The 136517-nt window shown below is 44.9% G+C and overlaps 4 protein-coding genes and 1 pseudogene across 10 annotated transcripts; 2 read left to right on the forward strand and 3 right to left on the reverse strand.

Moving 5' to 3' along the window:
• Positions 1 to 1313: 1313 nt before the first annotated feature.
• LOC106587752 (uncharacterized) lies at positions 1314 to 4680 on the reverse strand. Of its 3 annotated transcripts, none has more exons than XM_014176380.2 (2): positions 4486 to 4680; positions 1314 to 3041 (listed from the first exon to the last, which is right to left on the reverse strand). In XM_014176380.2, the coding sequence occupies exon 2, from the start codon at positions 2608 to 2610 to the stop codon at positions 1384 to 1386; it is 1227 nt and encodes a 408-aa protein (XP_014031855.1). In that variant the 5' UTR covers positions 2611 to 3041; positions 4486 to 4680; the 3' UTR covers positions 1314 to 1383. The 3 variants fall into 3 exon arrangements, with proteins under 3 accessions (XP_014031855.1, XP_045564962.1, XP_045564964.1); XM_045709006.1 differs by lacking the exon at positions 4486 to 4680 and adding an exon at positions 3494 to 3770; XM_045709008.1 differs by lacking the exon at positions 4486 to 4680 and adding an exon at positions 3494 to 3734 and having other exon boundaries at positions 1314 to 2981.
• Positions 4485 to 43670, forward strand: LOC106587750 (TP53-binding protein 1). Of its 5 annotated transcripts, XM_045708994.1 has the most exons (29): positions 4485 to 4694; positions 7700 to 7787; positions 8344 to 8392; positions 8847 to 8914; positions 9129 to 9257; positions 9637 to 9697; positions 10611 to 10786; positions 11022 to 11148; positions 12992 to 13086; positions 13183 to 13367; positions 14663 to 16103; positions 18860 to 18976; positions 19363 to 19554; positions 20355 to 20421; positions 25379 to 25483; positions 29083 to 29440; positions 29746 to 29814; positions 30277 to 30429; positions 30582 to 30805; positions 31543 to 31713; positions 33169 to 33560; positions 34328 to 34480; positions 34517 to 34687; positions 35651 to 35809; positions 37857 to 38045; positions 38727 to 38821; positions 40811 to 41007; positions 42740 to 42876; positions 43218 to 43670. In XM_045708994.1, exons 1-29 carry the CDS (start codon positions 4512 to 4514, stop codon positions 43412 to 43414), a joined length of 5748 nt encoding a protein of 1915 aa, XP_045564950.1. In that variant the 5' UTR covers positions 4485 to 4511; the 3' UTR covers positions 43415 to 43670. The 5 variants fall into 5 exon arrangements, with proteins under 5 accessions (XP_045564950.1, XP_045564949.1, XP_045564951.1 ...); XM_045708993.1 differs by having other exon boundaries at positions 34328 to 34687; XM_045708995.1 differs by lacking the exon at positions 31543 to 31713 and having other exon boundaries at positions 34328 to 34687.
• LOC106587819 (gamma-tubulin complex component 4-like) lies at positions 43660 to 70017 on the reverse strand (annotated as a pseudogene).
• Positions 69353 to 74883, forward strand: LOC106587820 (protein CDKN2AIP homolog A). The gene is made up of 4 exons (XM_014176465.2): positions 69353 to 69440; positions 70304 to 70553; positions 71118 to 71233; positions 72153 to 74883. The coding sequence occupies exons 2-4, from the start codon at positions 70306 to 70308 to the stop codon at positions 72692 to 72694; spliced, it is 906 nt and encodes a 301-aa protein (XP_014031940.1). The 5' UTR covers positions 69353 to 69440; positions 70304 to 70305; the 3' UTR covers positions 72695 to 74883.
• Positions 74884 to 79115: 4232 nt separating this feature from the next.
• Positions 79116 to 80246, reverse strand: LOC106587806 (cocaine- and amphetamine-regulated transcript protein). Its single transcript, XM_014183838.2, has 3 exons — positions 79927 to 80246; positions 79716 to 79799; positions 79116 to 79482 (listed from the first exon to the last, which is right to left on the reverse strand). The coding sequence occupies exons 1-3, from the start codon at positions 80089 to 80091 to the stop codon at positions 79375 to 79377; spliced, it is 357 nt and encodes a 118-aa protein (XP_014039313.1). The 5' UTR covers positions 80092 to 80246; the 3' UTR covers positions 79116 to 79374.
• Positions 80247 to 136517: the final 56271 nt, after the last annotated feature.

Raw genomic sequence — 136517 nt, forward strand, 5'->3', positions numbered from 1 at the left:
CAAACGTTGGCAATCTTTACCCCAAAAAACTGGCTGAGTGAATGAACTCCAGGCATACACAAATCCTGTTAAAATAATTTGAAATAAAATATTTCACCTATGTACAGATTATATACCTAGTATATTATGTTGAAAATGTGTGTATGAGTTATTTCACTCAGCTCCCTTATGGAAAGACTCTATCCACCTTTGGTTTCACTTCTAACGTGCTCATAATGGGGAGAGCCAGCAGGAATTCACTTCTAACGTGCTCATAATGGGGAGAGCCAGCAGGAATTCACTTCTAACGTGCTCATAATGGGGAGAGCCAGCAGGAATTCACTTCTAACGTGCTCATAATGGGGAGAGCCAGCAGGAATTCACTTCTAACGTGCTCATAATGGGGAGAGCCAGCAGGAATTCACTTCTAACGTGCTCATAATGGGGAGAGCCAGCAGGAATTCACTTCTAACGTGCTCATAATGGGGAGAGCCAGCAGGAATTCACTTCTAACGTGCTCATTATGGGGAGAGCCAGCAGGAATTCACTTCTAACGTGCTCATAATGGGGAGAGCCAGCAGGAATTCACTTCTAACGTGCTCATTATGGGGAGAGCCAGCAGGAATTCACTTCTAACGTACTCATAATGGGGAGAGCCAGAAGGAATTCACTTTAATGTGCTCATAATGGGGAGAGCCAGAAGGAATTCACTTCTAACGTGCTCATAATGGGGAGAGCCAGCAGGAATTCACTTCTAACGTGCTCATTATGGGGAGAGCCAGCAGGAATTCACTTCTAATGTGCTCATAATGGGGAGAGCCAGCAGGAATTCACTTCTAATGTGCTCATAATGGGGAGAGCCAGCAGGAATTCACTTCTAACGTGCTCATAATGGGGAGAGCCAGCAGGAATTCACTTCTAACGTGCTCATTATGGGGAGAGCCAGCAGGAATTCACTTCTAACGTGCTCATAATGGGGAGAGCCAGCAGGAATTCACTTCTAATGTGCTCATAATGGGGAGAGCCAGCAGGAATTCACTTCTAACGTGCTCATAATGGGGAGAGCCAGCAGGAATTCACTTCTAATGTGCTCATAATGGGGAGAGCCAGCAGGAAGGAGATGAGGAAAAAGAGGCCATTTCATAGCCACCGACAGGTCTGATTGGAGTGCCACGTTATAATGATGGATTGCATTTAGGTTTTCTACCAGTGTCTCAAGCACTTCATATTCTAACTCTAACCTAACCCAGTGCGCTATCCATACATCACTCCTTCAAAGCTCCACTCTACCACATGTACATCAACCAAAGTTCAAATATACATTGTCAGTCATATTATATTTTTTACTCCCAACAAACTGTTTATTACAAGAAAATGCAAACATCATTACAGATATTGTGTAACCTAACTCTCGAGACAGAGGATCTCTTCTTCTTCTGTTGGGCTGTAGAAGGCAGCTGTGTGCTGTTGGGAGATCGAGGGGAATGAGGGAGGCGATGGCTGACTGGGCAAACTCTGATCCGTTACCACTTTCTCTATCATACAAAGGTTTCCTGAGAGCCCCCTCGTCTTCCTGTCCTCCTTCCGAATGTTCCTGAGCATGCTGGTTATCTGGCGCCGGCACTTTACCCAGTCTTTACCACATTGACGCATGTCTAAACGGCGAAACTTAGTGGCGACAAACTGTCTTATGGCAGAAAGTTTGTCCGGGTCCAGTTTGTTAAGGCCCAGTGCAGGAATGCCCTTGAGATTGCTGGTAGCGAGTTCACATTGGGAGAAGACTGCGTGTAGAAGGTATTGCACTGTTGCCCTAGGCGTCTGAAACTTGTGTGCAGTTCTAATTGTGCTTGCAGGAAGACGCACATTCCACTTCATGTAGCCCAGCCAAAGCAACTCATCCCTCTCTGTGTTTGTTATGCTTCTCTGAATTTGTTTGCCTGCAACAGGTGTCCTTTGAGCTGACAGAGGAGTCTTCTGCAAAGGCTCAGCAGTGGTTTGGCTGCCAGGCAGATGGTTAGTCATTAGGTGGCTTTCTACTACGGCTTTGGCAAGCTGGATAGGTTTATCCTTGGGGACATGAATTGGCAGCCTGTGAGAGACATTGGTCACTTTGTCTTGACTAGCCAAGGGGCTACAGATTTCTATTTGGACTTGTTGCTCTGCTTCCTTAATCGACATTTGATCATAGTCCACCTCAACCACAAAACATGACTCCTCAACCTTCACAAAACATTGGTCATTGGTTTTGGCAAGCTGGATAGGTTTATCCATGGTTACCTGGCTTGGGGGCCTGGAGGCTACCACTCTAGTGAGTGACATTGTGTTGACTATCTGGATGGGTTTATCCTGGGCTAACAGACATGGTCGCCTGGTGGCCTTCATAATGTTGTTATGCTGGGTAGGTTTATCCTGGGAGACATGGGTCACTTTGTCCTGACTAGCCAAGGGGCTACAAAGTTCTATTTGGACCTGTTGTTCCTCTTCCTTAATCAACACTTGATCATAGTCCCCCTCAACCTTCACAGGACAAAGCTCCTCAATCTCCATAAGACATGGCTCCTCAACCTCCATAAGACATGGCTCCTCAACCATCCCAGTACATTGTTGGTTCATACCATTTGGTTTAGCCATGCTTGGCACTTCTCTCACTGTATGCGTTTGATTGTCTCTGTCTGTAAAGGTGTCAACAAAGAGAGAGGATTGAGATGCGTTCTCTTTATAAAAGTCTCTCTCCGCCCTGAGATCGACAGCTTCGACTTGCAGAGCATCATGCCTGGACTGCAAATCATTTAAGGACTTCCTCAGGACCTCACACGATACACAGGTGCCCAGGTCCTGCTCTTCAGTTTCTTCTGTGGTGTCAGCATAACTGTCCCTCGGGTCAGCACCTCCAACCTCACTCAGGTCAAGGCACTTCTTCTTCTTCTTCACCGCCCTGTCATAGCTCTGCAGGTTTCTTTTCCCTTCTGTCTGAGCTGTGTTCGGACTCGAGGCATAGTCCTCTGGGTGAAGGAAGAGGGATGGGGCAAAGTCAGGGTGGTCCGGATGCAGGTTTGGTTTCTCTGAAACATGAACTCAAATTAGATTTTAGTCTCTTCAGACAGACACTTAAATTATTGCACTGGAAATGTGGTGTTCTATACAGTTGCCTGTGTGAACTGTCTTTGACAGTTTCCCGTACATCACTTACTTCATGAAAACTCTGTAGCTTGCTACAATCCAGGGATGCGAAATTAGTTGTTGCCCGAATTGTCCCATTATCCCAACTGTTACACAGAGAAGATTGAACTGCTATTTGTTTGTTGCATTTGTTCAATCTTCTAGGTCTAACAGTTGGGATAATGGGCCAATTCGGAGAACAACGCATTTCTCATCCCTGGATTGAGGTATGTTTTCCAAGACATACCTCACCCCGCCTCAATTGTCTTAATCTACACCGGAAGCCTGTCCTACCCTAGCGCAGCTGTAAACAAGCGGGTAGGATCTGTTGGCTACGAACTGACCATCAACTTACTTAAAACAAAGTGCCTCCCACAAATGCGAGAGGAGGTAGTAGGGTGCCAGTCGTTTCCCATTTGGAGTACCAATTTACCACCCACACGGGAAGGCAGATCTGGTTCTTCTCTCTTCACCATTTTTATCCAAGTTTTCCTTTGACTTTGAGCAATTTCGTTCTCTCCAGTAGGGAATCGGAAAAACCCTAACCCTCCTCCTTTCCGATATTGGGCCTTGCACCCCCAAACACAACATTGCATTTTGAAGGTCCGTAGCTAACTAACTACGTTTAGGAAGTGAGAACACAGCACATGACTGAGAGCAAAACGTTGAGCCAACTAGTTAGCTAGTCCATAAAAAAACAGCCATGCATAATATTGATTTACTTAGCTAGCTAGTTTGCTAAAAATAATATTTCATAATTACGATTGCAACCACAATTTGAGCTGGTCTCCTTTTGGCATAGCTAGCTAGGTACCTTGGTGGTCCAACAACTAGCCCAATCATTTCATTAGCCCATCCCCTTTCTCCAATTTCGCGGTGAAACTACACATACGGATGGTTATGATTGATCTGGGACGCTTCATACGCGGTTTGAGACGCTTGCTGAGTAAAACATAGAACAGCAAAACGACTAGCTTCATACTCTACAGCTAGCTATATTTCACGAAATCGTAATATTTGTAAACAAGGCTGTTCTGGCAGCAGAACTTCGAAATCGGAAACCTGCAAACGCATTCACAGGGGAAATATTTGGCATAAACATATACGATAGCTTAGCTAACTATCTAATGCTAGCTAGGCTACGTCGTTACCGGTAGCTAGCTAGTTAGACTAGCAAATTCTGTTGTGGTCTTCTAACTAGCTATTTATCGGAAAGGGGACTGTAAGTCCATGCCACCACACGGATCGATTCAGTTGTATTATAGTGTACATCTCTACCTAACAGTCGGGAAGTTGTTCCTATAATATCTGCCTTCGTTCTTTGTTTTGGCGCAGCAGCTACGCTACCTGCTGTCCTTGCATGCCATAATCCGATGGATCCTAGCGGAAGTGATCTGGATTCGAGTCTGCCCCATGCAGAGAACCCGTGCCTGATCGTGGAGGACTCCCAGCCCGACAGTGCGGCACTGGAGGACGACCCGGACAGTAGCTACCGCGCCTTGCTCGCCCGCCGCTTGTCCAGCCTGCAGCCCGCCACCTCCCACAGCCCTGTACTGGTGAGTAGCACGGTGTACAGTAGACAGCGGGAGGTAACGAGTGAAGATGGGCTTGAACCAGCAACTGTGGTTACAGTTACAGTAAACCTCCTGTGCCAAAATGATCCATGTCTACTGGCAGGAGTAGTACCGTAGATGAAGAGAGAGAGCCATAACGTTAGATTAAAATATCTCTAGGATATATATGACTGGGGGCTTGGGAGGTTGCCCATCTGTAGAATTACTTTGCCCTACTTGCACCAATGTCACTTGATGTATCCATAATTCTATGCAAAGATGGTCATTTCTGACTGCAGCGTGGGAATCGTGAGAGTAGCCCCGAGGACAGCCAGCCAGAGCAGGGCTTGAACCAGTGACTCAGAGGGCAAGTACACTAATGTTGCATCCTGTAACATAAAGGTCTAGAGATCTTTTGAGAGGCGGTAATAAGCTTTCCGGTCATACAGGGAGGGGAGACGATAGGGGTATTGTTTTTGTCAGTTCCTCCTAGCCTGGTACCAAATCAGTTTGTGTTTTTGCCCACTCCATTGTCAAGCAAGAGAGCAGAAATAGACTGTCACCCAGGCTAAGTTCCTCCTACTACCTTAGAGCAGGAACAGACTGGCACCCAGGCTAAGTTCCTCCTACTACCTTAGAGCAGGAACAGACTGTCACCCAGGCTAAGTTCCTCCTACTACCTTAGAGCAGGAACAGACTGTCACCCAGGCTAAGTTCCTCCTACTACCTTAGAGCAGGAACAGACTGTCACCCAGGCTAAGTTCCTCCTACTACCTTAGAGCAGGAACAGACTGTCACCCAGGCTAAGTTCCTCCTACTACCTTAGAGCAGGAACAGACGGGCACCCAGGCTAAGTTCCTCCTACTACCTTAGAGCAGGAACAGACGGGCACCCAGGCTAAGTTCCTCCTACTACCTTAGAGCAGGAACAGACGGGCACCCAGGCTAAGTTCCTCCTACTACCTTAGAGCAGGAACAGACTGTCACCCAGGCTAAGTTCCTCCTACTACCTTAGAGCAGGAACAGACGGGCACCCAGGCTAAGTTCCTCCTACTACCTTAGAGCAGGAACAGACGGGCACCCAGGCTAAGTTCCTCCTACTACCTTAGAGCAGGAACAGACGGGCACCCAGGCTAAGTTCCTCCTACTACCTTAGAGCAGGAACAGACTGTCACCCAGGCTAAGTTCCTCCTACTACCTTAGAGCAGGAACAGACTGTCACCCAGGCTAAGTTCCTCCTACTACCTTAGAGCAGGAACAGACGGGCACCCAGGCTAAGTTCCTCCTACTACCTTAGAGCAGGAACAGACGGGCACCCAGGCTAAGTTCCTCCCTACTACCCTAGAGCAGGAACAGACGGGCACCCAGGCTAAGTTCCTCCTACTACCTTAGAGCAGGAACAGACGGGCACCCAGGCTAAGTTCCTCCTACTACCTTAGAGCAGGAACAGACGGGCACCCAGGCTAAGTTCCTCCTACTACCTTAGAGCAGGAACAGACTGTCACCCAGGCTAAGTTCCTCCTACTACCTTAGAGCAGGAACAGACGGGCACCCAGGCTAAGTTCCTCCTACTACCTTAGAGCAGGAACAGACTGTCACCCAGGCTAAGTTCCTCCTACTACCTTAGAGCAGGAACAGACGGGCACCCAGGCTAAGTTCCTCCTACTACCTTAGAGCAGGAACAGACTGTCACCCAGGCTAAGTTCCTCCTACTACCTTAGAGCAGGAACAGACGGGCACCCAGGCTAAGTTCCTCCTACTACCTTAGAGCAGGAACAGACTGTCACCCAGGCTAAGTTCCTCCTACTACCTTAGAGCAGAAATAGACTGTCACCCAGGCTAAGTTCCTCCTACTACCTTAGAGCAGGAACAGACGGGCACCCAGGCTAAGTTCCTCCTACTACCTTAGAGCAGGAACAGACTGTCACCCAGGCTAAGTTCCTCCTACTACCTTAGAGCAGGAACAGACTGTCACCCAGGCTAAGTTCCTCCTACTACCTTAGAGCAGGAACAGACTGTCACCCAGGCTAAGTTCCTCCTACTACCTTAGAGCAGGAACAGACTGTCACCCAGGCTAAGTTCCTCCTACTACCTTAGAGCAGGAACAGACGGGCACCCAGGCTAAGTTCCTCCTACTACCTTAGAGCAGGAACAGACTGTCACCCAGGCTAAGTTCCTCCTACTACCTTAGAGCAGGAACAGACTGTCACCCAGGCTAAGTTCCTCCTACTACCCTAGAGCAGGAACAGACGGGCACCCAGGCTAAGTTCCTCCTACTACCTTAGAGCAGGAACAGACGGGCACCCAGGCTAAGTTCCTCCTACTACCTTAGAGCAGGAACAGACTGTCACCCAGGCTAAGTTCCTCCTACTACCTTAGAGCAGGAACAGACTGTCACCCAGGCTAAGTTCCTCCTACTACCTTAGAGCAGGAACAGACGGGCACCCAGGCTAAGTTCCTCCTACTACCTTAGAGCAGGAACAGACGGGCACCCAGGCTAAGTTCCTCCTACTACCTTAGAGCAGGAACAGACTGTCACCCAGGCTAAGTTCCTCCTACTACCCTAGAGCAGGAACAGACTCTCACCCAGGCTAAGTTCCTCCTGCTACCTTAGTTTGTTGTCCGATGACCTCAAAGGAACTTTGGGGCATATCAACTTAGGTTGTGACATGACATTACTTACCTCTATTATTCTTTACAACTGACCTAGGACTGGTTTTGTTGTGAAGCTCATATTCATTAATGTTAGAAGTGGGGGGATAACAGATATCAAGTCAGTTGTCAAGAGCAAAAAATATCACTTGGCCCAATTTTGAATCAATTTAAAATGCATCCCTCCATCCTACCTGCCATGGAGTCAATACTGACACAATTGGATAGGTGACAGCAGGGTTTTCATCAAATAATCCAGTCATGTCAGATCAGTACTTGTCCTACTTCATGGGAAGGAGTGATGCCTGTTGTTCTAATATGAACAGGGCCACTGAATCCAGCCTTCTCTCTCCCCAGGAGCTGATCTCCTCTCCAGCAGGAAATCGATACTCCGAGACCGACAGCCAATCAGAGAGGGTCCAGAACAACAATCACAACGGGCCAGGTTGGTCTCTCAACCTGTGACCATAAAGGACAGAGATTGGATACCTGGGGCCGTATGAATAAGGCATCTCAGAGAACGAGTGCTGATCTAGGATCAGTTCCCCCCTCTCCATGTAATCCTATTCACTGGGATCTAAAAGGAAAAACTGATCCTAAATCAGCACTCCTACTCTGATACGCCTGGGACCCAAAGAGTTGCATTGGGTCTTTTTAGTGGGCTAATGCACTCTTTTGGTGTGCAGGAAACTCATGTTCGAACCCTGTCGCTTACATAGATTTGGAACATTTAGTGGGGTGTTGGTCACTCCTATAGCAAACTAATGTACCCTCAGAAACACTAACAGTCCAGGCTGCTAAGTTAAGGGCACAGAAAATAGTAAGTGTGAAATGTAAACTCTGGTTTCAACCATTGCAGCCATTATCAGAGTAATAACATGCATATAGCCTATTGATAGCGCTGGTTTCTCTGTGATAACATTGAAAGCAGTTGATAGCATTTGTCTCCCCATAGCAGACATTGTATTCTGTCTTAAACCTATTGAATGTATTTTCTTTAGTCAACCAGGAGGAAAGTCAAGTCCTAGAAGTTTGCTCCAATACAAGGAGGTAGGTACTAGGATAACATTGTCACCAAGATGCAGTGAATTGAAGCGTTTGTAAGAGCATTGAGACAGCCAGCTGAGATGTTTGAGAAGTATGCTGCATTCCAAATGGACCCTGGCCCTTGTCGACTACCTAGACACTCCTGTAGATCTGAGAGGATTGGATAGGTGGACGCAATATGGTGACATATCCAGAAACACTAAAAGTCCAGGCTGCTAAGTTAAGGGCACAGAAAATAGTAAGTGTGAAATGTAAACTCTGGTTTCAACCATTGCAGCCAATATGGTGACATATCCACCTAGCCAATCAGAAGGCAAGATGACTCTATAACGCTTATATCTTTCCAATCACCTCCAATCTACAGAGGTAGCTAGGTTGTAGGGGGCAGGCTAAGGGTCGGTTTGGAATTCAGCAATAGTCTGCTTTACGTTGACATCTTGATCCCTGACACCATCAGGTGTGCTACAGAAGACATGGCCACGGAGTCTGGGGCGGACTCCACTACACACTGCGCCCAGTCTGAAGGTATGAGCAGTTTTTAACAGAGAAAGAAATAACCATCTGAGATATGTCTCTGAGATAATATACTGTAGCTGTGTACGTTTTCAAATGCTCCATCGATGCTCTTGTTGGAAACATTCTTTTTAGGCTGTGCCACTTTTTTCTCATCACCAGATCAGTATTGCATTTCATGAATCATGATTTTGAGCTGTGCATGTTTATGTTGTGTGTATTTTAGGAGGAGTGTCCAAGTTTGATTTTCTGGAGCTTTCTGAGAGCCAGGGTCTGGGTGAAGTGGTGGGGAACAGTCAGGAGGAGGAGGGCCCTACTGCTGCCCAGACAGACAGCCAGAGACACAACAAGCCAGGTAACAATACTAAGTTATTTTTACTTCTCTTGAGTCCATGGACGTGTTTAGTAGGTGGAAACCCATTTTAAACTGGGGCAAACAGGGTGGTACTACCTGGGTCGTATTCATTAGGCAACAAACTGAACTTCTGAGGAAAACGGAAAGGGACTACCTGAACTTGTCCAGTAAGAAATTAGCTTTTATTTCATTTCCTGTTGCAAAATGTTTTGATGCAGTGTGCCTAATGAATATGACCCTGAACATGTTCATGAAGAATAAGAACACAGACATATTTTTATTTTCCGTTGCAAAATGTTTTGCTACAGTGAATTGGAGTTGAAATCTTGACCAAAGTGAAACATATTTTGTTGACTTGTCATTGTTTTGTTGTCACCAGGTGAACAGAAGAACACAACCAGGGGCTTGCCTTCAGGCAGTCAGGACAGCAAATCCAAGAGGTGAGAATATCCATCGGTAGGATGCATACCTACAAGACCATATATAGTCATAAAGCCTCCGTGTACCACAAGCGCTCGAGAGTCAAGCTTTAAAGGTCCAGTGCAGTCAAAAATATGATTTCCTGTGTTTTATATATATTTCATCATTATCTGGTTTGAATAATACTGAAATTGTGAAAATTATGATAATGCCCTTCTAGCGTAAGAGTTGTTTGAAAAGACCGCCTGAAATTTCTGCCTGTTTTGGTGGGATGGAGTTTTCACCTGCCTGGTGACATCACCAGGTGGTTAATTAGTTAATAGACCAATAAGAGTTCCAAACCTCTCTGCCATTAACAGCTAGTTTTCAGTTTCCCCCTCCCAGACAGTCCTAGCTGGGAAATAGTTTTTTTTCTAATAAGCTATTTTTGTTTCTTTTGACCATTTTAATTGAAAACATTCACAGTAAGATACTTAATTGTTACCCAGAAATGATTTGATATTGAGATAAAAACGTCTGCATTGGGCCTTTTAATAAGAAGGGCTGAATCTGAACATGAAAAGTGCACACCTTAATTGGAAGATTCACGTGAATCACACATTGATGTTAGTGGGACATTGGTAGTCATTTTATAAAGCTAGGATTCGGCCCCAAAATGATCGATCCATTCCTCACAGATTTACACATGCTAGTTCTGTTGCTCAATCCCAAATCGACTCCTAGACGATATCTTATGCACCTGTGGAGCTCTGGGAAGATTTGATAGACTCATTACCATAGTGCTTACATCTAACTTGCCCAACAGGCTAGGTGGAATTTTCACCATATTGCTTACACATCAACTTCTCTCAGATCTCCAGAAGTAAATAAAAGGTCTAAGCGTTGATTTGGAATTGTGCATTAGTTTAATAAAGTGTCTGGTTCTTGCCCCAGGTCGGAGGTGAGCTCCAGCAGCTCGTCGGAGCCCCTGGGTTGTGCCGGCCGGGAACTGAGTGTCCAGGCTTTGCTCCACTCCCAAGGCCTGCAGGCCTCCGAGGACCAGGATCCCAAAGGGGACGACTCTGAGCTGCTGTCCTCTCAAGAGGACCTCTTCGACACTGACAAGACAGGTGGGCCATCCATCTATCCACCCATCCAAACTATCTGTCTGTGTTATAGACATATACTGCCAGGGCTTACAGTACTTCTCCAGTTCAAGCAGCTCTTGTTGGTAGAGGTTAAAACAAGTGTAGTCTGTTGTTTACAAAACAATTTGAAGGCGAGCAGTCACAACTGTTATCAACAGTTGACATGAACAATTGATCACAAATTAACAGATGATAATGGAGTTCTCTCTCTCTCTAGGCACAGGGGTGGACAGCACAATGTCAGAGCCAGAGAACCAAGGCGTGCCCACCCTGACCCCCGCCCACACCCAGCATCTGCTGCACCTCGCTGGGCAGGGCACCCTGGTGCAGGAGAGCCTCTCCCAGTAAGACCTCTCTCGCCTCAACACTATACTGCACACTCCCACTGAGTTGCAGGGATGCAAACTAGTCACCTTTCGGTGAAATTTGCCGTTTTGATGCCAAAATAGGTGGCCTACGTGACTCATGTAGATCCGATGAGAAAAGTTTGGGGGGGTGTTGGATCACTACTGGCTGTAACAATCGAGTGATGCGCGTTTGGAACAATACTGTCTGTATCCAAGGCTCAGCCAATCGTTTACATAACAATAGAATGCAGCGCAGCACGCGACTGAAGAAAGAAGAGACAACCAATTTACTAGTTGCATCATCAGCGCGCGCTCTGGAAAGGCAGCTTGTCAGTTAGAGCAGCGCGTGCCCTGAACGAGAACGAAGAGGTAACGTTAGGTGAGAAGCCTGACCACGGAGACGGGGGGGTGAGAAGGTGATGAAGCGTACTTCATGAGCTGTAACCGAAAAACAACTGGCATTTGGAAAGTTTGAGGTGAGGGAGAAAGTGTGGAGGAACAAGTATTAGTATTGTTATGTATCTTGCTAGCTGGATCGAATTATCCGTTAGCTAGTGTTACCTTTCTTGCCTCCCCTCCAGAACGTAGTCAGGACGGCTCAGGGGAGCCTTCACTTGCTAGCTCCAAGGCCAGAGCAATGCTCTGGGGTAATTCCCACATTTGGGGATCTTATCCTCTGCTAATGACAAGTTAGCCTGGAATTCCACTGAAGTAGTTAGCTTTTATTAAAACTTGTACATCATTTGAGGTAGTCCGAATGACAAAATAATATAGTGGGCAAACGGAGCAAAACAGTCCGGCTACATCCCCGTCACACACAACTGCATTCAAAAGCGAAAGTTAACTTACTACGTTACCCATAATGCACTTCTGTGTTTTAAAGCTCTACCCCTACTTTACCAACACTAGCCAGAGAAATATTGAGCAACATTAGCCAACTCATCTGATCAAGTAATTGAGTTTATGGTGTGAAAATTAGCTTGCTAATAAAGTCAGACAGCTAACGTTAGCTAGCTAACATTAGTAACCTAACCAATTCGCTATAGTATTAACTGATATTCGACTCCTTGCCGTTCCTCAAATTATAACGCGTTAGTTGCTTACTGGACCCTGGCAATCTGTGTGAAATGTTAACTAATGTTTCCCCTCTACAGTATGTGGTTAATTTTCAGAATGAAAATAGAGGTGAAAGGAACACTACACACTCTCCCTCTTTCTCACTTTTGCTGGCACATTGTAGAACAGATGTCCACAGGCAGAAAGTGTACAATGTAATAATGTGCATTGTAGCCCAAAGATACTGTCAAGTTCAACACAACAAAAACAATAACGTGTGAGTGAGGGAGGATTATTTATATTTTTATTCAGTGAACGTTATTTTTGCACACGTAGCCTTGTGCACTTGATCGATGTATATATTGGCCACTATAATAGAGCAAAAATATAATGCCTGTTTCATTTTATTTCTACTTTAATAAGATGTTTTTTTTTCCAAAGTGCAATATTTATACTGATCATGTAGATCATATTCTTTGTTGTTTTTAATTAGTTAATACCTGCATTTCCCCCTGGCAGGGATTTTTCTGCATGTTTCAGTGCAAAAATTAAGTGTCACCTTTTTGGGCCCTCAAGAGTTTGCATCCCTGGAGTAGTTGTCCTGTTGTTTGGGTTGGCCTGGGTTGTGTTCAATAGGACAATCTGTGTTCCAATTGGTCAAGTTGAGGTAGTACTTTACCGTTTCAAAACATTTTGTCCCTACCGAACACAACCAGCGATTCTGTTTTGTCCTCATCAGAGGAAGAATGATTGTTGCATTCATCTTTTCCTTCTCTTCCTATAGGAACTCTGTTGACTTTGTAGCACCCACCCAGGAAAATTTGAGCCAAACACCTTTTATTGTCCCCAATTCACCGACAGGACAAGAAAATGAACTGGGTAACTAAACTTTCTTTTATCCAGTTGACATGTCAGTTGTTTTAGTGACTATTCTGAAAAATAGAACTCAGTGATAGACTTCTGGTTACCCCACAGGTGCCGACGAACCAATGGACACGTCTATGCCTCCGGAGGACCAATCCGATGGCAAGGAGGAGCCAATGGACACGGACCCAGGTCCTAAGTCACACCCCTCGGCATCCACCCCAGTATCCCAGAATTCCCCAGGTTTTGTGTTGGAGAGGACCCTCTCTCTGCCTACCCAGCCTGAGTTCTCTCATGTACGTATCTTTAATCCATTGACCAGATAGTGGGAAAAAATAGATTCAGTTAGCACTGAACTCAATGGCCGTATCCTGTTACCTGTTTTTGCGTACTAAATAGTAGGCTGTTTGGGAATGTGAAAAATATCATGTTTTATAGTATGAGTCATTTCGAAAATGTAGTTTGCTTTAAATGCCTGGATGTCATACACATGGCTTTTCATGTGGTAGGAACTCAGACCAATGTGTGTTTGACAACAGCTCATAATCATGTAAGGGTTTGGGCTGTACCAAAATGAAAGAATGGTGGGGAACAACCAAATTGTGCATTAGATGATGTCTTCTCAGTATGGATGAGCCTAGTATTATTTTTTTTGACAGTTTAGTCATTTAGCAGATGCTCTTGTCCAGAGTGACAGACAGTGAGTGGATTCATCTTAAGATAGCTAGGTGGAACAACCACATGTCATAGTAAGTACATGTTTCCTCAATAAAGTCTGACACACAGTATGTAATGTGTTGCTTACGGCGTATGTTTTTACGAAACAGTTTGTTCTAAATAGTATGATTAGTATATACTTTTAGAAAGTATTAGGCAAGAATGAGTTCTTTACGTTTTTCTGTACACAACTTTCGCCTTTTGAATGTATATATATATATTTTTTTAATTTAAATTTTAGTTGTTTAGCAGACACACTTGTCCAGAGTGACCTACAGTATTGAGTCCTACTTTTTTTCCTACTAGTCCCCTCGTGGCAATTGAATCCATAACCCTGGCGTTGCAAGTGCCATGCTCTACCAACTGAGCCACACGGTACCACATAAATGGAGACCAGGGACCTACCCTTATCTCTCTTTATTCTTCCCTTTTATTTATTTATTTCACCATTATTTAACCAGGTAGGCAAGTTGAGAACAAGTTCTCATTTACAATTGCGACCTGGCCAAGATAAAGCAAGCAGTTTGACACATACAACAACGCAGAGTTACACATGGAGTAAAACAAACATACAGTCAATAATACAGTAGAAAAATAAGTCTATATACAATGTGAGCAAATGAGGTGAGAAGGGAGGTAAAGGCAAAAAAGGCCATTGTGGCAAAGTAAATACAATATAGCAAGTAAAACACTGGAATGGTAGATTTGTAGTGGAAGAAAGTGCAAAGTAGAAATATAAATAATAGGGTTATTAATCCCTTATTGATTATTTTGGTTTATTATGACGATCAAGAATCTCATTATTCAATCAGGTTAAGTCCTATAGGTTCATAAAACACCATCAATTTAGTTTTTTCTTTTTCCCTTTCCAAAGGATGTATTTGTCCCAACCCAGAGCCAAGAGGCTGGAAGCAGTAGCATTGCTCCACAACAGACGCACAGCAGGAAAGTGACATCATCATCCCAACCAACAGCACTGGATTCAAGCTCACCCAAGATGGCCGCTGCACCCGCCCAGTCCAAAGCACCCACAACAACTGACCGAGAACACTCTGTGACTGATTCTTTCCAACTGGAGCTGTCTGTGAATACTCAGAGCTGTAGTCTGGCCCAGCAGGCTTCCATGCAGGCTGGGGGGAAGGATGTCGAGGAGGACAGTCAGGCTACACAGATAGAAGGTCTAGACGGACCCCTACGGATAGACACCAGTGACTCTGTGATTTCACAGATAGACACCAGTGACTCTGTGATTTCACGTAACAGCCAGAAGAGGGATAGTAACGGGGTCCCCTCTGACCCAAAAACCCCTGCTATTTTGCCTAAAGTTCCTCAGGTGCCTGACTTGCTGAAGACTAGTGGGGAAAGTACCAGGAGAGAGGAATGTAACACTTTACAGAAGTCTGACAGGCACAAACAGACAACCTTGAATGTACGCAACGTGAATATAGGCGACGATGGTATCAATGTGATCAAAACAGATAGTTCTCAGAAGCAGGATGCCAAGGCATCTTCCCCCTCTCCCTCCTCCCAACAGAAGCTTGAAACCATAGACTTATTCACCCCTAGCAGCTGTGTGCAGGAGACGCCTTCTTCCTCGAATAGCACTCCCTGTAGTTTGGCCTCCCTGTCTCAATCCCAGTCTGTTTTCTCACAGATGTCTCACGTGGGGTCAGTGAAGGCTCTCTCGCCGAGTCCAGGTGTTTGTGTAGACTCCAGAAGAGATGGAGGAGAAAGGAGAGAAGTAGGAGGGGGAGTGGGAAGCCCGACGAGCTCACAGAAAAACCGGGACCCGTCTAAATCCATACAGTCTTTATCGCAGGAGCATGGAGGCACTGCTACCAACAGCGCAAAGGAGAAAAACAAAGCAGATGAAGAAGAGGAGGAAGAAGGGATGGAGGAGGGGGGAGAGAAGCAGCAGGACAGCACGTTGGGGCCCGAGGGCTCAGGCCTCTATCTGTCTCTCTCTCAGAGCCAGGTGCTTTCTCCAGAGCCCATGGAGGAAGAAGAGGAAAAAAGAGGGAAGTTCCCTGTCTCGCACTCCAGGAGGGAGGGAGGAGAGGAGGAGAGCAGCAGCATCATTGTGCTGGAGGAGAGCGAGAGGAGCTCCCAGCTACTGGAGAAGGAAGTGAAGTCGCCGTCGAAGATGGGCACGTCTCAGCCAGTGGCAAGCCGGCGGGGGTCAGTGTCGTCCAATGGCACAGGGTCACAGCTGAAGGACACCCAGCTGCTACCAATCGGACTCGCCCAGGCTGAAAAGGAAGGGTCTACGGAAGCAGAGGGGCTCCGAGACAAGAGCCTCAGTGACAGCTCTGGAGGTAAGAGGCCTCGATGCCTGTGGAGATATCAGGTGACTCAATAGCATTTCCTTGATTCCTTGTGTCCTCTCTTCTTTCCTTCTCAAAACACATTGTAGGAAAGATCAGAGGGGAGGAACCTCAGACCTTTTTCCCTCACCTCCTCCAATGCGTTTTGAGGAGAGGACACAAGGAAACGAGGAAAGACTATTAAGAATCCATGAAGTAGATAGAAGTTTGTTTTTGTCCAATATATTGTGTGTAGACCAAGGTTGGGGGATGGGGTGGGTTACCAGGGGTATGTTTGGGTTGGGGGGAACACCAGGGGTATGTTTGGGATGGGGTGGTGGGGGGAACACCAGGGGTATGTTTGGGATGGGGGTGGTGGGGGGGAACACCAGGGGTATGTTTGGGATGGGGGGACCACCAGGGGTATGTTTGGGATGGGGGTGGTGGGGGGGGAACACCAGGGGTATGTTTGGGATGGGGGGAACATCAGGGGTATGTTTGGGATGGGGGTGGTGGGGGGGAACACCAGGGGTATGTTTGGGATGGGGGTGGTGGGGGGGAACACCAGGGGTATGTTTGGGATGGGGGTGGTGGGGGGAACACCAGGGGTATGTTTGGGATGGGGGTGGTGGGGGGAACACCAGGGGTATGTTTGGGATGGGGGGAACACCAGGGGTATGTTTGGGATGGGGGGAACACCAGGGGTATGTTTGGGATGGGGGGAACACCAGGGGTATGTTTGGGATGGGGGGAACACCAGGGGTATGTTTGGGATAGGGGGAACATCAGGGGTATGTTTGGGATGGGGGTGGTGGGGGGAACACGAGGGGTATGTTTGGGATGGGGGGAACACCAGGGGTATGTTTGGGATAGGGGGAACATCAGGGGTATGTTTGGGATGGGGGTGGTGGGGGGAACACGAGGGGTATGTTTGGGATGGGGGAACACCAGGGGTATGTTTGGGATGGGGGTGGTGGGGGGGAACACGGGGGGATGTTTGGGATAGGGGAACATCAGGGGTATGTTTGGGATGGGGGTGGTGGGGGGGAACACGAGGGGATGTTTGGGATGGGGGTGGTGGGGGGAACACGAGGGGGATGTTTGGGATGGGGTGGTGGGGAACACCAGGGGTATGTTTAGGATGGGGTGGGGGGAACACGAGGGGATGTTTGGGATGAGGTGGAACACCAGGGGTATGTTTAGGATGGGGTGGGGGGAACACGAGGGGGATGTTTTGGGATGAGGTGGAACACCAGGGGTATGTTTGGGATGGGGTGGTGGGGAACACCAGGGGTATGTTTAGGATGGGGTGGTGGGGAACACCAGGGGTATGTTTGGGATGGGGTGGGTCACCAGGGGTATGTTTGGGATGGGGTGGGGTGGGGTGGACCACCAGGGGTATGTTTGGGATGGGGTGGGTCACCAGGGGTATGTTTGGGATGGGGTGGGGTGGACCACCAGGGGTATGTTTAGGATGGGGTGGTGGGGAACACCAGGGGTATGTTTGGGATGGGGTGGGTCACCAGGGGTATGTTTGGGATGGGGTGGGGTGGACCACCAGGGGTATGTTTAGGATGGGGTGGTGGGGAACACCAGGGGTATGTTTGGGATGAGGTGGAACACCAGGGGTATGTTTGGGATGAGGTGGGGTGGACCACCAGGGGTATGTTTAGGATGGGGTGGTGGGGAACACCAGGGGTATGTTTGGGATGGGGTGGGTCACCAGGGGTATGTTTGGGATGGGGTGGGGTGGGTCACCAGGGGTATGTTTGGGATGGGGTGGGGTGGGGTGGACCACCAGGGGTATGTTTGGGATGGGGTGGGTCACCAGGGGTATGTTTGGGATGGGGTGGGGTGGACCACCAGGGGTATGTTTAGGATGGGGTGGTGGGGAACACCAGGGGTATGTTTGGGATGGGGTGGGTCACCAGGGGTATGTTTGGGATGGGGTGGGGTGGACCACCAGGGGTATGTTTAGGATGGGGTGGTGGGGAACACCAGGGGTATGTTTGGGATGGGGTGGGTCACCAGGGGTATGTTTGGGATGGGGTGGGGTGGACCACCAGGGGTATGTTTGGGATGGGGTGGGGTGGGGTGGACCACCAGGGGTATGTTTAGGATGGGGTGGTGGGGAACACCAGGGGTATGTTTGGGATGAGGTGGAACACTAGGGGTATGTTTGGGATGAGGTGGGGTGGACCACCAGGGGTATGTTTAGGATGGGGTGGTGGGGAACACCAGGGGTATGTTTGGGATGGGGTGGGTCACTAGGGGTATGTTTGGGATGGGGTGGGGTGGACCACCAGGGGTATGTTTAGGATGGGGTGGTGGGGAACACCAGGGGTATGTTTAGGATGGGGTGGTGGGGAACACCAGGGGTATGTTTGGGATGAGGTGGAACACCAGGGGTATGTTTGGGATGGGGGGGTTGTTCAATAACGGATATTTTTTTTAATTGATTTAACAGCTTTTGAAGTGATTCAATAAATAAGTAGACCCCCCCTCCATGTGCTTGCTTGCTGACCACTAATAGCTGAAAGACTTGATAGGTTTTCATCTAGTTGCTTTCATGTGTCCGAGTCCCTTCAGATCAGTGGCCATGAAGGGAAGGCGGTGATGAAAGACTCTCAGCCAACTCTATTGAATTCAAAGTGTTTTGTCCCTGCAGTAAATACATTGGGCTACCAGGACTATATAAGCCTGTCGTCATTTCAGTCTGTTCAGAGATTGTAATGGTTTTTGTTTGTATTAATATTTGTCCTCTGCAGAGATTCCATTCCACTTCACTCTCCCCAAAGAAGGCGAGCTGATTGGCCCTCCTGTGAGTGCCACTCCCCCTCTGATCAGCCAGTTGAAGCAGACACCGAGACACAGCACTCCGATTGGTGGGTTCCTTCCCCTCTAGAAATACTATCAACTAGCTCTCTCCATAGCCAGCTTTACCATGTGAACTGAAGCAAAGTATTCTAACCACCAACCTATATAGTCTCACGCATCACTTCACACTCACTCTCTATCCCACACACACACACACTCGCCCTCACACATCAACACACAAACTCACCCTCTCTCTCCGATTCACCCACTCGGGTACACACACACACACATACTCTCTCTCGTTGTCGCACCCACCTCCTTTACACAAACACAGTTGTTCTCCCAGTCACCTCATCATTCCAATATGATGGTTCGCTAGTAGAATCCCCCAGAGAGGCTCTAATCTGAGCCAGATTACATCGTGGTGGTCGTCGGCTCTTTTTGTTTTCCTCAGACATGACTTCCTTCTCTGAGAAGTCCGCGGCAGTGGGTGACGTTTCCACGGAGACGGCGATGGCGACCAGCGAAATCACGGCGGGGGAGAGTGGCGAGGACACTGCCGAAGAGGCTGATGGGAAACTGAGTTTGCGGATGAAGCTGGTGACCCCCGTGGAGGAGGGCAGCTCAGAACGCTTCAGCCTGCAGAGTAAGAGCTGTTATAGGCCAATTATTCATGTGTTATTACCACGTTATTCAAAGAACAGAAATAGGACAGCACTCCGGTAAATAAACTTAAATTGACATTTTTATTGCCGCATGAATGTTTGGGGTATGAGCCCTTCGGCGTGCAAGGCAATGGCAATCAATGTCACAACAACAAGACCACACAGGTGGGTGTAATTGTAAATTGCCAGTCAGTACTGGCCCAGTGGAGATCCCAGCAGAGGGAGCTGTGGGGGAAACATGACAATCAAATAAAGATCCACAATACAAAGACATTATGATGTCATTACCTAAGTGTTTGGCCTGTTTAGAACCTGCTACAAAATACAAGAAAAATAACATTCCTCATTAAGGCCAGCTGGGTTACCACGTTATTACCACTGGAATAGGAATTATAGCTGTTGTAATGGTTTATATTCCAATGCCTGCTTATAAACATGATATGACCACGTATGTGACCTTTTTGTTTGCCTATGGATGTTCAAGACATCTGTATGTTATTTTCTTATGAATCTGTGTGTTGATACCATGGAGGGACAAGTGACTATCTTTCAGATGGTACAGTGGTCCATAGAAAATGCAAACGGCATCAAACAATATCCAACAACTGTGTACATAGAATTAAAAGGGTTTCATATGACTACTGAAGCGTATCCATTGATGTATAGAAATGTGACATCTGCTGACTCTCACACCTTTACTGCAAGAATAGACGTCTCAGTTTGTTGATTTCTTTTGTTCAACCCCAAAACACCAAATTAAACACTTTTTTTTCCCTCCCAGAGCCACCGCAATCAGACGAGGAAGGCTCTGTCTCCAAGGTTACCACCGTTGTCAAGGCTGTAACCAGGTAACCTGCTTTGGTTTCTATGCAAGGCAGCCCGATTTCAGACTTTTTCCCCTGCCTGGGATTTGAGCTGTGTCCCAAATGGATTCCTACAACTCATTATCACGATTCAGCTTCATTTAATATTATTTTGTTTACATTTTAGTCATTTAGCAGACACTCTTATCCAGAGCGGCTTACAGTAGTGTGTGTGCATACATTTTTATACTTTTTTCATACTGGGATGCCTTTTTGTTCACAACTCTGTACCCCAAATAAAAGCACTGTTGAGAATATTATAGAATAATAATGTATATATACAAAGATGCTTAATACAGTATGTTACAACCGTCAGTGAATGATCATGGCTGACATTTGCATATATTTAAATGTATTTACATGTATTACCTGACTTTGTCAGGTCATTTGGTTTCCATGGTTTGTTTCAAATCAAGGTTTATTTGTCACGTGCGCAGAATACAACAGTGAAATGCTTACTTACAGGCTCTAACCAATAGTGCAAAAAAGGTGTTAGGTGAACAATAGGTAAGTAAAGAAATAAAATAACAGTAAAAAGACAGGCTATATACAGTAGTGAGGCTACATACAGACACCGGTTAGTCGGGGTGATTGAGGTAGTATGTACATGTAGATATGATTAAAGTGACTATGCATATATGATGAACAGAGAGTAGCAGTAGCGTAAAAGAGGGTTTGGCGGGTGACGGGACACAATGCAGATACCCCGGTTAGCCAATGTGCGGGAGCACTGGTTGGTCAGCCCAATTGAGGAAGTACAGTGGGGGGGAAAAGTATTTGATCCCCTGCAGATTTTGTACGTTTGCCCACTTACAAAGAAATGATCAGTCTATAATTTTAATAGTAGGTTTATTTGAACAGTGAGAGACAGAATAACAACAAAAATATCCAGAAAAACGCATGTCAAAAATGTTATCAAATGATTTGCATTTTAATGAGGGAAATAAGTATTTGACCCCTCTGCAAAACATGACTTAGTACTTGGTGGCAAAACCCTTGTTGGCAATCACAGAGGTCAGACGTTTCTTGTAGTTGGCCACCAGGTTTGCACACATCTCAGGAGGGATTTTGTCCCACTCCTCTTTGCAGATCTTCTCCAAGTCATTAAGGTTTCGAGGCTGACGTTTGGCAACTCGAACCTTCAGCTCCCTCCACAGATTTTCTATGAGATTAAGGTCTGGAGACTGGCTAGGCCACTCCAGGACCTTAATGTGCTTCTTCTTGAGCCACTCCTTTGTTGCCTTGGCCGTGTGTTTTGGGTTATTGTCATGCTGGAATACCTATCCACGACCCATTTTCATTGCCCTGGCTGAGGGAAGGAGGTTCTCACCCAAGATTTGACGGTACATGGCCCCGTCCATCGTCCATTTGATGCGGTGAAGTTGTCCTGTCCCCTTAGCAGAAAAACACCCCCAAAGCATAATGTTTCCACCTCCATGTTTGACGGTGGAGATGGTGTTCTTGGGGTCATAGGCAGCATTCCTCCTCCTCCAAACACGGCGAGTTGAGTTGATGTCAAAGAGCTCCATTTTGGTCTCATCTGACCACAACACTTTCACCCAGTTGTCCTCTTAGTCATTCAGATGTTCATTGGCAAACTTCAGACGGGCATATATATGTATTCTTGAGCAGGGGGACCATGTGGGCGCTGCGGAATTTCAGTCCTTCATGGCGTAGTGTGTTACCAATTGTTTTCTTGGTGACTATGGTCCCAGCTGCCTTGAGATCATTGACAAGATCCTCCCGTGTAGTTCTGGGCTGATTCCTCACCGTTTTCATGATCATAGCAACTCCACTAGGTGAGATCTTACATGGAGCCCCAGGCCGAGGGATATTGACAGTTCTTTTGTGTTTCTTCCATTTGCGAATAATCGCACCAACTGTTGTCACCTTCTCACCAAGCTGCTTGGCCATGGTCTTGTAGCCCATTCCAGCCTTGTGTAGGTCTACAATCTTGTCCCTGACATCCTTGGAGAGCTCTTTGGTATTGGCCATGGTGGAGAGTTTGGAATCTGATTGATTGCTTCTGTGGACAGGTGTCTTTTTTACAGGTAGCAAGCTGCGGTTAGGAGCACTCCCTTTTAAGAGTGTGCTCCTAATCTCAGCTCGTTACCTGTATAAAAGACACCTGGGAGCCAGAAATCTTTCTGACTGAGAGGGGACCAAATACTTATTTCCCTCATTTAAAATGCAAATCAATTTATAACATTTCTGACATGCGTTTTTCTGGATATTTTTGTTATTCTGTCTCTCACTGTTCAAATAAACCTACCATTTAAAATTATAGACTGATCCTTTCTTTGTCAGTGGGCAAACTTACAAAATCAGCAGGGGATCAAATACTTTTTTCCCCCACTGTATGTACATGAATGTATAGTTAAAGTAACTATGCATATATGATAAACAGAGAGTAGCAGCAGCGTAAAACGGGTTTGGGGGGGGGCACACAATGCAAATAGTCCGGGTAGCCATTTGATTACCTGTTCATGAGTCTTATGGCTTGGGGGTAAAAACTGTTGAGAAGCCTTTTTGTCATAGACTTGGCACTCCGGTACCGCTTGCCATGCGGTAGTAGAGAGAACAGTCTATGACTGGGGTGGCTGGGGTCTTTGACAATTTTTAGGGCCTTCCTCTGACACTGCCTGGTGTAGAGGTCCTGGATGGCAGGCAGCTTAGCCCCAGTGATGTACTGGGCCGTACGCACTACCCTCTGTAGTGCTTTGCGGTCAGAGGCCGAGCAATTGCCGTACCAGGCAGTGATGCAACCAGTCAGGATGCTCTCGATGTTGTGGCTGTAGAACCTTTTGAGGATGTCAGGACCCATGCCAAATCTTTTTAGTTTCCTGAGGGGGAATAAGCTTTGACGTGCCCTCTTCACGACTGTCTTGGTGTGTTTGGACCGTTGTAGTTTGTTGTTGTGGACACAGAGGAACTTGAAGCTCTCAACCTGCTCCACTACAGCCCTGTCGATGAGAATGGGGGCGTGCTCGGTCCTCCTTTTCCTGTAGTCCACAATCATCTCCTTAGTCTTGGTTACGTTGAGGGATAGGTTGTTATTCTGGCACCACACGGCCAGGTCTCTGACCTCCTCCCTATAAGCTGTCTCGTCGTTGTCTGTGATCAGGCCTACCACTGTTGTGTCATCTGCAAACTTAATGATGGTGTTGGAGTTGTGCCTGGCCATGCAGTCGTGGGTGAACAGGGAGTACAGGAGGGGACTGAGCACGCACCCCTGAGGGGCCCCCGTGTTGAGGATCAGCATGGCAGATGGGTTGTTACCTACCCTTACCACCTGGGGGCGGTCCGTCAGGAAGTCCAGGATCCAGTTGCAGAGGGAGGTGTGTAGTCCCAGGATCCTTAGCTTAGTGATGAGCTTTGAGGGTAGTATGGTGTTGAACGCTGAGCTGTAGTCAATGAATAGCATTCTCACATAAGTGTACCTTTTGTCCAGGTGGGAAAGGGCAGTGTGGAGTGCAATAGAAATTGCATCATCTGTGGATCTGTTTGGGCGGTATGCAAATTGGAGTGGGTCTAGGGTTTCTGGGATAATGGTGTTGATGTGAGTCATTACCAGCCTTTCAAAGCACTTCATGGCTACGGACGTGAGTGCTACGGGTCTGTAGTCATTTAGGCAGGTTGCCTTTGTGATCTTGGGCACAGGGACTATGGTGGTCTACTTGAAACATGTTGGTATTACAGACTCAATCAGGGACATGTTGAAAATGCCAGTGAAGACACCTGCCAGTTGGTCAGCACATGCCCGGAGCACACGTCCTGGTAATCCGTCTGGCCCCGCAGCCTTGTGTATGTTGACCTGTTTAAAGGTCTTACTCACGTCGGCTACGGAGAGCGTGATCACACAGTCGCCCGGAACAGCGGATGCTCTCATGCATGTCTCAGTGTTGCTTGCCTCGAAGCGAGCATAGAAGTGATTTAGCTCGTCTGGTAGGCTCGTGTCACTGGGCAGCTCGCAGCTGTGCTTCCCGTTGTAGTCTGTAATAGTTTGCAAGCCCTGCCATATAAGACAAGCGTCGGAGCTGGTGTAGTATGATTCAATCTTAGCCCTGTATTGACGCTTTGCCTGTTTGATGGTTCATCACAGGACATAGCAGGATTTCTTGTAAGCTTCCGGGTTAGAGTCCCGCACCTTGAAAGCGGCAGCTCTACCCTTTAGCTCAGTGCGAATGTTGCCTGTAATCCATGGCTTCTGGTTGGGGTATGTACATACAGTCACTGTGGGCACGACGTCCTCGATGCACTTATTGATAAAGCCAGTGACTGATGTGGTGTACTCCTCAATGCCATCGGAAGAATCCCGGAACATATTCCAGTCTGATAGCAAAACAGCCCTGTAGTTTAGCATCTGCTTCATCTGACCATTTTTTTATAGACTGAGTCACTGGTGCTTCCTGCTTTCATTTTTGCTTGTAAGCAGGAATCAGGAGGATAGAGTTGTGGTCGGATTTACCAAATGGAGGGCGAGGGAGAGCTTTGTACGTGTCTCTGTGTGTGGAGTACAGGTGATCTAGAAGTATTTTCCCTGTGGTTGCACATTTAACATGTTGATAGAAATTTGGTAGAACTGATTTAAGTTTCCCTGCATTAAAGTCTCTGGCCACTAGGAGCACCGCCTCTGGGTGAGTGGTGAGTACTCATCCTTTTACCATGCACAGTTGAGTTGACACTCGGGTTATGAAAGTAGTTTTGAATTCGCTGGGGGGTTGCTGGTGTCAGTATCCTAGATGCCGACTCCTGCCGTTTTGCCTTCTAGTAAGGGACTGCTCAGGGGGTCTCCGCGTGTGTGTGTCTCAGGGGGTTTGGTTCTAGTATAAAGACACATTTCCGTTCATCCCCAAGGAATTGGAGAATACTGCATTGCAAGACAATTTCATGACATACTATTGGCTTGTTGTATGACCAGTGTCCCTGTCCCCCTCCCCAGCCCCTTGCCCAGCCCCTCTGTGTTCAGCAGGGTGAGGGAGGCCCACAGAAAGGTGATGGAGGACCAGGCCAAGGCCCATCCCAGTGACCCTGGAACCCCTGTCAGGTAAACAACGTGTATGGCCTCTGACATGGGTTGTGTTCATCAGGTCACAGTGTGGCACAACATTTAAAAATGTCGCGCAATGCAAACCCAAAACGAGCGTTTCTTAGTGGAAAAGTTTGGATTGTAGGCTACCTCCCAGTTTCGGACTGATCTCTTCGGTTGCATGCCTGCTGAACACTTACCTCATGTCATTTCTGATAATGATGATAAGGATAGTTCTTTTCAGCACGCCTTTGAAAACTAACGTTTTGTCTTTTAACATTTGGTGCCAAACTGAAGTATAGTTTCAGTTGATTCCCAGTATAATAGCTCCCCCTGCTGGCTGAAATGAGAGCCTAGTAATAACACAAGCCTAATGTCTATAGTACATTTACATTACATTTTAGTCATTTAGCAGATGCTCTTATCCAGAGCGACTTACAGTAGTGAATGCATACATTTCATACATTTTTCCCCCCCCCCATACTGGTCCCCAGTGGGAATCAAACCCACAACCCTGGTGTTGCAAACACCATGCTCTACCAACTGAGCCACACGGGACTGTGTGTGTGTGTGTGTGTGTGTGTGTGTTCGCGCAGACACACACTGTTCGCGCGCACACACACACACACTGTTCGCGCACACACACACACACACTGTTCGCACAGGCGCACACACACACACACACACACACACACACACACTGTTCGCACACACACACACACACACACACACACACACTGTTCACACACACACACACACTGTTCGCGCAGACACACACACACTGTTCCTCAGAGTATCCGTTCTGTTTTAAAGTAAAACTTAAATTAAACGTAGTCTCAAATAGCAGCTTGTCCATTTTAAAAGGCGGGCAGTGGCACACATTTCAGCAAATATACGCCTGTTTCAAATAACCGCTGAGTCAAAATGAATTGTTTACGAGGTTACGATGACCTATTTACAAGGTTTCATGTTTGATTTGTTAGATTGAATAGTTCAGTAATGACTAGAAAAAGTTATGGCAGTCATCTGTTTTTATCAGCAGTAAGAAACTGCTAGCTGTTGGCTGCTAACAGCTGAGAACTGCTAGCTAACTGGCAAACACAAAAACAGTCAACTTCTGGAGTACAGAACCCTAGAAATCAGCCGATCGCATACTAGTGGCGAAAGTAAGAACTGCCAAAATTGCACAGTCAAATAGGAGAATAATTATTGTCAGGGGGGGGGGGATAATATTTTTTTCAAAATAGGGGCATACTAAGACAGAAATGTGACTGTGTAAATGATAACACATTAGTGCAGAAAATGAAGAACATTTATTAAAATGCTAGAAGTGAACTAACTATGCAAGTGAGCAAAAGCTGTGTGCATTAAGGAAATAGTTGTTTAGCTCAAATAGACGCCTGTCTCTAAGGCGTGTGTTGACGAAAATAGACGCCTGTCTCAACCTGTTGTGTTGAGGGATTTTAAGCAAATAAACAGCCATGCTATTAATTAAAGTTTCACGGTATGTCCGTTTGGGATCAACAAGGGACATTAATATGCTGCTCCAATCTTGTGTCCATTTGACCTTGACAGCCCTCTACCTGTCCTGTCTTTAGAATTCAGGAAGTAGGTTGAGTGTGTGCGCGTGTGAGAGAGACCTACTTCTCTGCTATTTTGGGTACCATTCATGCCCCCTCAGAGAGATGGAGGCTCTGTCTGGTTTTGGCCTGTCGAGGTGTTATAACAAAGTCTTTTTCAAGGTGTCCACACAACACACCACAGCCCTAGTTGGACCTGCTTCTCTGTCCTACCATTACAGGACTACAGAGGGAATATTGAAACCTTAACATTTGCAAAGGATGATATCAGCCCTTATATAAGTTTATATACAGCGCTTTCAGAAATTATTCAAATCCCTTGACTTTTTCCACATTTTGTTGTTACAGCTTGAATTTAAAATTTATTAAATGTATATTTTCTTGTCACCAGCCTACACACAATACCCCATAATGTCAAAGGAGAATTCAGACTTTTTACATTTTAACAAATTCATTAAAAATGAAAAGCTGAAATGTATTGAGTCAATAAGTATTCAACCCCTTTGTTATGGAAAGCCTAAATAAGTTCAGGAGTAAGAATGTGCTGAACAAGTCACATAATAAGTTGCATGGACTCACTCTGTGTGCAGTGGTGAACATGATTTTTAATGACTACCTTATCTCTGTACCCCACTCATACAATTGTCTGTAAGGTCCCTCAGTTGCGCATTGAATTTCAGACAGATTCAACCACCAGGGAGGTTTTCCAATGCCTCGCCAAGGTCACCTATTGGTAGATGGGTAAAAAAAGAAGGGGAAAAAAGCAGACATTGAATATCCCTTTGAGTATGGTGAAGTTATTAATTACACTTTGGATGGTGTATCAATACATCCAGTCACTACAAAGATATAGCTGTCCTTCCTAACTCAGTTTCCGGAGAGGAAGGAAACTGCTCAGGGATTTCACCATGGGGAGGCCAATGGTGACTTTAAAACAGTTAGTTTCATGGCTGTGATAGGAGAATACTGAGGATGGATCAACAACATTGTAGTTACTCCACAATACTAACCTAATTGACAAAGTGAAAAAAAGGAAGCCTGTACAGAATACAAATATTCCAAAACATGCATCCTCTTTGCAACAAGGTACTAAAGTAATACTGCAAAAAATGTGGCAAAGCAATTCACTTTTTGTCCTGAATACAAAGTGATATGTTTGGGGCAAATCCAATACAACACATTACTGAGTACCACTCTATTTCAAGCATAGTGCTGGCTGTTATGAGTATGCTTAAGGACTGGGCAATTTTTCAGGATAAATCATAAACGGAATGAAGCTAAGCACAGAGAAAATCCTAGAGGAAAACCTGGTTCAGTCTGCTTTCCACCAGACACTGGGAGATGAATTCAACTTTTAGCAGGACAATTACCTAAAATACAAGGCCACATCTACATCGGAGTTGCTTACCAAGAAGACTGAATGTTCCTGAGTGGCCGAGTTACAGTTTTGACTTAAATCTACGACAAGACCTGAAAATGGTTGTCTAGCGATGATCAACAACCAATTTGACAGAGCTTGAAGAATTTTGAAAATAATAATGGGCAAATGTTGCACAATCCAGGTGTGGAAAGCTCTTAGAGGCTTACCCAGAAAGACTCACAGATGTAATCACTTCCAACGGTGCTTCTACAAAGTATTGACTCAGGGGTGTGAGTACTTAAGTAAATGAGAGATGTCTGTATTTCATTTTCAAAAGTTTAAAAAAATATGTTTTCGCTTTGTCATTATGGGGTATTGTGTGTAGATGGGTGAGAAAACAAATTTATGTAATAAATTTGTATTTCCGGCTGTAACACAACAACATGTGGAATAATTTAAGGGATATGAATACTTTCTGAAGGCACGGTATATTTATATGTGCATACATGTATTTATATTAGTCCTGAAAGTGCTTTATAGTGTAGGGACTCACCCCATCCATGTGTAGCGCCCCTCTGGGTGATGCACGGTAGCCATTTTGGCTCTTGAACGCTCACCACACAATGAAAGTGGTTGATTGTGCCATTGACATAAGAAATGCCTCTCTCACCTTTCAGAGGGGAACTGTTCAGCTCACCCTCACAGCAGAAAAGCTCCCAAAAACCCTCCATCCCCTCTCCCTCCGTGGAATGCATCAGCCTCCCCAACAGCCAATCTGAGCCCCTCTCCAGCCCCCGCCAGGAAGTGAAGCGTACGTTGCCATTGGGGCTCAGAGAGAAAGAGCCTCCTGCTGAACCATCCACCCCAGGCCGTCCAGCAGTGAAAACACCACAAAAAGGCATCGCAGCTGGGGACAGAGAGCCGTGTGGGCCCCCGGAGCCATCCACACCCACCAGAGCCGTTGCCATCAAACAGAGGTCCGTGTCCCAGCAGACAAGCTTTGACAACACCATCTCTCCCAGTTCACCCAGTAAGGTAAGAGCCACTGGGTTAGCTACAAGGATATGGTTGATCATATTGCAAGGGAATAGAAAGAGATGAGATTCCTGTCCGTTATTCTTCTAGCCTAACTGCCATTTCCCTCCCTCGTTCTCTCTTTCTTTTCATCAACCTTGCTTGTCTCATCTTCTCCTGTTTTGTTGTTTCTCTCTCACTCCCTTCATCCACATTGCCTGTCTCATGTCCTGCTGTTTTGTCGTCCCCCTCCCTCTTTCTTACACTCTCTTCATCCATCCTTGCTTGTCTCATGTGTCCTTTTGCTTCCTCCTCTCTCCCTCTAGCTTTGTCAGAGAGTGGCATCTCAGCAGACCAGTTTTGAAGCGGCTGGCCCCAGGTCTCCAGCAGCCAGCGTAAGGGTCCTTAGTTACCTCACACCTCCTGTCCTTCTTACAATGTCAAAATGGAACAATAATAACCGAATAATGTCCGAATAACAGAAACAAACCATTGTCCCTTCTGCTAGCCCCTACCCCTTAACGGTTAGCAGATCAAGATTGGCGTCCTGTTTGAAATTAAATTCATAAATTGACAATTGCTTATTGTATTTTATGATTTTATCTCTGACAGAATATAAAACTGGAGTGACCTTGTAGCAGATCAAGGGCTGAATGTATCAAACGTCTCAGGGGTGCTGATCTAGGATCAGGTCCAACCTGCCCATGTAATCTTATTCATTATGATCTCTGAGGCACAACTGATCCTAGATCAGCACTTCTGCTCTGAGATACTTGATACATACAGCCCCTGATAGGTGTAAGCGAAGAATGTGTTCTGAGGGTCAAGGGTTAACTCCACCCCCTTCTGTGTGACAGGGCGAGCCAGAGACCCCACCCTCGAGGGCAGCCGCTGGTCCCGCCCATCGCAGACACGTGCGGACCATTCAGGAAGTGCGGACGACTGTCACACGCATCATCACAGACGTGTACTACGAGGACGGGAGAGAAGTGGACCGTAAGGTCACTGAGGTGGGGACCAAGCCATTTAGCTCATAGACCTTTCAACTCTTTCTTTTTGTCATTGATTACGCCTCACTGTGTGTGTGTGTGTGTGTGTGTGTGTGTGTGTGTGTGTGTGTGTGTGTGTGTGTGTGTGTGTGTTCCTTCTTTCTCTTCCTCAGGAGTCGGAGGAGCCGGTGGTGGACAGCCGTGTGTTGGACAGCGACATATCTCCGTGTCGCACCGGCAGCTCCATGACCTCCGGTGACCTGGGTGATGTCAGCTCTCTGTCCTCCAAAGCTTCCAGCCAGCAGCACAGCTCCGGGGGCACCAGCATAGTCACAGGCCCTGCCCAGAGGGGCCCCGACTTTATCATGCCGTCCAGCCGAGGGGCCAAGTCTGCCAGGTACTGTAATGGACATGGGTTTGAATTGGATTATAATTTTTTTTAAATGATGCATGCAGTTAATTTCCTGATCTGAATTGACCTTTTCCGTCTAGTGACTGCCTTCTGCCTTCTTGTAATGAGTGGCCCTCAGTCTTCTGTAACATGATCTATATCCATGCTCTAACACTATTTCTTGGGCTTAATCTCTGTTGTCTTCGCACGCACATTTTCACACCTGTCAACAACACAAACATCAGAGAAACAAAATAATTCCTATACTAAACAAGGGTTCAGTATCTAAGTACCCTCTTAACCATAGAAATAGAATTACTAGAAGTGACATTCTATGTCTATGCTTTTAACCACTCTTACGTGTTGACAGGCATGCATGCATATGTCAGTCTTTGACTTTGTCCACTGTCTAACTACCCCTCCGTCACAACCCCCCCAACCCAACACCCAGATAAGTTATTCTAAGATCCCCCTCTCAACACCTATGGTAAGGCCCTGTCCACAACTGCTCCCCTAGATGGACTAACCCATATGGTCACAATAGGGGTGTCCATCAGCTGCCCCATTTCTGCTGTACGGACCGTCCTTCTCTTGGTAGAACTTAGCCTGGGCATAGATCTAGGATCAGCTAACCCTCCCCCAACCCTAACCTCAACCATCATGAGGAAAAACATAAAACTGACCTTAGTTCAGCTTTTATGGGATGATTCATCCTTCACTGTCCCTCTCCTCTCTGTCTGCAGCCCCAGGAGGGGGAGTGGGCCGCAGCAGAGGGGCCACAGGGGTCAAACGGCAGGGTCAGAGTTCATGGGAGAGAGAGTTCAAGGACTCCATGGGTCGCGGGCCTTCACCCCATTGACGCCCCGTGGAAGAGCCAGGAGGGGCAGACCTCCGTCCCGCTCACCCCTGTCCAGGTGAGCCCTGTCTAGGGAGGCCACTGGAGCTGTAGTGGGTCAGAGTTTCAGAAACACCTAGTGACATCATCAAAAGCAGACATTATGTGCATGAACAAACACAACTACATCCACGCCAGCACGTACGTAGCCAATTGTGCCTTCCCAAAATAGTAATGCAACGCGAGTCAACTGGTGTGCAACACATGGACGCATGGGAGTTGGTTGCTTCCCGACATCATTCAGCGTTCTAAAACATGTGTAGGTGCGTGTATATTTTTTCCAACCTTTAGGCTTCCATTTTGAAAACAAGTCAACCTGAGATGAGACACTGAGATAGTTTAATGAAACCTTAGCATCGAGTACAGAAATTGAGAATTTAGGGTTCCTAGTTTTAGAACAAGGATCCTCCATCCTGCTGTTTCTAGAGAGCTGCAGTACCGCAGGTATTTGTTCCAGACCAGTGTTACTGTCTCTCCAATCCCACACTGTCCCTGTTGACATTATCCTTTTCCTGTCTTCACTAATCATCTCAATGCAACACAGCTGTCTCCTTTTCCTGTCTTCACTAATCATCTCAATGCAACACAGCTGTCTCCTTTTCCTGTCTTCACTAATCATCTCAGTGCAACACAGCTGTCTCCTTTTCCTGTCTTCACTAATCATCTCAATGCAACACAGCTGTCTCCTTTTCCTGTCTTCACTAATCATCTCAATGCAACACAGCTGTCTCCTTTTCCTGTCTTCGCTAATCATCTCAATGCAACACAGCTGTCTCCTTTTCCTGTCTTCGCTAATCATCTCAGTGCAACACAGCTGTCTCCTTTTCCTGTCTTCGCTAATCATCTCAGTGCAACACAGCTGTCTCCTTTTCCTGTCTTCGCTAATCATCTCAATGCAACACAGCTGTCTCCTTTTCCTGTCTTCACTAATCATCTCAGTGCAACACAGCTGTCTCCTTTTCCTGTCTTCACTAATCATCTCAGTGCAACACAGCTGTCTCCTTTTCCTGTCTTCGCTAATCATCTCAATGCAACACAGCTGTCTCCTTTTCCTGTCTTCACTAATCATCTCAGTGCAACACAGCTGTCTCCTTTTCCTGTCTTCGCTAATCATCTCAATGCAACACAGCTGTCTCCTTTTCCTGTCTTCACTAATCATCTCAATGCAACACAGCTGTCTCCTTTTCCTGTCTTCACTAATCATCTCAATGCAACACAGCTGTCTCCTTTTCCTGTCTTCACTAATTATCTCAGTGCAACACAGCTGTCCCTGTCTAACATGTATGTTTCTTATTGACTATACGGAACCCAAACTTTAAAGCACTACTGGAATAAATATACAGTATATAGAACATGACTGGTCTGTTCCGCTGGAGGAGTAACGCTGATCTATTCTTTACATAACGTTTCTAAACATATCTGTCTGTAATGTTCAAAATGTTGATGGTGCTCTTTGTCCTATTGACTCTCTCAGGGGTGCCGGCGTCCCGCGTGCCAATGCCCGCGGCCAACCCCTGTCCTCCTCCGAGGATGAGTCCTACACCCGCCTGTGTCCCACACCGCGCATCCCAGAGAGCCCAGCGGTCCCCAGCCACTCCTCCACGTCTCTCCTCACCACCACTTCCCAAGATGAAGGCAGCCCAGCTGGGAGCAGCTTCGTGGGGCTTCGCGTGGTGGCCAAGTGGTCCAGCAATGGCTACTTCTACTCAGGCCGCATCACCAAGGACCTGGGCGAGGGGCGTTACCGGCTGCTCTTCGATGACAGCTATGAGTGCGAGGTCACGGGCAAGGACATCCTGCTGTGCGACCCCATCCCCCTGGACACTGAGGTCACGGCACTGCTGGAGGACGAGTACTTCAGCACAGGTGATTCCGCGTTCAAAACAACTGGGAACTCTGAAAAATATGAGGTCAAATCATGACGTCAGTGATCTTCAGGTCGGAAAGTCGGAGCTCTAGAAAGAGACCTGAGTTCCTGAGTTGGAATGACCGTTCAAATCCATTTTTCCCAGTCCAAGCTAGTTTTTTTCCCTCGTTCCCAGTAGTTTTGAAAGCAATAAAGTCGGAAGGCAGAGAGTTCCCAGTTGTTTTGAACGCAGCATGAGAAGGGGAAGAGAGAGGACAGATTGTTTACATTCCCAAAGTTTCCACTTGAACAATCCCTGACATGGATTTAAAAGCATATGATTGGTTTGGTGTAAGCATTAACTGGAGGAAGTTTCTCCCATGGTTAAACGCATGACAGGGAGTGTGAAAACACGTGGAGAATCTGGACGCAGGACAGGAGAGGAGAGAAGGGGGTTGGAATGGGTTTGGAGTGGAGGATAGAAAAAGAAGACAATTCGAGTCTCAACACAGACCCATGGCTGAGAAGAGGTCAGGCTGTCCTAGGTCACTGGAAACTCATTTCCCTTCATGTGGTTGGACCTTTTCCCATTTCTGTCTTTAAATGGAAAAGAAGCTCCGGCACATTGGTGATCCTGACTCTACAAATGTAATGGATCTTCAGTGGAGTGTTAACATCAGTGTACTGTAGTCTCTCTTCAATTGACTGTTGTTTTTCTCCATGTAGCTGATATGATGCAAATTTGACTGCATTTCAACCCTTCTCTGTCTTTGCCTTGTCTCCCCAGGTCTAGTGAAGGACTACAAGAAGGAGGGCGAGGACTTGTTCTACAGTGTGGAGAAGCAGGGCCAGACTACAGCCACTACAGCTGTAGAGAGGGAGGGCCAGACTACAGCCACTACAACTGTAGAGAGGGAGGGCCAGACTACAGCCACTACAACTGTAGAGAGGGAGGGCCAGACTACAGCCACTACAACTGTAGAGAGGGAGGGCCAGACTACAGCCACTACAGCTGTAGAGAGGCAGTGGTACAGCCGCAGTTCTGTCATCCTGACCATGGAGCAGGGCAACAGGCTGAGAGAACAGTACGGCCTGGGGCCCTACGAGCCCGCCACACCCCTGGCCAAGGCCTCTGACATCAGCCTGGGTAAGACAACCACAAAGCTTTGAGGATTGACTGAGTGAGAAACATATAGCCGTGCCCTGGCGAGAACCACAAGTACCCTTTCCACACTGAGCCGAGCTGTACTGCACTGGCCTGGTTACGCTAACACAATATGTGCTAGAATTCTTCTGGAAAGGACCATGTGAAACTAAATGATTGGACCTAGCACAGTAGCATCCCACTGCTGGCTTGCTTCTGAAGCTAAGCAGGGTTGGTCCTGGTCAGTCCCTGGATGGGAGACCAGATGCTGCTGGAAGTGGTGTTGGAGGGCCAGTAGGAGGAACTCTTTTCTCTGGTCTAAAAAAATAATAAAAAATATCCCAATGCCCCAGGGCAGTGATTGGGGACATTGCCCTGTGTAGGGTGCAGTTTTTCGGATGGGACGGTAAACGGGTGTCCTGACTCTCTGTGGTCACTAAAAGATCCCATTGCACTTATCGTAAGAGTAGGGGTGTTAACCCCGGTGTCCTGGCTAAATTCCCAATCTGACCACCTAATCATCCCCAGCTTCCAATTGGCTCATTAATCTCCACTCCTCTCCCCTGTAACTATTCCCCAGGTCATTGCTGTAAATGAGAATGTGTTCTCAGTCAACTTACCCGGTTAAATAAAAACACTACAGTCTGGGTTGGCTTGGCATGATAATGTTAAAATGGTATAATGTGAGCACTGCCCAATAAGGAAATATATTACATTACTCCTCTTAAGTTTGAGTTGAGTCATCTCTACGTTTCACATAGCTTGATAAAGACTCCCAAGTCTCTGTGAAAACAGTGATTCCTTCATACAGGAAGAATCTGCTAGAGTGTTTCATCAAACAGAAGTGGGGTTAAATGTTAGTGTCATTTCCGTGTCAAGTGTGATGACGTGTGACATTGCTGTGCCCGCCCCCACAGATTGAAGTAGAGATCTAATGAGTACATTCTATGGCGCTGTCCTCCACAGATAACCTGGTGGAGGGGAAGAGGAGACGCAGGGGGATCACAGGGGGGGCCAGCCCCCTCACCCCTGGCCCCTCTGGGAAGAGGAAGCTGATCAGCTCTGAGGACAGGGACAGGACTCCGGCTAAGCGAGGCCGCAGAGGGGGAGGGGGAGCCAGAGCCGGTACGGAGACCTAGTCACCCTAACCTTGACACCATACCTGAACCCTGACCCTACACCTAACCTCTGTGTCCAAGCCTGAATTCTCAAATGTAACCTCTAACATTTAGGTTCAACTTAAATGTCAACCCAAAACCTAAAATGCCCAACTCTAACCCCAGGCTTTTTAACACTAAGCCACAGCCCTAACCTCAACCCCAGTCTATTTAACACTAAGCCACAGCCCTAACCTCAACCCCAACCTTTTTAATACTAAGCCACAGCCCTAACCTCAACCCCAACCCCAGTCTTTTTAACACTAAGCCACAGCCCTAACCTCAACCCCAACCCCAGTCTTTTTAATACTAAGCCACAGCCCTAACCTCAACCTCAACCCCAGTCTTTTTAACACTAAGCCACAGCCCTCACCTCAACCTCAACCCCAGTCTTTTTAACACTAAGCCACAGCCCTCACCTCAACCCCAACCCCAGTCTTTTTAACACTAAGCCACAGCCCTAACCTCAACCCGTCTTTTTAACATTAAGTCACAGCCCTAACCTCAACCCCAGTCTTTTTAACACTAAGTCACAGCCCTAACCTCAACCCGTCTTTTTAACATTAAGCCACAGCCCTAACCTCAACCCGTCTTTTTAACACTAAGTCACAGCCCTAACCTCAACCCGTCTTTTTAACATTAAGTCACAGCCCTAACCCCAACCCCAGTCTTTTTAATACTAAGCCACAGCCCTAACCTCAACCTCAGAGCATAGATCACTGAGCAAACCACACAGACCTGACCCCAGAACAGTGGACTGAGAGCCCTTGGTGATGGTTTGGATAGGTGGAGGCATTTTATACATTCTAGAAATGTATTTCTATATTGATTAACATAATTGGTCTCAGTGGGGTGCAGAATTTTTAGACTGCTGCAATGTACATTTTAACTATTAATACAATTGGTTTTAGTCAGTATTGGTAGTTTTTAATTCTGAATGTAATTATGAACTATAAGAGCAGGGCACACATTGAAATTGTAATGTTTTTTTTAACACAAACATTTTTTAATAAAGATTTGGATATTTGAAATGACTTTCTGTAAAGAGTATTCTTAGTATTGCTAGCTCTCTATAGAGATTACAGTATATAACCAGTCATAAAGCCGTTGAGTTTGTATTCAGACCCACATACATTTTTGACTGCCACAGTGCACTGCAACCACCACCCTCCTTATAATATACTAATATATGCCATTTAGCAGACGCTTTTATCCAAAGCCACTTAGTCGTGCGTGCATACTGCATACATTTTACGTACGGGGTGGCAGGTAGCCTGGTGGTTAGAGTGTTGGACTAGTAACCGAAAGGTTGCAAGATCGAATCCCTGAGCTGACAAGGTAAAAAATATGTCGTTCTGCCCATGAACAAGGCAGTTAACCCGCTGTTCCTAGGCCGTCATTGTAAATAAGAATTTGTTATTAACTGACTTTCCTAGTTAAATAAAAGGTCAAATAAAAATCTCAATATTTTTAAAACGGGTGGTCCTGGGAATTGAAACCACTATCCTGGCGTTGCAAGTGCCATGCTTTACCAACGGAGCGACAGAGGACCTTAGGCTGAGTTGGTATGTGAATAACTACTAATAGACTTGGTGTTGGTCCACATGTGTGAAGGAAACAGGTAAAGGTGTGTTTTTATATTATCCACTGGATATTTGCTTAGAGGGGTGTCTTTCCATAAACCTTTCACCCCTTTGAACCACGCATGGATCCCAAAAACTTGTTTTGAGTGACGGCAGACAATGTTTCATGACATTGAGAGAAGTGTCAAGTCAAACCTGTTTTCCTGTAGTTGTTTGAAGGGCTGAACCTCATGTTTTACTGCACCGGTGGTGTTTGTGTTCTTCCTCAGTCTGTTATGAAGCTCTTTTTCTTCATAGACCTTTTCTTTCTTGAAATACACAATTCCAGCTGTTTCATTGATGGTTTCTAATTTCTGCTGTCTCTATTTCTCTCTCTCTGTGTATGTGTCTCTGATTGGGTGTCTGTATGTGTCCATCCATTTCTCTCCACAGGTCAGCGGGTTGGTGTGTGTAACACCTCAGGCAGTGGCACCGACCTGCCCTGGGACCATAGTGACCTGGCGGAGACTCACGGCCCGCTGCCCCAGAGTGCATCTCTCTTCCTGGGCTTTGCCTTCATGCTGACCGCATCATCAGAGAGCGACCGCCAGACCAACCAGCCAATAAGCGATGGCGAGGAGGGTGAGAAGGCTATGGCCCAATCCCAAATCTACCCCTAAACCCTACGTCCTTGTGGAGATGGTAGAGGATTTGATTGGTATAGGCCAGATGGAGTTTCACCATATTGCTTATCAGAGGACAGGGTGGAGGTACAGTACTATCAAATTGCAAACACCTCTCAAATCCAGTCAGATCTCCACGTGCATAGGGTCTAGGGGTCAATTCTGGATGGGACCCTTGTGTAGTCCCAGACAGTGGAACACCCCTTAAAGGGATAGTTCATTCCAGTTTTCAAATGATACATTGTCTTTTGGGGGTGCACAACATTGAAATCTTTGCCTTTTTGGGGGAGCCCCACATTTACATTTTAATTATTATGGGGTCTCTAATTTGTTGTCCATTCCAATATTAAAGTTTGACAGATATTCATAAATCGGCGGAATCCTAACTTTGAGACTTTGGTGTTAATAATTAATTGATGTCAATGGGAAACTTGCAAGAAAAAATGTACCGAGCGTGTGGATCTCAAGTAAGAATTCTGCCCAGGAATCTGGTTAGGCAAAGGTCTTCCACAGTGGTCTGTGCAGCCTCAATGAAATGTATTTAATTAATTTAAGACACACCGACATCTTTTTTTGTTTATCTAAATATCTCTCTATGATTGTGTATGTTATGTTTTATGTTGTCCTTTCCCTCCAATAGAGTATGTGCAGACGGCCCCCTATCACAAACGCTACACTGAGACCCAGCTGGAGGCCGGAGCAGGCTTCATCCTCCACGACTTCAATGAGGAACAGGTGACATGGAACACCCATAGAGATAGAATTACTAGACGGGACAAAGCCTCTCATTTCACTGCAATTCTATTTCTATGAGCACACTTCTACAGCCATGTCAGTTCTCATGGGATATGGAGAGAGAAGCGACAGTAGGGAGGCATTACTTTATGTAGGCACACTACATCCTCTGCACCTACAGTTGAAGTTGGAAGTTTACATATACTTAGGTTGGAGTCATTAAAACTTGTTTTTCAACCACACCACAAATTTCTTGTTAACAAACTATAGTTTTGGCAAATCGGTTAGGACATCGACTTTGTGCATGACACAAGTCATTTTTCCAACAATTGTTTACAGACAAATTATTTCACTTATTCACTGTATCACAATTCCAGTGGTCAGAAGTTTACATACACTAAGTTGACTGTGCATTTAAACTGCTTGGAAAATTCCAGAAAATTATGTCATGGCTTTAGAAGCTTTTTATAGGCTAATTGACATACTTTGAGTCAATTGGAGGTGTACCTGTGGATGTATTTCAAGGCCTACCTTCAAACTCAGTGCCTCTTTGCTTGACATCATGGGAAAATCAAAAGAAATCAGCCAAGACCTCAGAAGAAAAAAAATTGTAGACCACAAATCTGGTTCATCCTTGGGAGCAATTTCTGCCTGAAGGTACCACGTTCATCTGTACAAACAATAGTTCGCAAGTATAAACACCATGGGACCACGCAGCCGTCATACCGCTCAGGAAGGAGATGTGTTCTGTCTTCTAGAGATGAACGTACTTTGGTGAGAAAAGTGCAAATCAATCCCAGAACAACAGCAAAGGACCTTGTGAAGATGCTGGAGGAAACAGGTACAAAAGTATCTATATCCACAATAAAACGAGCCCTATATCGACATAACCTGAAAGGCCGCTCAGCAAGGAAGAATGACTGGCCTCCCTGTGGCTCAGTTGGTAGAGTTGGTAGAGCATGGTGTTTGCAACGCCAGGGTTGTGGGTTCGATTCCCATGGGGGGCCAGTACAAAAAAATATATATATATATATATATATGCATGAAATGTATGCATTCACTACTTACTGTAAGTCACTCTGGATAAGAGCATCTGCTAAATGACTAAAATGTAAATGTAAAAATGAAGAAGCCACTGCTCCAAAACTGCCATTAAAAAAGCCAGACTACGGTTTGCAACTGCATATGGGGACAAAGATTGTACTTTTTTAAGAAATGTCCTCTGGTCTGATGACACAAAAATATAACTGTTTGGTCATAATGACCATTGTTATGTTTGGAGGAAAAAGGGGGAGGCTTGCAAGCCGAAGAACACCATCCCAACCGTGAAGCACGGGGGTGGCAGGATCATGTTGTGGGGGTGCTTTGCTGCAGGAGGGACTGGTGCACTTCACAAAATAGATGGCAACATGAGGAAGGAAAATGATGTGGATATATTGAAGCAACATCAAGACATCAGTCAGGAAGTTAAAGCTTGGTCTCAAATAGGTCTTTCAAATGCTTGGGGTCATTGTCCATACTTCCAAAGTTGTGGCAAAATGGCTTAAGGACAACAAAGTCAAGGTATTGGAGTGGCCATCACAAAGCCTTGACCTCAATCCTATAGAAAATGTGTGGGCGGAACTGTAAAAGAGCGTGCGGGAAAGGAGGCCTACAAACCTGACTCAGTTACACCAGCTCTGTCAGGAGGAATGGGCCCTCTACTATTATTCTGACATTTCACATTCTTAAAATAAAGTGGTGATCCTAACTGACCTAAGACAGGGATTTTTTACTAGGATTAAATGTCAGGAATTGTGAAAAACTGAGTTAAATGTATTTGGCTAAGGTGTATGTAAACTTCTGACTTGAACTGTATATGTCACAGGAGGTAGTGCACTTGCTCTGTAAACAAAGGGTCCCTGGTTCAAGTTCCATTTCAGCAGTTCATTCAATTTCTAATATTGCCCATCCTGAAGTGTCCCCTCTTGTGATTCCCTTCCTCCGCAGTGCAAGGCGGCCTATCAGAGCCTGCTGATCACCGACCAGCATAGCCGAACCAGGAAGTACCTGCTGTGTGTGGCCAGTGGCGTGCCGTGTGTGTCTCACATCTGGGTGAGGGACTGTTGCAAGGAGGGCAAGCTGCTCAACTACAGGAACTACCTGCTGCCCGCCGGAGTGGGCCCTGACGAGCGCATAGTGGAATGGTGGGGATTGTAGTTGTTTATATCCAAAAATTGTCAGACTACACCTGTCCCTATCATATCCACCTCTACGCAGACGACACCATTCTGTATACTTCTGGCCCTTCTTTGGACACTGTGTTAACTACCATCCAGACGAGCTTCAATGCCATACAACACTCCTTCCGTGGCCTCCAACTGCTCTTAAATGCAAGTAAAGCTAAATGCATGCTCTTCAACCGATCGCTGCCTGCACCTGCTCGCCCGTCCAGCATCACTGCTCTGGACGGTTCTGACTTAGAATATGTGGACAACTACAAATACTTAGGTGCCTGGTTAGACTGTAAGCTCTCCTACCAGGCTCACATCAAACATCTCCAATCCAAAATTAAATCTAGAATTGGCTTCCTATTTCGCAACAAAACATCCTTCACTCATGCTGCCAAACATACCCTCGTAAAACTGACCATCCTACCGATCCTCGACTTCGGTGATGTCATTTACAAAATAGCCTCCAATACCCTACTCAACAAACTGGATGCAGTCTATCACAGTGCCATCCGTTTTGTCACCAAAGCCCCATATACTACCCACCACTGCGACCTGTACGCTCTCGTTGGCTGGCCTTCGCTTCATAATCGTCGCCAAACACATTGGCTCCAGGTCATCTACAAGACCCTGCTAGGTAAAGTCCCCCCTTATCTCCGCTCACTGGTCACCATAGCAGCACCCACCTGTAGCACGCGCTCCAGCAGGTATACCTCTCTGGTCACCCCTAAAGTCAACTCCTTTGGTCGTCTCTCCTTCCAGTTCTCTGCTGCCAATGACTGGAACAAACTATAAAAATCTCTGAAACTGGAAACACTTATCTCCCTCACTAGCTTTAAGCACCAGCTGTCAGAGCAGCTCACAGATCACTGCACCTGTACATAGCCCATCTATAATTTAGCCCAAACAACTACCTCTTCCCCTACTGTATTTATTTATTTATTTAGCTCCTTTGCACCCCATTATTTCTACTTTGCACTTTCTTCCACTACAAATCTACCATTCCAGTGTTTTACTTGCTATATTGTATTTACTTTGCCACCATGGCCTGTTTTGCCTTTACCTCCCTTATTTTTCTACTGTATTATTGACTGTATGTTTGTTTTACTCCATGTGTAACTCTGTGTTGTTGTATGTGTCGAACTGCTTTGCTTTATCTTGGCCAGGTCGCAATTGTAAATGAGAACTTGTTCTCAACTTGCCTACCTGGTTAAATAAAGGTGAAATAAAAAAATATATAGGAATATTAATGCAGGCACTTTAAGTCGGCCCTCTCAACTGATACAAATGTAAACACTGGTAGTCTACTATTATAATGGCATCCACAGTATCAAACACATTTTATAAAACCCTTTTAACAACAGCAGTTGTCACAAAGTGCTTTACAGATACCCAGCCTAAAACCCCTAAGAGCAAGCAATGCACAAGCACAGTGGCTAGGAAAAACTCCCTTGAAAGACAGGAACCTATGAAGAAACCAGGCTCTGAGGGGTGGCCAGTCCTCTTCTGGATGTACCAGGTTGAGATCTTAAGAGTACTTGTGCCAGATGTTGAACCGTTCCTAGATGACCAGCAGGTCAAAACAAATAACCACAGTGGCTATAGAGCAACAACAGTCATGCATTCAAAGTGAACAAAACACTTCAAGAATGAATATGGTCCTGGTGCTGAGGGGAATGCATTGAGTGCTTTTGTTTATTTTGATCAGGCATCCGCGCTGCAGCCCGTTTAAGGCCCTGCGGGTCCTGTTGGTATTTGAGGAGCCGGCGGAGCTGTGGTCTGAGCTGCTGATGATGAGTGGAGCTTCCTCTGTGAGACAGCACCAAGCAGAAAAGGACAGCTCTGGTACGTACAGTACAATACATGATCTAGCACTGTGCTTGAAAATGAACTATCAAAACAAACATGTTGGTGTGTCTGTATGGTAACACCCCTAACACTTATTAACCCTGAAGGTCACGGGTTCAATCCACCTTTTCCCCTCGGTTTGTGTTCTACATCCCCCCTCTGTTTGTTACATTATTGTCAAGCTAATGTTTCTAATCTTGATCCCTACGCAACAAGTAGTTCAAGATGATCACTAGGTAACATTCTAGAGTAAAAGCCAAAAAGATGACCATTGAGTAGAGACAAATGCATGTTCTGGATGTCTGCTTTCATAATGTGTCTTATGTTTGCGTTAACAGACATTCCTGTGGGCAAGTTTGATGTGGTGGTCACAGACCGCACCTGTCCGCCACTGGTTCTGAAGAGTGTGACATCACAGCAAGTACCCATGGTGTCGCCCGAGTGGCTAATCCACAGTCTGATCTGTGGGGAGCGCCTGGGATACCATAGCAACCCCCAATATCGTCATGACTACACATCCCCACCCTCATCCTAATCCGAGCCTCCCTTCGCACAAAGGTTTATTGTAGGTAGAAGATGCCCTTATCCTCAAGTCTGGGATCAGTTTCCCAACTCGCAATCATAACCATTGAGGGATGATATCTGACCCTGTGTCATTGTTTAGGAGCAACTTGTACCTACATACACACTGTCAACCACGTTAAATGTATTGTATCAGTTCTATTGCATGCTACTGTATATAGTTTTAACCTGTCTGTTTTTATGGAATAATAAACTGACTTTCATTTTAATGATGGTTTATTTGTCTGTTTCTTCATGAAAAGGCATACACATTAATGATACAGTATTTACAATATATACAATAGGGTAAGTAACAGAGCTTGTATCAGCCTGTTCTCAAATCGGTTTGTGCTGTATAGCCAACTCATACAGAGCTGGGACCAGGCCAGAGGAACCATACTCTCTTCGTTTCAATGAATATTCTGTATCAAAGATGTTTCAGGACAATGGGGTTATGCAACAACATACTGATTTTCAAGTCCTTCCATCCAACTTGAAGATAAATGGTCTGGAATGCTTGTTACTCAAGACCTCATCTGGAAATCATCCTCCATTTTCTCTCCCAATCAGAAACTGCAAATGAAGGCAAAATACAGGTATCAGTTTTGAGGGGTGTGTAGGGTTAAGTTCCCCCTAGACGCTGATCTTGGGTCAGTTTTGCATTTTCCCCACCAGAGCCGGGCAGCCCGATACCCTCACTATGCAAGTTGCGTAGGGCCCCGCCTTCCCCTCGTGTCAATGTTTACAACTTCGATGAGAGGATGAAGTGGAACCATCCTTCTGGTCACGAAAGGAGAAAACACCATGAGTGAATTGCGGGATCAGCAATCAGGTAAACTTGTGTGCTCTCCTCCAAGTTTCATGTCAGCAAATAACAGTAACGTTAAGTTGATGTGCATCTCTCTCTGTCTGTCTTGCTAACCTTGCTGGGCAGTGCATCTCCTGGTCTGTCTATTGCTTGCCAGCCACTTCCAGGGCTGTGTTCTGTGACTTTGTGCCTGACAAATGTGAGAGTGAAATACAACGGGCAACAGTGTTTTATAAACTGCAGCTCAGAAAAGATAATCGCGTGCACGAAATGAAACTTGTGTTTTCCAGCAGCAACCTCTGTAACAGCCAGTCCAGACAATATATGGGCGTGATGGCACTCGTCATAGGCGCACATCATTTTAAAACAAGACAATGATTATCTAGTCTCTCAGTCAAGGTTTAGTTACAACTCTGGACTAATGCAAGATGGAAAGCAATAGATTGACATTGACTATTGATGTATATATTGGAATTTAAAAGTTGATTATCTAGGCATACTGGGCAATATGGATGCACATCTCTCAGTAATAACCAAGTATTCAGCCAAGCCATAGTATTTTATATTTAAAAAAATGTATAAAAAGGGAATCCGGTTTGAATGGGCCTGATGCAGCTGATAAAATTAATAATAGTATTGTTATCTATAATTTACAGGTGCTATGCTTAAGTTTGTCAGTAGAGGAGATGCTGGATCATCAGCCTGGACGAGCACAGACTCAGTTGATCCACATCCAGCCTCAGCCAGAATTAACACAGACCCAGTACAGCCGTCTTCAGCAAATACTGACCCAGTACAGCCGTCCTCAGCAAGTACTAACACAGACCCAGTACAGCCGTCTTCAGCAAATACTGACCCAGTACAGCCGTCCTCAGCAAGTACTAACACAGACCCAGTACAGCCGTCCTCAGTAAGTACTAACACAGACCCAGTATAGCCGTCCTCAGCAAGTACTAACACAGACCCAGTACAGCCGTCTTCAGCAAATACTGACCCAGTACAGCCGTCCTCAGCAAGTACTAACACAGACCCAGTACAGCCGTCCTCAGTAAATACTAACACAGACCCAGTACAGCCGTCCTCAGCAAATACTAACACAGACCCAGTACAGCCGTCTTCAGCAAATACTGACCCAGTACAGCCGTCCTCAGCAAGTACTAACACAGACCCAGTACAGCCGTCTTCAGCAAATACTGACCCAGTACAGCCGTCCTCAGCAAGTACTAACACAGACCCAGTACAGCCGTCCTCAGCAAATACTAACACAGACCCAGTACAGCCGTCCTCAGCAAATACTAACACAGACCCAGTACAGCCGTCTTCAGCAAATACTAACACAGACCCAGTACAGCCGTCTTCAGCAAATACTAACACAGACCCAGTACAGCCGTCCTCAGCAAGTACTAACACAGACCCAGTACAGCCGTCCTCAGCAAGTACTAACACAGACCCAGTACAGCCGTCCTCAGCAAGTACTAACACAGACCCAGTACAGCCGTCCTCAGCAAGTACTAACACAGACCCAGTACAGCCGTCCTCAGCAAGTACTAACACAGACCCAGTACAGCCGTCCTCAGCAAGTACTAACACAGACCCAGTACAGCCGTCCTCAGCAAATACTAACACAGACCCAGTACAGCCGTCCTCAGCAAATACTAACACAGACCCAGTACAGCCGTCTTCAGCAAATACTAACACAGACCCAGTACAGCCGTCTTCAGCAAATACTAACACAGACCCAGTACAGCCGTCTTCAGCAAATACTAACACAGACCCAGTACAGCCGTCTTCAGCAAATACTAACACAGACCCAGTACAGCCGTCCTCAGCAAGTACTAACACAGACCCAGTACAGCCGTCTTCAGCAAGTACTAACACAGACCCAGTACAGCCGTCCTCAGCAAGTACTAACACAGACCCAGTACAGCCGTCCTCAGCAAGTACTAACACAGACCCAGTACAGCCGTCTTCAGCAAGTACTAACACAGACCCAGTACAGCCGTCCTCAGCAAGTACTAACACAGACCCAGTACAGCCGTCCTCAGCAAGTACTAACACAGACCCAGTACAGCCGTCTTCAGCAAGTACTAACACAGACCCAGTACAGCCGTCTTCAGCAAGTACTAACACAGACCCAGTACAGCCGTCCTCAGCAAGTACTAACACAGACCCAGTACAGCCGTCCTCAGCAAGTACTAACACAGACCCAGTACAGCCGTCCTCAGCAAATACTAACACAGACCCAGTACAGCCGTCTTCAGCAAGTACTAACACAGACCCAGTACAGCCGTCTTCAGCAAATACTAACACAGACCCAGTACAGCCGTCTTCAGCAAATACTAACACAGACCCAGTACAGCCGTCCTCAGCAAGTACTAACACAGACCCAGTACAGCCGTCCTCAGCAAATACTAACACAGACCCAGTACAGCCGTCTTCAGCAAGTACTAACACAGACCCAGTACAGCAGTCTTCAGCAAATACTAACACAGACCCAGTACAGCCGTCTTCAGCAAATACTAACACAGACCCAGTACAGCCGTCCTCAGCAAGTACTAACACAGACCCAGTACAGCCGTCCTCAGTAAGTACTAACACAGACCCAGTACAGCCGTCTTCAGCAAGTACTAACACAGACCCAGTACAGCCGTCTTCAGCAAGTACTAACACAGACCCAGTACAGCCGTCTTCAGCAAATACTAACACAGACCCAGTACAGCCGTCTTCAGCAAGTACTAACACAGACCCAGGTGAAGTACAGGCAGCCTCAGCCAGTTCTAGCACATCCAGAGGTGTACAAGCAGCTCAGACCCTAATAGAACAGTTGCTGCTCCACCAAATGACCCAGCAGATTGGCCCCCAGTCTAACAGACTCTATGAGGACTGAGTTAGTGCACTGAGGTCCATTCAAACCTGGACTGGATTTTTCTTACCCTAAAGACAAGTCTAGAAGAGGTTTCCATTCAGGCTTATTACAGAGACAGCTGTCAAATGGGGAAAAGATTACCAGGAGCTGGCTAAATGGGGAAAAGATTACCAGGAGCTGGCTAAATGGGTTAAAGATGACCAGGAGCTGGCTAAATGGGGAAAAGATGACCAGGAGCTGGCTAAATGGGGAAAAGATGACCAGGAGCTGGCTAAATGGGGAAAAGATGACCAGGAGCTGGCTAAATGGGGAAAAGATTACCAGGAGCTGGCTAAATTGGGAAAAGATTACCAGGAGCTGGCTAAATGGGGAAAAGATTACCAGGAGCTGGCTAAATGGGGAAAAGATTACCAGGAGCTGGCTAAATGGGGAAAAGATTACCAGGAGCTGGCTAAATGGGGAAAAGATTACCAGGAGCTGGCTAAATGGGGAAAAGATTACCAGGAGCTGGCTAAATGGGGAAAAGATTACCAGGAGCTGGCTAAATGGGGAAAAGATTACCAGGAGCTGGCTAAATGGGGAAAAGATTACCAGGAGCTGGCTAAATGGGGAAAAGATTACCAGGAGCTGGCTAAATGGGTTAAAGATTACCAGGAGCTAGCTAAATGGGTTAAAGATTACCAGGAGCTGGCTAAATGGGGAAAAGATTACCAGGAGCTGGCTAAATGGGGAAAAGATTACCAGGAGCTGGCTAAATGGGGAAAAGATTACCAGGAGCTGGCTAAATGGGGAAAAGATTACCAGGAGCTGGCTAAATGGGGAAAAGATTACCAGGAGCTGGCTTTCATAATCAAAAACAACGCTGTGCATTGTTTTTGCTGTAAGCTCTTTTTTAGTAAAGACTACAAAATAATAAAGGAAGGTGTGAATGACTGGTCAAATATCAACACCATTCTGAAACACCATGAGGGTAGTGCTGAACACACAAACAACATGATTAAGTGGAGAGAACTTGATCTGCGCCTAAGTCGGGGACAGACTCTTGACCAGATAAAAATGACAATTTGAGGCTGAAAGAAAGATGGCGTGATGTCCTTACACATTTAATAAGTATCACCCAGTCTCTGGCTGAAAGAAACCTAGCATTCAGGGGTTCATCAGACAAACTCTTCCAACCAGATAAAGGAAACTTCCTAAAAGAGGTTGAATTACTGGCAAAATTTGACCCCGTTAAGGAAAATCATCTCAGGCACCAAGGAGTAAAGCTAGTCGTGTTCATCCCATGTGGAGCACATACTCTAAACATTTGGGCATGTGCAAAACATCTTCACCTTATTTTCAGCTGGCACACAAAGATGGAGTGTTTTGAAGAAACACGTGAACATAACCGAGTGACAAGATGTGAAAGTAGGCTCCAAAGTGTTCATGCAATCAGGTATCAGGCTTCTGAGGTTTGGGAGGCATTACTGGAAGCCAGACAGATGATCAACGATCCTGCGGCCAAAGTGGAGGCGCGAGCACTTGCAGAGGAAGTTGGATCCTACCGCTTGTTGATTTGCTGTATCGTATGGTGTGAGATACTGACAATGACAAACAAGGTGAACAAGCTCCTCCAATACGCCTCAATGCAGTTGGATATCGCAGTGAATTTAATCTCAAATGCAAAGGCCTCCCTCACGACATACCGGGAAACTGGATTCTCTGAGGCCCAGACAACAGCGAAAAGCATTTGTGTAGAAATGAATGTGGAGGCTGTTCTGAAAGAGAAGAGACAGAAACAGCAAGAGGCATTTCAGCTATGATGCTCCTGATGAACCAGTGACTGATGCACTGAAAAACCTTGTAGTCAACTACTTCAACATTGTGGTCGACTCTGCTGTGACATCCATGGATGAGAGATTTGAAACACTCAACCAGGTGAAAACCAAATATGGAGTGCTGCTGAACTTCAGCACTGCCTCTCAGATGTCCAGTGAATCTTTAAAGGCTCAGTGCATGGAAGTTGAAAACACTCTAACCGTCAGAGATGACTGACATCAGTGGAGTGGATCTGGCACACGAGATTCATCTGATCTGCCATCAGATGACTACCTTTGAGCTGCTTTCCTTTCTAAGTGAGAACAACCTGGAGGAACTCTATCCTAACCTTTGGATAGCCCTAAGAATTGCAGTCACCCTACCAGTAACATCGGCAGAGAGGAGCTTTTCAAAATAAAAGCTCATCAAAAGCTACCTGAGGTCTTCCATGTCACAGGAACGTTTGGGTGGTCTGGCCATCATGAGCATTAATCATGACGTGGGGAAACACGTCCTATGATGACATCATTGATGACTGTGCCTCAAGAATGTGCAGAAGAGGAATATTTTGATGGTAAGATTTTAATTCAAATGTTTGGACACTTAGTAACATTTTAAGATTTTATGGCAGAAGTGCATTTGTGTAAATTACTGCTTACATAACTATGTGACATACTTTCTCAATTTCTTCCAGACAGTCCAGATAGACTGGTGCCCATGCTGATGCTGAAAATGCCCAGGCTGTAGAGGGAACCAAAGTTAATCACACAGATGGATAGGTTTTATATGACTATTTTGAGACATATAGCTGCAGCCATAGTCTATAGGCTTATGTTTACATTGTATAGACAAAGCTAATTGTATAATATTGTGAGGACTGGACTCATTACCAGGCAGCAGAGCCAAAGCTCACTGTTATATTTCATTATTTTCTACAATTTCTTATTTATGTTAATGTTCAATTCTCTTAAGATTCTATAGAAAATAAATTCATTAAATATTGTTTTTTATGCATCATTCTGTTCTGTCTAGGTGTACTTATTCTTAGACTGACAGATGGAGCAAACTGTTTTAAAGGGGGGAGGATTGTAGTGGGAGCACTGGGGTGGCAGGTGTGACTGTGGCAATGGCAAATGGTTTACAGGTCAGGTAGGAGGGGCCCTTAGCAGAAAGTTGCTTAGGGCCCCAGGGGGGCAGGACCGGCTCGATTCCCCAAGATTGGTTAAGGTTAGGATTGGTAGAGGGGGAGCTGATCTGCATTGAGGGGTGCACCTCAACCTGAAAGCCTCTTTTGAAGGGAGCATGTAGTGTCATGTGAAGAAAATAGCACAACGCTCTCAGATATTTAGTGCAGCAACATGTCAATCAATGTAGTTCTTAATCAGATCCCTACCTGCCCAGGGTGTAATGTAGTGTCATGTCAGGTCCCTACCTACCCAGGGTGTAGTGTCATGTCAGGTCCCTACCTGCCCAGGGTGTAGTGTAGTGTCATGCCTGGTCCCTACCTGCCCAGGGTGTAGTGTAGTGTCTGGTCCCTACCTGCCCAGGGTGTAGTGTAGTGTCATGTCAGGTCCCTACCTGCCCAGGGTGTAGTGTAGTGTCATGTCAGGTCCCTACCTGCCCAGGGTGTAGTGTAGTGTCATGTCAGGTCCCTACCTGCCCAGGGTGTAGTGTAGTGTCATGTCAGGTCCCTACCTGCCCAGGGTGTAGTGTAGTGTCATGTCAGGTCACTACCTGCCCAGGGTGTAGTGTAGTGTAGTGTCATGTCAGGTCACTACCTGCCCAGGGTGTAGTGTAGTGTAGTGTCATGTCAGGTCACTACCTGCCCAGGGTGTAGTGTAGTGTAGTGTCATGTCAGGTCACTACCTGCCCAGGGTGTAGTGTAGTGTAGTGTCATGTCAGGTCACTACCTGCCCAGGGTGTAGTGTAGTGTAGTGTCATGTCAGGTCACTACCTGCCCAGGGTGTAGTGTAGTGTAGTGTCATGTCTGGTCCCTACCTGCCCAGGGTGTAGTGTAGTGTCATGTCAGGTCCCTACCTGCCCAGGGTGTAGTGTAGTGTCATGTCAGGTCCCTACCTGCCCAGGGTGTAGTGTAGTGTCATGTCAGGTCCCTACCTGCCCAGGGTGTAGTGTAGTGTAGTGTCATGTCAGGTCCCTACCTGCCCAGGGTGTAGTGTAGAGTCATGTCAGGTCCCTACCTGCCCAGGGTGTAGTGTAGTCTCATGTCAGGTCCCTACCTGCCCAGGGTGTAGTGTAGTGTCATGTCTGGTCCCTACCTGCCCAGGGTGTAGTGTAGTGTCATGTCAGGTCCCTACCTGCCCAGGGTGTAGTGTTGTCATATCTGGTCCCTACCTGCCCAGGGTGTAGTGTAGTGTCATGTCAGGTCCCTACCTGCCCAGGGTGTAGTGTAGTGTCATGTCTGGTCCCTACCTGCCCAGGGTGTAGTGTAGTGTCATGTCTGGTCCCTACCTACCCAGGGTGTAGTGTAGTGTCATATCTGGTCCCTACCTGCCCAGGGTGTAGTGTAGTGTCATGTCAGGTCCCTACCTGCCCAGGGTGTAGTGTAGAGTCATGTCAGGCCCCTACCTGCCCAGGGTGTAGTGTAGTGTCATGTCAGGTCCCTACCTGCCCAGGGTGTAGTGTAGTGTCATGTCAGGTCCCTACCTGCCCAGGGTGTAGTGTAGTGTCATGTCAGGTCCCTACCTGCCCAGGGTGTAGTGTAGTGTCATGTCAGGTCCCTACCTGCCCAGGGTGCAGTGTCATGTCAGGTCCCTACCTGCCCAGGGTGTAGTGTCATGTCAGGTCCCTACCTGCCCAGGGTGTAGTGTCATGTCAGGTCCCTACCTGCCCAGGGTGTAGTGTAGTGTCATGTCAGGTCCCTACCTTCCCAGGGTGTAGTGTCATGTCAGGTCCCTACCTGCCCAGGGTGTAGTGTAGTGTCATGTCCCTACCTGCCCAGGGTGTAGTGTAGTGTCATGTCAGGTCCCTACCTGCCCAGGGTGTAGTGTAGTGTCATGTCTGGTCCCTACCTGCCCAGGGTGTAGTGTAGTATCATGTCAGGTCCCTACCTGCCCAGGGTGTAGTGTAGTGTCATGTCAGGTCCCTACCTGCCCAGGGTGTAGTGTAGAGTCATGTCAGGCCCCTACCTGCCCAGGGTGTAGTGTAGTGTCATGTCAGGTCCCTACCTGCCCATGGTGTAGTGTAGTGTCATGTCAGGTCCCTACCTGCCCAGGGTGTAGTGTCATGTCAGGTCCCTACCTGCTCAGGGTGTAGTGTCATGTCAGGTCCCTACCTGCCCAGGGTGTAGTGTAGTGTCAGGTCCCTACCTGCCCAGGGTGTAGTGTAGTGTCATGTCAGGTCCCTACCTGCCCAGGGTGTAGTGTAGTGTCATGTCAGGTCCCTACCTGCCCAGGGTGTAGTGTAGTGTCATGTCAGGTCCCTACCTGCCCAGGGTGTAGTGTAGTGTAGTGTCTGGTCCCTACCTGCCCAGGGTGTAGTGTCATGTCAGGTCCTTACCTGCCCAGGGTGTAGTGTCATGTCAGGTCCCTACCTACCCAGGGTGTAGTGTAGTGTCGTGTCTGGTCCCTACCTTCCCAGGGTGTAGTGTCATGTCATGTCAGGTCCCTACCTGCCCAGGGTGTAGTGTCATGTCAGGTCCCTACCTACCCAGGGTGTAGTGTAGTGTCGTGTCTGGTCCCTACCTGCCCAGGGTGTAGTGTCATGTCATGTCAGGTCCCTACCTGCCCAGGGTGTAGTGTAGTGTCATGTCAGGTCCCTACCTGCCCAGGGTGTAGTGTAGTGTCATGTCTGGTCCCTACCTGCCCAGGGTGTAGTGTAGTGTCATGTCAGGTCCCTACCTGCCCAGGGCGTAGTGTCATGTCAGGTCCCTACCTGCCCAGGGTGTAGTGTAGTGTCATGTCAGGTCCCTACCTACCCAGGGTGCAGTGTCATGTCTGGTCCCTACCTACCCAGGGTGCAGTGTCGCAAGGGTGCAGTGTCTGGTCCCTACCTACCCAGGGTGCAGTGTCTGGTCCCTACCTACCCAGGGTGCAGTGTCTGGTCCCTACCTACCCAGGGTGCAGTGTCTGGTCCCTACCTACCCAGGGTGCAGTGTCTGGTCCCTACCTACCCAGGGTGCAGTGTCTGGTCCCTACCTACCCAGGGTGCAGTGTCTGTTCCCTACCTACCCAGGGTGCAGTGTCAGGTCCCTACCTGTCCAGGGTGCAGTGTCTGGTCCCTACCTGTCCAGGGTGTAGTGTAGTGTCATGTCAGGTCCCTACCTGCCCAGGGTGTAGTGTAGTGTCATGTCAGGTCCCTACCTGCCCAGGGTGTAGTGTCATGTCAGGTCCCTACCTACCCAGGGTGTAGTGTAGTGTCATGTCAGGTCCCTACCTACCCAGGGTGTAGTGTAGTGTCATGTCTGGTCCCTACCTGCCTAGGGTGTAGTGTAGTGTCATGTCAGGTCCCTACCTGCCCAGGGTGTAGTGTAGTGTCATGTCAGGTCCCTACCTGCCCAGGGTGTAGTGTAGTGTCATGTCAGGTCCCTACCTGCCCAGGGTGTAGTGTAGTGTCATGTCAGGTCCCTACCTGCCCAGGGTGTAGTGTAGTGTCATGTCAGGTCCCTACCTGCCCAGGGTGTAGTGTAGTGTCATGTCAGGTCCCTACCTGCCCAGGGGTGTAGTGTAGTGTCATGTCAGGTCCCTACCTGCCCAGGGTGTAGTGTAGTCTCATGTCAGGTCCCTACCTGCCCAGGGTGTAGTGTCATGTCAGGTCCCTACCTGCCCAGGGTGTAGTGTAGTGTCATGTCAGGTCCCTACCTGCCCAGGGCGTAGTGTAGTGTCATGTCTGGTCCCTACCTGCCCAGGGTGTAGCGTCATGTCATGTCAGGTCCCTACCTACCCAGGGTGCAGTGTCATGTCTGGTCCCTACCTACCCAGGGTGCAGTGTCTGGTCCCTACCTACCCAGGGTGCAGTGTCTGGTCCCTACCTACCCAGGGTGCAGTGTCTGGTCCCTACCTACCCAGGGTGCAGTGTCTGGTCCCTACCTGCCCAGGGTGCAGTGTCTGGTCCCTACCTGCCCAGGGTGCAGTGTCTGGTCCCTACCTGTCCAGGGTGCAGTGTCAGGTCCCTACCTGTCCAGGGTGCAGTGTCAGGTCCCTACCTGTCCAGGGTGCAGTGTCAGGTCCCTACCTGTCCAGGGTGCAGTGTCATGTCAGGTCCCTACCTGCCCAGGGCGTAGTGTCATGACAGGTCCCTACCTACCCAGGGTGCAGTGTCTGGTCCCTACCAACCCAGGGTGCAGTGTCTGGTCCCTACCAACCCAGGGTGCAGTGTCTGGTCCCTACCTACCCAGGGTGCAGTGTCTGGTCCCTACCTACCCAGGGTGCAGTGTCTGGTCCCTACCTGCCCAGGGTGCAGTGTCTGGTCCCTACCTACCCAGGGTGCAGTGTGGTCTGGTCCCTACCTACCCAGGGTGCAGTGTAGTGATGCTGGTCCCTACCTACCCAGGGGTGCAGTGTCAGGTCCCTACCTGTCCAGGGTGCAGTGTCTTCAGGTCCCTACCTACCCAGGGTGTAGGCAGTGTCTGTCGGTCCCTACCTACCCAGGGTGCAGTGTCTGTCGTCCCTACCTGTCCAGGGTGGCAGTGTCATGTCAGGTCCCTACCTGCCCAGGGTGTAGTGTAGTGTCATGTCAGGTCCCTACCTGCCCAGGGTGTAGTGTAGTGTCATGTCAGGTCCCTACCTGCCCAGGGTGTAGTGTCATGTCAGGTCCCTACCTGCCCAGGGTGTAGTGTAGTGTCATGTCAGGTCCCTACCTGCCCAGGGTGTAGTGTAGTGTCATGTCTGGTCCCTACCTGCCCAGGGTGTAGTGTAGTGTCATGTCAGGTCCCTACCTGCCCAGGGTGTAGTGTAGTGTAGTGTAGTGTCATGTCAGGTCCCTACCTGCCCAGGGTGTAGTGTAGTGTCATGTCAGGTCCCTACCTGCCCAGGGTGTAGTGTAGTGTCATGTCTGGTCCCTACCTGCCCAGGGTGTAATGTAGTGTCATGTCAGGTCCCTACCTGCCCAGGGTGTAGTGTAGTGTCATGTCAGGTCCCTACCTGCCCAGGGTGTAGTGTAGTGTCATGTCAGGTCCCTACCTGCCCAGGGTGTAGTGTAGTGTAGTGTCATGTCAGGTCCCTACCTGCCCAGGGTGTAGTGTCATGTCTAGTCCCTACCTGCCCAGGGTGTAGTGTAGTGTCATGTCAGGTCCCTACCTGCCCAGGGCGTAGTGTAGTGTCATGTCAGGTCCCTACCTGCCCAGGGTGTAGTGTCATGTCAGGTCCCTACCTGCCCAGGGTGTAGTGTAGTGTCATGTCTGGTCCCTACCTGCCCAGGGCGTAGTGTCATGTCATGTCTGGTCCCTACCTACCCAGGGTGCAGTGTCTGGTCCCTACCTACCCAGGGTGCAGTGTCTGGTCCCTACCTACCCAGGGTGCAGTGTCTGGTCCCTACCTACCCAGGGTGCAGTGTCTGGTCCCTACCTACCCAGGGTGCAGTGTCTGGTCCCTACCTACCCAGGGTGCAGTGTCTGGTCCCTACCTGCCCAGGGTGCAGTGTCTGGTCCCTACCTGCCCAGGGTGCAGTGTCTGGTCCCTACCTACCCAGGGTGCAGTGTCTGGTCCCTACCTGTCCAGGGTGCAGTGTCTGGTCCCTACCTGTCCAGGGTGCAGTGTCTGGTCCCTACTTGTCCAGGGTGCAGTGTCAGGTCCCTACCTGTCCAGGGTGCGTGTCATGTCAGGTCCCTACCTGTCCAGGGTGCAGTGTCTGGTCCCTACCTGTCCAGGGTGCAGTGTCTGGTCCCTACCTGTCCAGGGTGCAGTGTCTGGTCCCTACCTGTCCAGGGTGCAGTGTCTGGTCCCTACCTGTCCAGGGTGCAGTGTCAGGTCCCTACCTGTCCAGGGTGCAGTGTCAGGTCCCTACCTGTCCAGGGTGCAGTGTCTGGTCCCTACCTACCCAGGGTGCAGTGTCAGGTCCCTACCTACCCAGGGTGCAGTGTCTGGTCCCTACCTGTCCAGGGTGCAGTGTCAGGTCCCTACCTGTCCAGGGTGCAGTGTCAGGTCCCTACCTGTCCAGGGTGCAGTGTCAGGTCCCTACCTGTCCAGGGTGCAGTGTCTGGTCCCTACCTACCCAGGGTGCAGTGTCAAGTCCCTACCTGCCCAGGGTGTAGTGTCAGGTCCCTACCTACCCAGGGTGCAGTGTCTGGTCCCTACCTACCCAGGGTGCAGTGTCTGGTCCCTACCTGTCCAGGGTGTAGTGTCAGGTCCCTACCTGTCCAGGGTGCAGTGTCAAGTCCCTACCTGCCCAGGGTGCAGTGTCTGGTCCCTACCTGTCCAGGGTGTAGTGTCAGGTCCCTACCTGTCCAGGGTGCAGTGTCTGGTCCCTACCTGTCCAGGGTGCAGCCAGGTCAGCCAGGTCAGAGTTGATCTGGTGGTTTCTGACGCCTGACAGGATCTTGAAGAGCAGGAAGGACTGACGACTGAAACCCTGAAATTACAGATGAAGTACTTCATTGTTTGCATTGGCCATTTAGCTAGCACCAACGATTACAAGCAATTACTATAATATAAGCGTGACAATGGGTGAAAGGTTATTGTTAGCCGTTCTAGCAGACAGCCTTACCTTGACCAAGATGTCCAGTTGGGCTGTTCCTCTCTCATCCAGCGGAGCCACGTTCTGGCTGACCAATGAGCAGAAGTTATGACACAGCTCCAGGATCTCATTCAGACAGTGGAACACCTGGGGTAGGAGAGAAGACATTGGACGAAATTCAAAAATGAATGGGAAACTATAGCTAAGTGGTCATTCAAGGCTGAATCCTAATTTGATAGTGTTGTTCATCTCCAACTGACAACAATGCATGATTAGCACACAACGCGCAATAACACCTTCAAGGTTGTCTTCATTTCAGTCGCATTGCGCCATTGGGTCAGGTAAGTGGTTACCTTGTCAGGAACCATATCAAAGTGACATGGCAATCTGATCATCTGCATAACGTGACTGCAATAAAGAAGATGTTGAAGTGGCCTTAAATTACTGCAACATTGTATTCATGTCAAATGCTAATAAATTGAGACGCTAACCGGCTTGAGCAGGATGAAGGACTGTGCTAGCAGATTGCTAAGGAAGTGGTCGTGGGCCAGCCGGATGCTCTCAAAGTCTCTGGTGGAGTTGATCTGCTGCAGCAGCTGAGAGAACTGAGACTCCAGCACGTCCACCTGAGGGAGGAGGAGGAGAGAGAGGAGCAGCACAGCCATGTTACAAATATGGCACCAACAACAAGGTCATTCATAGCCTGGTCCTAGAAATAGATGTGTTGTCTTGCCAACTCCTATGACCACCTTTGAGCTGGCTATACAGATATGGGACCGGTTTAACAAAAAGAGGGCCTGAGCAGCAAAAACAAATGTGCTTTGTAGTTGTAGAACAAAGAAAGGAATGCTTGTTTGCATGAATATGGCCATGGTAAACTGAGTGTGGTGCATTGAGCCTCTGAAATGCCCTCCCCAAGCTGAATATGAACAGGTAAAAACACTATACAGTCTTGTCTTTACTACGACTCTATTCTTCCAAACAGACCAGATGTACTGTACAGTACTTAGTCTTTAGATGTACAGATGACACGGGGTTGTGTTTCCGTGTGGCTCAGTTGGTAGAGCATGGCACTTGGAAAGGCAGGGTTGTAGGTTTGATTCCCACGGGGGACCAGTATGAAAACGTATGAACTCACTACTGTAACAGTGTCTGCTAAATGACAGATGTCATTTCCTGTAGATATAATCACCTGTAGGTAGTACTGCAGATTGTCCACCAGGAAAGCCATGTGGTTGCGTAGCCTCCACTTCACAGCGTCTGTCTGGTTGGATTTGAGGTGTTTCCTCTGCATCTGTAGAGCCCAGCAGTGCTGCAGCTCAGACTGCACCCGCCGTACACTCAGCAGGTAACGAAATATCACATTATACCTGGGGGACGGGACACGGTCGTGGATATCACATTATACCTGGGGGACGGGACACGGTCGTGGATATCACATTATACCTGGGGGACGGGACACGGTCGTGGATATCACATTATACCTGGGGGACGGGACACGGTCGTGGATATCACATTATACCTGGGGGACGGGACACGGTCGTGGATATCACATTATACCTGGGGGACGGGACACGGTCGTGGATATCACATTATACCTGGGGGACGGGACACGGTCGTGGATATCACATTATACCTGGGGGACGGGACACGGTCGTGGATATCACATTATACCTGGGGGACGGGACACGGTCGTGGATATCACATTATACCTGGGGGACGGGACACGGTCGTGGATATCACATTATACCTGGGGGACGGGACACGGTCGTGGATATCACATTATACCTGGGGGACGGGACACGGTCGTGGATATCACATTATACCTGGGGGACGGGACACGGTCGTGGATATCACATTATACCTGGGGGACGGGACACGGTCGTGGATATCACATTATACCTGGGGGACGGGACACGGTCGTGGATATCACATTATACCTGGGGGACGGGACACGGTCGTGGATATCACATTATACCTGGGGGACGGGACACGGTCGTGGATATCACATTATACCTGGGGGACGGGACACGGTCGTGGATATCACATTATACCTGGGGGACGGGACACGGTCGTGGATATCACATTATACCTGGGGGACGGGACACGGTCGTGGATATCACATTATACCTGGGGGACGGGACACGGTCGTGGATATCACATTATACCTGGGGGACGGGACACGGTCGTGGATATCACATTATACCTGGGGACGGGACACGGTCGTGGATATCACATTATACCTGGGGGACGGGACACGGTCGTGGATATCACATTATACCTGGGGGACGGGACACGGTCGTGGATATCACATTATACCTGGGGGACGGGACACGGTCGTGGATATCACATTATACCTGGGGGACAGGACACGGTCGTTATGCCATGGACTCATCCTACATCTGCCATCAGTATGACGCAACAGGAACCAGGCTTCGTCGGACCAGGTAATGTTTTTCCACTCCTCAGTTGTCCAGGGTTGGGGATGGCGCGCCCACTGGAGCCACTTCTTCTTGTTTATAGCTGATAGGAGTGGAACCCAGTGTGGTCGTCTGCTGCAATAACCATCCGTGACAAAGATCGGCGAGTTGTGCGTTCCGAGAAGCCGTACTGCAGACCACTGTTGTACTGCGCCGTTATTTGCCTGTTTGTGGCCCAACTGTTAGATTGCATGATTCTTAGCATTCTCCTTCAACCTCTCTCATCAACGAGCGGTTTTTTCCCACAGGACTGCCGCTGACTGGATGTTTTGTGTTTGTCGCACCATTCTCTGTAAACCCTAGACACTGTTATGCCTGAAAATCCCATTCTGAGATACTGGATCCGGCGCACCTGGCACCAACGATCATACCATGCTCAAAGTGCCTATTCTAACGTTCAATCCAACAGTAACTGAATGCCTCAATGCCTGTCTGCCTGCTTTATATAGCAAGCCACAGCCACGTGACTCACTGTCTGTAGGAAAGATCCATTTTTGTGAACGGGTGTGTACCTAATAAACGGGGAGTGTAATGTTAAAATATTCCATTGTCTGTTTGCACAAACATTTGCTAATGGATATCACTTCATGTTAAAAGGTAGAGTCAGCAATGCACAAAGTAAAAAGCAATATCGTGTCGATTTCCACAACTACCAAGAGCATTTAAGCACGAGGCTAAACTTCTCCACTGTTACGGGTCCTGCAGCGATCACATTGGGCCCTGGTCAAAAGTAGTGCACTACATAGGGAATAAGGGACCATTTGGGAGGCAGGCGTTACCTGCTGTACAATACTCACTTCTCCAGAACGGCAGGGGTGAAGAGGATGTGCAGGGGCCACTGGACCTTGTAGGCCAAGCCCAGAGCAGCCCAGCCCGTAGGGGGCACCTCCCTGGGGGAGGACTCCTGTGGGGGAGTGGCCCCTTCCCTGGTCCCTGTGGCATCTGAGAACACAATCATACCGTTAGCCACAGGATGGCTCTACACCAGAGTATGTCAGCAGAGTTGAGCGGTTTGAAATCTCACTCATCGCTCACAGAACAGTCTTTGTTAACCACCCTGCCGCCAACATCCTTTCAACTGCTCTGCTAAAATGTAAAAATTAAAACGCTCACAGGAACAAACAAATAAAACTGCTGCTCCAAATTCACTCCATTCATTTTTTGGTTAAAAAGAAGTTAACAAACACCCCATATACTTCTGTGACTATGTACCATTTGTTTTTGTAGTAGGCTGTTATAGAAGCTTCAACATAGGCTACTAAACAAGGACCTACCTAGGTGATCGGTTGTGGCCAATGTGTTAAAAACAAAAAGCTTTTTCTCTAATCTATTGATGATCAGATACGTCAGTTATAACTGGTTCTGTTGAACTCACATTTTACACTTGATAGACAACTTTAGTAATGTTACAAACTTAGACTATTTTTTAACAATAGCCTACATAGAAACCAAAACGTCTCTGTTGCTGCTGCATGGCCCCATTGGTTGTCTTGTCATCAATTATACGGCCTGTGACATTTCTTGGTCGACTCATATCAACATCTAGTGGTGGGGTAGGCTAAATAAATACAACAGAATAGACCTTAATAAAAGAACAGTGATGAAGGAAATTAAAGATGGTGGACAGAGCACGGCCAGAGGTCGTGGCTGAACGGTACCGGAGCGCAATTGGGAGAGAAGGCCAACGATCCTACATGTTCTTTCATTTTAAATTCCACACACTCCATTCCTCTCTCCACTCTGCCCACATCCTCTGATCCACTCCATCACATTGTTCACAAGATGGCACACACTGGGTAGAAGACATAGAAGAATGGATCATCCCAAATAGCACCCTATTCCCTATGAAGTGCACTACTTTTGACCAGAACTTTGTGAAAAATTGTGCACTATTATGTGGATTAGGGTGCCAAGTTCAATAGCCTTCTTTTCTCATCTGCTTTCCTTCAGGTGACTTCCCAGTACACATCCATCAGATTGCCTTCTCCCATCTGGTGTTCCCAGGTTATAGCAGGAGAGATGAAGGAGAGATGACCAAGACAGGCAGGCATAGACTGTCTTAGTTAGCCACCAGATGGCAGCAACTGGTTATAGGAAAATATACTGTAGCACACAGCCGCAGGTCCCAAGATGTTCCTTACCCCTTCCCCTTGGCCCTGACCTTTCCATATTTACAGATCTGAATGAGAAGTGTCATGGTGGACCTTCCGCCATATTGCTTACACATTACAGATCTGTAAACATGGAAGAGTAAGTTAGGGCCATGGGGTAGTAGGGAGCAGACCTGTCTTCAAATACTATTTAGGGTATTTCAATTACATTCAAAAGACATTTCAAAGTAAATCTTTTCTTTGAAAATACAACTAGCTGAATATTGGAATGCATTTGGAACTACACTTAATGTACTGGCATGTATTATAAAATACACTGAAAATAAGCATTTAAAAAACAAATACTCAAATAAACATGTACTGAACCCAGGTCTAGTGGGGAGTGAAAAGAGAACTCTAAGCAGCTCTAGTTAAACATACAGTTAGATCTCCTAGTGGAGGGTTTCTGCTCCAATGAAAAGCCATTCTGAGGAACAAACCTTTGCTCTCCTTCCCCTGGTAGTCGATGGTGAGGTGCAGGAGAGGCAGGAGGTTGTCGTCGTCCAACAGCACCTTGTGGGCAGCTTGCTGAAAGGCCACATTTACGTCTGTGGAAGGAGGGGTGGAGAAAACAGCCACGGTTAGATCCAAAGAATAACTGCAATAGACATGGACCTGTTCATATCCTTCTGTACGGCATCCTTCCTTCCTTGGAATAACAACGATCAGAAATGATTGTTTTGGTGAAAGATATTTACTGGAACCCCTACTTTGACCTAGCCACAGTGTTAGATCAGTGATCACTTCAAGGAAGGGAGGAAGTTAGGATCCAGTTTAAGCTGCATTTTTAAGTATTCCAACAGGACCATGGTTTGTGATTGAATAAAGGGGGAATTTTCCATAAGATGAAGTTGGCCCTTAGGAGGTAGAATGTGCTATCAAGTTTAGATGTCTGTTAGAGTAAACTGATACTGGACCTGTAAACATACCGTGTTCAGTGACAGCCGTGGGCAGGGTCTTGAGCATGTGCTGAGCGTGGTCAATGAACACCTGGTACAGCTCGCCACGGCCCAACAGGTAAAAGTCCTTTATGATCTACAGGGAAAGAGAAACGGCGTGTTTGAGGGGTCAGTTTTAACAAGGCGAGGCACAGAATCACTCATCTTGATCACATAAGGAGTAGTTATTTGAGATGCAAGGGGATTTGTAGATAAGTGATTCTGAGCAGTCAGACAGCAATGTAGTCGAGCTCAAACATGACCACTAACAATCTGAAATCAACTGTAAACTGTCACAGCTAGATAGTCCAAATACAAACCTTCAGTTGCCCCAGGAGATCAGATTCCTCCACCATTAATGTCCACAGGTGCTGCAAATAGAAGGATACATTCATTCATCAACTGTTGATTGGATTCACATACCGATGACTAACGTATGGAGTTATTGAGATGAATGGGACCCTAATGTCAACTGAATAGAAGAACAGGACCTTTTTGTCCAGCTGATAGTGGGAAGTTGCAGCAGACATTACAAACACATATCTGACATTTCCTCAGATTGAAGTGTGAAGCCCACCTCTGCCACGGTGCTGCGGATGCCGTCTATGAGGTTCTCAAAGTCCACTAGGCTGAAGAGGGGCTGCTGTTTGAGACGGTGCAGCTCTGTAGCAAACATGTCCTCCTGGTGCTTCAGTATAGAGCCTGGAAACAAACACACAGAGGGAGGAAAACATGATCCATCAAATCTTCCAAAATCTTTCATTCCAAGTTGAAAGTGGATCTCCTGAAGTGATATTGTCGCAATATGTTACATTGAAGTAGTGCTCGGCGAGATAGTTTGGTGTTTTTGTTGATGTTTATAGAGAAGCGTAGCAACCAAAGCAAACCAAATAGATGCCAAAATCTGCAATAATGCTAATGGTGCTTACCTGAGTGAGGGTGAAAAGACAGAAAACGCTCCCTTTCTCCTCCCTCTACTGTTTCCCTACTGTAGCTAAATCATGAACAAGTCAACGTGAAACGTAGCCACAGCTAATAACGAAGGTACATGTGTGGACCAGGTTCTCACCAGCTCTGGACGGGCTGTGGTTGTGGTTCTCAAACATCTGGACGGACTCCCCCACAAAGAGGATCTTCTCAGCCACGCGGATGAGGACGTAGGAGGGCAGCATCTCAGTCCGCAGAGAGAACTGCTGCAGGGACGGAGCCAGCATGTTCTCTTCCTCTATCAGCCTCTACAACAGAATACAGACAACAGCATCGTTCATTAGGGCACGCAACGGAAAACATTTTCAAACAGAAAACGAAACTGAGCATGTCTTATTGGACCAGTCTGGGTACTAACTCCCTGTTTCAGTTAGTTTTTCCCTGCTTTGTGCCTTTATGAACATGACCCAAATCAGCCTCCTGTAACTGACTGGAAGTACATACACATGACTTTTAGATCTTATCCATCCTACAATCTTTACTCTAACAGTAGTGGTGCAAGCTTTACACTAACGCTAGCACTTCAAATCCAAGTGGACAGATTAAGTGCCAAGGTATGACGTAGGATGAAATTACCCATAGACACTGATCTTAGGTCAGTTTTGCCTCCCCACCCGATATTTAAGATTAGGATTTGGGGGGAAGATATAAACTGAACCTGAAGCTGTGCCTAAGGGAAACTTCTACCCTCCATCTCACTAGATTCTGTAGTTCTCTCAGCTGGAAACATGGATGCAATTGCCAATAGATGCTGATTTAGAATCAGTTTTGCCTCTTACCTTAGATCAGCCAGTTAAGATTTGAGGAATATAAAAGCTGATCCTGAATCTTAGCATAAGAGCTCTCACCAGGTCCTGTAGTTCTTTCAGGTCCTCCTCGTCCTTCCTGGTTGGCGGCGGCCCCTCCAGCGCTGGGCCCCTGCTTCACATAGAAATCCTCACTCTGGTCCAGCAGCAGACCGTGCAGCATCCACGCCGCCAGCTGCTTGTACATCACCCCGTGGCACACCGCCAGGATCCTGAGTAGACAGACAGACAGCAGAGAGATCCTTTATGTTGTGTTGCCCTATGAAACACCAGCCAGGTATCAGTATAGATTCAAGTGTTTATGTGTAGGAGGAGATGACATGTGTCATGGGAATCATTTATCCAGGGGTGAAATAACAAATTTAAAAAAATACACCCCGGGATCTTACCATTGTAAAATCACAGAGAATTCAAAACCCCCTTCAGGTTTTGCCTGGAAATATGACATGCATATTTCACTTTGCAGCATCAGTTTCAGGATGACACCACACATGCAGCATAGATCCAAGTAATAGCATAAACAACAAAGCTTCTATAAGAGGCTAACTTAACTTTTTCAATCAAAGTGGTGGCCGTAACTTACTTCTCCAGGGCCATGCGTACGGGGGCAGACCTCCACAGCTGTGCTTGTACACCGTCTCCAGGATCTGACAGCCGTGGATCTAATTAGGCCAGACAGGATATGACCTCATTTCCATATTCCACACTAATTGATTCAACTGTGCCTACCCATGATGCACTCTGCCCTGAGCGCTGTGACACCTTTGTGCCCCTGTAGCACCGCAGCCACCATTATGAACTTTAAATTGGGAGAAAGATGGTACTGTTACAGAAACATTCTAAACTAAGGCACATCAGAAATGTGTTGACCTTTAGACTTTGAGAAGATAAATAGTATTTGGAGAGCGCTATGGGTGTATGAAAAGTGCTTAATGAGTGTCTTAAATCATTTCCTCCAAAGTAATTGTGTTTGTGTGATTTCTCAGTCATATCAGAAGGAGAGTGAATACTTGTGTCTCCATTGTAATGCCCTTACCTTCTGGGACTGTATTGTCTCATCTCTATTGTAATGCCCTTACCTTCTGGGACTGTATTGTCTCATCTCTATTGTAATGCCCTTACCTTCTGGGACTGTATTGTCTCATCTCTATTGTAATGCCCTTACCTTCTGGGACTGTATTGTCTCATCTCTATTGTAATGCCCTTCACCTTCTGGGACTGTATTGTCTCATCTCTATTGTAATGCCCTTACCTTCTGGGACTATTGTCTTGTCTCCATTGTAATGCCCTTAACCTTCTGGGACTGTATTGTCTAGTCTCCACTGTAATGCCCTCACCTTCTGGGACTATTGTCTTGTCTCCACTGTAATGCCCTTACCTTCTGGGACTATTGTCTTGTCTCCACTGTAATGCCCTTAACCTTCTGGGACTGTATTGTCTCGTCTCCACTGTAATGCCCTTAACCTTCTGGGACTGTATTGTCTAGTCTCCACTGTAATGCCCTCACCTTCTGGGACTGTATTGTCTAGTCTCCACTGTAATGCCCTTACCTTCTGGGACTGTATTGTCTAGTCTCCACTGTAATGCCCTTAACCTTCTGGGACTGTATTGTCTAGTCTCCACTGTAATGCCCTTAACCTTCTGGGACTGTATTGTCTAGTCTCCACTGTAATGCCCTCACCTTCTGGGACTGTATTGTCTAGTCTCCACTGTAATGCCCTCACCTTCTGGGACTGTATTGTCTAGTCTCCACTGTAATGCCCTCACCTTCTGGGACTGTATTGTCTAGTCTCCACTGTAATGCCCTTACCTTCTGGGACTGTATTGTCTAGTCTCCACTGTAATGCCCTCACCTTCTGGGACTGTATTGTCTAGTCTCCACTGTAATGCCCTCACCTTCTGGGACTGTATTGTCTAGTCTCCACTGTAATGCCCTCACCTTCTGGGACTGTATTGTCTAGTCTCCACTGTAATGCCCTCACCTTCTGGGACTGTATTGTCTAGTCTCCACTGTAATGCCCTCACCTTCTGGGACTGTATTGTCTAGTCTCCACTGTAATGCCCTTCACCTTCTGGGACTGTATTGTCTAGTCTCCACTGTAATGCCCTTAACCTTCTGGGACTGTATTGTCTAGTCTCCACTGTAATGCCCTCACCTTCTGGGACTGTATTGTCTCCACCACCACCATAACAGAGGGAAACAGCAACTGAAACTGGAGAAGAACAACATGATTACATAAAATGACTAGGGTATATTGTTATATTCATATTTTATTTCCTAATTCCATTCATGACATATTGAAAGATACTGTGGTTCTTGTGACTGTAGGTGTGAAAGTTCACATTTAAAGATGGAATCCGCATTAGGGGAAACAGCACCACTGTCTGGATTGGATGCTGTGGATGAAATCCAGCACTTGTAGAAAGAGGAAATTAGGAATATATGTATAATTAGTTAACTACATGTACAGTACATGTGAGCGAAAGTAGCAGTGGAAGTATTTTTGTCCGTTAGTTTACTCCAATCAGGGGAGGGGTGGAAGGGTGGCAGCGCCACTGTACACCCCCAGCACCTTTGTTATTGTTTTTGTTTTGTGGATGAAATGGAGGTGAGGTGCGTCGAGCAGCGTGGTCAAAGAAAATAAGTGCAGTACATATTGTTCTGTTTTATCACGTGTGCAATGATGTTCGAGGGGGAAAACAGTGTTTGTAGCTTGCAGTAACTTTTTTGTTGTTGTAATATCCTAAACTGTTTCACCATTAAGGATTCCAGCTTTAAAGGTCTAAAACAATTAATTCTACTTCAAATGTATAACAAGCAAATCTAAATCAGCGAAACTAGTAAAAACAGTAACTGGCATTACCTGATCCAACATATAATTCACATGAGATATGGAGAGATGCGGGTCACCAAGAAACTGCAATGAAGAGGACAATAGTGGGATTGATTATGAATGTGCATTGTATTAATTAGTGCTACAATGCATTTTGTAAATGATCTTCGCTACCTCTTGTTCGAGGTCCAGGAGAGCCTGTCTATAAGGCTGTAGCATGGAGTCCAGTCCTGTGCAGAAAGCCCGCAGGTAAACCCCATTGAGTCCAGCCTGGTTTGTCTGAATGGAGTGGTGCTCCTGCAAAGTACAATCAGAGCTTGTTAAGACTATAGTATTTAGCTATATCTGATTAGTATTTGCGGTAATACTAGTACATCTCAATCTAAAAAACAACAACACATGGCACTCGCTCTAAAGTTGGTTTAGATTCATTGTCACCGACTCTCACAGAATTTAACCAGTTAAATCAGGATAAAAAAATATAAACCTATCTAAGGGCTGGTTTCCCGGACACAGATTAAGTGTAATTCTGCACTAAAAAGCATTTTCAATGGAGATTCTCCATTGAGTTGGCTTTTTAGTCCAGAGAGGTATACCACGAATCAGGTTTGAGGAGTTAGCAAAGTAAATTTGTTCAACTTGGAATAACCGGTCAGATGAAAGAGGCTCACCTTTTAGCCAGGTAAATTTCTATGGCAATGAATCCTTCAGAACTAACCTGCTCTGGGGTAGGCTAACTCAGGGCTTACTATATTTATCCTGAATAAAGTGTCTGATGCCACGTTCAAAACAACTACAAACACGGCTCAATATGAGGTAAAATCATGACGTCAGTGATCTAAGGTTGGAAAGTCTGACTTTATGAAAAAGGCCCGAGTTGGAATTCTGAGTTGGATGATCATTCAAATCGATTTTTCCCCAGTCTGAGCTAATTTCTTTCTAAATTCCCAGTTGTTTTGAGCGATTAAATATGTAATTAATCAAACATTTGTGTAAAAAATAAATAATATTAAAACACCCATCACATTACACATTTAGTAATGACAAGATACATTTGAAAGTTCACCCACAGTAAAACTTTGGCATGACTAAAAAACATTTTTACTTATAGGATTGGGGGAAAAAAGGTGCTTGAGTGCATTGATAAGCACACCAAAGCACATCAAAGACAGCATTATTAGCCTATTTCACATCATAGCCTGCTGAATTTGCAAGATAATTAACATGAAAGATAAGTTTCGGCAAAAATGAAAATGTGGCACTGACTCTCCCATGGATTGATGTTTCAGCATTGTCTCAATGAAGAGTTTGGCGTTCGACCAGCAACATGCGACATGCACGTGTAGTTACATGCCGGCTAGAGTTAGCGGCATGTGGACAAGCAACATCCACGTTGTAGTACTGATGAAGTCTGAGCTGGAATGTGAAGTTAATTGAAGCTGGCTAGTTTTATAAAAGCCTGAGTAGATCGAGCTTCAATCGTAGTTTTCCTCAAGTCCTCACCTTATCAAAAAGTAAGAGATATGCAGGGAGAACATTGGAGAAGAAGGAACCCCAGATATCCTTCAACAATCTCCTCGCTTCCAAATCAGATCACATTTTATTGGTCACATACACATTTTTAGCAGATGTTATTGCAGGTGTAATGAAGGACGTGAGAAGAGGAAAACGCTTTTGGCACTCCATCTTCTGGGTATTTATCTCACCTGCTGGTGGCCATGGCCTGTGTGTTGCTCTATGAACTCTGTGAAGCGAATGTAATCGGATCCCAGTTTGCAGAGGCGGTTCAGGACACTGGCCTCACTGGGATGGAGAAAGGGCAGGTCCTGAGAGACCTACAGGAGTAGCAGAGGTTCAGTTAACCCCTTACTCATAACTCCTTAACAGTGCATTCTTGAACTACGGTTCAGTTAGCTATATGTACATCGTGGAGTTGAGAAAACTCGGCTAAAAGGTTCAGTAGGATGCATGTCACACTTACCACCAGTCACTAAACAGAACTATAGTGAAGTGTACATACAGCAACAATAGAAGAAAAACGAGTGATGGGTGCCAACAAAGGCAGAAAATAAAACAATTCATAAGGTTACTAGCTAGTTGCACTAGCTAGCTAGTTGAGAAAAAAAAAGATTATCATAGCTAGCCAGCTTCTTGCAGAGGTGGTTGTACTTTGTAGAGCTAGTTCTGTACTGTAGTTAGGTAGGTAACGTTACCCGATATACCTGTAAACCTGTCCGTTTGTTCCATGTGAATATAGTCCCACGGTAACCACTTAACGCCAACAGGAGCTCGTGAATCATTTTAATTAACTTAAAATCGGATATCAGGTCAAAGTTGACATAAATTGCAGTGTTGAGCCTGTCATTCAATCACAACACCGCCGATCCTGTCGCCGCCGCAACCCGATGACGTTTCAATGACGAGGGTGAAGAGTTATGGGAATTGTAGTCTTTCCTTTGGTTTCCACATAAATTGATTAAACGTTTTCTTCCCTTGTACGATTGATTTAGCTACTGTAATGATCACTATTTGCTATCTAAAACCTCCAAAATATATATAAATTGTCTCGAAGTAGCTATATCTTTGATCAAAAACCTGTGGTGTCTGTTGTTGCGCAATCGTGTGGAAGTTGTAGTTCGACAGCCAACTTGTTTGCCTCACTGGTCATGACTCATACAGCAACGGCGCTGCCTGGACAGCTCGAGGTTCGTTCTGAACTGTATATTTGCTATCAATAAAATATATTCTGCAACTTTCTACGATATAGTTATCCATATGTTGCTCAAATAAAGCTAACGTTGCCGTAGTGCAGCCACCAACATACGTTTGTTGTGTTTGCTAGCTAGGCTAATACCCGGCGTTTGTTTTAAAGTCTTATGCTAATTCAATGCTAGCTATCTGGCTAGCCGCATTGGAGGATGGCTAGCTAGGTAAAATATATTAACCCGGTTGATGTTAAGTTAATCAATGAATGATCTGTTTGGATTAACTTCTGATTATGAGTTAGCTAGTAACAACAGAGACTGTAATGTTAGACAACTGGCATTGCAACAAACCAACATTGACTTCCGTAAACGAGCGGTTTTCTGATTTGGCCCTACTAACGTTACGTGATATTTGTTATGATAGTTAAATCGCCCTCTCCCCACAATCTCGAAGTTTCTTGGTAGGCAGTGATGACAATAATCACAAAGAATAGATGCCAGCTGTGACTTGAAAATATGTCAGAAGACGACTACTTCAGCTTCCGTAGCGTTATAATATTCCCCCTTAACAAGCCGCTGCTGACAAATTGCAGGTGAAGCACTCTGGCTATAACCATATTTCTGTCGTTATAACTGTCATAGAACAGCAACAGCTTCCAGTGCCTGATGAATCTGTTGATGCCGTGCCTCTAGAAAAACATGACAAACAGAACACAAAACACACTGGGCTTAGTGTGGTATATAATTTCCCATCAAATCAGCTGATTTGATTCACGTCTTGAGTAGCCTGTTTTTGCCTCTAGTCACTGTAACACTGATATAGCCTAACACATTGTGTCCTGTGTCTCTGCTCTGTGTTACAGTGATGGCGGAGGGGAGGAGTGGAGAGGACATTGTTTCAGAGTACCTGGACCAGAACCCTCACCTGGTCAAGTGGGTGGAGTCGCTCCGAGGAGTGCATGAGACCAACAAGCAGTGGCACGCCAGACGAGAGTTTTTCCTGAGGAACATGGAGACGTTCCCCACAGTCCAGCCGGGCTTCCCCAGCCCCAGTCTGGACAGGCTGCTCTCACTGTCCATATGCTGGGCCAACCACATCTTCTTGGGCTGCAGGTATTGTAGCCTGGTCCCAGATCTGTTTGTGCTGTCTTGTCAACTAGATCTCAAACAGGCTATGTTTGAGGAATGGATAGAGGAACTTAGTTGTAATGGATTTCGATGTGGACGTTACTGTAATATAATTTTCACACTTCACACAAAATGTATGCACATATTACTGTAAGTCTATCTGGATAAAAGCATCTGTTACCTGGCCTATACTACAGAGACGAGCTGAGCTGCAATGGCCTGGTTATGCATCCACCATAGTAGTTGAAAACCTGCTGGAAAGGACAGTGATAAGGAAATATCCCAGCCAGCACAGTATGGTTGGGGTCAGCACTGTTGATAGTGTGAAAAGAGTATTAGTTGGAGTTACAATGGGGGGTGCTGCTGGTGCTCTTCCATAGCTTCTGGTTAAAAATCATTCAACACTAGAACATATACTTTCCAGTTTGGACCAACCAGAATGAAAAACTACTACAGTATTCCAAAAAAGTAAACCAATGTAGAAAAAAAAGACCACGGTCAACTGTCCACAGGGGAAGTTAGTCTTCTTCTGACTGTGTTGTTTTGCAGATACCCTCAACCTGTCATGGACAGGATCAAGGAAATGGCAGACGGAGTGGTTGTCAATGATGCTCCAGTTCGAAAGACCAGAGATGAAATCATGGGGAAAGGAAAGAGGACTACAGGTATGATGCTGAAATCCTACTGTATGTTCAGTTGTGTACAAACTTCTCATAACTAGTTTTTATTACTTTTTCCCCCTTCTAATTTTTATTACTACTTGTTATTTAGGACTTTGTTTGACATTTGATCCTTGATTGATATTTTACTGCATTGTTGAGGAGAGTTAGCAAGTAAGTATTTCACTGTACTGTTTACACCTGTATCCTGTGCACTTGATCAATAAACGTTGATTTCATTTGGATTTGAAACTAATTAAAGTTTAGATTCCTTGTATAGTTTAGAGAGTCCAACTTTAAACAATTTAATTGACGCTAATATTATAGCCCTACAAAACAAATGGCCTGTCTTTGACCAATGGCCTGTCTTTGACCAATGGCCTGTCTTTGACCAATGGCCTGTCTTTGCTTCAGGGTTGTACAGTATTGTTAACATTTTTTACATTTTTAGTCATTTAGCAGACGCTCTCATCCAGAGCGACTTACAGTAGTGAATGCATACATAACATACATTCCATACATTTTTTTCTCCGTATTGGTCCCCCGTGGGAATCGAACCCACAACCCTGGCGTTGCAAACACCATGCTCTACCAACTGAGCTACACGGGACTTAACTCATGGAAGTGATTCAATACACTGAACGGCAATTACCGTGATGCTGTATACCCATTTCTGTATATTTGTGGGACAATTAAAGTGAGAAAAGTTCTGTACTTTTCCATCAAACATATTCTACATTGTTACGGTTAGATTAATCATACAGCAGTATTTTTTCTGCTGCTTTTGTTTTGGCCAAATGGCCTTGAAGTAAACGCTGCCTATCCGACGCCTCCCTCACACCGCTGGAATCTGTCCTCTGCAGGTGAAGCCAGTGTTGCCTGGAAGAATCCCTACTCAGTTGTCTTTTATCTCGCTGATTCTCAGGGGGCGACGACGACAGCTGCGCCAAGCGAGCCAAGCCTGGGAACCCCTTCAAGCAGGGCCCACCCCCGCAGGCGCCTGCCGAGCACCAGCCCTTCTTCAACCGCCTCTACAAGGCTGTGGCGTGGAAGCTGGTGTCGGCAGGGGGCTTCGGCCCCAACCTGGACCACTTTGAGATCCTGCGTGCCTGTACTGAGTCGTCCAAAGAGAGCCTGAGCTGCGTCTTTGTGCCCCTGAAGGACATCCCCGACCTGCCGGCGGCACGCACCCAGAAGGAGGGCCAGGTGTGCGAGCTGCGCTGCCAGACAGTCTATCTGGGCACGGGCTATGGGCGTGACGAGGCGGCCGCCAAGGCCATGGCATCCAAGGAGGCCCTCAAGGCCTTCCAGGGGCGCAAGGTGACGGTGAAGATCTGCCGCCGGCGGTTCAATGGTAGGGATGTAGAGGATCTGGTGCTGCTGGATGATCAGCCCAGGAACCCGGGCTTCCCTCCCGCTATCAGCTACCCCTTCCAGCCAGAGCAGCAGGGAGACGGGCCGTCGTAGCACAGCCATGAGTCATAGAGTATCCTCCGGGGGCCTTTCCAGGGTCATGTTCAGTAGGCACCAAAATGTAGTAAAATGGGGACGTAGGGATGGGGGTTTGAAATAATTTCACAATTTGAATAATATAATGAATTTTTGTCAGATATTCAAAATACATGTGTTATTGTTTTTTACCTTTGCTCTGCTGCGGGAGGGAGAGAGGCTGGCGCTCTTGCTGCAGCTGCAGAGGGGGCGAACAGATGGATGGATGGAGGGAGAGAGAGAGAGACACCAAGGCAATTCAATGTTATTTATTATCCTATATAACAGTGCCTGTCTTAACTGGAGTAGCTTAGAGAAGCTAGCCAGCTATAGCTAGCTAGGCTAATTGAGGCCACATGCTGCGCTTTTTCCCCAACCCCATTCAGATAAAACAACAGCCTACCAGTTGTTTGTTATTCTTTCTCATTTCACTAACTTTTAGTTTAGTAATTTTATTCCATCTTGCATTGCATAAGTGAACTTTCATTCCACTTGTTACACATTTAGCCTCTTTTCCACTGATTGGCCAACATAAACAACAAGCTACACACGGCTACGGGTCGGCTGCCAGTCTTTTTATGGGGTGCACTGTGCACGTCATAAAAAGTTAGTTGTTTTATTAAATTAATCATTTGAAATGCCATGGTATATCCTTGTGTGTAACAATGTCCCATGGATATTTTAATTTAGAAAAATATTTTTCTGTGTAAAATAGGCCTATATTTCTTTCTTCTCACACAAGTATTCGAATACTAACGTCTGTTCGAATATTTGAATAACCATGCACATCCCTAACTGGGAGGAACTACCTCTCCTGGACTTGTCCAATAATAAATGCTAATTTCAGTTTTCTGTTCCAAAACGTTTTGCTACTGTGTGCCCTAATGAACATGGCCCTGGTATTTAGAAGTTGTGTGGGTTTGAATGGAGCTGCTCTATGAGTCATACAGTACCACTGAATGGATGGACTCAATGCATCATCACCACCACTTAGTAGTTTTTATGCTTTTATTATTCTTGAGGAGCGTATACCCAGTTCTTGTTCCATAGGTCATTTGGATTCCTTCAGAGTGGGGATGGTAAGAAGTTTAGTCCCTTTCAGTATCGGTTGTGCCTGTCTGCTGCCTACCACAATGGAGAAATGTTTACAAAATGTCACCACATTTTCCCTCCCTTTGCTTGGGTCTATAGTCACACCAGGCACTTTCCTTCTATGTCCTCTAGCTCAGGGCTCCGGGGTGAAGTTCCCCTTAGATCTAGGATCAGCTTCCTCTCCCTCAATCCTAACCGTAGCCATTAGTGGGGAAAATGCTAAGCTGACCCAGGATCAGCCTCTAGGTGCAACTTAACCCTACACCTAGCTCAGGACTATAGTGGATGTGTGCGGCTGCACTCGGTCTGACCCTCAAGCCATTTAATCAGCTATCTGATTAACAACCCGACCACTAAACGAGGGACATTTCTACTGTTTATCAATACCGTTAATAACATGCAACTAATGAAACCTGTGTGGCTCGTCATTCGAGTTTTCAATTGATGCTCCAAATCTCCCTGAGTGATCACATTTCAAATGTTATGCTTTTTTGTTTAATGAAGTTACAAAGTTAGTCATGGAATGAGAATGAGGTATACTTTTGATAATATAACACAGGCTCTAGTATTTAAAATGCACAAGTCCTCTATGACAGAATCATTATTTCAACTGTTGTTTTCTGTTCACAGTAGAATGCATTGTCACTATTATAACTCGGTGTGTTTGTCTGAATACAAACGGAGGCATCTTGTTTAGTTGTTCTGCATGATGTAGATCTTGTTGATGATGGGACTTTGACATTCATTTAAAACCACTCTGTTCTATTTTGTGTGAGGAAAGCTGTTGAGAAAATGTCGGTTTTTGTTATGTTTATTAATTGATTCAATAATTCTAAAGCAGATGATTGGTGTTAAGCCAGGTTCATAGAATTGATTGATATGTTTGATTGTGCTTGAGTCTTTACACTCAAAAATCATCGATGGAAGATTGCTGCTGTAATGTTTTCCTTTTCAAAGCTGAATGATATGAAATGGGTTGCGTTGATGTGTAAATGGCCACAATATTTAGTGACACTTTACATTTCTATGAGCGGTCCCTGTTTCTATATTTTTGTAAATAAAAATAATTTAAAGAATGTTTGTCGTCCAATGATTGTGTCTTATCCACACTGACATGAAGAGGTTGAACACATTTATCAAAGACAAGAACATAGATTAAGTCCCAATTATGGTAAGGTTGGGTTGCCATCAAGTCTTTGGGGTTTGAATTTTGATAGTTGTCGCCTTATTGATGATTCACTGATAGATAATTTCAATTCATCCATACAGGTTTTGGAGAGGTGCAGGGGCCTGCCACACTGGGCGCCCTGGGAGCTGTTGTTGTAGGGGATAAAGTGCCTTGCTCAAGGGTTGCTGGCTCGTCTCCCTAACCGTTAGGCTACCTGTCGCCCATGTAGTATGTCTCAAACATAATGACTCAGGGTAATGAAAACACATGCTAGGATATATTTAAGCAATAAGGCACGAGAGGGTATTGTATATGGCCAATATACCATGGCTAAGGGCTGATTTTAGGCACGACGTATCGCCTGGATACAGCCCTTAGCCATGTTATATTGGTCATATACCACAAACCCCCGTGGTGCCTTATTGCTATTATAAACTGGTTACCAACATAATTAGAGCAGTAAAAATCAATGTTTTGTCATACCCGTGTTATACTGTCTGATATACCACGGATGTCAGCCAATCAGCATTCAGGGCTCGAACCACCCAGTTCATAATAAACAGATAATGTTCTTGCCATCCACTTTTTCTCATTACAGCCCTTAGAGTCTGCTACTGATTGACAAGTAATTGTGCCTAGTCACTCTCCCTGGCATCTTCATTACGTTTTTCTCTCAATAGCCGTAATAATAAGGTAATAGATGCAGCCATCAAAATGCATTTTGAGTCACCCTTGGTCGGCTCCTTGTTCCCGCTTAATAGGTGTTAGTTGCTTTACAAGCCAAGTCAAGTCCTTATAAATCGTGATTTAATTGGCATATTGGTGGCTGACCTCATCCTGACCCGCCGCTGTCTTGCGTCACCATCATAGTGTTTCCTTCAGGTTGTTGTAGTACTGCTGGAGAGTTAGTATGTGTTTACGCTACTCACAGCTAGTTAACTGTGGAATATGTTCCTTTAGATATACACTGAGTATACAAAACATTAAGAACACCTGCTGAATATTAGGAAGGTGTTCCTAATGTTTTGTATACTCAGTGTATAATACTTAATGAGTGAAGGAAAAATGATGTTTTAGCACAGCATGGTTACATAACATATGTATGTAGTGTGATTGTAACAACAAGGCATTGAGGGTCCTTTGGAATGAACGTTATTGGATGTGGTGGGGAATTTAATCTGATGGAAAAGTTTTCTGTACAACCCACAGATGGTGTTTCATAGATAGCGATAACACTCACACACATACATGAGTGCATCTGACTCTTGTCAATTTGATGAGTCAAATATTTCAATTGTATCTGTCTCACTCCCTATCAAATAAATACATATGCCAAGGCCAGAATTACCAACAGAGCAAAATACTGCATGAAAGACAATGCTGTGTTTAGGTTATGTAAAGTTTATGTAAATAAGCCAGCTGCAGCATAAGTTTCTATGTGACCTGATTTCTCTGGCTCTAAACAGCCCGTTATTAACTACCATGTTTGTCCTCACATCCTCACAAGTGTCAGCCCAATAGTTATTTAAAGGCCCAGTGGAGTCAAAAAACAACAACACTCCCAACTCTGAGCCAACTCCTGTGCTCTGTTGGGTGAGACTTTTGGGCTTTGAGTGGCATGTGTTCTTGCGCCGAAGATGAAGAGTTTGAGCTCTGCCCTGGGCAGAACTGAATGCACGCTGCCAGTGGCGTGTATTCATGGATGGCAAGGGAAGCCAGGCTTCCCCCAACAACGGACCAAGAAAAAAAACGAAATAATTTGTCTCTATGTGTTTCATAATTTTCCTTCAATTCACAAGTGGCTGAATGTATCTCACCGGGGAAAGCATCCGAGCAAGCGAAACAGCGCCCCTCTGTCTTGGTATATGTAGGCCATCTATTTGATGCTGTCTGGTCCAAAAGAGTATGGCGATGTTGCCGCAAGCCAGCAAGCACCCTTGACTAAAAAAAGTATCAAATAATAGCCAATCAGCATTGAGCTAAACTGAGCGAGCTCAACTGTGAATGGTCCTGGCATTCCAAAAAAGTGTCAAGGGAAGCCAGTTTGGATTTGGCGTCACTCCTATCAAAATCGCATTGAGAGCATAGGTCATTGACAGAAACAACTTGAATTGTTGCACCTCCTTTTGATTTCTTCCAGCGGCTAGCTAGCTAAAATTGTCCCTTTCCTTTAGGCCTATACAGTATATCACGGTCGCAAGGCATATGAACCAACAGATTATAGAGCAAACAACGCAATTATCACAACATATAGGTTGTAACCGCTACTGTCTGTTACACAAACATGTTCAATCATAGAGACATGTACAGATATCAGCTTGTTGTTGGCCTACTTTTTTGGAGAAGTTAGATTTTATTTGTCTCCACTATTGACTTAACGTTGTTTATGACCAGGCTCTTTGGAGGAAAGTAAGTTTGATATGCGTCAGTGCATGCCGTTAACATTGCCATCAGCAGGTAACTTTCAGATAATGGTCCTTTTTCCAGTCTCCTTCATCATCACTGTCCCGAGTGGGCTTCTCTGTGTGTGCATCCATCAGACTATACTGTCAACCAGAGAGTTCCCCCCTCCAGCGATCTATTCAACATGAATAAACATAAAGGGAACTAACGTGTAGAGAAGTAACACCGTGTGTGTATCACATGGGTATGTGTGAAACTCACTCCCCAGACTGAAGTAGCCCCACTTATGGCGCGACTGGTAAGATGCTTCAGCAGGGCGGTCACGTATGTTTGCAAGGCAAAGGTCCTGGGCTCAAGCCTAGGTATGAGCCGATTCAGGAGGACGCGGTACTTGCTAGGCAAGCTGCATGAGGTCCGTTACAGATGGTGCAGTGACCCAGATCTGCATTTTCGCTCAGATCAATGCTGGCGACTGGGGTTGCTGGGGGGGGGATGTAGAAACTCACTCCTTAGCCTGAAGTTGTGCCGTTGAAGAGCTTGCTTTTCAAGAAAAAAAATGATGTCCAACCTTTTGGTCAGGCAAGCTGTCTTCATCAGGGTATGAACGCAACACATGTATTACTAATGAGACATGGGCCCATCGGAGAAGAGAGAGGAGAGGAGAGGAATCAGAGGACAAGTGTGAGGGATTGAGGGATGGAGGTGGAGATGGAGAGATCAACCGCAGTGGGAGAGCCTGGGAGGATGGGTAAATTTGAGCTATTTGGGTATGTGGTGTTGTAAGGCAATCCACAACTATGAACTATGTCAGCAATCCCACCTCCTGCCTTACAACACCTGTCTCGGCGTCACCGATTGCATGTATGTAATTAGCTGATATGGCCTCACAGCCTAACAATGTCCTACGATTCAGTCCTATGTTTGAATCAGATACACACCTTGGTGTGATAATATGTGAGAGCAAGTGTTCCAAATGGCAACCTATTCTCTATACACTGCTCTACTTATGACCAGAGCCCATCAACAACAACTTCATTTACAACATGTTTTGCAAACACCAACTGTCAGGTTTGTGAGCCACTTTGGGTGGAACAGAATGGAAATATGGTGTTTTAAATCGTCAAACCAGCTTCAAATACCCAGGTTTGTGCACTACTTTTGTGTTATTTCAGGAAATACTGTAATAAAAGGGTTTGCTTTCCTCTAACCGAGTAATGTTGGTTACCTCACAACAATGCAAAGACAGAGAAAGTGACTGCTGATACCCCAAAAAAGCCTTGAGTGACACCACTGCTTCTATGGAAAAACACCACAAGGGAAATAGTTAAATAACACACTTATATAAAAAAAAATATTCACTTGAAAACCATAAAATATTCTCTACAAGTTGAACTATTGTGATTATATAACTTTTATTAATCTCAATGAAGGTTGTGTAAATGTCTAATGCTCTAAGTAAATACTGTTTATTAGATTAAACAAATGTTCATACACTACTGTTTTGTTTATGTCTAACCATATCTCCATTTGGCCTAAAAATGCTATTTCATTCTCAGTCCAGACAAGACTCAGCCCTCATGAATCCATGTACTTCATGACTAATATTATTGGTAGGTATTTTTTACTTCATGAGTTTGTAGGAAATAACCCATAGCATTATCGCACACAGCATTGCGCATCATCTTTATGCATGTGGATCATGAAATTATTGGAGCAAAGAGAGACCAGTCAGACTGCTTTACAAAACAAGATAGAACGCTGTTTATTCATAGCACAACTCATTTTGGGTTACAGAAACATCCAGTTGAAAATAAAATATTTCATAACTACAAAATAAGCCTTTTTGGGGTTTGGACAATCTCTCAGAATGCAACCTGTCAGTCTCCGGATGATCGTATATTGTAGTATCATAACAATATTCCTATATCACATGTCGCTCTGATGTAACAGTTTTAGTTTGCGATCAACTTCTAACTTACATTCAGACCAATTCAATTCACAAGCACTTGAGCAGATAAGAGTTGCAGAAAGCTCCGCGAGGACAGTCGCACATTTTGCCGATTCTCGCGCCCTTTCTCACTGCGCACTGCTCTCCAACGTCGCACTGAAAAAAAGAAGGTTGACAAAATAAGACCGTGTGTGACATTTTTGCCAACAGATGCAAAGGTCTGTGCGGCAATATCCACCTGTCACCACATCCACAAAACATGGCATATGAACGCATTTAATGAAAGTTAAAATGTTGAAATGTAGTTTTACGCGCCAGTTTAGGCAATCCGTTTTTCGAAGTATAGGTCGTTCCATTTTTAGAAGCTTCGTTGAAATTGTTAAATTTACCGTAGGGACTTGGCCGAATTTCTTTTCCCAGAATGGAAGTCTCTTGGTCTGCAGCTTTTTAAGAACGTCATGTAGTGCTCCAAGCTGTGGGAAATATTGACACACTAGAATGAGAAATCCTTCCAAAGCAGACCTTTCCAATAGACAAATATCATATTATTATCAACCATTAAAGTCGCAGGTTTTACTTTAAGCCTAGATAGAAACTTACCAGTTGCTTTTCGTTGGTCAAATTCGGATCTTTGGGGTAGAAGTCTCTCACACTTCTTGTGTCGAGGTCCAATTCGGAATCCGAGTAGTCAATTTCAGCACTAAGAACGATGGACAGCAACACCGCGCAAACCACCGCTCTGGTCCATAGTCTGGAGCTCTCCATGGTCCTTAAGAGATTGCGCACAGTAGAAGATATCTTTCGTCTCCAAAAGGTCCCGTTCTAATACTCCAGTTACCGCAATCCAAACACCTTTTATCTGTGTACAGCCGTGGCCGAAGTATGTGACTTCCGTTGCGCACCCTTAACCATAGATTTTTCATGCGTAAGAGAGATGGCGTGGGTGAGTCATTACGTAAAGTTGGATGGCTTGTAAGTGCTTAAAGTTGTGGGCGCTCCTACAAGGCACAGCTTACTCACTTTTTTTTCATTGACGACATGGTACAGTGCCTACGGAAAAGAATTCAGATCCCTTGACTTTTTCCACATTTTGTAACGTTACAGCCTTATTCTAAAATTGATTAAATTGTTTCCCCCCTCATCAATCTACACACAATACCCCATAACGACAAAGCAAAAACTTTTTTTATTTTTATTTTTGCGAATTTATATTTTAAAAAATGAAATATCACATTTACATAAGTTTTCAGACCCTTTACTCTGTACTTTGTTGAAGCACCTTTGGCAGCGATTACAGCCTCGAGTCTTCTTGGGTATGATGCTGCAAGCTTGGCACTCTGCAAATCCTCTCAAGCTCTGTCAGGTTGGATGGGGAGTGTTACTGCACAGCTATTTTCAGGTCTCTTCATAGATGTTCGATCGGGTTCAAGTCCTGGTTTTGCTGGGCCACTCAAGGACATTCAGGGACTTGTCCTGAAGCCACTCCTGCATTGTCTTGGCTGTGTGCTTAGGGTCGTTGTCCTGTTGGAAGGAGAACCTTCGCCCCAGTCTGAGGTCCTGAGCGCTCTGGAGCAGGTTTTCATTAAGGATCTCTCTGTACTTTTCTCCGTTCATCTTTGCCTCGATCCTGACTAGTCTCTCAGCCACTGCCGCTGAAAAACATCCTCATGGCATGATGCTGCCACCACCATGCTTCACCGTAGGGATGGTGCCAGGTTTTCTCCAGACGTGACACTTGGCATTCAGGCCAAAGAGTTCAATCTTGGTTTCATCAGACCAGAGAATCTTGTTTCTCGTGGTCTGAGAGTCTTTAGGTGTCTTTTGTCAATCTCCAAGTGGAGTGTCATGTGCCTTTCACTGAGGAGTGGCTTCCGTCTGGCCACTCTACCATAAAGGCCTGATTGGTGGAGTGCTGCAGAGATGGTTGTCCTTCTGGAAGATTCTCCCATCTACTACAGAGGAACTCTAGAGCTCTGTCAGAGCGACCGTCGGGTTCTTGGTCACCTCCCTGACGAATGTCTAAAAAGCTGTTTTCGCTTCGTCATTATGGAGCATTGTGTGTACATTGCTGAGATGTTTTTATTTAATTTATCCATTTTAGAATAAGGCTGTAACTTAACAAAATGTGGAAAAAGCCAAGAGGTCTGAATACTTTCCGAAGGCACTGTATGTACCAGAAAGAGCACCCCCATATTCATGCTGGACGGGAAGACGAGGTACATTTGGAGAGGGGTCATTTTTTGGCAGAGGAAAGACGGAAGAAAAAGTGTGCCTCAGGTAGAGCATGGCGCTTGCAACGCCAGGGTTGAGGGTTCGATTCTCACGGAGGGCCGGTACAAAAGGTATGCACTCACAACTGTAAGTCGCCCTAGATAATAGCGTCTGCTAAATGACGTAAATAGTTACGCTAAATCAGTGTAGGTGATTTTATCAAATAATTACACCAGTTTCATAGTGTATTTTGGACACATTACAGATTACACCATGAACGTGTAAAAGAAAATGTAGGACTATAGTTTTAGTTACCTCTGGTGCCATGTGCTGTACGTTTTATTCCATTTTCTCGCCAAATAATAATTGTACATTTACATTTACGTCATTTAGCAAACGCTCTTATCCAGAGCGACTTACAAATTGGTGCATTCACCTTATGATATCCAGTGGAACAACCACTTTAGAATAGTACATCTATATCTTTTTTTGGGGGGGGGGCATTCAGAAATCATGTGACCCAAATATGTGACCTGTCTTTGTGTGTCATCTCTCCCCTCGTTCTGTGAAGAGACTTGGGTTGGGAAACAGACTAAACTGGTCTGCACATGACGCACTAGCCTACTCATCTTTAACCATTCTGTGCATTGAGACAATTAACCATAACAGAAGCAGGGTTATCGTGTAGAGATGATCATTAGAAATATTGACACAGATCACAGACGGCTATACTGTGTTGTTGTCTTGCTGTTACATTATGTTTTGTTCTTGATCATCTCGGTTTCTGACGGCAGCATCAAGTGTCTCCGGGTTCGAAGCTGGCTATTCACGAAACATCCGACACATCTCTTTTGATCTCTTATTTCCGCGATAACCCAGTTTCCTGTCTGTCAGCCGGAGACGGAGATGAGGACGAGAGCGCTTTGATTGCGCTGGGGCTGCTGCGCGTTTGCGTGAGTCACTACTCTATTTTCCAATTACCGACTTAGACGCCGGATAGGCCTATTAAAACATTTTTATTCACAGCAGATAAAAACAAAAACAGGTTTATTAGCAGTGGTGGAAACGTACCCAATTTGTCATGGGCAACTTTGTCTCAAGTAAAAGTGAAAGTCACCCAGTGAAATGCCACTTGAGTAAAGTCTAAAAGTATCTGGTTTAAAATGTACTTAAGTAAAGTGGTGGGAAAAGTACCCAATTGTCATACTTGAGTAAAAGTTTAAAAAAAGAAAAAAGTAAATGATATAGGCTACATCAAATGTTTTAAATAAGCAAACCAGTTGGCACAATTTTATAAAAATAAAAAATCAGGCACAATCAGGCGCAGGTTTCTTACGGTTCCACTCAAGCCAATTTCAAGAATTAATTTTTTATTATTTGTGATCGGTTTGCTTTGCTTTTATTGAACGTAGGCCTACACAAAGATGTCTGCATTTGTGTTGAGTTGTGATGTTTTGCATTGTGTTGTTGCCATGGTTTTATTCAACAACACATCAGCTGTTAGGAGAGCTTCTCCTCTCATTCATATATTTCCTAACTAGACCCAACAACAAAGCACCAATTAACCTACAAATGGAGGGTCAAGGAAATTACGCTTTTTATTGATCATGGAGGCAGCCAAAGCCAACCCACATTCTGGGAAATTCAGATAATTAGAACCAGATTTCTGTCTAGACCAAATAAATCAACCTTGGTGGTATACATAGGGCCTACTTCAATCCATCAATGAATAAGGCGTCAGGCACTGACTGCAAAACTTAGTCTGGGTCTACTTTTTACAGCAACAACAGTAGCTACTCCATACATGCTTTTTTAAATCTACAATTGAATGGAAAAGTTTCAATAGACAGACTCCACTGTGGTAAAAAAATAAAAATGCACTTAATATTTTTATTGATCTGTCACACATACAACACAACAATACCAACAAACAGAACAAACACAGTCAACAGCACACAATGTCATATAAAGAGCTCCAGACCATGATATTGATTGACTGATTGTATTTTATGTTTGTGTGTGTTTAGGGGTGCAACAGGGAGGAGACAAGTGAAAATACAGTAGAAGAGTACAAGAGAGAGACAGGATCCAGGTTAAAGGTCATCCAACTTGTTTACCCTGAGTGAGGGATTCTGTTATGATGGTATGAAGGCACACTTCCTTTCTCAGCTCTTCTAAGAGCCATGCATCTACACTGCAGCTGTCATCGACATGAAGAACACTATATACTGTATATTTACTGAACAAAAATAGAAACTCAACATGTAAAGTGTTGGTCCCATGTTTCATGAGCTGAAATAAAAGATCCCAGAAATTTTCGATATGCACAAAAAGCTTATTTCTCTCCAATTTGGTGCACAAATTTGTTTACATCCCTGTTTGTGAGCACTTCTCCTTTGCCAAGATAATCCATCCACCTGACAGGTGTGGCATATCAAAGGCTGATTAAACAGCATGATCATTACACAGGTGCACCTTTTGCAGGGGACAATAAAAGTCCACAATGCCACAGATGTCTCAAGTTTTGAAGGAGCGTGCAATTGGCATGCTGACTGCAGGAATGTCCACCAGAGCTGTTGCCAGAGAATTGAATGTTCATTTCTCTACCATAAGTCGCCTCCAACGTTGTTTTAGAGAATTTGGCAGTACGTCCAACCGGCCTCACAACATCAGACCACGTGTACCACGTCAGGACCTCCACATCTGGCTTGTTTATCTGAGACCAGCCACCCAGACAGCTGATGAAACTAGGCAGTATTTCTGTGTGTAATAAAGCCCTTTTGTGGGGAAAACTAATTCTGATTTGCTGGGCCTGGCTCCCCAGTGGGTGGGCCTGGCTCCCAAGTGGTTGGGCATATGCCCTCCCAGGCCCACCCATGGCTTTGCCCCTGCCCAATCCATAGATTAGGGCATAATTCATTCATTTCAATTGACTGATTTCCTTATATAAACTGCAACTCAGTAAAATCGTTGAAATTGTTCCATGTTGCGTTTACTATTTTTCAGTATATATATTGCTACATCTGTTCTTTATGCACACATTACAGATAGAACTGCAGCCAAGTTGGAGGGTGAAGTTGCCCCTAGAAACTGATCTTGGTCAGTTTTCCATTTCCTCACTAATGGTTAAGGTTAAGATTGGTGGAGGGGACACTGGCCTGGATCTGTACCTAGGGGAAACGTCTCCCTGGACAGAAAAGTTGTCAACTTTCCACTAATCCAATGTCACGATTCTCTAAAGCAGAACCCAGAAGCAGACCAGGACAAGGTGAGTTGAACCAAGGTGAGTATTTATTTACAGACTCAAATGTGAAAGCAGAATAATCCAGGAGACGGAGCGGGCAGCGGAGGTGAGTTGGTGAGAGTGAATAGGCAGATCCAATGATGTCACAGAAGCCCCGACGACCAGGCAGGGGTGGGGTGAATGTTCCGGGAGAATGACTGTAGACAGAGTAAGCGGAGGTGAGTACACTGCAAGCAAAACAAATACAGAACAACAAAACTAACTCTAGTAAACTTGAGGCTGATACGCTGACACAACATACTGTTCATAGCTAACGATCCAGCAGGGAATGGATGTCAGGTCAGGGCTTATGAAGAGAAGAGGTGATGATCAGGACCAGGTGTGCAGATAGCTGATGAGATGCAGGTGCGGGTAATTGATAGATCTCCCGCCTAGCTTCGTCGCCCGGCAACCAGACAGGGTGCGTTCAGGAACCTCAGGAAACAGACTCCGAGACAGAAAATAGGCAACTCAGGCAGAAAACAGACTCAGGAAGCGGGATTCATGACATCCAAAACTTGTAATGAAATCCAAAACTTTCCAGGTTTCCAACACCCAGCAATAATTATGTTTGTTGCAGATACTAAATTAAAAGGACATTACAATTGTTTGTGTGTGTGTGTTACAGCCTGTGGTGTGAGTGTGTGTGTGTGTGTGTGTGTGTGTGTGTGTGTGTGTGTGTGTGTGTGTGTGTGTGTGTGTGTGTGTGTGTGTGTGTGTGTGTGTGTGTGTGTGCATGAGTGTATTACTGCCTGTGTGTGTGTGTGTGTTACTGCCTGTGTGTGTTATTGCCTGCTTGTGTATCAATGTTGCCTTCCTGTCTTTGAAGTCAATTCCCAGCTGAAAGGCGCTGCTGTTGTGTGGGAGATCTCATCCTTCATTATTTCCTCCCCTAGTTATCCCTTCCTTCCCTCATCCTCCCCTCTTCCTCCTCTCTTCCTCCCCTCTTCCTTCTCTCTTCCTTCCCTCTTCCTTCCACCTTCCTCCCCTCTTTCTCCCTTCTTCATTCTCTCTTCCTCCCCTCTTCCTTCTCTCTTCCTCCCCTCTTCCTTCTCTCTTCCTTCCCTCTTCCTTCCACCTTCCTCCCCTCTTTCTCCCTTCTTCATTCTCTCTTCCTCCCCTCTTCCTTCTCTCTTCCTCCCCTCTTCTTCCCCTCTTCCTCCCTCTTCCTCCCCTCTTCCTCCTCTCTTCATCCCATCTTCCTCCTTTCTCCCTAATAAGATCCTTCTTCTGCTGGTGTTTGTCTTATTGAGACTCCCAAATCCTCCCTTTGTATCCTTTCTCCCCTGTGTGTGTGTGTGTGTGTGCTTGCGTGTGTGTGTGCGTGCATGCGTGAGTGTGTGTGCATGTTTGTGTGTGTGTTTCAGTAGGGTCTAATTATCAAGCCAAAAAGGACTTTGCGATGCTGCCATTGATTCTAAGTGGGAGTGGATGATTACGTCCTTCTCATCTCAGATATTTAAATGTTGTTTACTCTCTCACAGTAGAGGGCAATCATAAGATCTGGGCTCAAATGAACACAAATAAGATGACTGAATCCCAACTGGCAGCCTATTCCCTATAGGGCTTTGCTGAAAAGTAGAGCACTATATATACAGTATAGGGAATAGGGTGCCATTTGGGACGCAGACGAAGAAGACAGCATCCTGCTCTGCACCCAGCTGCTGCGTCATGGCAGAGGGAGTTGGAACAACGCTAGAAATCTTGCCTTTTGTTGGCATAAACTTGGACTTGCGCCGCACGTCTTTCTTGAGAAGGTTCACTGTATGCTAACACACACACACACACACACACACACACACACACACACACACACACACACACACACACACACACACACACACACACACACACACACACACACACACACACACACACACACACACACACACACACACACACACACACACACACACAGTCTTCTTTATCTGGATCCCCAACAGCTGATGCCGGTGTCCAATTCGTCTCTGATCTGTGAGTTGAGTTTTTAGTTCAGTTTAGTTTTATGTAGTATATGGCAGCTACAAGCAGGGTTGGTAGTCAATTGAGTGTGATGTAGCCAAAGTTAAAACTTGTTTGGAAAGCTCTGGGAAAAGTAGACTTTCAATATGTAAGAAAGTTAGATTGTCTCCTCTCTATCCTTCCTTTCTATTTCTGTTGCACCTCTTGAGCTTTGCTGTGGTGAAGCTGTGATTACCTGCACCAACAAGTCAAATCTGCTCTATCCTCATCTCTTCTCCATCTACTCTCATCTCCTCTACTTCATCTGCACTGATTGTAAAATACTTGGCAGGTGAAAACAATATGGTGGCTGCTCATCATTAGGCAGGCTTACACCTGGTCAGTCCTTTCAGATAAGAGCAATCAAGGAGAGGAGATGAGGATAGGAGCGGTTATGGAGTGGAATCTATCTGCATGGACTCTATCTGCATGGACTCTATCTGCATGGACTCTATCTGCATGGACCCTATCTGCGTGGACCCTGTCTGCATGGACTCTATCTGCATGGACCCTGTCTGCATGGACCCTGTCTGCATGGACCCTGTCTGCATGGACTCTATCTGCATGGACTCTATCTGCATGGACCCTGTCTGCATGGACTCTATCTGCAAGGACCCTGTCTGCATGGACTCTATCTGCAAGGACCCTGTCTGCATGGACTCTATCTGCAAGGACCCTGTCTGCATGGACTCTATCTGCAAGGACCCTGTCTGCATGGACTCTATCTGCAAGGACCCTGTCTGCATGGACTCTATCTGCAAGGACCCTGTCTGCATGGACTCTATCTGCAAGGACCCTGTCTGCATGGACTCTATCTGCAAGGACCCTGTCTGCATGGACTCTATCTGCATGGACCCTGTCTGCATGGACTCTATCTGCATGGACCCTGTCTGCATGGACTCTATCTGCATGGACCCTGTCTCATCATTTCCTGCTGCTACTCTGTTCGTTATTTTACTCTTATTATTATCTATCCTGATGCCTAGTCACCTTACCCTGCCTTCATGTACATATCTACCTCAAATACCTTGTACCTCTGCACATTGATCTGGTACAAGTACTCCCTGTATATAGCCTCACTTTGATCTGGTACTGGTACTCCCTGTATATAGCTGCACATTGATCTGGTACTGGTAATCCCTGTATATAGCTGCACACTGATCTGGTACTCCCTGTATATAGCTGGACATTGATCTGGTACTGGTAATCCCTGTATATAGCTGCACATTGATCTGGTACTTCCTGTATATAGCTCCACACTGATCTGGTACTCCCTGTATATAGCTCGACATTGATCTGGTACTGGTACTCCCTGTATATAGCTCCACATTGATCTGGTACTGGTACTCCCTGTATATAGCTCCACATTGATCTGGTACTGGTACTCCCTGTATATAGCACCACATTGATCTGGTACTGGTACTTCCTGTATATAGCTCCACATTGATCTGGTCCTGGTACTCCCTGTATATAGCTGCACATTGATCTGGTCCTGGTACTTCCTGTATATAGCTGCACATTGATCTGGTACTCCCTGTATATAGCTCCACATTGATCTGGTACTGGTACTCCCTGTATATAGCTCCACATTGATCTGATACTGGTACTCCCTGTATATAGCTCCACATTGATCTGGTATTTCCTGTATATAGCTCCACATTGATCTGGTACTGGTACTCCCTGTATATAGCTCCACATTGATCTGGTACTGGTGCTCCCTGTATATAGCTCCACATTGATCTGGTACTGGTACTCCCTGTATATAGCTCCACATTGATCTGGTACTGGTACATCCTGTATATAGCTCCACATTGATCTGGTACTCCCTGTATATAGCTCCACATTGATCTGGTACTGGTACTCCCTGTATATAGCTCCACATTGATCTGGTACTGGTACTCCCTGTATATAGCTCCACATTGATCTGGTACTGGTACTCCCTGTATATAGCTCCACATTGATCTGATACCGGTTCTCCCTGTATATAGCTCCACATTGATCTGGTACTTTCTGTATATAGCTCCACATTGATCTGGTACTAGTACGTCCTGTATATAGCTCCACATTGATCTGGTACTGGTACTCCCTGTATATAGCCTCACATTGATCTGGTACTGGTACACCCTCTATATAGCTCCACATTGATCTGGTACTGGTACTCCCTGTATATAGCCTCACATTGATCTGGTACTGGTACACCCTGTATATAGCTCCACATTGATCTGGTACTTCCCTGTATATAGCTCCACATTGATCTGGTACTGGTACATCCTGTATATAGCTGCACATTGATCTGGTACTGGTACACCCTGTATATAGCTCCACATTGATCTGGTACTCCCTGTATATAGCTGCACATTGATCTGGTACTGGTACATCCTGTATATAGCTGCACATTGATCTGGTACTGGTACTCCCTGTATATAGCTCCACATTGATCTGGTACTCCCTGTATATAGCTCCACATTGATCTGGTACTGGTACTCCCTGTATATAGCTCCACATTGATCTGGTACTGGTACTTCCTGTATATAGCTCCACATTGATCTGGTACTGGTACTCCCTGTATATAGCTCCACATTGATCTGGTACTGGTACTCCCTGTATATAGCTCCACATTGATCTGGTACTGGTACTCCCTGTATATAGCTCCACATTGATCTGGTACTTCCCTGTATATAGCTCCACATTGATCTGGTACTTCTTCCTGTATATAGCTCCACATTGATCTGGTACTGGTACTCCCTGTATATAGCTCCACATTGATCTGGTACTGGTACTTCCTGTATATAGCTCCACATTGTTCTGGTACTGGTACACCCTGTATATAGCTCCACATTGATCTGGTACTGGTACTCCCTGTATATAGCTCCACATTGATCTGGTACTGGTACTCCCTGTATATAGCTCCACATTGATCTGATACTGGTACATCCTGTATATAGCTCCACATTGATCTGATACCGGTTCTCCCTGTATATAGCTCCACATTGATCTGGTACTTTCCCTGTATATAGCTCCACATTGATCTGGTACTTCTCCTGTATATAGCTCCACATTGATCTGGTACTGGTACTCCCTGTATATAGCCTCACATTGATCTGGTACTGGTACACCCTGTATATAGCTCCACATTGATCTGGTACTGGTACTCCCTGTATATAGCCTCACATTGATCTGGTACTGGTACACCCTGTATATAGCTCCACATTGATCTGGTACTCCCTGTATATAGCTGCACATTGATCTGGTACTGGTACATCCTGTATATAGCTCCACATTGATCTGGTACTGACTCCTGTATATAGCTCCACATTGATCTGGTCCTGGTACTCCCTGTATATAGCTCCACATTGATCTGGTACTGGTACTTCCTGTATATAGCTGCACATTGATCTGGTACTGGTACTTCCTGTATATAGCTGCACATTGAGCTGGTACTTCCTGTATATAGCTGCACATTGATCTGGTCCTGGTACTCCCTGTATATAGCTCCACATTGATCTGGTACTGGTATTTCCTGTATATAGCTGCACATTGATCTGGTACAGGTACTCCCTGTATATAGCTCCACATTGTTCTGGTACTGGTACTCCCTGTATATAGCCTCACATTGATCTGGTACTCCCTGTATATAGCTCCACATTGATCTGGTACTACTACTTGTATAGAGCTCCACATTGATCTGGTACTGGTACTCCCTGTACATAGCTCCACATTGATCTGGTACTGGTACTTCCTGTATATAGCTCCACATTGATCTGGTACTGGTACTCCCTGTATATAGCCTCACATTGATCTGTTACTGGTACTCCCTGTATATAGCTCCACATTGATCTGGTACTGGTACTCCCTGTATATAGCCTCCCATTGATCTGGTACTGGTACTCCCTGTATATAGCTCCACATTGATCTGGTACTTTCTGTATATAGCTCCACATTGATCTGATACCGGTTCTCCCTGTATATAGCTCCACATTGATCTGGTACTGGTTCTCCCTGAATGTAGCTCCACATTGATCTGGTACTGGTACATCCTGTATATAGCTCCACATTGATCTGGTACAGGTACTCCCTGTATATAGCTCCACATTGATCTCGTACTGGTACTTCCTGTATATAGCTCCACATTGATCTGGTAATGGTACTCCCTGTATATAGCTCCACATTGATCTGGTAATGGTACTCCCTGTATATAGCTCCACATTGATCTGGTACTGGTTCTCCCTGAATGTAGCTCCACATTGATCTGGTACTGGTACTCCCTGTATATAGCTCCACATTGATCTGGTACTGGTACTTCCTGTATATAGCTCCACATTGATCTGGTAATGGTACTCCCTGTATATAGCTCCACATTGATCTGGTACTGGTTCTCCCTGAATGTAGCTCCACATTGATCTGGTACTGGTACTCCCTGTATATAGCTCCACATTGATATGGTACTGGTACTTCCTGTATATAGCTGCACATTGATCTGGTACTGGTACTTCCTGTATATAGCTCCACATTGATCTGGTACTGGTACTTCCTGTATATAGCTGCACATTGATCTGGTACTTCCTGTGTATAGCTCCACTGTCACGACTTCCGCCGGAGTCGGCCCCTCTCCTTGTTCGAGCGGTGTTTGGCGGTCGACGTCACCGGCCTTCTAGCTATCACCGATCCACTTTTCATTTTCCATTTGTTTTGTCTTTGGTTTTTACACACCTGGTTTCAATTCCCCCATTACATGTTCATTATTTAACCCTCTGGTTTCCCCCATGTTTGTGTGTGTGTTTGTTCTATGTTGATGGCTGTATCTGACGGCTGGTATTTTGTTGCCGGGTTTTGTATTTACGGCCGTTTATTCGTGGTACCGGTATATTTCACACACCGTTGTATTGTTTCTATACTGGTGGTTTTTTGTGTATTAAATACCTTGTCCACGCATCTCAACTCTCCTGCGCCTGACTCCTTTTCACCAGTTACCCAAAGCCTTGACATCCACACTGATCTGGTACTTCCTGTATATAGCTCCACATTGATCTGGTACTGGTACTCCCTGTATATAGCTCCACATTGATCTGGTACTGGTACTCCCTGTATATAGCTCCACATTGATCTGGTACTGGTACTCCCTGTATATAGCTCCACATTGATCTGGTACTTCCTGTATATAGCTCCACATTGATCTGGTACTGGTACTCCCTGTATATAGCTCCACATTGATCTGGTCCTGGTACTCCCTGTATATAGCCTCACATTGATCTGGTACTGGTACTTCCTGTATATAGCTCCACATTGATCTGGTAATGGTACTTCCTGTATATAGCTCCACATTGATCTGGTACTGGTACTTCCTGTATATAGCTCCACATTGATCTGGTCCTGGTACTCCCTGTATATAGCCTCACATTGATCTGGTACTGGTACTTCCTGTATATAGCTCCACATTGATCTGGTAATGGTACTTCCTGTATATAGCTCCACATTGATCTGGTACTGGTACTTCCTGTATATAACTCCACATTGATCTGGTAATGGTACTTCCTGTATATAGCTCCACATTGATCTGGTAATGGTACTTCCTGTATATAGCTCCACATTGATCTGGTACTCCCTGTGTATAGCCTCACATTGATCTGGTACTGGTACTTCCTGTATATAGCTCCACATTGATCTGGTAATGGTACTTCCTGTATATAGCTCCATTCTTCTTTATTTGATTTTATTCCTCGTGTGTTACTATTTTATTTGTATTATTATAATTTTTAAATCTCTGTATTATTGGGAAGGGCTCGTAAGCAAGTGTTTCATGGTAAAGTCTACACCAGTTGTATTCGGCATAAATAAATTTGATTTGATTTGAGGACAGACAAGGGAAAAATCCTGAGACATACAGTATATAGCTCTTTGTGAGAGAACCGGCGGAGATAGGAAGGAGAGTGGAAAGATGAAGGATGGAGAGAGGTGGAGAGAGGAAGGAGAAAGGTGGAGAAAGGAGGGAGGGAGAAAAAGAAGGGGAGATGTGGAGAGAGAAACAAAATTACTCTTATCATCAAGAGAGGAGGAGTGATCTTTGTCCAGTGCTATAATTACAGCTGGCCAATGCCACTGTCACCTACGTGCCTCATTAGTACAGGGCCCATCACTGCCACAACATGCTTTTTATGGACCCTGATGTAAGAGAGGGAGGAGGAGGAGGAGAACACGAGGGCAAGGTGAAGCTGCTCCTTGGGTCAATCAATTGTTCTGTTTCTGTGATCTTAACTTTTTCTCTATCTCTCTCTCAGTCTCTGTCTGTCTTTTCTCTCCTCGTCTCTCTCTCCTCGTCTGTCATCTGTCTTTGTCTCTCTTTCTCTCTCGCGCGCTCTCTCCTTTCTCTCTCCCTCCCTTTCTCTCTCCCGTCCTCTCTCTTTCTCCAATTTTAATGTCTACAGGCCTATAACAGGAAGTGTGGAGATTTCTTCAAGGGTTTTGTTGTCAAGCAGAGTGCCAATCAACACACACACACACACACACACACACACACACACACACACACACACACACACACACACACACACACACAGGTTTTGTGTTGATACCAGCTGTGACTCACACCTAATTGGTAGATAGCAAGTGAGACAAGAGAAGCCATATCCAAATCAAATCACATTTTATTGATCACATACACATGGTTAGCAGATGTTAATGCGAGTGTAGTGAAATGCTTGTGCTTCTAGTTCCGACCATGCAGTAATATCTAACAAGTAGTCTAACAATTTCACAACAACTACCTTATACACACAAGTGTAAAGGAATGAATAAGAATATGTACATATAAATATATGGATGAGCGATGGCCGAACGGCATAGGCAAGATGCAGTAGATGGTATAGAGTACAGTATGTTCACTGTTCAAAAAAATAAAGGGAACACTTAAACAACACAATGTAACTCCAAGTCAATCACACTTCTGTGAAATAAAACTGTCCACTTAGGAAGCAACACTGATTGACAATACATTTCACATGCTGTTGTGCAAATGGAATAGACAACAGGTGGAAATTATAGGCAATTAGCAAGACACCCCAATAAAGGAGTGGTTCTGCAGGTGGTGACCACAGACCACTTCTCAGTTCCTATGCTTCCTGGCTGATGTTTTGGTCACTTTTGAATGCTGGCGGTGCTTTCACTCTAGTGGTAGCATGAGACGGAGTCTACAACCCACACAAGTGGCTCAGGTAGTGCAGCTCATCCAGGATGGCACATCAATGCGAGCTGTGGCAAGAAGGTTTGCTGTGTCTGTCAGCGTAGTGTCCAGAGCATGGAGGCGCTACCAGGAGACAGGCCAGTACATCAGGAGACGTGGAGGAGGCCGTAGGAGGGCAACAACCAAGCAGCAGGACCGCTACCTCCGCCTTTGTGCAAGGAGGAGCAGGAGGAGCACTGCCAGAGCCCTGCAAAATGACCTCCAGCAGGCCACAAATGTGCATGTGTCTGCTCAAACGGTCAGAAACAGACTCCATGAGGGTGGTATGAGGGCCCGACATCCACAGGTGGGGGTTGTGCTTACAGCCCAACACCGTGCAGGACGTTTGGCATTTGCCAGAGAACACCAAGATTGGCAAATTCGCCACTGTGCTCTTCACAGATGAAAGCAGGTTCACACTGAGGACGTGACAGATGTGACAGAGTCTGGAGATGCCGTGGAGAACGTTCTGCTGCCTGCAACATCCTCCAGCATGACCGGTTTGGCGGTGGGTCAGTCATGGTGTGGGGTGGCATTTCTTTGGGGGGCCGCACAGCCTTCCATGTGCTCGCCAGAGGTAGCCTGACTGCCATTAGGTACCGAGATGAGATCCTCAGACCCCTTGTGAGACCATATGCTGGTTCGGTTTGCCCTGGGTTCCTCCTAATGCAAGACAATGCTAGACCTCATGTGGCTGAATTGTGTCAGCAGTTCCTGCAAGAGGAAGGCATTGATGCTATGGACTGGCCCGCCCGTTCCCCAGACCGGAATCCAATTGAACACATCTGGGACATCATGTCTCGCTCCATCCACCAACGCCACGTTGCACCACAGACTGTCCAGGAGTTGGCGGATGCTTTAGTCCAGGTCTGGGAAGAGATGCCTCAGGAGACCATCCGCCACCTCATCAGGAGCATGCCCAGGCATTGTAGGGAGGTCATACAGGCCACACACACTACTGAGCCTCATTTTGACTTGTTTTAAGGACATTACATCAAAGTTGGATCAGCCTGTAGTGTGGTTTTCCACTTTAATTTTGAGTGTGACTCCAAATCCAGACCTCCATGGGTTGATAAATTGGATTTCCATTGATTATTTTTGCGTGATTTTGTTGTCAGCACATTCAACTATGTAAAGAAAAAAGTATAAAATAAGATTATTTCATTCATTCAGATCTAGGATGTGTTATTTTAGTGTCCCTTTATTTTTTTGAGCAGTGTACATATGAGATCAGTAATGTAGGGTATGTAAACATTATATGAAGTGGCATTGTTTAAAGTGACTAGTGATACATTTATTACATCCAATTTTTAATCATGAAGTGGCTAGAGATTTGAGTCAGTATGCTGGCAGCAGCCACTCAATGTTAGTGATGGCTGTTAAACAGTCTGATGGCCTTGAGATAGAAGCTGTTTTTCAGTCTCTTGGTCCCAGCTTTGATGCACCTGTACTGACCTCGCCTTCTGGATGATAGCGGGGTGAACAGGCAGTGGCTTGGGTGGTTGTTGTCCTTGATGATCTTTTTGGCCTTCCTGTGACATCGGGTGGTGTAGGTGTTCTGGAGGGCATGTCGTTTTCCCCCGGTGATGCGTTGTGCAGACCTCACTACCCTCTGGAGAGCCTTACGGTTGTGGGCGACAAGATGCTCTCGATTGTGCATCTGTAAAAGTTTGGAGGCGTGAGTGGCCACGCAGTCATGGGTGAACAGGGAGTACAGGAGAGGGCTGAGAACGTACTCTTGTGGGGCCCCAGTGTTGAGGATCAGCGGGGTGGAGATGTTGTTTCCTACCCTCACCACCTGGGGGCGTCCCGTCAGAAAGTCCAGGATCCAGTTGCACAGGGCGGGGTCGAGACCCAGGGTCTCGAGCTTAATGACGAGTTTGGAGGGTACTATGGTGTTAAATGCTGAGCTGTAGTCGATGAACAGCATTCTTACATAGGTATTCCTGTTGTCCAGATGGGTTAGGTCAGTGTGCAGTGTGATTGCGATTGCGTCGTCTGTGGACCTATTGGGGCGGTAAGCAAATTGGAGTGGGTCTAGGGTGTCAGGTAGGGTGGAGGTGATATGGTCCTTGACTAGTCTCTCAAAGCACTTCATGATGACGGAAGTGAGTGCTACGGGCAATAGTCATCTAGCTCAGTTACCTTTGCTTTCTTGGGAACAGGAACAATGGTGGCCCTCTTGAAGCATGTGGGAACAGCAGACTGGGATAGGGATTGATTGAATATGTCCGTAAACATACCAGCCAGCTGGTCTGCGCATGCTCTTAGGACGCGGCTAGGGATGCCGTCTGGGCCGGCAGTCTTGCGAGGGTTAACACGTTTAAATGTTTTACTCACGTTGGCTGTGGTGAAGGAGAGTCCGCAGGTTTTGGTAGCGGGTCGTGTCGGTGGCACTGTATTGTCCTCAATGCGAGCAAAGAAGCTGTTTAGTATGTCTGGGAGCAAGACATCGGGGTCCATGACGGGGCTGGTTTTCTTTTTGTAGTCCGTGATTGACTGTAGACCCTGCCACATACTTCTCGTGTCTGAGCCGTTGAATTGCGACTCTACTTTGACTCTATACTGACGCTTAGCTTGTTTGATTGCCTTGTGGAGGGAATAGCTACACTTTGTATTTGGTCATGTTTCCGGTCGCCTTGCCCTGATTAAAAGCAGTGGTTCGCGGTTTCAGTTTTGCACGAATGCTGCCATCAATCCACGGTTTCTGGTTGGGGAAGGTTTTAATAGTCGCTGTGGGTACAACATCACCGATGCACTTGCTAACAAACTCGCTCACCAAATCAGCGTATACATCAATGTTGTTCGACGCTATCCGGAACATATCCCAGTCGACGTGATCGAAGCAATCTTGAGGCATGGAATCAGATTGGTCGGACCAGCATTGAACAGACCTGAGCACGGGCATTTCCTGTTTTAGTTTCTGTCTATAGGCTGGGAGCAACAAAATTCAGTCGTGGTCAGATTTGCCGAAAGCAGGGCGAGGGAGGGCTTTGTATGCGTCGCGGAAGTTAGAGTAACAATGATCCAGGATTTTGCCAGCCCGGGTCGCACATTTGATATGCTGATAAAATTTAAGGAGCTTTGTTTTCAGATTAGCCTTGTTAAAGTCCCCAGCTACAATGAATGCAGTCTCGGGATATGTGGTTTCCAGTTTACATAGAGTCCAATGAAGTTCTTTCAGGACAGTCGAGGTGTCTGCATGTGGGGGGATATACACGACTGTGATTATAATCAAAGAGAATTCTCTTGGTAGATAATGCGGTCGGCATTTGATTGTAAGGAATTCTAGGTCAGGTGAACAAAGGGACTTGAGTTCCTGTATGTTGTTATGATCACACCACGACTCGTTAATCATAAGGCAAACACCCCCACCCTTCTTCTTACCAGAGAGATGTTTGTTTCTGTCGGCGCGATGCGTGAAGAAACCAGGTGGCTGTACCGACTCTGATAACGTATCCTGAGTGAGCCATGTTTCCGTGAAGTAGAAAATGTTGCAATCTCTGATGTCTCTCTGGAAGGCAACCCTTGCTCGGATTTCATCTACCTTTTTGTCAAGAGACTCTACATTGGCAAGTAGTATACTCGGGAGCGGTGAGCGATGTGCCTGTCTACGGAGCCTGACCAGAAGACCGCTCCATCTGCCCCTTCTGCGGCGCCGTTGTTTTGGGTCGAGCACCTGCTGGGATCCAATCCATTGTCCTGGGTGGTGGACCAAACAGAGGATCCTCTTCGAGAAAGTCGTATTCCTGGTCATAATGTTGGTAAGTTGACGCTGCTCTTATATCCAATAGTTCCTCCCGGCTGTATGTAATAAGACTTAAGATTTCCTGGGGTAACAGTGTAAGAAATAATACATAAAAGACCAAAATACTGCATAGTTTCCTAAGAATGTGAAGCGAGGCGGCCATCTCTGTCAGTGCCGGATGTAGTGCAGATAGATTAGTGCAGATATATGCACTAATGACGACTATGTTGGCATGTTCACATAGACAGCCAACAATTTCCTTTTCCAGAATGGGATGGCAAATTACTCAGACATCTGCAATAACTACTGCCTGGTGTCTGTGTGTATTATTTCCTGAGTGATTGTCATGTCTATTGTGCTCTGAATGAATGACTCATAGGAGTAACTGCCCTATTGTCTTAGTGCCAGTTTGAGCTGTGATTTAGACAGTGCTTTAAGGATCATCCCCCTCTCTCTGTCTCTCTGTCTGTCTCTTTCTCTCTCTCTCTCTGTCTTTCTCTGTCACGACTTCTACCGAAGTTGATGCCCCTCCTTGTTCGGGTGGTGCTCGGCGATCGACGTCACCGGTCTTCTAGCCACCATTGATCAGTTTTTCATTTTCCATTAGTTTTGTCTGGTCTCCTTACACACCTGTTTCCTATCCCAGTAATTACATGTTGTGTATTTAACCCTCATATCCTTGTCGGTGATTGTTTGTTATGTACGTGTTGTTGATGTATCGGTGTGCGACGGGTTATTGTTTACCCAAATAATTTTTCTACGTTGGTTTTGGAGTTAGTTCTTTTAATAAATACTCCATTTTTTTTAAACCACTTTGGTTTCTCCTGCGCCTGACTTCCCTGCCACCTACATACACGGATTATGACTCTCTGTCTCTCTCTCTCTCTGTCTCTCTCACTTTCTCTTGCTTTCTCTCACTCTCTACACATAGAAAACAAAGCCGTGTATAGTTTCTGTGACTGCTGCAGTGGAATGGTCTCTCGGGACCTCCTCTTCTTTCTGATGACGTGGATGTTGATTAAGGGAACCCTCCACACCTCTTTGATTCAGAGGAGTTTGGTTAAATGTGGAAGACACATTTCAGTTCAATGCATTTGACGAGGTATCCCCTTTCCCTCTCTTTTTCTCTCTCGCTCTCCCTCTCTATTTCTCTCCCCCTTTCTCTCTCCCTCTCTCCCCCCCTCCTCCCTGTGAATGACTGCTCTATATGTTCGTGAGAGTTTCACCTTTCCACAGAAGGGTCATATTAGTGTGTAGTCCAAACTGTTGGGACCCTACAGACAGAAGTTGGCAGATCATCTGTACCGACTTCAGACGAGTCCCAAGACGCTTGTGGGGGTTGTAGAGTAAAACTGAGAACATCATCGTGTTCATGAGTCTCATCTTTCCATAATAGTTGTAGGCCAAACTGTTCGAATTCTACAGATGATTTTATGAGAAGACCGATTTTCGGGATGTCTCATGGTTTGACAAACTCTGCCCTAGCACAGAAGTGCGACATCAGCGGATGCGGTGGATTGAGATGCATCCAACAAAAAAAAAAACAGATACTGTATGTCTAGTTTAAACTGACAGATTTTTATGGGGATTTTTGTATTATGCTAATTAGATTTCCGCGGGGGTGCGTACATCGACTTGAGGGGGTTAACTCTTTTAGGAAAGGTTTTTGGGTATAAAAACATCTTGTTCATCTTATTAACTGCTAATCAAAATTGTGATTAGTTGTATTATCTGGGCTGAAACAAAAGCTTGCACACCTTGCTCTCTTGGGTTGGTGACCAGTGATGTAGAGTAGATGGATGCGTGCTTGTTCATCTTATCAACTGTTCATCATAGTTGGGTTGGAACAAAAGCCTGCACGCCAGTCCAACTGGGCACAGGCGTCAGTTCTAGGTCTAGTTTTTATTTATATTTCGTTGAGTTGTCAACTAATGTGAATAAAATAAAATCACCATGTCATTGGATTTAGGTTAAAAGTTGGGGGTGGACCAGCTTTAATATTGAGGATATTGCAAATCCAATCCGTTTTCCATGTTGATTCAACGTCATCACATTGATTTTTCTGTGTTGAAATTAGGTGGAAACAATGTAGATTTAACCAGTTTTTGCACAGTGGGAAAGCCCTCCAGGACCGCTGATGACCATTGTGAAAGTATTTCGCAAGATGTTGTCTGATCAAAAAAAGAAATGCCAATAAATATATTGTACAAAAAAAGATGTCTGATCATTAGTAATTACAGTTGATTCATGCAGGCCACTGGGGTTCCCTTCAGAGTCCGATCAGAATCATTTGTTGAGTGCTGACAGTGTTAGCAGTAAGTGTAATTCCAACATCATAGAGTCACTAACCAGGTTTCCATCCAACCTTTTTATTTGAGTTAAGCACATGTTGGCAGTGTTACCAACTTAGCGACTTTGTCGCTATATTTAGCGAGTATTCAGACCCATCTTGCAACACATTTTCAAAAAAATTGGCTAGCGACAATTCTAGCGACTTTTTCTGGTGTTATTGGAGACTTTTGGAGACTCTGGCGTGAAAGCACGTATCGTTCTTACTCTTCTCAACGAGCAGCGGGTGCTGCCGTGGGCCCCATCCCCATCCCAAAGCACTCACAGGTGGCCCAGTCCTCGCGCAGCAGTCCCTCTCAGCTGCAGTCAGAGCAGGAGATATTCACCCCTTCACATCCAGACTGCAAATGAATCGCGCATGCGGGAAGCTGGCTGATCCCGCCCTGGCTTACATTCAGGGCGGAATGTAAATGTAAAATGTTCTTTGTCTAAAATAAGTCAGTTGTCATAGGCGTCGTAAGGATTGGACCAAGGCGCAGCAGTTAAAGTGCTCATCTTCTTAATTTATTTAAAGAAGACACTTAAACAAAATAAACAAACGCCAAAAAACAGTTCCATAAGGCTCCCAGGCTATACAGAAAATAACCACCCACAAAACACAAGTGAAACAAACACAACTAAATATGGCCTCCAATTACAGGCAACGACAACCAGCTGTCTCTAATTGGAGGTCCTACCAAAAACCCAACATAGAAATAGAAAACTAGATTTAAACATAGAACCTAAACCAAAAACACTGAAACACACAAAACAAACACCCCCTGGCACGCTCTGACCAAACTACAATGACAAATAACCCCTTTTAGTGGTCAGGACGTGACATCAGTGCACAAAAATAAATCACTGCATTTGACTCACACAGCCTCAGTCACTTACTCACCTAGTCCACTGTGTGTGTGCCTCTCTGTGACACAAGCTAAACATCTAGCTGGCTAGCTCATCATGTCTCAGTCTAAAACTGTACACTCAAAAATACAGAAAGGAGTGGGAATCAAACCCTGACTTCAAAGGCTGGTTGAAGCTGTTTATTGGAGATGATACATGGGCATACTGCCTGTATTGTAAGGCTGATTTCTACGCCATACTTAGTGATGTAAAAAAAACACATGACAACTCAAAAACATACTCAAAGCCTTATAACAGTTATACACAAAACAAACTGCCATTTATGGTTAAAAAAATTGACTCTGCAAAAAAGGCTGAGGTCACCATGGCATTAGCTATCGCTGAACACTGTTCCATGCTGGCATGTGATCACATTGGAGAAGCATGTAGACTGCTTTCTCAGACTCCACTGCTGCTACCCACTTCAAAATGCACAGGACAAAGTGCACAGAAATGATTAATGGTGTTCTAGCACCATACTTTCTGAAAAAGTTGGTCGCAGATGTGGGTGACCAGCGTTTCAGCCTCCTCCTCGATGAGTCCACGGATGTAAGTGTTTCTAAGTACCTGGGGGTTGTGATAAGGTACTTTAGTGACACCAAGCAGACAATTGTATCAACATTTCTGGGGCTTGTTGAGTCGGAGGGAGGAGATGCCAAATCTATAGCCCGTGCTGTTGTGGCTTTCCTCGAGAAGTGTTGTCTTAAAAAAGAGAAACTCCTGGGGATAGGGACTGACAATGCCTCTGTTATGATGGGGATTAACAATGGGGTCCATAAAGTGCTGAAGGAGGAGTATGGCCTCAAATATCTGGTTCTTATTCATTGTGTGTTCCACTCTTTGCAGCTTCCTGTAAGTCCTGCTTCCAATGACACCATCTCCCGTAGTGTGGAGTACTTGGTACGAGAGACTTTTATAACTGGTTTTCAGTGTGGGGAGAAACCTTTACAGATAACCAAGGTGTGTGCCACATGTTGGCTCTCCATTGAACCCGCAATTTCACGCATTTTGGACCAGTGGGAGGAGCTTAGGCTGCATTTTGCAGTCACCAAGTCCAGTGAACACTGCTACATGGCTGAGGTTTTATACTCCATGTACAGGGATCCTCAAAACATATTGTATCTGACTTTTTTGAAGTCAGTGCTGGGTGAGGTACAGTTGGTCATCAAGGCTTTTGAGGTAGAGCAAGTAGATCCTCTTAAGCTACTTGACAGCTTGGTTAGCCTGATCAAGTCTGTGAGCAGCAGGGTGCTGAATCCACTGGCAAATGTTGATGTACTCAAAGAGCCAATAGATGGATGCATCAGTCCCAAACCGTACCTTGGTTACCTTTTTGAGTCAAAGGCAGCTGAGCTCCACCTTGCGCCTGAGGATGAAAACAATGTCCGAAAGCGGTGTGTAGCCTTCACCATCTCCCTCACTAATGAGTTGAGGGTGAGACTGCCGGACAACATCGAAGCATTGCAGTACATGTCAGTTTTCAATGTGTAGGAAACTCTAAAGCACAATAAGAGCCCTGGAGAAATAGAAAAAATAGCCAAGCTCCTTGGCTACTCCCCTGCAGAGATAGACAAGATTGTCCAGCAATGGCGTGCCATCCATCTAGTAAATGGAATGAGACAAAAAACACACTGGGCTTCTGGAGTGAGATTTGGAAGTTCAGGGATGCAGCTGATATCAACCCGTTTCAAGAACTTGCTATGGCTGCTGTGTCTGTGTTGTCCTTGCCACACTCGAATGCTGAAGTCGAGAGAGTATTCAGCCAGATGAGTGGTGGTAAAACGCAAACTTAGAAATCGGATGTCCTTGCAGACCCTTAACTCCATCCTGTACATTCGATATGGACTGAAGCTGTCTGGTGAGGCTTGCTATGAGCACCAGCTGCCTGATAATGTTTTGCAGCTTTTTGGCACATCAGCTGCTTACTCATTTAAGTCAGCTCCCTCAGTTGCTGAACCTGCCATAGAGAGCCTTGACCAAAATGACGATGACCCACTCTTTCTGTGAGCCAGCACAGCGTGTGTGTGTGGAGGGGGGTCTGGAAAAAAAACTATTAACCTGAATTAGAGCCAGACTAGTTAACATAATTTTCTCACATTGCCATTGACAGTTTTTTCTATTGTCTCTTTTTGGTCCATTTAGATTGTTAATGTAGATTGTATCCAATTTTTTTTTTTTAAATGTTATGGTTAAGAATGTTCATGTTTTACTGTGACTTGTTGTAGGCTCCTAAGGGGACCAAAAGGTTAAAAACCAAACCAAATTAAGAAAACTAAACTTTAAAAAAAAAAAGAATAATAATAAAGTTAAATAAAAAAGTAAGTAACTCCGCCAGAGTGTCTCTTTTGGGTCATTTTTGCCCGGTCCCAAGCCCGGATAAAGGAGGAGGGTTGGAATTGTGACATTAAAAAATACAAGAATCGACAGAAGAAAGTTAATTTGTAGTTCTAAACATATTTAGGGTGTTTTTTACTAAATTTTTGTCTCCCCCAAGACGTTATTCCTCTCTCCTACAGCATCTATCACAATTACATGCACATGGCCATTTATGCAAATTAGGTGATGACGTCATGTAGCGACTTTTAGGACAGCCAATAGCTACTTTCCTTACTGAGGAGTTGGCAGCACTGCATGATGTTGGATAAAAAATGTCATGACAGGCCTGATGGAAACAGGACATCTGTTGGTCACCTTCCCTTGTGGACAAAACAAAATAGGCAAGACAAGGTGGGATCTTTATTGTTTTTTGTCTGTAAAATTATGCGAGAAATGGCAGTGGAAACGGGTTTATAAGCAAATATTGATATAATATCCATCATATCGAAGTAAACTTGAAGTCACTCAATGGTGTGTTGTGTGATCCTCCCAATACGACTCGGGAAAGTATGGTCATCGCTCGATGAGATGCAACTTTGTCAAATTAATGTCAGATTTGACATTTCGTAGCAGGTTAGGAGAAATTAACCAACAGGTTAGGATAATTAACGTAGCAGGTTAAGATAATTAGATTAAGGTTAGGAAAAGGGTTTGGTGCTTGGCTGCCATTTGACAAATAAAAATGATCTCGCTCTTTTGTCCATAATCATTTAATCATGTAGTAGGCAATACCTGCACTGTATCTGCTTGCTGTTGGCTTGAGCAGGATTTCCCAAAGTCGGTCCTGGGCACCCCCAGCTAGCACAGTGGATCTGGGCTGATTCCGGCTGAGAGTCAGACTCGGCCGACGTCATGTGGCCAGAGTCTGGCCCGCCTTCGGCAGTATTAGTTATGGCTAGGATGCAGGGATTAAGCTCATGCCGATTCCGGTGTGAGTTATCTGGCCCAAATGTATTACCTGGGGCTCGGGCCGATTGTGCCTACTCTCTGGCAGATGATTATACGGGCTGCTTTATATAATTAACATTTCATTATTTATTTATTTTTCAAATGGTAGTTCAAATAGAATGGATACGGAAGACAACTAAATTTAGATTTCAGCTTTGAAAGTCATTTTGCGCGGCCGTATTCAGTATGGCTACTCGTTGAGTTTAAACAGCCCCCCTGGGTGCACGTTTTGAACCTAGCTAATGAACAGCTGGAACTAGCTGGAACCTAGCTAATGAACAGCTGGAACCTAGCTAATGAACAGCTGGAACATAGCTAATGAACAGCTGAAACATAGCTAATGAACAGCTGGAACCTAGCTAATGAACAGCTGGAACATAGCTAATGAACAGCTGGAACCTAGCTAATGAACAGCTGGAACATAGCTAATGAACAGTTGGAACCTAGCTAATGAACAGTTGGAACATAGCTAATGAACAATTGGAACCTAGCTAATGAACAGCTGGAACCTAGCTAATGAACAGTTGGAACCTAGCTAATGAACAGCTGGAACCTAGCTAATGAACAGCTGGAACCTAGCTAATGAACAGCTGGAACCTAGCTAATGAACAGCTGGAACCTAGCTAATGAACAGCTGGAACATAGCTAATGAACAGCTGAAACATAGCTAATGAACAGCTGGAACATAGCTAATGAACAGCTGGAACCTAGCTAATGAACAGTTGGAACATAGCTAATGAACAGTTGGAACCTAGCTAATGAACAGCTGGAACCTAGCTAATGAACAGCTGGAACCTAGCTAATGAACAGCTGGAACCTAGCTAATGAACAGCTGGAACATAGCTAATGAACAGTTGGAACCTAGCTAATGAACAGCTGGAACCTAGCTAATGAACAGTTGGAACCTAGCTAATGAACAGCTGGAACCTAGCTAATGAACAGCTGGAACCTAGCTAATGAACAGCTGGAACCTAGCTAATGAACAACTGGAACCTAGCTAATGAACAGCTGGAACCTAGCTAATGAACAGCTGGAACCTAGCTAATGAACAGCTGGAACCTAGCTAATGAACAGCTGGAACATAGCTAATGAACAGTTGGAACCTAGATAATGAACAGCTGGAACATAGCTAATGAACAGCTGGAACCTAGCTAATGAACAGTTGGAACATAGCTAATGAACAGTTGGAACCTAGCTAATGAACAGCTTGAACCTAGCTAATGAACAGTTGGAACCTAGCTAATGAACAGCTGGAACCTAGCTAATGAACAGCTGGAACATAGCTAATGAACAGCTGGAACCTAGCTAATGAACAGCTGGAACATAGCTAATGAACAGCTGGAACCTAGCTAATGAACAGCTGGAACATAGCTAATGAACAGTTGGAACCTAGCTAATGAACAGTTGGAACATAGCTAATGAACAGTTGGAACCTAGCTAATGAACAGCTGGAACCTAGCTAATGAACAGTTGGAACCTAGCTAATGAACAGTTGGAACCTAGATAATGAACAGCTGGAACCTAGCTAATGAACAGCTGGAACATAGCTAATGAACAGCTGGAACCTAGCTAATGAACAGCTGGAACATAGCTAATGAACAGTTGGAACCTAGCTAATGAACAGTTGGAACATAGCTAATGAACAGTTGGAACCTAGCTAATGAACAGCTGGAACCTAGCTAATGAACAGTTGGAACCTAGCTAATGAACAGCTGGAACCTAGCTAATGAACAGCTGGAACCTAGCTAATGAACAGCTGGAACCTAGCTAATGAACAGCTGGAACCTAGCTAATGAACAGCTGGAACCTAGCTAATGAACAGTTGGAACCTAGCTAATGAACAGCTGGAACCTAGCTAATGAACAGCTGGAACCTAGCTAATGAACAGCTGGAACCTAGCTAATGAACAACTGGAACCTAGCTAATGAACAGCTGGAACCTAGCTAATGAACAGCTGGAACCTAGCTAATGAACAGCTGGAACCTAGCTAATGAACAGCTGGAACATAGCTAATGAACAGTTGGAACCTAGATAATGAACAGCTGGAACCTAGCTAATGAACAGCTGGAACATAGCTAATGAACAGCTGGAACCTAGCTAATGAACAGTTGGAACATAGCTAATGAACAGTTGGAACCTAGCTAATGAACAGCTGGAACATAGCTAATGAACAGTTGGAACCTAGCTAATGAACAGCTGGAACCTAGCTAATGAACAGCTGGAACATAGCTAATGAACAGCTGGAACCTAGCTAATGAACAGCTGGAACATAGCTAATGAACAGCTGGAACCTAGCTAATGAACAGCTGGAACATAGCTAATGAACAGTTGGAACCTAGCTAATGAACAGTTGGAACATAGCTAATGAACAGTTGGAACCTAGCTAATGAACAGCTGGAACCTAGCTAATGAACAGTTGGAACCTAGCTAATGAACAGCTGGAACCTAGCTAATGAACAGCTGGAACCTAGCTAATGAACAGCTGGAACCTAGCTAATGAACAGCTGGAACCTAGCTAATGAACAGCTGGAACCTAGCTAATGAACAGCTGGAACCTAGCTAATGAACAGCTGGAACATAGCTAATGAACAGCAAATGATGACAAGGGTGGTGTCTCAAATGGCACCCTACATAGTTCACTACTTTTGGCCAGAGCCATATGGGTTCTGGGGAAAAGTAGTGCACTACAAAGGTAATATGGTGCCATTTGGGAAGAAGATTACATCCACTATTGCTGACTGATTAGCTTGTTGTGCCTTGAATTACCTTACCGACGAGTGACAACATTTTTAACATTGTTCTGTTATTAAAAGTTCAATCTATATTAGTTACTGATGTTCAATGGTCATCTCAATTAATGATAAAGATATACCAATTGATTCCTGAAGAATATGGGGGCTCCTGTTTTTCTGGAAAACATATAATAGATTGTGGCTTTAAGATATGAACAACTTCAACGTAAACAAATGATTGAATACAAAGCATCAAACGTCTTTTCAGTAGAAAAGAAAGAAAACATAAAGAAAACATGAAGAAGACGTCATCAGAACTAATCCAATTACATCCTCAGCGCTCTGCAACAGCTGACCTTGAAAGCGAGGGAGGTCAACTTTAGATTGCGTAACATGCCCTGACTATGTTTATTATTCTCTTATTTTTCTCCAACTCCCCCTTTTATCTTTTCTCTCAAATAACTTTGCCTTGAATCCTGACCCATTTCATGTTCTCAGGCTGCTGGTAAGGTCTTCCTGTCAAAACCAATCTCCTCACTTTTGGGAGATGTTTTTTTTCTTGTGCTTTAAATTTCTCTCTCATCTCTCTGTCCTGTCAAAATCTGGTAATCTCTTTCTGTATTCTCTCTCTCTCTCTCTCTCTCCCCTCTCTCGTGAAAACACTCTGTATATTTGACATTATCTGCGTCTTCAGTGCTGATGCATAGTTCGGAAAGAAAGAAAAAGATGGCCTCTTTCACAGTCGAGTGGGTGGAGGCTGTGATTAATGCTTAGCTTTGACAGCTACCGACATTAAATCATAACATTGAGATCTTTAAAGCCTGCTTAATAAAGCCAAACACCATCTGTTGAGATGCTAAATGCGTGGGGAGGTAAAGTGTGTTTATAGCTGTGTGTTTGACAATGCTTTATTATTCCGAATAATACTCGTCAAATAGTTGTCAAGAATGGAATGGCATATCATAAGAGCCTGCCTTGTTGGACTAGATAGACTTCTTAAATTGGGTTAAACAGTTGTTCCCTGGCCTCTTTCTAATAATGGCAAAAAGGAAACAAGCAGCAACTCATGACAGAGAGAGAGAAAGAGAAACAGAAAGAGGGACAGCGAGAGAGAAAACGGGAGAGATACCTCAATCCACCCATTCCTTGTCCTCTCATCAGCCCTGAGGCAAATGGAGCAGTGCCTGGTTCATTGGATCAGTGCACATGTGTACACTCAGACCACCTCCCCTTGTCGGCCCTGCAGTCCCTCAGCACTGGCCTTGTGCGTCATCTTGAGGTAATTGAGGGTTCCATGTTCGGAACCTTTCTGTCAGCCTCCACATCTTGGTATTATTATTATTGTTCCTAAAAAGAACACGCTTATTTCTGTATTTGCACTGTATGGAAATCTTGGCGTCACAGGAGGTTGGTGGCACCTTAATTGGGGAGGATGGGCTCGTGGTAATGGCTGGAGCAGAATAAGTATCAAATACGTCAAACACATGGTTTCCAGCACCCTCACAACCCCTAGTTCCAGTGGCTATGGACAGTAGTAAACACACACACACACACACACACACACACACACACACACACACACACACACACACACACCTAAGCATTATGGGATGTTAATTGCTTAAAGGAAAGTTCCACCCAAAATCTTTTGATATTTGTTTCATTAGTCCATTGTTGACCAAATGTTTAGTCCCATTTGTTCCATTCAGGCCATTATAATGAGCCGTCCTCCCCTCAGAGCCTCCTGTGCTTGGCGTTGAGTGTGACATTAAACTTTTGTAATATTGATGAAAATCTTCCTCTCCTTTCTTTGGCTGCAGCCTGCGCAGAAGTACGTACATGCACACACACATACACAAAATCACACACATGCTGTACATGCACACACACACACACACACACACACACACACCCACACATTCACAAACGCACAGACACAGAAAACACACATGCACACACATGTGCACACCCACACACCGCAACCTTTTTTAATTCACATAACCTTTCACATTCAAAGGTTAGGGCTCTCCACAGCACATTAAACACATGTGACACGGAAGAAAATATCATAACATGATAAACACAGCGTGTTGTGGTTAAGAAGACAAACAGTCACAGACACACACACACACACACACACACACACACACACACACACACACACACACACACACACACACACACACACACACAAACACACACACAGACAGACACACACACAGAATAAAATAGTATGGATTTACTATCAAAATAATGTTTTCAATGAAAATACAGGTAACTGACAAAATAACGGAAACACTTGAATAAATGAGGAATACAACGTATATTGAAAGAAGGTGCTTCAACACAGGTGTGGTTCCTGAGTTAATTAAAGGAAAACTCCACCCAAAAACTATCTTGGAAACTTGAGTGCTGACAAGCAAAACACTTTGGGACTATGTCAACAATGGACTAATGAAACAATTACCAAAATATTGTTTTTGGGTGGAACTTTCCTTTTAGCAATTAACATCCCATCATGCTTAGCGTCATATTTATAAATTCCCAGTTGGCCATTATTTAGATACCATGGCTAGAAGAGATCTCAGTAACTTTGAAAGAGGGGTCTCAAAGGAACATAGGGGGTTTAAAGGGTGTGTGTGTGTCTCAGTCACCAGATCTCAACCCAACTGAACACTTATGGGACATTCTGGATCAGTGCCTGAGACAGCGTTTTACATCACCATCAACAAAACACCAAAATGAAGGAATTTCTTGTGGAAGAATAGTGTCGTATCCTTCCAATAGAGTTCCAGACACTTGTAGAATCTATGCCAAGGTGCATTGAAGCTGTTCTGGCAGCTTGTGGTGGCCCAACGCCCTGATAAGACACTTTATGTTGGTGTTTTCTTTATTTGGGCATTTACCTGTATATAATTGATTGTTATTTGAATATGTTGGTAACCGTTTTATAAAAGCAATAAGGCATGCTTTAACATGAATATAGTCAGTGGAGGCTGCTGAGGGGAGGACGGCTCATAATAATGGCTGGAACGGAGCAAATGGAATGTCACCAAACACCCGGAAACCATGTGTTGGATGTATTTGATACCATTCCACTGATTCCGCTCCAGTCATTGCCACAAGCCCGTTCTGCCCAATTAAGGTGCCACCAACCTCCTACAGGTAAATTAATTGACTGGCCCTCCGATTTGCGTCAGGCCGAATAACACTGTTTACCTATGACTATATCCATGATATAGCACTGCCTCTTGTGCCTTACTGCTTAATTCATTTATTTGGTTTTAGAAACACCCCTCAAGATGAATCAGTTCTGTCAAAATTCTAAAAAGCACTATCACATCTGAGTTAGCTTGTTGCAAGTGTGGGGGAATCATTTAAAGAAAAGGAGAAACCTGCACACTGCTCTTCCCAGTATCACTTCTGTGCCTCTTTAATCAGAAAACATCTTCAGCTTGCAGAAAGGGTCTGGAAAACATTGATTACCCCCTAAAACGTTTCCCACAAACCAGGGTTGTATTCACCCATGTAAAACTGTCAGAACAAAAATTGTAGGCAATTCCAAATAGAATTTCCTCCCACTTTTATAATAGCAATCCTTCAAACCCCTGTTTGAGTTAGTTATAAACCAAGTGAGCCGTAAGTAGACCAGGACAAACATTAGCCAACCCCAAGACATAGGAACTGACTAACGGCAAGTTTCATTTGACATTTAAGTAATGAAACTTCCCCTGAGAGCTCCATTGCTAATCACACTGAAGGTGTTTGCGTTGAGTAATACCATGAATATAAACTTTATTCCCCACTAATTACCTTACCTCCCATCCCTTAAAATAACAAGCATTTATGGAAATGTCATTCTGAGTCATTGTAATTCTGATTAAATTCAAGGAAGCACCATCAACTCAGATATTGCCTTTGGACTTATTTTCCCCTGAAGGTCGACTGTGACAGGCAGTTGAACTGGGTCGTGTTCATTAGGCACCAAATCGAAGAAAACAGACTGAAAAGGGGAGGGACAACCTAATGTTGTCCAATTAGAAACACTTGTTTTCATTTTCCGTTGCTACCGGTACCTTCATTCATTTACCACAATGTTGTTGCTATGATAATGTAACCAATTCACACTAACATAATTGCTTACTTTTGTTCCACGATTAAAGGCTCTGACTGGCCATTTGAATGGGTTATTTCTGACTAAGATGCTTGTGCCATCTTTCACCCATTTATAAAGTCACATTGACATTAGTTCATTAACCCTGGCAAGGGAGAGTTGGGATCTGCAAAAAACACATTTCCAATTTCCTCATGCATATTAATACACACTTGCACATGTGTGAAATAGGACAAATATAAGCACCCATTGGATACTTATAGAGAGAGCAAAGGTCATGATATCAATCTGATCTGAGAACAGACCGGTCATGTGACTTTTTGCCAAACTGGAAGACTTGCTCACTACACACTCTGAGATTCTCAATTGCATGCTCCTCGCGTCCTCTCTCTCTCCTCGTCTCCTTCTCAAAACCCAATGGAGGAGAAAGTCAGAGAGGTTTTGAAGAGGAAACAGGACTCAAGGAGTATGCAATTTATATCCTATAAATGTAGATCTTCTAAATAAAAAAAGGATAATCTCTCCTCTCCTCAGGAAAAAGATCTCCCGTTCTTTCCCGTTGATTTCAGTCCAGTCCCTTCTTAGCAATGCAGTTGAAGGAAATTAGACATGGAGCCATTTAGAGTATTGAAATACCATTGGACCAACCACAGGGGTAAAACTGCAACAATCAATCGCCCGCAGACACCTCTACTCCATTCACTCACTTTATCGATCATTCTCCACTGATTCACTAGGAAAAACCTAAGCCCTCATTATAAAGTCCCCGTCCAACAAGCCTCCAAAGTAATTAGAGACAGTAAATCATTTATAATCGAGGGAGAGGTGTTTATTAGAGTTCCTATAATGACTTGCATTATTCACGTAGACCCAGGTATTGAGGTAATGTCTTACAGTCACATTAGAATCATTTCTGGGTTTGGGGAATTACCCCTGGCCCCAGAGGTTGTTAGTGACCTGGTTTAATCTCCTCTACTTGGCTTTGATGGAAGACCATGGCTGCACGTTCCAAATGGCACCCTATTACGTACATTGTGCACTACTTTTATCTCGGCCAAAACTAGTGCACTAGGGAATAGGATGCCATTTGGGCCACAGTCCACGTTCCAGACTGCAGAAGCTTTCTGTCTGGTGGGAAATAGAGTCGGACGGACGGCGCCCAGAGAGAGAAACACAAGAACAAAGTGGCCATTGATTAAAGTGAATCCCATGATTAAAACCAAAATGTCCTAATTTGCTTTTGGCGAGTGAAAAAAGCAACAAATTGGACTTTGCCAATCCCCATTAATTTAAAGTTTAACATAAATAAATGAAATAAAACATAATAAAAGGTAGACCAATACTTCTGCCGAGCCTATTATAATTGGTATATACAGAAAATTATTTAAAATACAGTAAGGGAAACTTTAAACATGCATGCACAGTCACAGCATAATCCTAAAACTAATTTCTCCAGTGTCAGTGATATAGATTCTGTATCCCGTTATATTCTCTTATGTTCTTAAAAGGTAACTTCAGTATTTTGGGATTTTGTATTTTAATTACCTACTCAGACAAACAAATGGATAGCATTTTTATGTCTCTGCCTGCAGTTTGAAGGAAGCTGAAGGTAGCACATTGTTAGCTTAGCACAATTGCTGAAAGTCTATGGGTATCTACTAGCCAGCTCCTTTCAAAAGCAGGGGAAAACTTAAATGTACCTAAAGCATGACAAAACTGTTTTGTCCAAATAAGTAGCTCTCATTTGTCACGTTTTGTCCTTTCATTTCAAAAGTAGCTTTCCTCAACATTTGACATCTTTCTAACCTGATGAGACCCAGCAAAATACATTTTTTAAATGTTTTATTATGTTTGGGATGGATTTTTTTTATACATTTATTTATTTTGTATTGTATGAGCATCGTAGTAGAAATAAGTAATAGTTTGATAGTAAATCTGAAAACTGTGGGTACAGTAGGCATAAACATAGTCGCTAGCTCTGCTGTCCCCTATTTAGCTCTCATTTAATGTGAAAAAAAGATTACACTGCTCTGAAAATTCACCAAACTAATCCTGGGATAATTGCTTACTAAAAGCAATTTTAATAACAAACTCACAAAAAATATAATTACACAATAACACACACCTTTCTTCATACCATAAAATATGCTAATTGTGTTGGCAGCCATTTTGAAAAACCAGGAGGAGAAAATTATCCAGGTCACACATATGATATCACTGAAAAGCCCAGAATGTCCTCTCAAAGGTACAGCAGTATTTAACACAGTGGCATGTATGGCCTTAGAGATGCGGAACAACTACGAATGTCCGCTAGAGAGGACATTAATGAATTGCTGGATCTCAGGATGATATCAGTCCTTTCTAAGTTCACTAACATCTGGTGATTTCCCTTTAGGTCTAAGGTATATTTAATAAACAAACAGCGCCCTCTATTGGTCAAAAAACAGAATACAGCAACTCAGTCAGACGATACAATGAATAGCAGCAGAAGTAGAATTGAAACCAATCACTTTTGAAGATGGATCAACCAAAATGTAATGTTCTTAATATTTGAGAGAAATTACTTGGTTTGTAAAGCCTTGTTTATAAATCTCCTACTTTTTAAGATATTAGTATTGGTGAGCAATTAGTGCTTTTTGAGGTGGGTTCGGTTTCGGTTAGAATAGATTATACAAAAATAATCATGGTTTTCTGGTTGACACAAAAAAAACATGATGGTAGTGACTGCGAATTACTGCTAATCCCTTATTAACCATCATTTATTCACATTACTTTACTTTAATAAAATATTTCAGTTGCTGTGTATATTACATTTATTTTATTTGATGATTTCATTCCAAGTCTTTATAGAGCTGCTGTCTATGTAGTCTGACAAAATGTTGTATTTCTTCAAAGTAAATAAGGCATACTTTTATGACTGCTGAATACCAACTATCAATCACTTGGATAATGTATTTTCATAGCTGCGTTATTGTCTCTTCCGTAGCAGGCGTAAAAGAAACACAGTCAGACAAGTAGATGCACAATGGATTATGGTAATTGAAGTTAATTACCACGTGTTATGCACTAAACTATGTAGAATATTGGCCTGTTGGAAACTACAACTCCCTACTACATCACACAGTTCAGGCTTGATCTGATTTATCTCTAGAGAAACTACAACTCCCTACTACATCACACAGTTCAGGCTTGATCTGATTTATCTCTAGAGAAACTACAACTCCCTACTACATCACACAGTTCAGGCTTGATCTGATTTATCTCTAGAGAAACTACAACTCCCTACTACATCACACAGTTCAGGCTTGATCTGATTTATCTCTAGAGAAACTACAACTCCCTACTACATCACACAGTTCAGGCTCAATCTGATTTATCCATAGAGAAACTGTGTAACGTGTGCAATGAGCTCACAGAAAAAAAAAGAACAAAATGGAATTAAAATAATTGAACCAACGCCGGTCAATTAGTTGTTTATAAACCAAAAAATAACCAACATTTCGGTTAATCGCTCAGCACTAGATATTAGAGCAATGAGCTTGAAAGGATATGTTATTCTATATATATCAATAATAACAGTATATAGGACTATTGAATATGATTGCAACTATCTACTCTACTTACAGTATGTCAGGTTAGAAAGAAACAAAGTTATGTCATAAAAGTTGACATAAAGTGAGGAACTTGAGAACTTAAATACAATACACACAATACAATGCAGGGCTCCCGAGTGGCGCAGCGGTCTAAGGCACTGCATCTCAGTGCAAGAGGTGTCACTGCAGTCCCTGGTTTGAATCTGGGCTGCATCACATCCGGCTGTGATTGGGAGTCCCATAGGGTGGCGCACAATTGGCCCAGCGTCGTCCGGGTTTGGCCCGGGGTAGGCTGTCATTGTAAAAAAGAATTTGTTCTTAACTGAATTGCCTAGTTAAATAAAGGTTACATTTTAAAAAAGTGGCAGTGGTGTCACAGAAAGGGTACATTCATTAGACTGAAGCGTTCATATACCGTATAACAGACAGTTGTGCCTCCAGCTGAACTAGCTGTCACAGAGTGCTGTGCAGCATGTGGAGGCCTGGAAGTGGCTGATGGATAGTCTTGCCAATCAGAAAATTGAGCCAGCCCAAAAGGCCTGAACTGGTTATCACGGACCACAGAAGCAGCAGTGACAGAGGAAGAAGCCCACCACCGGTACATCAGATGAGGCATCTGGCAACAGAGCAGCCAGCCAGAGTGAAGGAGGAGACCTCAGCTCACCCAAGTGCTTCCTCAGTAGCCCCCTCAGCCAGAAAAAGAGGGATGTAGTCACTGCTGTTCACTCATACTGATATGGATACATCAGAACTGCAGTCAATTCTGTTTCAATTCAGTCAATTCTGGAAGTAAACTGAAATTCCCATTCTAAACGTACTCCTAGAGAGGCATTAAGGAAAATTGGAATTTAAATTATAGTTTACTTCCTGAATTGACTGAATTGAAAAGGAATTGACCCCAACCGAGGAAAACAAACATGAGCATACATTAGTCAGTCATGTGTTTTTATTTACCATTTAGATTTGAGTTACATTTATGTAAAAGTAATGATTGTCATGAGAGATTAGAAGCACAGCACATCAAAATGGCCCTGATAGCAAAAGAGCAGGGTTCTTCAACCTTTTCTTGCCCAGGGACCCCTCCCAGGCAAACTGGCAACCCAGGGACTGCCATCATTATGTTAGCAAAACAATTTCACGTCTTGTATTATCATCAGGTGAATGATAATGACAAGGAGAAGTAGTTAACAATTTAGAATGAATACATTTGGTAGATAGTTTCCCATTATTTTGATCTCCCCACATTATAATCAAAGATACTGGTAACTAACCCAAGATACACCACTGGTGAACAAGCAAGGAGGTGGGCAGAGCCAAGCACGAGCTAGTGCGATCCTATTGGTGTGTTCTAGCAGGTATTTGCATATTACCATTAGGGAAAGCCTACTCTCTGAAGTGTGCATGTGCAATAACTCCATTCGCCACATCACTCCCCCCCAAAAAAGCTAACTTTTAGAAAGGGTCAAGTCTACAAAACATAGTGCACTCTGTTCGCAACAGATTCTAGTTTTGGGAGCAGAAAACATTTGCAGAATATTGGCCAAGTTTAATCTAGCTCCATCTCCCACTTCACGCCAGTGGACTTCCTCTCATCACCATATTTGGTGGTGAGTGGACGTTCTAAATGGATGCTTCAGATTTATACATCCGTTGAAACATCTGTCTCCTACTTCTATCTGTGTTATAACTGGAAGAGGAAGTGTAAACTCTAACATAGTCTATTAGCTAGAAAGGTAACTCCAAACACATTTCCACTCAGAGCAGCTATAGCTGGTTAAACAAATGTGTTGGCAAAAATGTATGTTCAAGTCAAGAAAGCGTACCAGCAGCCTTTTCACGGGTGCTTTTTCAAAGCCTATGTTAGATACTGCAGTGAGTGTATTGGCCCAACGAGTGTAATTTGGTCAATATTAGGAGTTGAGAAATAAAGTTAAGAAAGAAGATATTCTCTTATTTTCTACTGTAGGTATGCAAGTCTAAATGTGTTATTCTGTTGTTGCTAGCGATATTCATAAAAACATTGAAATATGTTTCGTTTTTTTATTCATATTTTCGTGGACCCCTGGTTGAATACCTCGGCCATAGAGTGGTAAAATATCAGCTCTGAATGGAGTGACTGAGTAAAAACCAACTAGCTTTTATTAAAAAACAATAATGATCCGGACCAGGAAACACAATCAAAAGAATGTTGGCTCGTACTGATCAGGGGTTTCCCAAAAACCTAAAGATCATGTTTAGCATTAAGATCATCATTCCTTCATTGCCTACCAATCTTAAAGCTATGTACTGTGTACTGTAGTCGTAGTCTATTACCTCATCAGTATAAGACATGAAGCCTCTTTTTCCTCTTTACTGTTGTTCCCCTCAGGTGGACTGGGATAGCTTACAAATGATTACATCTGTGAAAAACACTAAAAGACACAAACTATAAAATATGAAAGATTATCTTGCTGAGCCACCCTGTTATGGCATCATACCTCACATACACATTTGTAATCTAAGGTGCTTTATATTGCATTTATGTCACACTGTGAACAGAGGTTTGTCCCTCAGGCACAATCACATGACAAATTCTTCCTATCTATGCTACCGAAGAAACAAGAAAGGGAAATGTATTCAAAATGCCTACAGTCCATTCACTTTCAAATCCAATTGGATTTTTCAAATGGATGCATTCTTTGTTATTTCAAAGCTCAATCTGCTCACTATGATAGTACAGAAGGGTATTAAATTACTTTTTAGACACAGAGGCTATACAGTACCTGATGGATCATTTGCCTAAGTTACTTTCATAAGCGCCCAGCAGGTGTTATTTGAATGGTTTAACGTTTGCTCTGAGATTACATTGGAACATCGAAAGGCAGTGCATGATGGGAAACCAACTCGAACAGGTATATTAATACATAATGTTTGTTTAATCTCAGATCGATGTGGAAGAATACTTTCTAGAAATTTTTCAGCGTGACTTGTGATTAAAAGGCATAGTTAAAACCTTTTAAAGGGATCATTTACATTTGTCAAAGTTTTTCAGACCTCAAACCTTATCTAAAGAGTGAAGCCCATATGCACGTCATCTATTGTGTAGGTAGATGTACACCAGGATACCTTGCCATCCCAAATGAATAGTAAAAAATGTATACCATAAATCCAATATTAGGACATTCTTAGCAACTGAGTGTACATTTCCCTTGACCACCAGCAGAGGACAAAATCTGCTTTCCTTAAGTATTTATTTTGTATAATTCCATATAATTTGGTTAAATGACTATTATATATACTTTAAAACATTAGACAAGAAGAGCTAAGGGTCTATCTTTTCCTGAAGAAATTCTGCTGTATTAAAACTTTTCTCGTTGTTGACAGTTGTTTGTGACGCAGTTACACAAGATTATGATTCTGGCTTTCTGAGATTACATTAAAACTCATTAACCTAATTAGACTCTACATGGCATTGAATTACAGGCTGTCGCAAATGGCATCCTATTCCCTATCCCCTATTTGGGACGTACTCATGTAACCGATGTGAAATGGCTAGTTATTTAGCGGTGGTGCGCGCTAATAGCGTTTCAATCAGTGACGTCACTCGCTCTGAGACTTGAAGTAGGGTTTCCCCTTGCGTTGCAAGGGCTGCGGCTTTTGTGGCGCGATGGGTAACGATGCTTCGTGGGTGTCAGTTGTTGATGTGTGCAAGGGTCCCTGAATTCCATTACAATGTTTACGAAAGATTGGCTTATCTCACCCTATGGAAATTAATAACACAATGTAATTAAACTTGCCACATGTATCTGTGCTATAGAAATGGCTTTGAAAATGTAATAACCATATTATCCAAGTCACGCACCTCAATATCCGAGGGCTGTGCAATCCAAGCAAAGCAGTTCTTGTTAAATTAATTAAAAATAAAGAGAGTCGTACACTCTTTGTATAAACTCCCTGTAATGTATTGGGTAAACCACCAACGTTTCAGCATCAGCTTACCTTCTGCAGGGTCTTTTCTTGTTAAATGCCTTGTCACCAATGAATGAGAGATACTCTGAACCTTTTTATCAATATATGTGGCATAAATGTCGAGAACTCTCGGGAGAAGTATTGCGTCTAAAGGGAAGCTATAGTATTACGACTAAAGGGAAGCTATAGTATTGCGTCTAAAGGGAAGCTATAGTATTGCGTCTAAAGGGAAGCTATAGTATTGCGTCTAAAGGGAAGCTATAGTATTGCCTGCTTAGAAACAGAATGGGCAGAACATACATTTCATATGAATTTCCAATACACAGGGAAAAGTGAAGAGTGAAGAAAGAAGCCTTACCGTAATACACAGGGAAAAGTGAAGAGTGAAGAAAGAAGCCTTACCGTAATACACAGGGAAAAGTGAAGAGTGAAGAAAGAAGCCTTACCGTAATACACAGGGAAAAGTGAAGAGTGAAGAAAGAAGCCTTACCGTAATACACAGGGAAAAGTGAAGAGTGAAGAAAGAAGCCTTACCGTAAGTGACCAAATTCTTCAATTGGTCATTTAACTTTTTACGGATACATTTAATTTATTTCATGCTCCATAAGAGATGCAGAAAACTGTTGTTGTCGAAAGGTTCACAAACCACCAGCTTATCAGAAGTTAAGTTGTTGGATGATGGTGGTCTTGTGAACCGCTGTGATTTAGGCCTGCTTGAAGCTCGCTCTTCTCTGGGGTGGGACTGCAGTATGTGGACAGCATTGACTTCTGTCAATATCTTCACCGCTTCCTTCTCACAGTAGCTCTCCAGCTGCATCTTGAGTTCCGAGACAGATTCCTTCACTGTCTTAAAATCACAACCATGGTTAAGGATGGTGGCAGGTAACTCTTCAGACACAGCGGTGGTACTGTGGTCTTTGAACCTCTGAAGGAACTAGATGTTGTCCTCAGTGTGTGAGAACTGCTCCATCTCAGCATGTCTTCTCCTGAGCTCAGTCACTTCCTGCTCCAGTTGCTCCAGGAGTCCTTCAGCCTGACTCACTTCAGCCTTCTCCTGGGCTCTGATCAGCTCCATCACTTCAGAATGCCTTCTCTCAATGGAGCGAATCAGCTCAGTAAATATCTTCTCACTGTTGTCCACTGCTGCCTGTGCAGATCGCTGTTAAGATACACAGAAAGAGAAGATGGATACATTTCAACCAGCCCACTCACTCACCCTGGACATGTAAATATTATAGACTTAATACACTGAGTGTACAAAACGTTAGGAACACCTTCCTAAACCCCTTTTGCCTTCAGAACAGCCTCAATTTGTCGGGGCATGGACTCTACAAGGTGTTGAAAGCGTTCCACAGGGATTCTGGCCCATGTTGACTCCAATGCTTCCCACAGTTGTGTTAAGTTGGCTGGTTGTCCTTTGGGTGGTGGACCATTCTTGATATGCACGGGAAACTGTTCAGTGTGAAAAACCCATCAACTCAAACTGGTGCAACTGGGACCTACTACCATACCCCATTCAAAGGCCCTTAAATCTTTTGTCTTGACCATTCACACTCTGAATGGCACACATACACAATCCATGTCTACATTTTCTCAAGGCTTAAAAATTATTCTTTATCCTGTCTCCTCCCCTTCATCTATACTGGTTGCAGTGGATTTAACAAGTGACATCAGTAAGGGATCATATCTTTCACCTGGATTCACCTGGTCAGTCTATGTCATGGAAAGACCAGGTGTTCCTAATGTACATGCAGTGTAGATAGACATATATATATACTGCTCAAAAAAATAAAGGGAACACTTAAACAACACATCCTAGATCTGAATGAAAGAAATAATCTTATTAAATACTTTTTTCTTTACATAGTTGAATGTGCTGACAACAAAATCACACCAAAATAATCAATGGAAATCCAATTTATCAACCCATGGAGGTCTGGATTTGGAGTCACACTCAAAATTAAAGTGGAAAACCACACTACAGGCTGATCCAACTTTGATGTAATGTCCTTAAAACAAGTCAAAATGAGGCTCAGTAGTGTGTGTGGCCTCCACGTGCCTGTATGACCTCCCTACAACGCCTGGGCATGCTCCTGATGAGGTGGCGGATGGTCTCCTGAGGGATCTCCTCCAAGACCTGGACTAAAGCATCCGCCAACTCCTGGACAGTCTGTGGTGAAACGTGGCGTTGGTGGATGGAGCGAGACATGATGTCCCAGATGTGCTCAATTGGATTCAGGTCTGGGGAACGGGCGGGCCAGTCCATAGCATCAATGCCTTCCTCTTGCAGGAACTGCTGACACTCCAGCCACAAGAGGTCTAGCATTGTCTTGCATTAGGAGGAACCCAGGGCCAACCGCACCAGCATATGGTCTCACAAGGGGTCTGAGGATCTCATCTCGGTACCTAATGGCAGTCAGGCTACCTCTGACGAGCACATGGAGGGCTGTGCGGCCCCCCAAAGAAAAGCCACCCCACACCATGACTGACCCACCGCCAAACCGGTCATGCTGGAGGATGTTGCAGTCAGCAGAACGTTCTCCACGGCATCTCCAGACTCTGTCATGTCTGTCACGTGCTCAGTGTGAACCTGCTTTAATCTGTGAGGAGCACAGGGCGCCAGTGGCGAATTTGCCAATCTTGGTGTTCTCTGGCAAATGCCAAACGTCCTGCACGGTGTTGGGCTGTAAGCACAACCCCCACCTGTGGACGTCGGGCCCTCATACCACCCTCATGGAGTCTGTTTCTGACCGTTTGAGCAGACACATGCACATTTGTGGCCTGCTAGAGGTCATTTTGCAGGGCTCTGGCAGTGCTTCTCCTGCTCCTCCTTGCACAAAGGCGGAGGTAGCGGTCCTGCTGCTGGGTTGTTGCCCTCCAACGGCCTCCTCCACGTCTCCTGATGTACTGGCCTGTCTCCTGGTAGCGCCTCCATGCTCTGGACACTACGCTGACAGACACAGCAAACCTTCTTGCCACAGCTCGCATTGATGTGCCATCCTGGATGAGCTGCACTACCTGAGCCACTTGTGTGGGTTGTAGACTCCGTCTCATGCTACCACTAGAGTGAAAGCACCGCCAGCATTCAAAAGTGACCAAAACATCAGCCAGGAAGCATAGGAACTGAGAAGTGGTCTGTGGTCCCCACCTGCTGAACCACTCCTTTATTGGGGGTGTCTTGCTAATTGCCTATAATTTCCACCTGTTATCTATTCCATTTGCACAACAGCATGTGAAATTTATTGTCAATCAGTGTTGCTTCCTAAGTGGACAGTTTGATTTCACAGAAGTGTGATTGACTTGGAGTTACATTGTGTTGTTTAAGTGTTCCCTTTATTTTTTTGAGCAGTGTATATTTATACTATAAATGTGTGCCTAGTATGCATGAATTCCCACAGAAAGTGAAAAACTGGTTTTATAGAACAGCAAGGATGTAACCATTTGTGAACCTTTTTTTATTTGTTGTTTAGTTATGTGTTCTTTTTAACTTTTTTTAAAAGCAAATCTAGAGAGTGGGACTGATGCTGCAAATTAGCGCATTGCTAAAGCTTGATGGTGCAAAGCATCTGACGGTTGATGATTCAATGTGTTAATATTATATTTTCCTTGTTTCTGTCCCGAATAAAATAATATAAACCGGGTAGTTTGGGTCCTGGATGCTGATTGGCTGAAACAGCATTCCAGCCGTGTATTTCATTCAGACAATATACCACGGGTATGACACAAAACTACTTGTTTACTGTTATATTTATGATGGTAACCTATTTATAATAGCAATAAGGCACCTCAGGGGTTTGTGGCATATCGCCAATATACCACCGCTAAGGCCTGTATCCAGGCTCCCCGCTTACAGTTGTGCCTAAAAACAGCCCTTAGGCATGATATATTGGCCAATATATCGAAACCCCTCAGGCCTTATTGCTTGAGTGTAATAGAGCTCCCCAGCTTGTAGTTCTAAAAATGAGTTACCTCTGGTTTGTTCAGTCTTTCCTATGGGGAAAATGAACACCAAAAATAAGGTTTGAGCACAGACTTAGGAGATGTTGCAGGTTTTTGTCACACCCGTATCTGTTTCACCTGTCTTTGTGCTTGTCTCCACCCCCCTCCAGGTGTCACCCATTTTCCCCATTATCCACTGGGTATTTATACCTGTGTTCTCTGTTTGTCTGTTGCCAGTTTGTTTTGTTTGTGAAACCTACCAGCGTTTGTTCCCCTACTCCTGTCTGTTTCTTGCTCCTGTTTCCTAGTCCTTCCCGGTTTTGACCCTTCTGCCTGCCCTGAGCCTGCCTGCTGTCCTGTACCTTGCCCCACCTCACTGGATTATTGACCCCTGCCTGCCCTGACCCTGAGACTGCCTGCCGTTCTGGACCCTTTGCACCTTCTCTGGATTACTGACCTCTGCCTGCCTTTGACCTGTCGTTTGCCTGCCCCTGTATTAACTTCTTTTTCTTCGACACTGTCTGCATCTGGGTCATACCTGAAACGTTATAGTTTTGTTCTATAAGACAATACTAGTCAGTTAACATGAACTTTTATGAATTATGAAGCCTTAACGTGCTTTGTGCTTTTTCTGATTACATAAAGGCTTAAATTCCCAAAAAGTGAAGTTAGCTGATGAAGATTATCTCATAGAACTAAACTTATAAGATCCCCTAAGTCTGTTTACCACAGACATACAAAACCCCTATATTCATTTTTCCATAGGCTTTGTCCAACGTACCTGGCGGAGTTAGTGCCTACAAAAAGATGCCATTACTATTGCTCTCTCTGTAGATGGTCCCAACACTCACCTTCAGAGTCCACAGCCTGTCTCAGCTTCTGCATCTCCTTCTTTATCTTCTGGATTCTCTGCAGGGATTTCTGTTGATTTCCCCTCACATGCTTCTGTTTCTCGGTCCTTTCTGTTGTAGCTGAGACTGTATCATGTATGATAGACTGTTCATCTATCATACACAAATAACAGATACACTGCTGATCGGTGTGACAGTAAACTTCCAGTAGTTTGTCATGATGAGAGCAGATCTACTCCTGTATACTGGCTGGCGTTGAGTTTTGCCATAGTGCAGAGCAGAGGTCCCAATCCTCCTGGTCAGTGTCTTTCATGACTCAAAGGATTCTGTACGTCTTGACCCCCAATAGATGGAATACACACACTACTGACCTGCTCTGTGCTACTACAGCACAGCATGGGAAGAGTTATACTGGTGCAAAGTCAATAGACTCAATGCAGGGGTAGGGGGAATTCAGAGACACAGTTCTTTATGTACAGTTCACTGGGGAAATGGGAATGGCGGTATAACTATTCAGATACTCTAGAGAGGTGAAAGAGAATGGACCTTAAAACAGGTCCATTCTCGTGGTTACACCTTGCTGTTCTTTAAACCAGAGTTTTTAACTTTCTATTGGGAATTCATTAAAGGCCCAGTGCAGTCAATGTGATATCCTTGTGTTTTTTTAAAATATATTTCCACACCATGAGGCTGGAATAATACTGTGAAATTGTGAACATAATAACAATGACATTTTAGTGTAAAATATGTAATTTATTTCAGCCTGTTTTGGCGGGATGGAGTTTTGACCTGCCTGGTGACATCGCCAGGTGGTACATTAGTTAATATGTACCAATAAAAAAGAGAGATCCAAACCTTTGCCAATAACAGCAAATGTTCTGTTTCCCCTCCCCATTCAGACCACTCCGACAGTCCTAGAAAAATTATTGCTTGAGAAATAGCTTTTTGCTAAGAAGCTATTTGTTTATTTTTGACAATTTTAATTCAAAACAATCACAGTAAGGTACTTAATTGTTACTCAGAAATGATATGATATTGAGGGAAATAACGTCTGCATTGGACATTTAATACTAGGCACACATTTTTTTATAGAATATAAGATACATATTTATTAACATTTTTCTAATAACTTTATTTTCACACAAGGGAACTTTTTTTCTTTCTTATTTTTGTAAAATATTTAAATTATATATAAATATATACGGGGCTGTGAAAAAGTATTTGCCCCCTTTCTGATTTTCTCTATTTTTGCGTATTTTTGATACTGAATGTTATCAGGTCTTCAGCCAAAACCTAATGTTAGATAAAGGGAACCTGAGTTTACAAATAATAAAAAATGTGATACTTATTTTATTAATTGAATTAACAAAGTTATGTAACACTCAAAAGTCTCCTGTGTGAAAAAGTCATTGTTTGTGCCACTTTAGCTGCAATGACTGCAACCAAATGTAGTTGTCAATTAGTATCTCACATACCTGTGGTGGGATTTTGTCCCACTCTTGCATTCAGAACTGTTTTAACTCAATGACATTTGTGGGTTTTCAAGCATGAACTGCTCGTTTCAAATCCAACATCTCAATTGGGATTGGGTCTGGACTTTAACTAGGCCATTCCAAAACTTCAAATTTGTTGCTTTTTAACCATTTTCATGTAGACTTGATTGTGTGTTTTGGATCATTGTCTTGCTGCATGACCCAGCTTTGCTTCAGCTTCAGCTCACAGACAGATGGCCTGACATTTTCCTGTGGAATTATTTGGTACAGAGCAGAATTCATGGTTCTTTCTATTAAGGCAAGTCGTCCAGGTCCTGAGGCAGCAAAGCATCCCCAAACCATCACACTACCACCACCATGCTTGACCATTGGTATAAGGTTCTTACTGTGGAATGCAGTGTTTAATTATGCCAGGCATAATGGGACCCATGTCGGTTTTGGTTGAAGATCTTATAACATTCAGTATAAAAAATAGAGAAAATCAGAAAGGGGGCAAATTCTTTTTCACAGCACTGTACATGTCTAATACATATCTAAACTCAGCAAAAAAAGAAACGCCCTCTCACTGTCAACTGCGTTTATTTTCAGCAAACTTAACATGTGTAAATATTTGTATGAACATAACAAGATTCAACAACTGAGACATAAACTGAACAAGTTCCACAGACATGTGACTAACAGAAATTGATTAATGTGTCCCTGAACAAAGGGGGGCGGGGTCAAAATCAAAAGTAACAGTCAGTATCTGGTGTGGCCACCAGCTGCATTAAGTACTGCAGTGCATCTCCTCCTCATGGACTGCACCAGATTTGCCAGTTCTTGCTGTGAGATGTTACCCCACTCTTCCACCAAGGCACCTGCAAGTTCCCGGACATTTCTGGGGGGAATGACCCTAGCCCTCACCCTCCGATCCAACAGGTCCCAGATGTGCTCAATTGGATTGCAATCCGGGCTCTTCGCTGGCCATGGCAGAACACTGACATTCCTGACTTGCAGGAAATCACGCACAGAACAAGGAATATGGCTGGTGGCAATCACCACCTTCCGGAGACACCTGAAACCCCACCTCTTCAAGGAATACCTGGGATAGGATAAAGTAATCCTTCTAACCCCCCCCTTAAAAGATTTAGATGCACTATTGTAAAGTGGTTGTTCCACTGGATATTATAGGTGAATGCACCAATTTGTAAGTCGCTCTGGATAAGAGCGTCTGCTAAATGACTAAAATGTAAAATGTAATTGTCAATCAAAATATTTCAAAACACACATCTTTTATCCAACAAGGCACTAAAGTAATACTGCAAAAAAACACAGCCTAAATGCAAAGCCCTATGATTGGTGCAAATCCAACACAACACATCACTGAGTAACTGCCTCCTTATTTTCAAGCATGGTGGTGGCTGCATCATTGTATGGGTATGCTTGACATCGTCAAATACTCTGGAGTTTTTCAGGATATAAAGAAACGAGATGGAACTAAGCACAGGCAAAATCCTAGAGGAAAACCTTCTTCAGTCTGCTTTACACCAGTGGCTGGGAGAGGAATTCACCTTTCAGCATGACAATAACCTACAACACAAGGCCAAATCTACACTGGCGTTCCCTACCAAAAAGACAGTTAATGTTCCTGAGTGGCCAAGTTACAGATTTTACTTAAATCTGCTTGAAAATTCATGGGATGACTTGAAAATGACTGTGTAGCCATGATCCCCAACATCTTGACAGAGCATGAAGCATTATGAGACATACCCAAGAAGACTCTAACATGTATTGACTCAGGGAGCTAAATCCACATTCAACAACTATATTTTAGTTATTTCATTTTTATCAGTCTTTAAAATAAATATATTTTTTCTTCCACTTTCACATTACAGAGTATTTTGTGTAGATTGTTCACCAAAAATGACAATTAAATCAATTTTAATCTCACTTTGTAGCACAATAAAATGTGAAGAAATCCAAGGGGTATGAATACTTTTGCAAGGTATTGATTCTTGAAGAATATCTGATATTCTTCAAGATGCCTCATGATCTTAGTTTACTGTCTGACCCCATCAGAACCCAGAATATTAGCTTGTTTTTGTCACGCCCTGGCCATAGAGAGGTTTTTTATTCTCTATTTTGGGTAGGCCAGGGTGTGACTAGGGTGGGCATTCTATGTTCCTTTTTCTATGTTCTTTATTTTCTATGTTTTGGCCGGGTATGGTTCTCAATCAGGGACAGCTGTCTATCGTTGTCTCTGATTGGGAACCATACTTAGGTAGCCCTTTTCCCTCCTTGTGTTGTGGGAAGTTGACTTTGTTTATGGCACATAGCCTTTAGCTTCACGGTTTGTTGGGTAGTGTTTATTGTTTTGTTCGGCGTCTTTTCTAATAAAAAGAATATGTACGCTCACCACGCTGCACCTTGGTCCTCTCCTTTCAACCGGCGTGACAGTTTCCCCCATTATTTTTTAACAATGTAATTGTAAACAAACACTGTACATAAAGTGTACACAAACCCTTCTTCAAAACACAAATATAATAATAATAACATCTGCTGTGTACTATGACACAACTTAAAGCCAGCCAGTCTTCAGGAGTAGATCTGCTCTCATCATGACAAACTGCTTGAGGTTTACTGTCGCACCGATTAGCAGTGTATCTGGATCCAGTGACTACTGCCTGTGGACACAGCTACTGTATGGGCTGTATTGAGGGCTGCTGGGATCAGGATGATCTGAAGCCTGTCTACAGCTGCCCAGAGTGCTGACAAACGCGTTGTCCCAAGACCTGTTCTGAACAGAAACACCTTGCTTGCTAAAGTGGTGGAGAAACTGAAAAATACTGCTCTTTGAGTCGTTCTTCCTGCTCAATATCTTAGCTATTTAAAATAACTAACAGTTCATTAACTGTAATTCTGGTTTCTGTATGATGACACAAATTTCATACAATACAGATTGTATGAAAATCAAAAGGTACAAATACATTAAATATACTGTATTGGTAAAAAGTGAAATGACTGTCCATTCTGTTTCTAAGCAGGCAATAGTATTACCTTCCTGTAGAAACAATACTGCTTCTGCCAATAAGTCTGGACCTTTATGGCACAGGAGGCAGTGTACTTGCCCTTTAACTACAGGCTTGCTGGTTGAAACTCCACTATGGCGGTTCCCCCTTGATCACTACATTAGTGTTAGTCTGACAGACAGTGAGAGGATGGAACCCTGCCCCCACCGTCAGTATGATAGCCTCTCCTTGCTTTAACAGGATTAACACAGAGTCTCGGTCTGGTCCTTCCTGTCTCCATTGCTTTGACAGGAGCCCAGGCGGCAGCGTGACGGGTGTGACAGACGTTAGTGAGCACACAGGTCCTGTTGTGTCCCATCACCCAACCGTCACCAGACCATCACTAGAACACTGATGTAATTAGAGGGGTTGGGAGAAAAAGAGACCCAGGCTGTGTTCATGCAGATTGGAGCCACGTCTATAGACACTGTATAGTGAGGCTAACTGAAGACAAACAGGATCAAATTAGAGAAACGAGGGTAGTAGTCGTCTGTCGGCTATCTGGGGATAATTCAAGGCCAACTGTGGGCAGTGAATTTTCACATACTTTCAAAGTGAGAATTGCTGGAGAGAAGAAGAGAGACCTATTGCAAAAAGTGCATTAAAATCATAGGATTTTAATGCACCTTTTGTAATAATCAAAATATATGTTCATAAAGAAGCCTGGAGCTCCCGGCGTTGTAGAAGGTTCTCCAGAATGCCTGGAGACATTCGTCTGCATTTCAGTGAGGTATTGCACCAACCCTTTTGGTTGGGCAGTTTGTGTGATTGACGGTGAGGGAGTCAGAGATTTCACCACCCCATTTGCATGCTATGTCTTCACAGGAAACAGAATGGATCTTACTTTTATCCTATATGAATATCATATATGAAATAGATTAGTCTTACATAAAACATTCGATTTGTATTTGATTTTTTTTTTGTACATACCTTTTGCAATAGAGAGAATGAGAGAGAGAGAAAGAGGAAGAGAGAGAGAGAGAAAGAGATTCTCATTCGCTTTAAGATACCCAATCTGGATATCAGGATGCCTAGTTTCCCATTAACCAAATTCACATTTTTCTTGACACCTCCAATCCCAACAAATACATTTCTTCACATACACACACCAGATGTGCCAACCTCCAGACACATACATTACAATGACACCCCTTAATAATGTATCGCTCACAGCGACAAATATCCCAAACAGAGCAACATTCAGCCATAAAGATGTATCATTATTGACATGTTTTGTATTGCTAACTGAAATGGTGCATCGTGGTTGGAAAGACAGTACCATGGGGTTTGTGCTCGACTCGCTATCATTTTCCCCCAAAGCAAGAAACCAGGGGATCTTTAAATGAGCCATGCTCTCTAACATTACTGTCCTTTTATGGACTTGTGGATGGAGACACTCTGAATTGCTGGGATGTGCATTCAATGCAGTCCGACAGCTAGGTTATGACCCACTGTGTTTTATACCTGGGTTCAAGTAGTATTTTCTTTCAAATACGTTGAGGGTTTGATTGAGCTTGGCTGGAGTGCCAGATGGCAGAGGCCACAGGGTTTGCACTTCGGGGACTATTTCATTGGTTCCATTAAGCCAGAAAAACTAAATCAAGTGCCGCTAAAGTATTTGAAAGGAAACCAAGACTATTTGAACCCAAGTCCTTTCTGTTTAAAGATGTTGTGCATTTGAATGTTTGACCTGACTATTTACAGTAATGATGCATTATAAGAGGGTTTGGCTCATATCACAGCGGGAGGATATGGGTCCCTTTCTGGTCACAGTGTGTAGTACTTAAGTGAAACAGTTTTGTGTGAATTAACAAACATTATACAGTGTGCAGAGCCATGTACACATGGCTCAGTCCCCATGGTCTTGTGTGGAATGAGGGGTATCAACCAGGAATAAAAAGGACAGTCATTTATCATAATCCATACGAAAGCTTCCATACTTTCCACTGTTGTAAATATGAGTAGACATGACACTGTCATTTTCACAACAACAACAACAAATTAAACTAATTGACACCAAATTCAGTTAAATTGACAACTGAATTATGCTGGGATACAGTCCAAGGTGCGTTATAGAGCAACGCACTGACAATGTGCCTTTTAAAGGCAATTTTACAGACGTTTGTGGAGATCGCATTCACGGAAAACAATGTGCATGTTGGCTCAAGCATAAATTTCCTTTAAAGGTCAAGTGCAATGTGCTGCTCTATAACATGGTTTGGATTGAATACCGGCCTAAGGCTATTGAGCGCAGTAGTGTTTTCACTCAAAAGAGAAGGATGACACTGAACTTTACTACCTGAGCCAGGCTGCTAAACAAGATGGCCGACTTTCCCCATGTCACGTAATTCTTTTTCTTTGGTGTTATGGTGGTCTGAAAACAAATGATATAGGTGCATGCCGCCACCTACTGTTTCGGCTGTATATCAGCCTACTATTCTGTAATATGAATTCATTACACTTTGAGAGAGAAAAAAATTCCCTACCAGCTAACCCATTAAAACCACTATTTCACTACTTTGGCCCGCTCTGATCCTATCCCAGGCCAACAGCCTGGGAGAAAGGGACACTATCATTCAAATCTGGGGCCTGAAAGGGAACTGCATCTTCTCAGGAATCTTCTCAGATTCTCAGGAATCTTTCAGCAGATCCAAAAACATTTTCGCTGCATTCACAATTTTGTAAAGTTTCTTTGATTTCTTGTTAGTTTGACTTGTACAATTGATCACCTGTGCAATAAACACAACAAAATCCACCTTCTTCACTATCAGTACTTCAGGATCCCTCAAATGATAAACAACACCTTCTCCAGACTGTGGGGCATCAATTGCCATTTCTTCCTCATTTGCACTTGCTCCTTCCGCTATTTGCACTGCCTCTGCATAAGAGACCTGGTGAACAGCCCAGATTCTTGCTACTTTGACCTCCTTCACCCTTACAGGGCATTCCTGAAACGTGGTTCCCACCACAATTGCAGCACCGTGTATCCACCGACTCTTCCACAACATATTTATTCCATCTGCACACACTTGCCACGTGGCCAAACTTTTTGGATTAACAACACGGCAATGGTCTGTTCACAGAAGCTCTCACTGCGTATCTTAATATATACCTCAGCTTTACATCTGTGGGAAGAGATTTTCCATCAAATAGCAATAGCACCGATAGGCTTTGCTCTTTCCTTTCATTCACCATGCAGTTCAATAATCATACATCCACTACTCCTGGTACATGGTATATTTTCAGCCTCAATTTCCACCGCAACGCCAGAGATGACACATTTTACCTGTGCCCTGTTCAGAAAATCAAAACTTTGAATTATAATTCGATAATTCCAAGAGACACAATGCACTTTCCTTTTGTTCTTCTGACACAGTAAATTAACACCATACCGCTCCTGGTCACTTTGATTGACACCACCTTTCCCAGTGGGTCCTCCACCATCTCCTTGAATGCAAACGGATCTCCCAAAAACACATCTTTATCCATGAAACTAACTCCAACAAGGAACAAGGCATTATTAGACCAAGGCCTGTCTTCATGAACAACTTTATCCCGTTTTTCTCCATTCCTCAGTTGTCCACTCATTTCCATGAACGTTACTAAATGCGCCATCCGACTCAGTGCTTCTGCCATCTTTCCCTCAGTTCAGATGCCAAGAAGACGACCTCCCATGTCACATACTCATTCACATGTTTAAATTAAGGGGGGAAGCTGTAGTACTGACAGAATATTGGCACTGAAAACGACACCTCCTTTACACATAGCTCAGGCTATCAGTCATGCTGTACTGCCTTTTGTTACAGTGGCAAGCAAATAGGTGATGCAAATGTGTTTTGTTTGTGATACCCATGTAAATATTTGCTATGGCCAGGAGCAGCCTTCGGGTTACAGTTGTCTTATGGAACGATGGCATTGAGTTGTATTGACGTTTACTAGCAAACAGAATCATATCCAACCTCCTCATTAGTTTACATAATGGTTGGTTTCCCCTGTGTGCTGAAAGATGTCCTAAAAGGCTGGGTTGTGTTTATTAGGCCATACCGTAGCAAAACATTTTGCAATGAAACGTTTCATATTGGACAAGTTCAGGTAGTCCTACCTGTCACGCCCTAACCATAGAGAGCCCTTGTTTCTATATGGTGTAGTAGGTCAGGGCGTGACTAGGGGGTAGTCTAGTTTATATTCTATGTTGTGTTCTAGTTTATATTTTCTATGTTGGTGTTTTGTATGATTCCCAATTAGAGGCAGCTGGTAATCGTTGTCTCTAATTGGGGATCATATTTAAGTAGCTATTTTTCCCACCTGTGTTTGTGGGATATTGTTTTGTGTTTGTGCACCACATAGTCACGTTTAGTTGTTCGTTTATTTGATTTATTTGTTTATGCTTGAGGGGGGAGCACAAGGGGTGAGAGGGGAGCACAAGGGGTGGCCGGTCGAGCCGAGGAGAGTGCCAGAGCCCGAATGGCAAACTCTGGAGGAGTGTGTCGTCAGACAACGGCCACAGAAACCCCAATAAAAAAATTGGGGGCACATGGAGCTGGCGGCTGAGCAGGGGGAAGAGCCAGAGACCACATGGGGAGAGTTGAGAGAGATGTTGTGCAAGTGTGTTCTGCTCAACACTCGCCCTGAAGAGCGTGTTACCAGTCCGGTGCAACCTGTGCCGGCCCCACGCATCAGGCCTCCAGTGCGCCTCCCCAGTCCGGTACGTCCTGTGCCTGCTCCTTGCACTCGCCCTGAAGTGTGTGTCACCAGTCCAATACCACCTGTGCCGGCTCCACGCACTAGACCTCTACTGTGCCTTCCCAGTCCGGTACGTCCTGTGCCTGCTCCTCGCACTTGCCCTGAAGTGTGTGTCACCAGTCCGGTACCACCTGTGCAAGCTCAACGCATCAAATCAAATCAAATGTATTTATATAGCCCTTCTTACATCAGCTGATATCGCAAAGTGCTGTACAGAAACCCAGCCTAAAACCCCAAACAGCAAGCAATGCAGGTGTAGAAGCACGGTGGCTAGGAAAAACTCCCTAGAAAGACCAAAACCTAGGAAGAAACCTAGAGAGGAACCAGGCTATGAGGGGTGGCCAGTCCTCTTCTGGCTGTGCCGGTTGGAGATTATAACACCACATGGCCTAGATGTTCAAATGTTCATAAATGACCAGCATGGTCAAATAATAATAATCATAGTAGTTGTCGAGGGTGCAACAAGTCAGTAACACAAGAGTAAGTGTCAGTTGGCTTTTTCATAGCCGATCTTTGAGAGTATCTCTACCGCTCCTGCTGTCTCTAGAGAGTTGAAAACAGCAGGTCTGGGACAGGTAGCACGTCCGGTGAATAGGTCAGGGTTCCAGCAGGTCTGGGACAGCAGGTCTGGGACAGGTAGCACGTCCGGTGAACAGGTCAGGGTTCCATAGCTGCAGGCAGAACAGTTGGAACTGGAGCAGCAGCACGGCCAGGTGAACTGGGGACAGCAAGGAGTCATCAAGCCAGGTAGTCCTGAGGCATGGTCCTAGGGCTCAGGTCCTCCGAGAGAGAGAAAGAAAGAAAGAAAGAGAAAGAGAGAATTAGAGAGAGCATATTTAAATTCACACAGGACACCGGAGAAGACAAGAGAAATACTCCAGATGTGACAGACTGACCCTAGCCCCCTGACACATAAACTACTGCAGCATAAATACTGGAGGCTGAGACAGGAGGGGTCAGGAGACACTGTGGCCCCATCCGATGAAACCCCCGGACAGGGCCAAACAGGTAGGATATAACCCCACCCACTTTGCCAAAGCACAGCCTCCACACCACTGGAGGGATATCTCCAACCACCAACATACCATCCCGGGACAAGGCCGAGTATAGCCCACAAAGATCTCCGCCACGGCACAGCCCAAGGGGGGGCGCCAACCCAGACAGGAAGACCACGTCAGTGACTCAACCCACTCAAGTGACGCACCCCTCCCAGGGACGGCATGGAAGAACACCAGTAAGCCAGTGACTCAGCCCCCGTAATAGGGGTAGAGGCAGAGAATCCCAGTGGAAAGAGGGGAAACCGGCCAGGCAGAGACAGCAAGGGCGGTTCGTTGCTCCAGCCTTTCCGTTCACCTTCACACCCCTGGGCCAGACTGCACTTAATCATAGGACCTACTGAAGAGATGTGTCTTCAGTAAAGACTTAAAGGTTGAGACTGAGTCTGCGTCTCTCACATGGGTAGGCAGACTATTCCATAAAAATTGAGCTCTATAGGAGAAAGCCCTGCCTCCAGCTGTTTGCTTAGAAATTCTAGGAACAATTAGGAGGCCCGCGTCTTGTGACCGTAGCGTACGTGTAGGTATGTACGGCAGGACCAAATCGGAAAGATAGGTAGGAGCAAGCCCATGTAATGCTTTGTAGGTTAGCAGTAAAACCTTGAAATCAGCCCTTGCCTTAACAGGAAGCCAGTGTAGGGAGGCTAGCACTAGAGTAATATGATCACATTTTTTGGTTCTAGTCAGGATTCTAGCAGCCATATTTAGCACTAACTGAAGTGTATTTAGTCCTTTATCCGGGTAGCCGGAAAGTAGAGCATTGCAGTAGTCCAACCTAGAAGTAACAAAGGCATGGATACATTTTTCTGCGTCATTTTTGGACAGAAAGTTGCTGATTTTTGCAATGTTACGTAGATGGAAAAAAGCTGTCCTTGAAACAGTCTTGATATGTTCTTCAAAAGAGAGATCAGGGTCCAGAGTAACGCCGAGGTCCTTCACAGTTTTATTTGAGACGACTGTACAACCATCCAGATTAATTGTCAGATTCAACAGAAGATCTCTTTGTTTCTTGGGACCTAGAACAAGCATCTCTGTTTTGTCCGAGTTTAAGAGTAGAAAGTTTGCAGCCATCCACTTCCTTATGTCTGAGACACAGGCTTCTAGCGAGGGTAATTTTGGGGCTTCACCATGTTTCATTGAAATGTACAGCTGTGTGTCATCCACATAGCAGTGAAATTTAACATGATGTTTTCGAATGACATCCCCAAGAGGTAAAATATATAGTGAAAACAATAGTGGTCCTAAAACGGAACCTTGAGGAACACCGAAATTTACATTTGATTTGTCAGAGGACAAACCATTCACAGAGACAAACTGATATCTTTCCGACAGATAAGACCTAAACCAGGCCAGAACTTGTCCATGTAGACCAATTTGGGTTTCCAATCTCTCCAAAAGAATGTGGTGATCGATGGTATCAAAAGCAGCACTAAGATCTAGGAGCACGAGGACAGACGCAGAACCTCGCTCTGACGTCATTAAAAGGTCATTTACCACCTTCACAAGCGCAGTCTCAGTGCTATGATGGGGTCTAAAACCAGACTGAAGCGTTTCGTATACATTGTTTGTCTTCAGGAAGGCAGTGAGTTGCTGCGCAACAGCTTTTTCTAAAATGTTTGAGAGGAATGGAAGATTCGATATAGGCCGATAGTTTTTTATAATTTCTGGGTCAAGATTTGGCTTTTTCAAGAGAGGCTTTATTACTGCCACTTTTAGTGAGTTTGGTACACATCCGGTGGATAGAGAGCCGTTTATTATGTTCAACATAGGAGGGCCAAGCACAGAAAGCAGCTCTTTCAGTAGTTTAGTTGGAATAGGGTCCAGTATGCAGCTTGAAGGTTTAGAGGCCATGATTATTTTCATCATTGTGTCAAGAGATATAGTACTAAAACACTTTAGTGTCTCCCTTGATCCTAGGTCCTGGCAGGGTTGTGCAGACTCAGGACAACGGAGCTTTGGAGGAATACGCAGATTTAAAGAGGAGTCCGTAATTTGCTTTCTAATGATCATGATCTTTTCCTCAAAGAAGTTCATGAATTCATCACTGCTGAAGTGAGAGCCATCCTCTCTTGGGGAATGCTGCTTTTTAGTTAACTTTGCGACAGTATCAAAAATAAATGTTGGATTGTTCTTATTTTCCTCAATTCAGTTGGAAAAATAGGATGATCGAGCAGCAGTGAGGGCTCTTCGATACTGCACGGTACTGTCTTTCCAAGCTAGTCGGAAGACTTCCAGTTTGGTGTGGCGCCATTTCCGTTCCAATTTTCTGGAAGCTTGCTTCAGAGCTCGTGTATTTTCTGTATACCAGGGAGCTAGTTTCTTATGACAAAAGTTTTTAGTTTTTAGGGGTGCAACTGCATCTAGGGTATTGCGCAAGGTTAAATTGAGTTCCTCGGTTAGGTGGTTAACTGATTTTTGTCCTCTGACGTCCTTGGGTAGGCAGAGGGAGTCTGGAAGGGCATCAAGGAATCTTTGGGTTGTCTGAGAATTTATAGCATGACTTTTAATGCTTCTTGGTTGGGGTCTCAGCAGATTATTTGTTGCGATTGCGAACGTAATAAAATGGTGGTTCGATAGTCCAGGATTATGAGGAAAAACATTAAGATCCACAACATTTATTCCATGGGACAAAACTAGGTCCAGAGTATGACTGTGGCAG

This window comes from Salmo salar, chromosome ssa26 (assembly GCF_905237065.1).
Source record: "Salmo salar chromosome ssa26, Ssal_v3.1, whole genome shotgun sequence".
NCBI lineage: Eukaryota > Metazoa > Chordata > Actinopteri > Salmoniformes > Salmonidae > Salmo > Salmo salar.

Excerpts from the sequence above, each read along its gene's own strand:
- LOC106587806 (XM_014183838.2), bottom strand. The coding sequence starts at position 80,091 with ATGGAGAGCTCCAGACTATGGACCAGAGCGGTGGTTTGCGCGGTGTTG. Across the intron at positions 79,800-79,926 it reads TGACCAACGAAAAGCAACTG|CTTGGAGCACTACATGACGT; the intron begins GTAAGTTTCTAT and ends TATTTCCCACAG. Across the intron at positions 79,483-79,715 it reads AATTCGGCCAAGTCCCTACG|TGCGACGTTGGAGAGCAGTG; the intron begins GTAAATTTAACA and ends TCTTTTTTTCAG.
- LOC106587820 (XM_014176465.2), top strand. The coding sequence starts at position 70,306 with ATGGCGGAGGGGAGGAGTGGAGAGGACATTGTTTCAGAGTACCTGGAC. Across the intron at positions 70,554-71,117 it reads CACATCTTCTTGGGCTGCAG|ATACCCTCAACCTGTCATGG; the intron begins GTATTGTAGCCT and ends GTTGTTTTGCAG. Across the intron at positions 71,234-72,152 it reads GAAAGGAAAGAGGACTACAG|GGGGCGACGACGACAGCTGC; the intron begins GTATGATGCTGA and ends GCTGATTCTCAG.
- LOC106587752 (XM_045709006.1), bottom strand. The coding sequence starts at position 3,734 with ATGCAATGTTGTGTTTGGGGGTGCAAGGCCCAATATCGGAAAGGAGGA. Across the intron at positions 3,042-3,493 it reads TGGGAGGCACTTTGTTTTAA|AGAAACCAAACCTGCATCCG; the intron begins GTAAGTTGATGG and ends TTCATGTTTCAG.
- LOC106587750 (XM_045708993.1), top strand. The coding sequence starts at position 4,512 with ATGGATCCTAGCGGAAGTGATCTGGATTCGAGTCTGCCCCATGCAGAG. Across the intron at positions 8,915-9,128 it reads ACACTGCGCCCAGTCTGAAG|GAGGAGTGTCCAAGTTTGAT; the intron begins GTATGAGCAGTT and ends TGTGTATTTTAG. Across the intron at positions 19,555-20,354 it reads AGAACGCTTCAGCCTGCAGA|AGCCACCGCAATCAGACGAG; the intron begins GTAAGAGCTGTT and ends TTTCCCTCCCAG.